The sequence below is a fragment of the Aotus nancymaae genome, unplaced genomic scaffold (assembly GCF_030222135.1).
Source record: "Aotus nancymaae isolate 86718 unplaced genomic scaffold, 86718_ANA_hifiasm-v0.15.2.pri h1tg000029l, whole genome shotgun sequence".
NCBI classification, from domain to species: Eukaryota; Metazoa; Chordata; class Mammalia; order Primates; family Aotidae; genus Aotus; species Aotus nancymaae.
In genome coordinates, this window is record NW_026988442.1 from 88,246,795 (window position 1) to 88,390,973 (window position 144,179).

Here is a 144,179-nt window from a genome sequence, read left to right on the forward strand (position 1 = left end):
CCTCACTTCCTTTAACGTCCCCTGTGTTGGTGACCTGACTGCGTATCTGCCTTTTCTCACCCCTTTGTATATTCACCCTGCCTTGTCTTGATTTCTCATCTTGATAATTCTCCCATCTTTTGTTCAAAACACTTTGAAACAGCTCTCAGAGTAACATCTTTCTTTGGCCCTAGCGAGCTTTTGAAATGTTTTCTATATTCTAAAGATCCAGAACATGTGGGCATTTTCACGATCCAGCCTGTCACCATGTGGTATTTAGCCACACGTGTGCAAAGCAGATTTCGATTGAATTATTTCTAGCTGGGCACAAGCAGGGTCCGGTTTTAATAGGCCTCACTCTTCCCTACCCCATTACACTGTTTCTTCTTCATTTCTTCTACACTCCTCCTTCTTTAAAATACAGAAGCTTAAACATAAAAGTAGTACAAAGCGGCATAATGAAACATCACAAGTCTATTACTTAGCTTCAAAATTTCTTAATATGAGACTATTATTTTTTATACCTTCATGCTTAAGCTGCAAATAGATGAACTATTTTGAGCCAAATCAAAGACATCATATAACTTCATCGGTAAATAGCTTGTATTTATAAATAGGTAAGAGACGTTCACTTTAAAAAGCACAAATCAAGTATCAATTAAACGTTCAAATCTCAAGAATTCTCATAGTCCCCTCTCTCTCTGTCTTCCTCTATCGTCTCCATCTCTGACTACTCTATCACTCTTCATTTGACTAGTTCAAATCGGAACTCAAATGACGTTGACACATTGTGCTTGGTTGATATGTCAACAAAGTCGCTTATAATTTGTCATTTCTCATTTTTTATCTAGTAATTTCTTCTTGAAAACATTGAGTTTATCACATTTGCCCTTTTCCCAGCAAAAGGCAACCCAATGTCTCCTCACTATGAAGTGGAAGGAGCAAGAGGTTTATAATACCAGCATCTTCTTATATTGAAGTCTCAGGCAGGATTTAAATTCATCTTCTGTGTAAGTATGGTATCCCAGTGTGTCAGTGAAGAGACAGATGTTACTGAGCCGGGGGACTCACCTCCTAATATTTGCAAGGATGTCCTGTATGCCAGAAGTATAGCTTCATTCCTTCACATCTCAAAGGCTCTCAAATAAAGCAAATCTGTAGGAGGATAAAGACGACAGTAAGCACAGAGGAGAATGGGTGTCAGTCACTTACATCATCAGGAAGGAATGAAAGCTTACAATACGCTTTCCCTCTGCTTTCCTCCTTTCAGATGCTCTAACTTCCTGCACCAGCATCATTATTTTACAACAAGATTTGACCTTGGTTAAAGTTTGAAATTCTCCTCTGAGGAAACACATTTCAGGATGTTATCTTTCATGAATACCTTATCATGAAGAAAGGATCCAACTATTCAGAATCTAGATTTCCACTGATTTCTTTAACCACACTTTGATAACAACCACCCGTGAGGTAGTCAGGGCCAGATCTTGTGGGACTTTATTCTGGTCTTTGGGAATGTGGGTTTTATTGTTGAGGGGGTGGTAAACTGTTGGGGAATTCTCAGTTGTGGTATCATGTGATCTGATGTATACTTTTACAGGAATGATTCTCTAAACAGATAGATGTAGGGAGACAAGAATGAAAGCAGGGAGGCTCGTGGGTGGTTGTTTTCATACTAGAGGTGAGTCAGAGAGTTTGGGAGTTTGATGTGGGTCTTGGAGGCCATAGTCTAACTTTATCACTTTTACAGTGAAAGGAAGCAAGGCCTCTTGTAGTAAAGTGTCCTGACCACTTTAAGAGCCCATAATAAAAACACTTTAGTCCTCAAATATATAAGATAGTATATATTCTTCAATAAAAACTGTAAAATCCTCCATCACTCATTTATTGACTAAAATGCCTGAAGAGATTGTCTTAGTTCTCAAATTTCAAATCTTCTGATCTATGCATGGCATATAAGTTCCTCACTGAGCAACTGATGATTAATTATAAATACCAGTCATGGTTATTGCTTGAGAGGAGATGACAGTGGAGATGGAGATGTAAACAGAACACTCTTCTTTCTCTTTGTCTTCATTTAACCATTTTTTTTTTCAAATCATTTTCTAGAAAGAAACCACCTACAAAAATGCAGAGGATTTATGCCTTATTTAAAGTCCTGTAAAACTTATTGCATATGCCATCGTATGATTGTGACATGGAAACTTTCCTCAGCTTTGCTTAGTCCATCAAAATGCTAAGCCTACTGTGAAAATATGATATTGTCATTTTATCTTAATAAATAAAATTAAAACCCAAGAAGGGAAAGACTCTGCTAATAAATAATAGTACCAAATTTAAAGACGACCTTTTGCATAAATATTAGGTTTAACTAAATGATATTACCAAGATTGAAAAGTTTTTAACCTTCAAACATCGCTTTCATATGGTTCCGTCTATTACAAGCCTCTTGCTCCTTCCATTCCGTGTGATAACTTTCAGAAAGATGGGGAAGAGTAAAGGTCCTTTTGTTCTCACATGGTACCTTTCATGTTGAGAACACGGACTTACTTATCATTGTCACTGTGTGGGCTTTTATGATCTATTATAACCTTTACTACAATGAAAATGTCTCTCCATATAAACACACACATAGACTATGAGAATGTGAATATCTTAAAGGCAGAGAAAGTCTCTTATTTTCTTTATATTACTATCAACAGGCATAGTGGCAGGCCAGAATGGATGCTCCGTATGTCTTTGTTTAGAACGATATAAATGTGGGAACTGAGGAATCATATTCTTTTAATCATTTTATAAGAAGCAGTAATGAGAAGCCATTTTGAAAACAGGCTTTTAAATCACACTTCCTGGGTTTAGATGTGATCCAATATTTTCTTCCTGTGGAAGTCGGGACAAATTACTCAAACCTGCGGTTCCTCAGCTTCCTCATATATGTAAGAGACAATACTTACCTCATAGAAAGGTAGTGATAATTCATGAACTTATTTCTTAGAACAGTGACTGGCATATAATAATTGCCATAGAGGTGTTATATGTGTTAGATGTTATTTTAAATAATTGTTTGTTAAATTGTGGTTCCTGTGTGTGTGTTCGTGTGTGTGTGTGTTCGTGTGTGTGTGTGTGTTCGTGTGTCTGTGTGTCTTGTGGAGGTAGTGACGGTGGTAGAAGGCAGTTCCAACTAGTATTGCTTTCAGAATTCTTCAGCACTAATTTGCCAGCCAATTACCTGGAAAGTACAGCATCTGGTTGAATAAAGGAGTCATAATTTTATAACTTTTGTTTTTGTGACCCTTTGCAGTTTTTTTGAACATCCACAGTGAGTCTCAGCAAATAAAGCATTTGGAAATTAACAGTTGCAAACAAATTGAAACAGTAACACTCAAAATAGATAAAAAAGAACAATTGTCACTTTCGAGATCCCACACAATAATGCCAATATCCTGTGCTGAATCTTTTCTGAGGCCTGACAGAAAGGTAAGCGTTCATTGCAGGCATCATATGATTCTTTTTCATAAGAACTTCAGGACTGAATCCTGCAGCAGAAGCAAGAACAGACTATTGGGAGACTCTGGTCCTCAACTGCACAAAGAGCCCATGTCTTCAACTCTGCCACAGATCTCTTTAATTCCAGTTTGAAGCCTGGGCACTTCACTGCCACTGAGAAGGTTTCTAGGGCCTGAAAAACCTGAGCTGTGAGTTGAGCTGGGGTGATCTGTTTCAGTCTGTGGTCTGGTGCTGATGATTTCCAAGGTGGGAATCCAGTCAGTCCTCGAAGAGCTGCAACAGACCAGAAGTGCAGGTATGAGAGCGTAGGTGGACAAAGGAAGCAAATAATCATAATCAGAGAAGCGCTGGAGCAGCTAGGAGATGTAGAAGAAGGGAGAAGGTTACGTTAGACGTGAACACAGCAAGGGTTCTAAGTCTATGCCCATCTTGTTTACGGCTGTAGCTTCAGTGCCTAACAAATACATAGTCAGCACTCATCAAAATTAAATAAATATATGAAAGAATTGTCAAAAGGAGGTGAGGCTATCCCACCACTTAAAGTATAAATTTTTCCAGATAGATAAAAGGCTACAGATACATTATCAAATAGGATGGAGAAACTAGAGGATTGAGGGAAGCATTAGATCATTCTACTCTGGAAGTAATCTTCAGCAAGATGAGAATCAACTCTTTTTGCCCATTTAATTGCCGTATTTCCTGAAGATTTAGGAATATTGTATCTGGCTCCCTGGTCCTAATATTCAAGGAATCTATGATTTGATAAACGGGGTAAATGCCTTACAGAGATATGATATAGCCAGGGTGAGTGTCTTGGGCGAAAAAGCATAATTGGTAAAGTCAAGATGATGGAAGGCAAGCTCTTTCTGAAGAAAAAACACATCCATGAACTTCAGACTTGATGGGTATCTACGAGCAAGAATGTTTTCTCCACCTGAACCCCAGGGTAAAAGACAAGACATGGAACACTCTAATGTATCCAGTCTAGTCAGAATATCTCATTTTAAATAACGTTTTTTTATATTAGATGGGCAAATGGGAAAGTAATTATGAGGTCACAGATTCCCCACATAATCCCTTCCTTGGAAAAACCAACGTTTTTTTCACATTTAGGAAGAAACTGAATAAAACTGTCTTTTGTCCAAAGTATTACACCTTGTGAACCTCAGCATTTTACTAAGAAAACAGAGTGCTGTGACCTATTTTAAACAGAAAAAGGGAAATATGACTTCAGATTCATAACTTCTCTTAGGCTTGAGAGTCTGTGAAAGGAGAGCTGGAAATGCTGAGAGGTGAAGACCCTTCAGCAGGGCACAGCTTTCCCTTCGCCTTATGGGAGATTATACGTTTCACAGACTCACCACTTTAGAATGTTCCTCAATACTTCCCTCTAGAAGTTTGCAGGGAAGATCTCTTCTTGGTTATTCATATATTTCAGAAATGACAGGCTAAATTTCTACCTACCCAGATGGAAGCAAACTGGTTTTTTGGCTTCTCTGTTTGAGTGGCAGCCAGTGTAACCCTGGGTTTCTGGTTGAAATTCCAATGCAGAGATTCCCAAGCCATCAGCTGGAAGGCATAACTTTCAGCATCTACTCTGTGACAATAAGGAAGATGGATGAAAAAAATTTTAAATATGGATATCTGTACATCCAAATACGTCCAGACCAGTTCAGAAAGATTATTTTATAAGGGCTGCAATTAGAAAAACAATTATTATAAAAACTATACTATATTTAATAAACCTCCTCTTCTGTCTCTCACAATGTGTGTGTGTGCTTATCGGATTGATGGGAACATCACTGGATAATCAGATCAAGTGAATTTGAATGGTGAGAAAAAAATCTGCTTGCTTATGAAATTAACAACTTGTCACGACAGGGAGTAACAAAGATTTTATTTTACACAAAATTATTTATTTTTAAAATGTATTTTCAAATATATAATTTTATGCAAAATTACATATTTTGCATAAATTCTGTTATGCAAAATAGAATTTATAGAGGGCAGAAGTTTGATTTAAGATAAATAAGAGAAAATGTTCTTTCATGACTGGATAATATGATTCTGGTAAAGTCAATGTCTCTGAGAGAAGCCTCAGACTTGTGTTTTTATGGGAAGAGTGAAATTCTTCTTGATTGAGGGCAACCTTTTGCAGAGAGGAAAAAGAGTAGCAAGAAGGAAGGGTGGAAACTACGTCTTGATAGTGAAAGCAATCTGTGATTCATCACAAAATACAAGTCATCCTGAGCTACAAATTTGTGGGTAGTTTAAATAGCAAGAAGCAGAAAGTGTATACGTGGGAAGAACTGGAATGGAGATCGGAAATGACCCAAGTTTCAGGAATTGGACTAAAGAGATGGCTGGAATAAAATTTTTTCAGTGGAAAGACAGAAGAAGGGGAGTGATTTTTATTGTGTACTTTACAACATGGTTAGCCAACATGATCTCACTTTAATCCACACCATAGCCTTTCACAGTAATATCATGCACGTATCACACATGGATAAATGGAGTTATGTTAGGTAAATTGTCCATGGCCACCCAGCAAGTAAACAATGGAGCCAGAACTCAAACCTAGGTTGCTGTCCAATGTCAACCATTTTTCAAGTTTGGAAAAGGGATCTGTACTTCTAAATATACACAGCTATATTCTGAAGAGAAAGTTAAATAATGCGTTGAATGGAGAAAATTTTATCGTTTCTGAACAATCTCTTTCAATCTATTTAGATTACTCGTGAAGATAAAAATGTCATGAATTTTTTTTCTCTATATGATAAAGAATAAAAGTAAATATGTTTATCAAAGTTTGCAATATTATAAATCAGGAGTTCTTGAAGAAATTAATTAGTACATGCTAGAATTCTTAGGAGTTCATATTACACACTTCGTTTTTATAAACATGTATTTGAATAACATTGGTCTTTGCATATCTATGCACACATGATGTAGAGGATATTTTCACCAAATGTAAGTGGAACGGAGATGGCAGTTTAATGACTTTTCTGCCAATCTTCGTTCTATTTTAAACCTTTAGGGAATTGTTCCTTCAAAAACAACTTCAGATATTGTCTCAAGGAAGCTTTTCTGGAAAGCCCTGATATTAAAAGCAAAAGGAGAGCCACAAACAACAGAGTCCAGGATGTCCAGAGAAAATAGTACATCTTCAGGCCTTCATGAAAGCAGACTATCACCAACATTGTCATCATTATAGTATTCGCTCAGGCATTTCTAAGGAGATAACATTGTATCTCTCAGGAAGTACCTCAAAACCCCAATTCACACAAGGAAGCCCTGTGCAAAATTTTCAGTGAAAATGCCTTGCCTAGAGTAAAGATGGAGTACTAAGAGAAGATGGAGGCAGAAGTCAGGATCCGTGAGTAAATCACTGGCCAAGAAAACTGGAGGCTCTAAAAGAAGCTGGACAAAACAGGTTTAGGTCGAGATCAGAGACAGGAAGTGTACTGGTGAAATATACCCCCATACAAGCTATAGGGTTAGATGGTTCAAAGGAAGGCCTTTTCCTGCAGGGTCATACCTAATTGTAGACTTAAAATTGAGGCTGATGGAATTACAGTAGAGGTTGACCCTAAATGATTATGTTATTCTTATTTCCTCTTATGAATTTTTTAAATGACTTTCTGCTAAAGATGTATTTCTATTTCAAAGTTTAGTATGGTTATCTGATTCTGTCTCTCTTCCTAATTCTTGTCCTTCTAAATCATTTTTGAGAGCTAATTAGGTTGAGTGCCATTTTCAACTGCTACTTTGGAAGATAAGGTACATGCTTGCATATTGTGCACTTACTGCTGTGCACATCTGTGCTCAGTATCAATCTGCAGGGATTTTGAAAATTAACATCCTTTAAAGGCAAACAGGACTACAGGCAAAGCTATGTATTGCTACTTGCCCTTTGGTTTTACAGGTACAACCTGGACTACAATTAAAAATATATAATAAGAAAATTAGAATACATTCTCTCTTTTTAAAAAATACTCCCCTCTTCCACACACACAGATAGAAAAACGTAACTGGAAAAAAAATCATACCTTAAAAAACAAATATGTGCTTTAAAAATATATTCATAGCTTTAAAAGATGCCCTATGTCAAAATAGAATGTAAATCCATTTATATTGTCAAAAAATGGGCTAATAGAATTTTCTACCAATTTTGAGATAGTTGGTGTGTGGATAAAACAGAAAAAACAAAGTCTTATTTCGAATTATGGTATCTGGATGTTTTAAGTCAACTTCTTTTCTCCCTCTCTCTCTAACAGTTTGTCACAAGCACAGTTTCCCCCCACCACTTTCAATTTTATATTCTAGATTTTAGACCTCTGAAATCTGAGAAGATCGGTGCCTAGGGGAAAAAGACTGCCTTGAAGAAACATGTGTTTGTGATTGAGTCTTATCAGCGTATAAATAACACAACTGTTTCCAGGAAGAAAAGATCAGATCACGTAGAGTCAATTGTAGCCTGGAGGGTTGAATGAATTGACAGGTTTTATTATTTGTTCAAATGAATCTTTAATACTTCTAAGATAGTAAGAAAAGGAGCAAGATCGGTAGTTAAAAACACCAGAGAATGTTGCTAGCGTGAGTTCCACAAGTGCACGTTGAATCCTCTGGTGCTGTAGTTAGGTCAACAGAGTAGACAGAGGGAATAATTGAAGAACAGAAATTTAACGCCTGAGCACCCTTGTTTGTCCTGTGCTTAACACTCTTCATTTAACTTGTCATATATATAGCAAGTACCGTATAGACAGAAATCAAGACAATGTTCTACAAGGTTGAGTAAAAAGGAAAGTGATGTAAAGAATAAGGAAGCCAAAGACGAAGCAGTCTGTGGCCTCCCGATAGATTTGTGACCAGAGAGGAGGGACTGGTGAATATTTTCTGCAAATACCCAGGTCGTAAATATCTTAGGTTGAGCAACTATTTCCATTCTGCTTTGGTAGCAGGGAAGTTGCCATAGATAATATATCGACAAATGGGTTTTGTTCTAATAATACTTTAGGGAAACTGCAATTTGAATTTTATATTATTTTCATATATTACAAAGTGTTTTTCAGTCATTAAAACATATGAAATCCATTCTGTACCCCTGGATTACACAAAGGCAGGCATTGGGCTGGATTTGTCCCATGGGCTATGAATTTGCTGATCTCTGCATTAGGGCCCTGTGCTTATACCATGACTTCAGGTATCTACATGGGTAAAGATGAGGAACACTATAACAGCCTCAAGTTCTTTTTGACCACTGTAATTTTTAAAACACACTTTTTTTGGAATGGCTATTTTTTTTTTCTTTGAAGAGATAACCTCTACATTTAGAAACATAGCCAGTAGAAGGTCTGGTAAATGAAAGATAATTTTGGATTATTTTTCCATTGAATGATTTAAAAATAAATAAAACAACTTTGATTGACATCTGGTAGATTAAAAAGGCAAGATTTATTTCTCACAAAATAAAGATACTGACACATATGTCAGACACACTTGGCATTTCTGATGTGGAAAGAAGGAAAGACATCAATAAGACCAATTAATTTACTTTCTTTAGCTTTGTGGAAAGTCACCTAACTCATCAATCTGTGTGCGGGCAAATCTGTATTGCATTGTTCTGTGCTAGGATGGTATTAAACATTGCCACTTTTTAATTTACTTTTTATTATACTGACAGGCAAACAAAGCAACATGAAGGCTAAATAAAAGTCATTTCCCCAAGGTAAGTTTACAATGGTGTTTCACTTACAGTTCAGTTGTATTGGAAGTGAAGAATTCATTTTATGATGTTCAACTAGCTTGCTTTGCGATGGATACACTTGCTTAATATTAGTTATAAATGTAATGGACATATCTATATAAGAATGAGTATAGGTCCTATAATGTTTATTTAGCCATGCTGAATAATGAGAAACATGCTTGTCATCTATCACACCCTTCAAATAAAAAGGTGAGCAATGGGTAGTTCCACCTTGGGGGTGCATTGCTTTTAACAACATTAAATTGCAAGGTCTGTGTCTCAGAAAGAGGTTAGGACTTGTCTCCACAGGTCCAGTGGTGATATCCTTAATATCATAAACAACATACTCAGACCATTAAGGCATCCTGGATATCCCAGAAACAACATTTTGGTTGTGACTATTTCCACTGATGTGTACCAGGGACATATGACAACACTTTTACACAAGTTGCATGATGAAACCAAAGCAATGAATAAACTTTGAACATTTATGACTAAATGATACCCACATTATGTTTAATTGTATTATGCATAATATACTGCATTTTGACTCACTCCAAATGCATTAGAAACTTTTTATATTAAAATATACAGCTCTGTTTCATTCATTCAACAGATGATCCTTAATTAATTCAATGAGTCTCATTCAGTGATGAATTGTTTGCCTTTCATTTTTTTTTAATTTTTGTCTTTATATTTTCTTCTCATGAGTTTTGTTACCTGATAAGCTTTCTCAGTAAAATATTTTAATTTTGTCTGTCTATACCTTCTTCTAGATCTTTTGTGGTCATAGGCATTTTAGATTTTCAATCTGTGATTTTCCTGTGATTAATTTTTGCAATAACTAAAGTCAATATTATCTTTTTAAAACAGATAATTATCTCAATGTCTCAACATCACTTATCGAATAGCCTTTTTATCCTCACTAGTTTAATATTACTACAGTTTTTACAAATTTAATAGCCATGTGCATTCATATCTATTTCTACCTCTATGTTCTACTGAACTGTCTGGATATGAAATAACTACAATAAACAGGCTATTACAATATTAATAAAGTATATTAATTGCTTTGTTACTATTCTTTCTGTTACACTAAAATAAGGATCGGGCCCTTCAGATAGACAGATTATCCTGGATTACTCAGGTGAGCCCAATATAATCACACGAATCATTGACACTGGTGAACTTTTTCTGGCTGTGAAAAAGAGATGCAAAGATGAAAAAGGGTCAGAGAGATGCTACGTGAGAAGACCTCAAAATTCTGCCTCTGGCTTTCCAGATGGAAAAGGCAAGGATCAGGCCAGGAACCAAGGAATACTGCTATCTCTAGAAGTTGAGAATGGCCCTCAGTTTACAACCAGTAAGAAAATGGGGACCTTGGCCCTCTGGCTGCAAGGAATCAAATTCCACTTGAATTAACAAGGAACACCAGGCAGGAATACAGACAGCCCTGACAACAACTTGATTTAGGCCAGTCAGGCCTGGATAGGCTTCTGACTCAGAATTCTAAAATAATTTGTGTTTCTTCATCCATCAATTTTGTTGTAATTTGTTATGGTAGAAATAGGAATCAAATATACCCGTCTACTTTTACAACAAGGTATTTTTGCCTGCAGTCTATTTGAAGTCAGTGACTAAACACAGCTGGTTATTAAGGCAGGCCCATTCTGAAGAGTTGCAGGACACGCTCAAGATTACTTTGGTTTGAAGACTCCTCATCACCTTGGCTGCTGTTTCTGGGATCGGGGCTGCAGTCTGAGGCTTGTTTTTCCAATCCTCAATACTTCCTACTGATGATAGTCTCGAGAGTCAGGCTTTATCAAGAGAGAAAAGGGACTTTAAAATTTTCAAACTCCTTTTTAAATATCAGAGATTATTTTGGCATTTTGATTACAGGTCCTTCCTTATAATTCTCTCCTTCCTAGGGAGAAAATAGAAAGCTTTAAGAGTCAGATTGCAATTTACCTGACATTCATTTACGCATGCCTTGTTGAACGTGAAAGAATGTGTACAAGCCATTTTTTTTTTGTTTTATTTGGTCGTTTTGATGTTGTGTGTGTGTGTTTGTGTCAATTCTTGTTTAATCTACTAGAACACTCATTAATTTATCCTTTTTATTTTGGAAAATAAGGGTAAGGAAGGTTACGTGATCCAGAGGTAAAATGCACAATTATGTAAAGTTGAAGTGTCATCCCCTGAATTCATATTGCACATCTATAAAGCAGAAGAACTTATCTTTCTCCAGTGTTTAGTATTCCTTAGATTACTTTTTTTCAAACTTTTGTTTCAAATGCATCCCCCTCTACTTCTGAAAGTTTTATTTGGTAAGCTTGTTGGGACTTACAGAATCTGTATTTCTAAGAAATATTTAGATGGTTTTTATCAGACTTGGAGACCCTCTTATTGAAAATAAAAAATAGACATGTTCAGGATGAAGTTTACCTTTTCTTTCTATTCACTTATTTAAAAAATATTTATGAAAAATGCTTGTATGCTGGTTAGCTTTATTTAAGAGATACATTATGGTAAATCAGACAGAAAGTAAAGCCACCCAACACCTCCTGGTCCAGACCAAAGCCTTTCCTATTTCTTTCAAACAGTGAAGGCACCAGGACAGAGTGTAGGATAATTCTCTTTTCTACCCTGGCTATATTGAATAGACTAGTTTATTCCTACTAGCCTGCCAGAGAAAAATGCATAAATTCATTCTATTTTCTCACATTTTCCAGCATGCTGCTGCACATCATGCATCATTCATTCTTTCATTTCTTTAAAATATTATTATTGGCTACTTATTCTGTGACAGATACAGGAATTATAAAGGTGAGATGAATACTTTTTCTGCTTTCTTGTATAGAGGAGACAGACACAAAAGCAATGAATGAAATCGTATGATTAATGCTTTCAAAAAGTAAGTATATTTCCAGCTCTGTGAACTATAGAGGTACAAGCAACTAACTCTTTCAGGTAAAGTCAGGGATAGCTTCGGGAGCACAGGAATCTGAGATGTATTTTCTGTTTTCTAGGCAGTGCAGAGAAATGTAGAGGGCTAGGGAAAATGCTCTGCGAAGAATACTGTACACTTCAGTCCTCTGGCTATCAATAGATTCCTTACCATACATCTTAGTGGATTTAGTGTTATTTGTCTCAGTGACCACTCAGGGAATGTGTAGAATTGACCTAAGTAATATTTGTAATCTTGAAGAGAAAGTATGTGTTGTAAGTGGACAGATTTCCTGAATTCTTTGCTCTGGGCTGAAAATTGGGCTTGGAGTAAAGTTCATGATTGGAATAGAAAATGCTTTATAAATATCACATCTGGAATATTCCAGATGAATCATTATATAAAATGAAGATTTATTGAAGACTCGCTGGTAGATATAAAAGTGTTCACGCATTTAACAAACATTTATTGCATTTTTAAATGTATTGCTTGTGGGATAAATGAGTGAAATAAATGGAAGAGAAACATATTATGAAGCAGCTTGTTAAAAATCAGTGATATTCAGTCACAGCAGCCATGACTCTTGTTCTCAACAAAACCATTTCAGATAGCCTTGAAAAAGATTTCAAACTGATTCTCTGACCTGGGCCAAGAAAAGAAAACCTCTTTCTGTTTTACGATAAATGTGATGTATTTGGTCATGCCATAAATTTTAAACAACATAGGATTGTCCAAAAATTATTCAAATAAAGAGCTTTTAATATTTTCTTCATATTTTAAAAGTCTCCTGGAAAAACAAAGAAAAACTAATAAAGACAGGATGATTAGCTAGTTAAATCCAAATGCTCAAAGGATCAGGTTAGTTTGTTTTGGGGAAATTGCATTTTCTTGCAATTTTCCTGCACTGATATTTAATTTGTACTTTTTTCTTTGTCAAGATGAAACATAAAATCCTATTTGAGAATGGCCTTCTTTAGTAGGGTAGGATTTTTATTTCTTTTTTGCAGGTTGTTATTTTTGTTATTTTTCTGATATCAGATGTTTGCTGTTTTCTTTAAAGACAGAACCAGCATATATTTCAAGTTAAACACGTATTTCAAAATGAAGTAAATTGCACATAACATTACTAAATGATGAAAATAATAATGTTTCTCAACAATGCAAATGAATTGCAATTTAATCAGCTGAGGAGTGGAAAAATACAGCATTATAGAGAATTTTCCATGTGGGAGAAGAGAGAAAACTGGAGTAGAATCACAGGATCTGTATCTTCACCTGTTAATATTAGGGAAGCCATTTCGCTTCTTGCCCCTTCGTTACTCTCACATTTTCCAACTGCTACTTTGTTTTTCAAACTGTAATTAGTGGAACCTGGGGCTTCTGTCAAGAATGCTGGGATTTCCTCAAGTTATCCCATAAGCAGAGAAGAGAGGAGGCAGAAATCCACAAAGGTGTCTCACTCCCACTTCAAAATAAGGCAACTTTGTTTTGAATCATTTTATATCTATTTAATTTCTGCATATAATTGTATTTGAAATAATAATTCTATGGTTTAGGAAGTATAAAAATCAAAGAGATAGGCATTGAAGGAGTTGGGGTAGATTATTTCAAAATTACTTGCAAATTAATACTTTCATTGATTTCCCATTGGATTCTCTCTTAAATGTTAATTATGTGAAAACACCCAGGATTTAGAAAGTCCAAGTTCAAATTCTGGTTAATAATAGAAGTATTGAATTAAATAAATGGAAATGATAAAACAAGAACCTCCAAAAATCCCTTACTCCTTGAAAAAGCAATGTGAACACTGGCAAACGTTGTTAAAAAAAAATCCACTCTTTTCAGAACTCTGCAAATTAATCTAATGCTTGAAAAAAAATCAAAGGAACATCTATTCAAGAAAAATACTGAATCTCAGAAAGAACAGGAAGTTTTATGGCATTTTACATCCCGTTTTCTCATCACCCTCTCCCTAGCTACCTGTTAGCCTTGAACATCAACATTGCCACACTCACACTGGAAGTGGGCAACCTCGCATGCACTAGAAGAGGCAGATGGGTTTGCAGTTTCTTCAAAAGGAAAATACCTGAATAATTATTGTCATTTAACAGTTTGTAACTATAAATGGCTACATTAAAAAAGAAAAATGACCTCGAATAAATAACCAAATATCTGACTTAAACTAGAAAAATAAGAGCAAAATAAACCCAAAGCAAGAAAAGGGAGAAAAACAAAGATTAGGGTGAAATAAATGAGAGGAAGGCCATAAATCCAATAGAAAAATCAAGAAACCCAAAAGTTGGTTCTTCGAAAAGATCAACAGAATTGACAAATCTTTAGCTAGAGAGCTGAAGAGAAAAAAGAAAGACTTGTTTTACTAAAATCTGGAATTCAAGAGAAGGCATTGCTACTGACATTGCAGACATAAGAAAGGACTACAAGGAAATATTATGAACCACTGTGTTAAGAAATTAGACAATCTAGATGAAATGGATAAATTTCTAGAAGGACACAAACTACTGAAACTGACTCAAGAAAAATCAGAATAGACTTTAACAAGTAAATTAATCGGATTGGTAATCCATGAACTTTCCACACACACACGCGCGCGCGCACACACACACACACACACAAATACAGGCTTAGATGCTACAGTTAATTCTACCAAATATTTAAAGAAGAACTAGCACCTATCCTTCACAAACCCTGCTAAAGAGTAGAGAAGAAGGAAGCATTTTCCAGCTGATTTTATGAGGCCACTATTACCCTGACTCTGAAACTAAAAAACATGAAAGAAAACTAGGGACCAGTACCTCTTATGAACATTGACACAAAAATCTTCAACAAAATACTAGCAAAGTGAGTCTGGCAACATATAAACTATAAAAATCAATGAAGGTATATTCATATAATAAAATAAAGACAAAGCCCATGTGATTATTTCAAGTGATACAGAAAAGGCCTCTGAAGAAATACAGTATCTTTTCATGAAAAACAACAACACTCAGTGCTATGAACTGATTGTGTCCTTCCAATAGTCATATATTGAAGCCCTAACCTCCAATCTGATTACACTTCCTGATATGATTTTTAGGAAGTAGTTAAGGTTAAATAAGGTCATAATAGTGGGTTTTTAATTTGATATAAGTAGCCTTATTAAAAGATAGGTCTCCCTCTCTCTCCCCTCCACCTCTCCCCTCATGAAGCACTGAGAAAGGGTCATGTGACACACGGCCAAAAGACAGCCACCTGCAAGCCAGAAAAAGAGCTCTCACCAAAACCTGATCGTGCTAGCACCCTGAATTCGGACTACCAGCTTTCAGTAACTTGAGAAAATGAATTTGTGTTATTCAAGCCACATAGTCTATGGTACTTTATTATAGCAGCCTTAGGTGACAAATACACCTGAGACAATTAAGAATACAAGGAAACTTCCTCAACCTGATAAAGGGATCTACAAGAAGCCCACAGCTAACGTCACAGTTAATGATGAAACACTGAATGTTTTCACTGTAAGATCAGTAACAATATAAGTATTTCTGTTATTGAAGCCTCTATCAACATTCTACTGGATGTTCTAACCTCAACAAAAAAGGGCAAAAATAAATAAATAAATAAATAAATGGTGTTCATATTGGAAAGAAGCAGCAAAATTATCTCTATTTTAAAATGACACGGTATTGTATGTTGAATATTCTAAGGGATACCACACACACACATTGTTAGAGCAAATATATTAGTTTAACAAAGATGCAGGACATAGGATCAATATAAGCAAATTAAAATGTATTTTTACCAACTATCAATTTATAACTCACAAATGAATTTAGGTAAATAATTCCATTTACAATATCACCAAAATAAAATATTTAGGAATAAATTTAACAAAAACGTGCAAAACGTCTAAAAATTATAGAAGATCTAAATAAATGAAATGACGTTTTATGTACATGGGTTGAAAGATTTGATATCGTTAAAATGACCACAGTCACGAATTGATTCAATGTAATTCTTATCACAATTCCAGCTGCATTGTGTTTTGAGATATTGACAAGCTGATTTGAAAATTTACATGAAAACATAATGGACCCAAAATAACCTAAAGATCTTGAAAAAAAAAAAGGAAAACATGGAGTATTAACACTTTTTAATTTCAAAACTTACTTCATAACTATAGTAATTAGGTCAGTATGGTACTAGAATGTGGACAGAGACATGGAAATATGAAATAGAATTGAGAGTCTAGAAATGAATTTTTATATTTTGATTATTTGTTTATTAACAAGAGTGTCAACACCTTTGATAAAGAAACAACTAGCTTTTTTTTTAAACAAATGGTGTTGGGGAAAGTGGATATGTTATTGAAAAAAACATGAAGTTACACCTATACTTCATTCCATATACTAAAATTAATTCAAAATTAAACAAATATCTAAAAGTGAGAATGAAGTAATAAAGCTCCTGGAAGAAAACATATATATAAACCTCCATGACAGTAACTAGGCGATGTCTTTTTAGAAATGACACCAGAAACACAGTCAATAAAAGAAAATAAATAGATAAATTAGAATTAATTGAAAATAAAAATTTTGTGCTCAACGGACACAATCAAAAAAATAAGAATAATTCAGAATGAGGGAAAATATTTATTACAACTGAATAAAATAGACTAATAGCCTAACATTTGGACAAAGCATTTAAATAGACATTTCTTCAAAGAAGGCATACCAAGGTCAATAAACATGAAAATATGCCCAATATCATGAGTTATTAGAGAAATACAAATAAAAATTACAATGAGATACTACATCGTACTCTCTAATAGGGCTGTAATAAATAAGATCGACAATAAAATGTGTTGGTAAGAAGTTGAAGGGGTTGGTAATTTATACATCGCTGGTAGAAATGGAAAAATGGTGCAGTCACTTTAGGAAACAGTTCTATAGATTCTCAAAAATCTCATATTGGAATTACCATCTGAATCAGCAATTTCATTTCTAGCAACTTCATGACACACCCAAGAAAACTGAAAATACCCCCACAAAAATTTATACATTAATATTTTGACATTATTCATATTAGCTAAAAGTGGAAATACTCCAAGTATACATCAATTGATAAATGTATAGATAAAATGTAGTATTTCTATACAGCATAGTATCAAATGGCCTTAAAAAGGGATGAAATACTGATACATGCAATAACATGGATGAGCCTAAAATATATTATATTGTGTGAAGCACGTCAGACATAAAAAGCCACATATCGTGTGATTCCATTTACATGAAATATCTAGAATAAGAAAACCCAGAGAGACAGAAAGTTGACTGATGTTGCCAGGGGCTCACATGGACAGAGACTGGAGAATGAATTCTAATAGATAATGTGCTTTATTGTGGAGATACGAAATATTCTTAAATGAGATATTGGTCAAGGTTATATAACTTGGTTGGACATACTAATAACCACTAAACTCACATTTAAAAAGGTGAGTTTTATAGTATATTAATTATATGTCAAAATGTCATATAAAATATTAATAGTATTAATAATAGATAATAATTGCTTTATATTTCTTAATTCATCGAATTATAAAAACCCTATAAAGTGGTACTATTGTTAGCCTGTTTTACAAATAAGAAAATAGAGAATTAGATAGTTTTATTAACTTCTCTATTGTCACTTGAATACTTATACCATGTGGGGAGTTAGGAATTAAATTTAGGCAATCTGGTTTAAAAGCTTGAGATTTTAACAACTACACTACACTGCAAATGTTCTCTTCATTTCTGCACCATAATGTGAAATTAATATAACAGTGTTGACAAGATGATCTTTATGGTCTCTTCCGGTTCTATGATACTAATAGGTGATGAAACAGTAACCAAATGTAAAAGTAGATTTGTGGCAGGAATAAAAAGAGAGCTACTTTCAGATAAAGTGAAAAAAAAAGGATGTATTGCCTTTGCCAAGAAAATGGAGTGCTATCATATGAAAGCTCTGGCACATGAATCGTGGTGTCCAGGATTCATACCAGTTTCATTCACCTCCTTGCACAGTCAGTGGGGCAAATTAACTTTAAGGCTTTGGTTTTCTCATACATAAAATACAAAGAGTAATACTTCACAACAACACTGCATCGTTATGTAAGACTAAATAAAGTAATGTAAAGAAAGACCTCAGCATTTAGTAAGTGCACTGCCGTTGTTAATACTCTACTCTAACACATTTATCAGTAAAATGTTAAGTTCCACACTTTCCTCATTATCCACCTCTGGCTGTTTGTCCTTTTTTTTTTTCCCCCATTTCTTCTTCCTCTTTTTTGAACATGTTTAGTTCGAATGACCCAGAGCTTAGCCCTGAGACTTCTTTGATCATCTAAACTTACTTCTTTGACTTTGACTTGACCGGAATGCATTTCTCTGTAAGAGACAATTCCTCTTACCTCACGCTTGTAGATTCAACAGCATCCTTCACTAATAAGCCTGACTTCACAGCTTTCACCATCCCAGTTAATGAGTTGAACTGATTTGGCCAAAACCCTGGAGTCATTCTAATTCCCAATCTCTTTCAAGCCCTACATTAGCTCCACTAGTGAATCATGTTGGATTTTGTTTCAGAGTAAATCGAGAACATGACTACCTCTTACCACTGGTACTGCCACCACTCATGTCCCAGCCATCATCCCGTCTCATTTGTCTTGTCATAAACACCTCCTAACTCATAGTCCTGATTTTTCCTTGCCCTTATTCATTCAATGTTTTACCACAATAGGCAAAGTTTTCCCATTGAAGCATATGTTACATATTTTTTTTATTAAAACACTTTGATGCCCCACAGTCTTACAAAAAATAACATCTGAAGGTTTTACAGTGACTCCGAGGCCATACAAAATCTGGCCGTATTCTCTCTGTGATTTCACCTCCTAATACTCTCCCTTTTGCTCACTTTCCTCTAGTCCTCCATTCCTTACTGACTTGCTTCCCTTCCTTGTCTCAAATTCCTACAACTTTACTAGTGTTATCCGGGATCACCTTCTGAATCAACTAATTGCAGTAGAATCCTTATTCCAGGGTTTTCTTTAGGGAGAACCAAAGTAATAATTTTTGGTAATAGAAGTGGTTGTAGAAGTAAAACTTTAAGAATCCCTTCTGTTTTAGGATTACCTGTTAGCCAAATGGCAAAAATTTCTTTGATGTTGCTGACAAAAAAAAAAAAAAAAAAAATGCTGGTAACTCCTGACATGTCATATCATCACAATTTCTAAGATTTTTACCTGTGGTGAATTAGGATGGTATATGGGTAGGGATGGTTGCACTGGCCCATAAACTAGATTTGGCATTTGAGAGGTAATAAATCAATGACGAATACAAGAAGGTGGTCTACTACAGTCAACTGCCATTACAACTCTGGAAGAAGAGAATCACAGACTCAGGTTAGCCACCATCAAATCAACTCTAGTGTAACAGTCAGACAGTTTAAAGGCACTCATGTTCTGCAACTGGATGGTAGATTGTGCTACCGATTCCAGGTTGTGATTGTGAAAGTGGAAGAACTACAAGGGTAGCTGAATGCACAGTCCCAAGAAGTCTCCTGTTTTGGAGTCAGAACCCCAGATTGGGAAGAAATAGAACATGCGGATTCTCTTGAATCCTCTGAGAAGGTCAAAGTGGCCTCCTCTTCCTTCCAATAGATTACAGGATTCCCTCGTCAAGTGGCTATTCAAGTTTTTACCTGTGGTGGGTGCTGCACAACATTATTTTCACCTCATTAAGACTTCTGTTTTCTTTTTGTTTTATGAGTAACAATCAAGGTCAAATCTCAGTATGTTTCAGTTTGCATGGCTTGTCCCTGCTGCAGGAGGAAAGAGATTATTTACTAAATTACTAAAGGAACTGGCTAATATGGATGGACAGAGAGAGGAAAGCAGCTTAAAAATATTTCTGGAGTTTGCCAAACCCCAGTGGGTGAAGAGAGAATAGGGATTGATAATGGAAACTTCATTGATATTCAGATACTCTTCTCTAACTTGGGGCTTAATGTCCTGGCAACAATAGCCAGAGCAAGCTTTGATACACTGCTGGAAGGGATCATTAAAGCTTAAAGAAGGTGGTGGCACATTGGAAATAAAGTGAAGATTACAGAGCTGCCTTGGTAGAATATTGATGAGCAGATAAAAAGGCCCAAATAACAGATCACATTAAAATTTATTTATTATGTAACAGTGGAGAATCCACCAAATAACCATGTTCTCTGGGAAGGCCCAAAGAGTCTCCCTTTACTCACAACAAAAATGTGCTAGTTAGGAGGGCAGTAGCATTGTTGAGAAGCTAAGTGTGGCCTCTGCAGGTCTAGGTGGACAGTGAGGGATACTGCTGTGGAAATAGACTCCTTTGTGTCAATGAGAATGGCAGAATCTTAGAACAGCAGAGGCTGATTGGTGGCACTAACCTGTTAGAGACCAAGTGAAATTAAGCAACATGATGTGCCAACAAGACGGAGTAGCAGTCAGGGACACTGACTCACAGGACCGTGCCATGGCTAGGGGTTCAATGAGGGAGCCGGTGGTGAAATTGCTCAGCATATACAACCAACAGATCAAGAGTAGAAGTGTCGACTACCAATATCACTTGTTACAAAGAAAATATATGACTATTACCAAGTTTCCGTATCTGATACAATTTTCAGATTCAGATTTCATAAACTGAAGGTCATAGCAAGTACATCAAGTAGAAATTTATCCACATTTTATTTAAGGAAACAACAGGTATGTACCACAATAATCGTATACTGGGGAAAGGGAAATACCCATATCCACAATGAAGATGGTGGAGAAGGGGCATGGATAGATGGAAGATTGGTGTCAAACTCAAGGGCTGAAGTGTGCATGGGTTGTTGTACCCAATCATATCCATATCTTGGCTTCCAGTTTAATGGCTGAACAACAGAAGGGTCATCATACATGGCAATAAACTTTACTAGCATCTATCAAAGTGAGTCACAAAGTAAAAGTTACGATAACTTTTCTAGTGAGGTTGAATCATCTGTCTTTGCTAACCTTGAGGAAAGAAACAAGACCAGTGTTCCGTGATGGGCCCATGTATAAAGTAACTATTGTGGCCAGAGTAGAAAATGTGCATAAGTCCAACTGCATGAGCGCCCTGTCACCAAAGAAAAGGGGATCAAAGACACAGGAACAAGAGTCTGGGTCACTCTACTGCACGAGCAACTTTAACCAGCAGAAGTAGTATCAAGGGTGTGAGAATATTGAATGAGTGGTACAGAAAGAAGAGGTGAAAATCAATTACAGTTTTGGGAATAGATGCAACATCAGGGGCTATATCGGGTGCCCCTGAAACTGCTGTTATATACATTTTTTTTTGTTATTGTTATGTATTTGTGACCGACTACCATTTGACACTTGACAGAATGAAAATGGAGGTGGTGATATATAGCAGGTGCCCTGGTGTCTTGCCATTATCTTCTGAGCACATATTTCTGTATTCTGATGCTGCTTTAACAGAAATACCGGAGACTTTTTCATAGGGCACTTTTTTTTCCAGCTTTGGGAACATGCTTAGTCTTTGCACAGGGTAAACAGAATTATGGCCAGCATTATGACACCAGTCACAACCCTCAACCAGTGAGGGACAGTGCATAAATACCAGAGTTTCCTCAAGTCATCATGAGTGGGATTGAGCATCAATGTCCACAGTAGCAACCAGCTTAATAACACATCACACTGTTATTGGCTTCCTCCTATTCCATGTCTGAAGACATCACTTTCATATGGGCATTTTCTGAAATTATTTTGCAAACCACCTACTGAAACTTGTATTTTCCTTTTAAGGTCTGTTTCTGGAAGATGTTACACTAAGACAAAGATCTGGTCTGGACTTGCATTTTAAGGGAACCACTGCACTCAACGATATAAAATTCCAGAAGCTTATAGTTGGATGAGATCCAGAATTCTTTAAATCTAGCAATTCTGAAATGTGTATCTAATTTTGTTAGTCTCTCTTCATATGCAATAGGTGAATAAGCCATAGTCTACAGTAGTTAGACAAGCCTGAACTAGAGATATAATCTCCTAACTTCTAGTTAGCTGCATTAACCTGCTCAACCTACTCTCATTTTTTAATTCGTTGAAGTCTCTGAGAACAACAATTGATTTTCTCACAATTAATCCCAACAAAACAGAAAATAAATAACTAAAGTTTCTATAATTTTAAAGAATTGTGTTATAAGGCTTTCTTCAAAGGGTTGGAACATGAACATTTGTTCATTGGTGTGTATAAATATATTCATTATAAGAGTTGATATAATCACCAGTAAGGATAATTTCAGAAACAAAAATCTTATCATTCTAATAAATTATGTTTTCTAATCTCACAGGTTTTATATTCTTCTTTCAAATAACTACCTATTTCATTCATTCACTTTTATATCCATCATTTTTATTCTAAAAATAATACATGGTCTTTTTATAGAATAGGAAGTGCACATATATGAAGCATAAAGTGTATTCTTTTCATACTCTTTCCAGTCTTCCTCTCTATTTACTTGAAATAGCCCCTGCTTTCAGTTCCTTGAATATCTTTCTAGATCTTTTTCAGTAGGTAAACATATACATATACCTTGACTCACCAGCACGAGCACACCATCAGAGAAGCACATACACATGCACGTATTTGAAAGTATAAGATTATACTACAAATTCCACCAAGTGTTGATTCCATTCTGTGGGTATTGTGAAGAATGCTACAGTGAACATGGGAGAACACACATCTCTTTGACATATTGATTTCATTTTCCTTCAATATATACCCAGAAGTGAAATGGTTGGCTCATATGGTAATTCTATTTTTAATTTTTTGAGGAACTTTCATATGATTTGCCATGATGACTATAACAATTTACATTCCCACCAATACTGCACAAGGATTCTCTTTCCTGTGTGTTTCATGGCTGAGACTGCTACCTTCTGCCCTTTTCCTTCTGCCCTTTTTCTCTCATACTAGAGATCAAGCATCTCAGGTGTGTCCATCTCTCCAGCGATCCTTTCTGTGTGGTTGCTCTCTGGTTTTTGCTCCAGCAATGCCACGTGTTGCTGCAGGTTTTGTTTTGTTTTGAGACAGAGTCCCACTCAGTTGCCCAGGCTGGAGTGCAGTGGCTCAATCTCAGCTCACTGCAACTTCTGCCTCCTGGGCTCAAGCCATTCTTCTGAGTAGCTGGGACTAAAGGCATGTGCATGCCACCATGTCAGCTTATTTTTGTATTTTTAGTAGAGACGGGGTTTCACCATGTTGGCCAGGCTGGTCTTGAACTCCTGACCTCAGGCGACTCGCCAGCCTCAACCTCCCAAAATTTGGGATTACAGGCATCAGCCCCTGCTCCCTGCCATTGCTGCAGTTTCTTAAATGGACCCTTGAGTTCTCCCAAGGCTACTATTCATGGATAACTGTCTATTTGCTGTTTCTTTGTGGGGGGTGGGGAGAATGAGGGTACTCCACCATTTTGCTTTTTATTTCCATGCCTGTCTTTTTCATGTTTAGCTTTGTAATACACCTGGAATTCATTTAGTGTAATATGAAATAGAGGAACTCTTCGCCCTTCACTCCTTGCCCTCATTATAAAAGGAGAACCTCATGCATCCTGGAGAAAGTCCGTGTTTTTCTGATCAATTTGAAATATTTTTTAAAGCAAATTTTTGTTGATTCATATTAGATGTACATATTTAAATCATAAATATTTACACACACACATTCACACACACACAATTTATTTCCTCCTTATTCCATAATAACGAATCATTTTCTGAGTGCTTGGATGGTAAAGCTCATTCCTGAATGACTATGTTTTATTTACTATAAAATTATAGAGTGCTTTGAAATGTGATAAGGCAAATTCCCCTCGCTGCTGTTTAAAAAAACTGGCTTTCTGGGGGTATTTATTTATTAATTAAATTTAACAATTACTTTTCAAGTTCTTTTAATAAATCCCTTTGATGGCAAGCATATAAATTTTGAAAGACAAATAGCATTTTAATCTATTTTTGTATTTTAAGTCATTACAAACTGTTAGTCAGTTTATGCATACTTCCCATGCCAGGTACAGCTTTAGGCACAGACTGTAGAGCTATTAACAAATCATTGACAGCTTATTATCTCCCTGGGTACTATTTTAACACTTGAAGGTCAGCACATAAAATCATCTCACCATCCAAAATTAGTTCTAGTTCTTATATCTCCGATTCCAGTTAATGGCACTTGTACATTCTCTATTATTTACGTTAAAATTCATGAAGCCATCTTTTAAAATTTTATTTTCCCTTCCCCATCATTGTGTATAATATTTTGTCAAAACTTGTTCGGTCTGCATCTATACATCTTTCCTTTTTGATTCGTCCTTCCCTTCATTTTCACACCATCGTGCCAGTTCCCAGTCAGGCTGCCTTCATTCCTCTTTGCTTCCTTATTCTGTGTGTTCGCTGCTATCAAAGCAGAATTCCTAATTCACAGCTCTGATCAGAGCCTTCAAATCCTTCCTTCAAACTTTCAAGAATACAAGCTGGACCTGGCTTTCAGAAAAGGCACCAAAAAAATTAGTGCCATATTGTGAATTGCTTCTGAAAATTAATATAATCTTTGTAAAAAAAAAAATACTTGAAGCGTGATAAAAAGGAGCAGGTCACTAGCAGATAATGAACAAAGATACAGTAATTGGTGCAGAGGGATGATAACTAGAATAGAAGCTCTATGAAAATGTGTTATTTTTTGTCTATTTTATTAATTCCATATCTACAGTCCCTAGAATAGTACCATGTACATAATATATCATTGGTAAATATTTTTTTAATGAATGTCAAAGGTAGAGACACAGACATTGACACAAATTGTTTGTTTGGAAGATTCCAACAAAGGGAATGGACTCAGGCCTTCTTCTTCGAGCAGTGGTGACTGTTGGTCAAGCTGGTAGCAGTTCCTCAATGCTCACCAGGTGCTAGTCCTTGCTAAGACTTTACATTTATTATGTTATATAATCCCTAAACAGCCATATGATATAATTACATCATTTGTTTCCTATTTTAATGATTTAAAAAACTGGGGCTTAAAGGAGCTGATCAATATGCCCAGATGCTAAAGCTAAGTATGTGATGGAGCCAGGATTTAAATATCAGAGACTTACACGGAGTTTATCGGGAGCCAGACATTTCTAAGATTTGAAATGTATTTATGTCACTAAAAAAATAGGAACATTTATCACAGGTAGAAAACATAAGTATATCAATAACTATGTACCATATTCTTAAAATGTTAAAGAATTAAAATATAAAACATAAATTTTTATTATATGATATATTCTGCCAGATTTTTGTGTGGATACATTCAAATACTACAAACAGTTTTTCCTGGGGAACAAACTGTAAAAATTATATAATTTATATAATTATGGAATTTGTATAATTTACTTATAAATTTATTTTTCAAAAAAAACCTATAGAATGTTCACAGAAGTATAGAGATAATGATTTTAGATAAATTACAACACGTATAATCCAATAGTATATTAAAATTATAATTCAGTTGTTAAAAAGCAATATTTGCAAGTTAATCTAATGTTAGGAAATTTATTTCTATAACTAAACCACCATATGGAAAGAAAAGGACGTATGCTTATATTGTAGACAACAGCAATCTTGTGAAAAAGTGCAGCAACACTTTCTGATAAAAGTTGAAAGCCAGTTTCATAAGGGTATTCTTTTGTGTAATAAAGATTATCTATCTTGAACCAACCTCATAATTGAAAGCAGAACACCCAGAGGATTTTTATCAAATTTAGGAACACGGCAAGAAGCATGATTATTTCAATACTGTTTATATTAGCCTGGAAGCTCTAGTCAAGATATAGAGGCAAATATGTATAATACAAGAAAAGACAAACATTAGTTTTGCTGTTATTTGATGTGCTTTATTATTCTGGTGTTTGGAGGGAGAGAGAGATACTTAAAGATAGAGTCCATATGTGAAACTGATTTTACATCTGATTTTTCAATTTATTTTTAATATATACACACAAATGGTCTTATTGAAGAAAAATGAGAAAGCCTTTCTGATGCAATGAGAGTACATATTATGATTGTTCTGTTGGATAGAACCCTTCCATACATCTAGGAGGCCTCATCCCCAAGGCATAGACTTCTAATTTATATATTTTGCAGAGTAAAAAGTGTTTTCTTTAATATACATTTTTTTTAGATACCAACTGTTCAAATAATCAAAGTGAGACCCAAGTTTTGACAAAGCAAAATTGTAAGCAATGAGCCTATCAATTTAAGGCACATCGTTTGAAACATGTTATACTTTTTCCATTCTAGACGTATGTAAAAACTGTACTTGATTTTACTTTCCCCATTTCCACAAATGTAAAAAGAAGATAATAAGAAGATGTGTGGTAATGCTGGGATTTAACTCCCTGGGATCACACATTCCAAGAGCAAGGAGGAATAGAAAGTTTCTCAGTAATGTAAAGACTGATATCCTATGTCTACACAGAGCAAGCCTTAATGGAATTAATATGGTGTGCTTCCTCTCAAACTGCCTGCCAGAAGATACAAATGTATTGGAAACTCTACAATTTTTTATGCCCAATATTTACTAAAAAAAAAGTAAGCAAACAAAGGAAACAGCCATACTAAACAACAGAACCAAAAGAAAAAAATAGACAGATACAGATTCACAGGTGACCCAGAAATCGGAGTTATCAGGCATGATGTTAAAATAACCATAATTAATGTGATAAGAAAATAGATGGAAAGATGGCTAAAAAAGTTGTAATTTATACAAAGTGAACAAATGACAACCTTAGGATTGTTTAAATAAGTATTGCACTAGGTGGGTACAACTGCAGATGGAGCATTATGGAATAGAGGATTCATGAGCAAAAATAGATTGACAAGAAAGAATCAAGACTGAAACACTGAGAAAAAAACGGTAAATGCACAGGGAGAGTATGAAAGGATCTTAAAGGCATATATAATTGGGTTATCAAGAAGAGAGGGGAGAGAAAGGGAGATAAGAAAAAAACAATATTTGAAAAGACGATGGTTAATAATTTTTAAAAGTTGATAAAAGATATCAGTAAGGGCTACCGGAGACAATGGGATAGATACACACAAAATAAATAAGTACAAAACTTTTATCACGTGATAAAAAAATGAGAGACAGCCGATGAGAAAGTGAAAACCTTAAAAGTATCTGGAGAAGAATAGATATATCTCCTTAAAAGCAACAACGAAATGACAGCTAATTCCTCAGAAGAAAAGATGAAAGCTGAGAGATGATAGGATAGCATTTAAACTGTTGATTTTTCTTCCACATTTGGAAGGTTTTCTTAAAGATATTCTCCAAAAGCTGGTTAGATAATTAGATAATGATTGAGTTCATTGGACTAATCCTCAAAATTTAAAAATATTCTGAGAAAATAAGCCACAGAATGGTCACTACCTGAACTTAGGCAAAGAATAGAAAGGCAAGAAATCATGAAGACTGGATCCAGAGACAGCATATAATGTGTAATAATCCCACATAGAATAAGCACATATTAACACATCTTTTTGAGGATGCATTGTTTATATATTTTGAACATGTTATATGCCCATTTCTTTCTCCCTGGTCCCTACTACTTACAACTTAAAGGTTTTAGTTTTTCTCATCTGCAGCCTTAGAACCATGAGCCTTAACTAATTTTTGGCTGTGTACCTGTTTCATCACATATGCTTTGCATAATGTCACTTCCTGTTCTTCTGTTCCATGGGATAGCTCTGTGGGACTGTGGCTCTATGCCTCCTTCTCCCTTCCATCCCAGTTGTCTATGTTTCAGTTCTCCTTGTGAGCCACATCTTTCAGTGGATCAATAAACTGTGAGATGTGAAGGAGGCACTTTAAGCCTCTTTCAGCTTGACAAGTCCCTTGTGTATTCAATTCTGAACCAAAAATAGACGCCTCCACTTCTCTTACTGGCTGCTTCGGGGTGCAACACTAAACACTGGCCTAGCAGCGACACTTAAGATCACCATGGTCTAACCACTATTTGCTTCAGAAGAGCATTCAAAAGTGGGAAAGGAATAGAAAAGAAAAAAAAGTAATAAAAAGAGAGGGATTCTATTGGAAAATGATGAGCAAGGGATGCAAACACTCATTTATGAAGTTTAATTATTGCAAGTTTTATTGACAATCTATTGTTACAGTGTACTTTTCTAATCACAAGAAGTCGGTAAACTAGATATTTAGATGTCTTATCTAACTAGTAAGTGAATGAACTGGATTCCAAACGCAAGACTGCTGGCACTGAAAACATTTTTCTCTAATACCGAAATGACTATAATACAAAGTGTCCAATTTTTTTTATCCTCTCTGGTATCATGTTAGATATTGTGGGTTTCATTGCAAACCATTGTAATAAAGTGAATATCACAATAAGCAAGTCACAGATTTTTTGGTTTCCCAGTGCATATAACGATTGTGTTTATACAATACTATAAAATGTGCAATATAGTATTGTATCTAAAAAACAATGTACATACAAACATTAATTTAAAAATACTCACCGGGCCTGCTGGCTCACACCTGTAATTCCAGCACTCTGGGAGGCTGAGGCGGGAAAATAAAGAGGTGAGGAGTTCGAGACCAGCCTGGCCAACGTGATGAAACCCTGTCTCTACTGAAAATACAAAAATTAGCCAGGGGTGGTGGTGGGCACCTGTAAGCCCAGCTAGTCAGGAGGCCGAGGCAGGAGAATTGCTTGAACCCAGGAGGCAGAGTTGCAGTGAGCCAGGATCATGCCTCTGCACTCTAGCCTGGGCAGCAGAGTAAGACTCCATCTCGAAAAAATAATACTTTATTTCTAAAAAATGCTGACACAGAGATATGAAGTGAACACCCGCTGTTGGAAAAGTGGCAATAGTAGACTTCCTTGATTCAAGCTTGTCACAACCTTCAATTTGAAAAAACAAAAAACAAACAAACAAAAAAACCCCACAATATCTGAAATGCACTGAAGCACAGTGTAATAAAATGATGTATGACTGCATATATCTGTAACCTATTTCGAATAGACAAGTACATATTAGTAACACTTTTATAGACTCTGTCTTTTAAATAATGTACTAAATAATGCTTAACATGGTTGTCAGCATGTGTGTCTTCAAATTAGTAAATTTGGTCTTATTACAGTAGATATCCAACTTTAGTTTTAATTAAGTCATCTGTGATAACATTTGTAATAGGTGATTTATTTTTCTTCCTAATTCCAGAGAATTATGTTCAATACAACATAGTTACAAAGTCTGGGACATTATGATTGTATTTTTTCTACTAGTTATGTATCTAATTATATTTTTTATACATTACTGACACCTTACCAGTGTTTTTGACCTAGCACACACACTTCTCAATCCAGTATGGTTCTTGCAATTTCTCACATAACTGAATGGAGCTCCAAGAGGGTCAATTCTATGTCTCCAAGGCCCACACAATGTCTGACATACAGAAACATCTGGCAAATAGGACTGACAAATAGAACATCTGGCAAATAGAACATCTATGATGTTTTCCTTATTTACTAAGCCCTGTGTAGTTACTCGTAGTTTTAAGTGCTGACCAAAATCTTGATCAACTTAAGTTCTGATTCTCTTAAAACAAGAAATGCAGAGGAATTTTATGGCAGATGAGATTTCAGTCTGAGGTTAGGTGCATTTCCAATGCCCTTTGTCCTTTAATCAAATGATATTAAACAATAATCAGATAGTATCCACTATAAATCCAGTCATCTGTTACCGGAGAGGGGTTCCGATCCAGACCCCAAGAGAGGGTTCTTGGATCTCGCACAGGAAAGAATTCAGGATGAGTCCACAGAATGAAGTGAAAGCAAGTTTATTAAGTAAGTAAAGGAATAAAATAATGACCACTCTATAGGCAGAGCAGCAGCTTGAACTGCTGGCCTAAGAATACTTACAGTTATTTCTTGATCATATGCTAAACAAGGAGTGGATTATTCATGAGTTTTTGGGGAAAGGGGTGGGCAATTCCCAGAGCAGAGGGTTTGTCCCCTTTTTAGACATATAGAGGGTTCCTCCCCTTTTTAGACCATATAGGGTAATTGCCTGACGTTGCCATGGCGTTTGTAAACTGTCATGGTGCTGTTGGGAGTGTCTTCTAGCATGCAAATCCATTATAATTATCATCTAATAAGCTGTGAGGATGACCAGAGGTCACTCTTGTCACCATCCTGGTTTTGATGGGTTTTGTCTGGCTTCTTTACTGCAACCTGTTTTATCAGCAAGGTCTTCATAATCTGTATCTTGTGCTGACCTCCTATCTCATCCTATCACTTAGAATGCTTAACCTCCTGGGAATGCAGCCCAGTAGGTCTGTGTTACTGAAGCCCCTATTCAAGATGGAGTTGCTCTGGTTTAAATTCCTCTGACACTTCCATTGATGTATTTTAGCCTTTTGCTTCGAGAGGGTTTTGTTTTGTTTTCCAAAAGTCTGAGAAGTTCTTGCCTACAAGTTTCAGAGAGAAATAGAAAACAAAAGTTTCCTTCACATTGAAGAAATGCTTCAAAGCACAACATTGAAAGGCCATCTCAACCCACTTTGGGTAGAAACAATTTGCTTTGTTAAGTTCTTCTACTCAGAGCTACATTAAGCCATTTGAGGCCAGTTAAATGGGTAGGTTCCTGTCCATCTTCATAGACCCTGTAAACAGTGAACAAATACTCATTAAAGCAAATCTTCTTAGAAAAACTCTGCAGGCATTTAAGTTTCGTGTTCTTCAATGTGTACTTCAATAAAAGAGAGACAGATCTAGTGCAACTTTCTTAAGAGACATAGTTTGTCTTTTTCAAGTTTTTTCTTTAGTAAAGTGAATATAATTAATTATAAGGTGAATATCAGGAGACACGTAAAGAGAATAATAACCAAGGGTCTTCTGGAACAGTCTGTCATTTGAATTTAGTGGATTCTTTGTAAGTAATAAGGACAAAATGATGAATCAACATGGAATTTGTAATTAAGTGGGAAGGCTATTAACGTTTTTGTTTTGTAAATAACTATAGGCATAAAAATATCATTGATGAAGGTGTTTAGGAAAATTTGTCTAGACTGTGATTTCAGTGAAATAACTGTAGACATGTCAACTTCTTTATAAAGTTTATGCACCATTCATATTTCTATCTAAACTCATGCTACCCGATGAACTCCAGTCATCCTTCACAGAACAGCTCTTGTGAGGTCTTCTTAGCATACTAATCACCATGGCTTTCTGTACAGACATTACATAATGTGGAAATTTACACTAGAATGCAATGAGATTTTATTTTCTGTGCACATCTGTATTAGATAGTGAGCTCCCTGAGTGCAAGTATGTGTCTGTGTCTTAGTTCATTTTGTACAGCTGTAATAGAATACTACAGACTGTAATTTATAGTAAACACTGATCTACTGGCTCACAGTTCTAGGGGCCAAAAACTCCAATAACAAGCTACCAGCATCTGGTAATGACCTTCTTGCTGCATCATAACATAGCGGAAGGTATCACATATCCAAAGGGTAAAGATAGAGTGAGAAAGAGGAAAAAAGAAAGAGAACAAGACAGCAAAGGAAGGTGAGGGGGACATGCAAGAGAAGGTGAACCCACTCCCACAATAACAATAACTAGCTGACCCCCTAAGTAGATAAGGGCAGAAATCCATTTATAAGGACAGAGTCCTCATGGCCCAGTCACCTCTTAAAGGTCCCATCTTTCAATACTGTCACAATGCTAATCAAATTTTAACATGAGTTTTGAAGGAGGCAAACATTTAATCCATAGAAGCCTGTAATAATAAGCACAGGAGCTGTCTCAGAAAAGATCCACAAAGTATATTTATTGAATTGAATAGGGCATTCAAAACGAAGAAATGAAGCCTGTTAACTTCTAATTTTTAAAATGTCCTGTGTTGATATATTTATTAGTCTGTGTGAGAAAATAACATTTAATGAGTGCCAAAAAGCAAATAAAGATGTTAGCTGAAAGCTGAAAGAAAATATTAAATATTAAGAGGTATAGTACCCTAACAGAAGTACAAATAACTCTTTTGAATAAGAAACTTTTTACACAGAATGATTCTCATGTGCTTGTTTCCATTAGCAGTAGTCTCAGGTGTTTTCTTCAAACTCATCATTTTCTTCTCTTGACTCTCTTTTCCCCAAGCTTTTAAAATATTAGCTGGCTCTTCTGATGGGCATCGGCATTGCTAGCTTTATCAAGCATGACATCTCCTCCTCGTAGCTAATATTCCGCACAGATGGTGTTTCTCAACATGAAGTACTTTGTCAAACATGACATTTACTTATAAGGTTGCTGAGGGATGGATTAGAGTCTTCCTCATAATTTCTACTGCTACAGGTCATTTTTTCATAATTCCCATTGATAGCTTATTAGCTACACCACCTTGCTACTCAGGAAGTCTAGTGTGAAGCAGTTTAGGATTTATGCTTCATAGATTCGTTTAAATAAACCACTTCTGCTTTGATTTTATCTTTTATTATTATCTAGAAATGAGTCTTTCTGGAATTTTCTACGAATCAGGCAAAAGACACAACTTTTTAAAAATGTGTTTGTGTGTGTTTACCTATTCATGTGTTTCCATATATGTAGAATTATATGCCTCAAGTATTTAGTTATCAACAGGCCTGATTGGTATACTCAGCACAGAGTGTTTAGACTTGGGAATTAAAAAGTCAGAAAAAGACAGTCACAGGAAGTCACAAAAATCTTTGTGTTTATGTCTCTCTCTCTTTCTCTCTCTCTGTGTGTGTGTGTGTGCTCGCAACTGTGTTGGTTTTAACTAAACTGAGAAAACCAAAAATATGTTTTTTAAATTGTATTTTGTCAATAATAAAGTCATTTGAAGATATTAATTTCAAAGGTTAATTTTTAAACAGCTGTTTAACGTCATGTGGAGACAGCTTCTGGCAATCTTACAGATTTTTCAGTTGGACTCTGTGGGTGTAGCATTAATCCTCAATTCTTAATTTTTTTGCACTAAATTCTGACTTCAGTACCATATGAGAGAGGTTCTTCTGAGTTCTGGTTTCAGTTTTTTAAATTTTCTTTTTGTTCCTTACAGGTAAAGACAATAGATTCTGGCCCCTGGTCTGCTAATTCCTTCTCTTCACCAGCCCCAGTCTTGCGAATTTCCTCTCACTGTCATCCAAATGAGCACTAAGCACTACCTTATACACCTTCCTGAGGCCTAGAAAAAGTGGGGTTATACATGGTTCTTGAGGCATGAAGACTCCATGGGGTCACACATGGCTAACTAACATTTTAAAAAATATTATTTGGGGGTCGGGTGCGGTGGCTCACGCCTGTAATCCCAGCACTTTGGGAAGCTGAGGCGGGTGGATCACGAGGTCAAGAGATCGAGACCATCCTGGCAACATGGTGAAACCCCGTCTCTACTAAAAATACAAAAAATTAGCTGGGCACGGTGGCGCGTGCCTGCAATCCCAGCTACTCAGGAGGCTGAGGCAGGAGAATTGCCTGAATCCAGGAGGCGGAGGTTGCGGTGAGCCGAGATCGCGCCATTGCACTCCAGCCTGGGTAACAAGAGCGAAACTCCATCTCAAAAAAAAAAAAAAAAAAAATTATTTGGGGGAGAAAAAGTAATTGTAAAAGTAGAAAGATGTAAAAGTCTTCCTGGATAACCAATGACCCTTTATACGCTGGATTTTAAGGTTCAATACATACTTTGGTTTTCCTTGTAAATCCACAGAGAAAGAGAAATAAAATTATGTCCAGTGAAATAAGATTTGGGACATCAAGAGTTCAAAATATTATGAAATAAACTGATAAAACATCTAAAAGTCTAACTTAATTTGCCGCTATGAAAACCAGAGCACATTTGCTCCTAAAAAGGAAAGTATGTAAAACAAATGGCAGAGTGTTATTAATAATTTAAACTCGAGCCACACAAAAAGAAAATGTAACAGCAAATTTAGCAATTAAATTAGTCACTTAATTGCAGTTATAAGGTTCACACTAATTATGGTTTGAGAATTTAGGCATTAACTAGAATTCACTGTAAATGGATTTCATATAATTAGTTAAAACAGGCTAATTCCAGAGCTGGATGATGACTGTTTTAATCAATTTAATTTATTAATTTTCCCCATGTTCTTAATTTTTACCTTTATTCTTCTCACAATCAAAGATCTAAAATGCATGTGTTTACCAAAAAAATATTTTCCAGCTTACTTCCTTTACTGTCTCTGGTGCTTCTTGTATATTTGTTTGGCAGCATATTGAGGTACAAATAGTCGTGCATTTCAACTCACGTTTAGTTTATTTGCCCCTCCTGCTCAAATTTTAGGGTTAACAGCAGTTTCTCATGATTGAAATGCTGCTGAAACACATTGCTACCAGGAAGGTGGTACCCTGCAGAAAAAGGCACACATATATACAAAAATCTTGGAAAACTTCCCTCTCTGCCATTATACATAGAATATGTTTCATCTGTTAGCCACAGCCTTATTCGTCTGAGTTTGCTAATAAAATTTAATTTCTGGATCTGCAAGGTTCATTTAAAGACATAGGACAAATCATGGCAAATCAGAAGGTCATGTGACCCACGGAAGCCTCTGAGCCCCCTACTCCCTTTCCCCCGCCCTTCCTTCACTTCACCACTCACAGCGTTCTTTCAAACATCATTTGCAGTTCTCAAGGATAAATATCCCTATTTTCCACCATCCCTTTCTCATTTCATGCTATGTTAAATTCCGTGACTGTTCCTTAAGTCAAATTTGAAGATGCTCCTTTGTTAGGTGGGTAATGAGCAAGGAGAGTAAACAAATCTTCCGTGCACTTCACCTCCAGAGAGTCTGAAAAGAAAAATACAGCTGTTTCAGAAAGGAATGTGAGATGAGGCCCAGGGCCACAGCTGCAGCAGTGCAGAACTGGCCAAGGTAACTGCCTGTTGTGTGGGGCTTGTAAGCAGAGTAACTTAAGGGGTCTGGACTAAAAATAACGGAGCTATTAGTCTTCTGTTATAATTGTCTTGGTTTGCAAGTTTTTAAATTAAAGGTAGCAACTTGAATTGTTTCCCTATAAGGGGCTTACTACATTTTAATGCTGGACCAAGACATATTCCTGTTACTTTTTGATATTTTATCCATCAGGTATGGTGATTATGAGCCCAAAGAAAAGAGCTGGAGCTACTTCAAGGCACTGCAAATCTAAATATCAAAGCTACAACCCTCTGGAGTGATAATCTGATGTCGCAGATAGTGTGGGATCCATCACTGGATGCAGAAAGTTGAACTTTAAACACAGCTACCTGCTAAAATTTGTTAACTTGAGGAAATTACTATTGAATATGTGTTTGGGTTAGTGAGGGTTTGTATAGATTTAGACGGGCATACTACAGAGTATTTCAGCTGGATTGGTCATAAGCTATCCATAGAGATTACCGAGTTGCATTTCACTTCACTTTTCTGCCCCTTATGGTTCCTCTGCCCGTAGCTATGTGGCCACAGAAGTCTTCTATTCACTATATTCTAATGAATACTGGGAGATGAAAATAGCAGGCAGGTGAAGAAGGGGTTGAGGGAGAAGGCCTATTGCTGATTGTTTGTGAAAACAGAAAAGCAAGGGCCAGTGAGGTTATGGCTCCATACACAATGCCTTTGGTCAGTATAATTAGTGAAATCTAAAGATCCAATGCAACAGCAATAACAATTCCGGCTTTTTTTTGTAGTTATAGCAAACATTTAAAAATTTATTGATGAAGGAAATTTTTTTATTCAAAATAACAAGATTCACATCACCTCATTTGAAATCTTGTTATAAAACTATAGTAATCAGGATAGTATGAAGTTCATGAAAAATAGACATGAAGACTGAATAAACAGAATAGAGTCAAGAAATATGTTCCTTTTTTTTGACAAAGGTGTGAAAATAATTCACACTGTTTTTGACAAAGGTGTGAAAATAATTCAATGTAAAAAGGATAGCCTTTTCAATACATGGTGGTGGAAAATTACACAATGATTGCCAAAAATCCCTTTAAACTATCATTCAGATCCTATAAAAAATTAAAATGAATCATAAATCTTCCTAAACCTAAAGGTAATCTATAAGACTGTAAAACTTCTAGGAAAAAAAGGATAAAGTATTTGTGACTTGAATTAGTCAAAGAGTTTTATGTAACTCCAAAGCATTATGCATAACACTTTTAAAAAATGACAAATTGAACTTGCCCCAAATTTAGAACTTATGCTATGTAAATGAAAGACAAGTTATAGACCAGAAGGAAATATTTTAAAGTCATAATTGACAAAGGACTTGTATCCAGAATACACAGAGTTTTTAAAAACTCAATAAAAATTCTGATTAGAAAATAAGCAAAACACTGCAACAGGTACTTTATTAAAGAAGCTCTATGCATGGCAAATGAGCACAGGAAAACATACTCAATGTTATTACAAATTCAAATTCAAACCATAATGAGATGGCCTATTAAAATCACCAAAATGACACTCACACATACACATGTATCAGACATTACACAGTACTGATGAGCATACTAAACAACTGGAAGCCTCATACATTGCTGGTGACATTGCAAAATGGTACAACCACTTAGGTCAACAATATGGAAGTTTTGTTTAAAGTTAAGCATACACTGACCACATGACCTTAAACTATGCACCCAAGATCAGTGTAAACTTACATTCACACGACATTTATATGATATTATGGAAAAGGCAAAATTATATGAACATAGAATAGGTCAGTTTTTTCCAGGATTTGGAGTGGGGGAGCATCTGACCATGAAGGGACAACAAGAGAAAATTATACAAAACTATTTTGTATCTCAGGCCAGGTGTGGTGGCTTATACCCATAATCTCAGCACACTGGGAGGCTGAGGCAGGCAGATCACCTGGGGTCAGAAGTTTGAGACCAACATGGCCAACACGGAGAAACTGTGTCTCTACTAAAAATACAAAAATTAGCCAGAAGTGGTGCTACTTGGGAGGCCAAGGCAGAAGAATCACTTGAACCAGGGAGGCAGAGGTTGCAGTGAGCAGAGATCATGCCACTGTACTCCAGCCTGGGCAACAGAGTGAGACTCCATCTCAAAAAAAGAAGAAAAAAAAGAAACTATTCTGTATCTGAAATGTGGTGGTTCATACATAATTGTGCATTTATCAAAATCCATAGAGCTATCCACCATAGAGTTAATTTTACTTGATGTATATTTAAAAATAAAGATAAATACAAAACATCTAATGGGTTGGTTTGGGAAAAGGAAATGTCTGTTTTAGTTTAGTTTAATTATGAATACCTGTACTTATGATGTCCAGATCTGCTGATGATATTGCAGACAAAGGATTACAGAGTTTATGGCATTGATGGGAGCAAAGGGAAGAGCAATAAAATAAGAAATGAGATTGTTATATATGAATCACTAGTATGACCTGTGCTTTTTTCTTCTTGAGGCTTTTAATATACTTAACTGATTTATCTTTGTGTTCATGTGTATTAGTGTTTTCATTTGATAGATGATGAAATTCAGGCTTGTCCCAGAAAAAAAGAAATTTTTTGAATATACACTGCTTCTACATACAGAATATATAACATTGACTCAGGCCTACAGGTAAGGGAGGATTAAAATGAAGAAATACATAACAAAGGATTGAACAGAATTCTATTTAACAGGTTTTTTTGTTTTCCAATGATGACTTGTAATAGTCTTGATGATATAATGGAGAAACATTGAGGAGTTGTTAATGCAAATACCTGGGGTTATAAATACCAAAACAGCTACCCCAAAGGAATGTTTTACCACCAGTATTTTGGCGCTGTGCCACAAGGCTCTGTGCTGTTCTATAATCTCAACCACAACTTGAGTGAAGGCATACTATGTATGCTTATCAATTTCACACATAATACAGAGCCAGATAAAATGTTTTATGTGTTAAATTATATATTCAAAATATCATGCCAGGCTTGACATATGGGAACAATACTTGAAGTGCCAACAGGGATCAACATAAAGATGTGCATTTTAAGTCAAAACATAATTTTATAAATAGAAAGTTTGTTGCTAACAATTTGTAGAAAGAATGAGATAAGCATATAGAATGAGCTTCAAGTGCTTGTCTGTATCATTTAAATTCACACTATTTTTTTTTAAAAGAGATGAAGAATCTTGTTTTTTTTTTATTGTACTTTAGGTTCTGGAGTACATGGGAAGAACATGCAGGATTGTTGCATAGGTACATACATGGCAATGTGGCTTGCTGCCTCCATCCCCCATCCCCCATATCTGGCGTTTCTCCCCATGTTATCCCTCCCCGACTTCCCTACCCACCATTGTCTCTCCCCAGTCCCCGCCAATGGACCTCAGTGTGTGATGCTCCCCTCCTTGTGTCCATGTGTTCTCATTGTTCAACACCCGCTTACAAGTGAGAACATGTGGTGTTTAATTTTCTGTTCTTGTGTCAGTTTGCTGAGAATGATGGTTTCCAGATTCATCCATGTCCCTACAAAGGACATGAACTCATTGTTTTTTATGGCTGCATAGTATTCCATGATGTAGATGCGCCATTTTTCCTTGTCCAGTCTATCAACGATGGGCATTTGGATTGGTTCCCGGTCTTTGCTATTGTAAACAGTGCCACAATGAACATACATGTTCATATGTCTTTAAAATAGAACGATTTATAATCCTTTGGGTATATACCCAGTAATGGGATTGCTGGGTCAAATGGAATTTCTATTTCTAGATCCTTAATGAATACCACACTGTCTTCCACAATGGTTGAACTAATTTACACTCCCATCAACAGTATATAGATGTTCATATTTCTCCACATACTCTCCAGCATCTGTTGTCTCCAGATTTTTTGATAATCACCATTCTAACTGGCATGAGATGGTGTCTCAGTGTGGTTTTGATTTGCGTTTCTCTAATGACCAGGGATGATGAGCATTTTTTCATGTTTTTTGGCCTCATATATGTCTTCTTTTGAAAAGTGTCTGTTTATATCCTTTGCCCACTTTTGAATGGGTTTGTTTTTTCTTGTAAATCTGTTTTAGTTCTTTGTAGATTCTGGATATTAGCCCTTTGTCAGATGGGTAGATTGCAAAACTTTCTCCCCATTCTGTTGGTTGCTGGTTCACTCTAATGATTGTTTCTTTTGCTGTGCAGAAGCTCTGGAGTTTAATTAGATCCTTTTAGTCTATTTTGGCTTTTTTTTTTTTCCTGGCTGAAGACAGGAAGACAGGAGAGATTTATTTAGATCTTGGCTGCTAAAGACTAGAGTACATATAGAAAAGTGTTTGTTTCATATATAAACTTGACATTATGCCATTGCAATAACCTTTGCTCAATGCAGATATTAAAACTTCATGGTTGTATTTTCAATGTGTGTAGGAATATGTTAGTGTGTTTATCCTACAGTCAGAGAATCAGATTCTGAATTCTAGTTGGAATAAAGTGAAAATACAATGATTGAGGCAGACATTCTTTAAGAAATAACTGCCTCACTACTGGTCATTTGGCATCCAGGCAATAGTTTCTCAAATCTAGAGCCACAGCTTAAGCACACTTAAACCACATCTCGGAGAGGTCTCTGCATCCCCATCACTAGCTATGAATGTTTGGATGTGGTTTTCTATTTATTTGACATTAGTTGAGCATCTGACATTTCAGTCGGTTGCAAATCCCTATTTGTTGGGATTATATCATTGCCTCTTTCAAACTTTTACACATTCACGGAAGAGAAAGAGAAATGCATACATAATTACAATGTACTAAGGTAAATTGCAAACATTATGGTCAGTTTTATTGCAAATTTTGTAATAGTTGTGAAGAACCATCAAAAAGATTTTTCGGAGATTAAGTTTAGAATTAAATCTCCAAAAGCAGGTGAATATTAACCAGATAAGATCAGAGCAGAACTGAAGGAGATAGAGACATGAAAAATCCTTCACAAAATTAATGAATCCAGGAGATGGTTTCTTGAAAAGATCAACAAAATAGATAGACTGCTAGCCAGACTAATAAAGAAGAGAGAAAAGAGAATCAAATAGATGCAATAAAAAATGATAAAGGGGATATCACCACCAATCCTACAGAAATACAAACTGCCATCAGAGAATACTATAAACATCTCTATGCAAATAAACCATAAAATCTAGAAGAAATGGATAAATTCCTGGACACTGACACCCTCCCAAGACTAAACCAGAAGTGAAATCCCTGAATAAGGGACCAATAACAAGGTCTGAAATAGAGGCAGCAATTAATAGCCTACTAACCAATAAAAGTCCAGAACCAGATAGTTTTACAGTCAAATTCTACCAGAGGTACAAAGAGGAGCTGGTACCATTCCTTCTGAAACTATTCCAAACAATAGAAAAAGAGGAAATCCTCCCTAACTCATTTTATGAGACCAACATCATCCTGATACCAAAATCTGGCAGAGACATAACTGAAAAAGAAAATTTCAGGCTAATATCCATGATGAACATTGATGCAAAAATCCTCAGTAAAATACTGGCAAACCAAATCCAACAGTACATCAAAAAGCTTATCCATTACAATCAAGTTGGCTTCATCCCTGGGATGCAAGGCTGGTTCAACATATGCAAGTCTATAAACGTTATCCATCACAGCAACAGAACCAAAGACAAAAACCACATGATTATCTCAATAGATGCAGATAAGACCTTCAACAAAATTCAGCAGCCCTTTATGCTAAAAACTCTCAATAAACTAGTTATCGATGGAACACATCTCAAAATAAGAGCTACTTTTGACAAACCCACAGCCAGTATCATACTGAATGGCCCCAAATTGGAAGCATTTCCTTTGAAAATTGGCAAAAGACAAGGATGCCCTCTCTCATATATAAGGATTGCCAGATGCATTTAGAGAACTTTACCTAAAGGGTTTGGGAGATAGGTCTATAGATAGGAAGAAAAAAAAAATGATGCTGGAAGGGTAGGCAGAAATCATAGCATAAATGATCTTGAATTTTTGCTAAGAAATTTTAGCCTGAAGGCAAGAGCAGATTCCAGGGAATCTGTGAAAACTGGAAGTGACCCAGGTTGTTCACTTTCCTCCAAGATGTGGTTGAGTCAAAATAATTGGGGCCTTTTGGCTAAATTACAGAAAGATTTAAACTTCAAGAAATATGCTGAACAATTGATTACACTTAGCAGGATGTTTATTGATGAAAGGCAGAAAAGATTGCTCTGTTTGGGAACTACTGAAAGCAATAAAACTAGGCTTCAGTATTTGAATAGGTTGATACACCATGGAATACTATACAGTCATCAAAAAGAAGAAGATCATGTTCTTTGCAGGAACATGGATGGAACTAGAGGCCATTAATCCTTAGCAAACTAACACAGGAACAGGAAATCAAATAGTGCATGTTCTCATTTATAAGTGGGAGCTAAATGATGAGAACACATGGAAACAGAGAGAAAAAATGTGCACTGGGGCTCACCAGAGTGTAGGCAGTGGTAAGGGGGAGAAGATTAGGAAAAACAATTAATGGGTACTAGGCTTAATACCAGGGTGACAAAATAATCTGTAAAATAAACCCTCATGACATAGGTTTACCTATATATTAGACCTGCACTCTTACCCCTGAACTTTAAATAAAAGTGAAAAAAAAAAAAAACGGTTGAATATATTGAAAAGTTAGAATTAAGCATAAAAATAACCCTTAGGATAATTAGGGCATAAGTGACAGAATTGTGCCAATTTCTGTGACCTTAGTAAGTCTATAGAGTAGATTTAGCTCTTAAATCAGAGGTCTTACATGCATAAAGCAAGTAAGGGAGATAGTGGTAACAATTTCATGTATAGAGATCTCATCTGGATTCACAGTTCGGTGAAGCCTGTGGGATGAGAGCTTGAAAGGGTTCCAAAGAGCTTACTAGGAGCAAGGGGCTCATTCTCCATAAATGCTTTAAAGTTGTCAGCAGTAGAAGACCTCCTAATGGGAGTGTTCTGTTTATTTTGAACCAAGTCTGGCTCTTTTTCAACAGTGAATTGCCCTGTCTACCTGCCCCACATCATTTTTTCTTCAGCGGTCTGTTTTAGGCTCTCTCTGGAGTTCCACAAGGGGAAGTCATTGTTTATTATACTTATACCTGCTTCCACAGGGCATCAGGTATTGATGGGTCCTGGTTTTGGGTTTGGCGATCGTAATGGATATAAGCATCAGTGCATATAAGAAAAAGCACCTGCAATCTGACACTTTGGGAGTCTGAGGTTTAACTTCATTTTTTTCTCCCAAATGCTTTTGTGTCATTGAATGATTCTGAAAACTTAGATTATCTTCATGAGAAAATGAAAACATAATGTTAGTCGAATTTTATTCTGAGAGGTACCCTTCTCTGTATATAATGAATTCATTTGACATGAAAGAAGGGGAGTGGTAGCAAAGTGGTCTGCATACTTCATCTGAAATCCCCCAGGCCTTCCTTCAGTAGAGGATCTGGAACTGGATGCAGGCTCATTAATATGTAGATTCATGACTCACATAATGAGGTGGCCATGTCCTTTATCAGCATTGTAATTTCCACTTCCAGCAGAAGGGATCCAAACTCAAATCTGATTTAAAATTATGCTTTGTTATAACCTTCCAGATATCTACCTACCTATCTCTTAGAACCAAGTTATTTTTGAGCAAAGTCAATCTCTTGAAATAGAATAGTATGGGTTTTCAAGAAACCCCTTGCTATAACATGTATTTTTCATTGATTCTACCAAGATTTCTACATTAGAAAACTGATGTCAGCCTTGTTCATCCACACTCACAATTTTTGGCTGTTGATACTATTTTTATAAATTTAAATAATTTAAATATATAAATTAAAAAAGAAATGTATCATCAGTACTAAATAAAACATAGGCATATAAGGACACATGAGTAAAATATATATTTTTTCTAAATAAATACAAAAAAATACAAAGCAAATCATATCAGTTTATGAGGTTTAGGACACACCCCAAAATATTTGAGAAAAGAGCAGAAGCAGACCATAGTAACTCGAAAAATTTCTCCTGTAGAAAGTCATAAAACCTAGCTGACTTTTCCCTGAAAGTAGGTCATAAGACCCTCATTATTCCAGAGGGGTCATTTCTTATATCCATAGGCCAAGTAGGATAGAAACAAAAAGATCATGCTAAGTTCTCCCTGCTTTATTACCATTAGATCTCACCTTCTTTTCTTCCAATCATAGTTCAACATGGCTGTCTACTCATCATTAAACCAAGCCATAAAAATTTACAAATTTCCCTGTTTCTTTGAGTCTTCATTTATGAATGTGTGTGCTTTTCTCTTGTTAATCTGTCTTTAGATAGAAGGACTTCAGCCATGAACCTCTACACCACTTGTGTAACACTCTAAACCATTTCACAAACACTGGGCTAAAATACAGCTAGTAGTAGTTCATCTTATTCACTGTGCTAGAGGGCAGGGCTACAAAGATCAATAGGTATAATTACTATCATTGAGGAGTTCAAAATAGTAAAGAGAGGGACACAGAAACAGATCATTGTAACTTCATGTCAGCATTTCTGGGATGAAATAAACCTAGAGTATTTTTTTTCATAGACACAAAGAAAAGCACTCAATCCTACAAGCTCGTATCGGAGAACTTGCTGGGGTGGGTGATGGCAGAGTCAAGCGTTTGATAAGGGTGTGTAGAGTAATGACTAGGTGACCAAAGGAGGATCTCTCAAGCAGAGGGATAGCGTGAACAGTCTAGACTCCATAAAAGGCATGTGGCGAGTGGGATTTAGACAAAATTAGCGTCACCATAGTGAACAGTGGAATTAGGGAGTTGATGGTAGGAGTTCCAGTGGGATGCAAGGTAGGCAACTTTTACTTTGTTTGGGGAACAATGGGGTAAGGAAATGGATTTTACAATTTCAAGCAGGAAGATTATAAAAGTGTTAGAATTTCAGTCTAGCAAGTAAATACAACTCACTGAACAAGGAACTCAACGGGGAGAGGGAAATGGAAAGTTTTTTAAGTGACAATAGGAGAAGGCCTTTAGGAAATAAGACTTAGAGATCAGAGCATCACACTGCCTAAGACCAATAGATATTAGGCTGATCTTCCCTGCTGCCCAGGCGAACTTGTTTCAAGGACAGAGTGTATGTCAGCATAGTGGTAATGTGAATTGATTGGCCTCTAGTTGTTCTGCACTTAAGGACAAATGACCTGGTGACTGGCCTTGTTGAGGTTGAGTCTATTCTTCCTGTAGCTGATTGGGGTCCAAGACTCCTATACATTTCTTAAAGACTCTAAGCAAGAACTTCTTTCAGGGTCAGGGGTATGACTTTGTACTCATATGAGTGATTGTAGGTAAGCCCCTTCCTTTTTAAAGGGTTAATAATATCTCTAAAACGGGATCAACAAGAGTCACCTTGAAAGGCTGTAGTGAGGATCAGTTGGTATAAAGTGTGATAATACCTCACACTGAGATTCATGTTAAACATACTCAGTATTTCTTAGTTTTCTATTTCATTTGCTAAACAATGGTAAGCATGTAATCAATGTTTGATAAGTATGGTGACATCAGAAAGGATCAATTGAGGCACGATTTTGTGGACTGGAAAAGTAATCAAGGAAACGAAATAGAATTTTATTCTGATTACAGTGTCTAATAACTTTGTGTTTTGGGCCTTCATTGTATTTGAAGTTATTATACACTGTTCCCTTACTGTGACAAAAGGGAATCCAGGTGAAGGGCATCATTAGTCCTCCATTAACGCTGATGCTAGCCATAATTATGCCTGCTAATGGATACCTCTCCACCATCTATTAGTCAATGTTCCTATATGAGGGCCTGGGCCAGGAAACACCAATCAAAATCCACTTTTACTTTGGAACTTTACAAAAGTTTCCTGCTAGACCACTAAGCCTGCGTTCCAGTTAGGCTTGAAGATACATCTTCAGACCAATTTGGAGAAAAAATAAAGTTTGTGAAGAGCTATGTCTATAGCAGTTCACTCTTCTTTTCGGTGACTGTTTTATACCAAAGTAACCAAAAGATTAGATGATTGCAAGGATTTAAAAATTGAACAAAAGGCAAAGCAAAATTTATTTCTTAGAAGTATTTTATGTTGGTCAAAATGGTGATGCTCATCTTCCATTTATTAAAAATTAATGTGTCAGGAATTGTGGTAGGTGGTTTACACATATGTTGCAATTAATGTTCTCAAGAAGCTGATGATGTATATGTTTTCATTCTCTTTTAAAGATGAAATAAACCAAGCCTGAGAGAAGTCAAATAAATTGGCTATGTTTATACTGCCAGTTAGAAAATAAACTACATATCTAATACCCAATCTATCCGCAGTCAACATTTTGGGAAATTGCTATATTCTTCTTTGTCAGATGTTGAAAAAGGTGTTTCCTTTGATATAAAACACACAGGGAGGCATGAAAATCAGGTAAGTGGATATGTGTGAAAGTTATTTTTAAAAAATCTAAATTACTTGGCATGAAAACCATAGGTAGTGTATTTTGACCACACCCGAAGTAGCTTATCATTCAAAGGAGATATCCAATAAGTAAATGTTTACGAATTTGCTTTTGAGTGTGAATTAAACAGAAGTTCAATTAGAAGCAAATAAGTGGGTTAAAGTAGTTTGGGGTAGGCTTTTCTCAAATTTTATTTTTTATTTTATATGTTTAAGGTATCTAATACGATGTTTTGATATACTTATCTTGATGTACATATACAAAGTAATTACTGGAGTCAAGCAAATTAACATATCTACATCTCATATAATAATCTTCCTTTCTTCCTTATTGTTTTGGTGGTAAGAGTACCTAAAAACTACTGTCGTTAAATTACCAGTATAGAATATGTTATTAAATAGAGCCCTCATGTTGTAACTAGATCTCTGGACTCAATCATCCTGTATAACTATGACTTTGTGCTCTTTGACCTACATCCTCTCATTTCCCCTGTGTTCCCCACCCTACTCCTGATAACCTGTGCCTGATTTATTTCCTTTAGCATAATTTTCTCTTGGTTTGTGCTTGGTAGTGCTGTAACAAATGGCAGAATCTCCTATTTATTTATATCTACATAAAATTCAGCAAGACATTGAATTATGTTTTTATATAGAATGCATCTAAAGTATGTTTACAAATATAAACATAATTCGATGTCTTTTTTCATTTATCCATTGACCAACACTTTACTTGTTTCCATATCTGGGTTATTATGAACTAGATGGGCTTCTGATTAATGTAATGTTCAGATTGACAAAGTTGCCATATCCTATGTGTGAATCATCCAATTCCCCGAACTTAGTAAGTAGAAAATATTTCCCACCTCACCAGCATCCCGAACAGACTGCCCTCTTACCTGATGATCACTCCTGCAAAGTGTTAAGCTTCCTTCCCACCCTCCAGAGGTGTCCGAAAAGATGATCTGCAGGAAGTCCTTCCAGATGTTCCCAGTCAGGCATCTCTTTACTTCTGTCTTCTTTGAGAACCTAAGCATTATATTAGAAGTTTTAGGAAGACATTATATTTGACCTGACTGTTTTAAACATACTTTCTGGGTTTGAAATCTGTTCAGAGTTTATAAATATCTACTCTGAAGACACTTGAGGAAAGACAATGTCTGTTTTAGTTTGGTTTAACTACAAATGCCAATAATCAATGATGTCTGCATCAGCTGACGATTCTGCAGATGAAAGTGTTATTGAGGCTTTATAGAGTCAATGGAATTTATGGGAGCAAAGGAAAAGGCAAGAAAATTCGATTAATTTGTATTGCTCACTAGTATGACCTCGACTGTTTCCTAGGCTCTTAACATACATTTCCGATTTATCTTCATATTGATAAGTAGAACTTTCATTTGATTTGATGATGAAATTGAATCTTATCTAAAGAAACAGAAACTTCTCTGAAAATAAACTTCTTCTACATACAAAATAAATAACATTGACTCAGGCCAACAGATCGAGGGCATGAAAATGAATAAGTATATAACAAAGCATTGAACACAATTCTGGTTTAGTCTAACAGTTTTCCATGATGATTCCAAACAGTCTTGGGGATATGATGAAGAAACCCCGGCCTGTTGATAAGACAAATCCAAGGGGCTATAAATACCAAAACAGCCACACCCAAATGGCATTTCACTCTCCGTTTTTTTTTTTTGTTTTTTTTTTTGAGACTGAGTTTCACTCTTGTTGACCAGGCTGGAGTACAATGGCACAATCTCGGCTCACCGCATCCTCCACCTTCCAGGTTCAAGAGATTCTTCTGCCTCAGCCTCCCCAGTAGCTGGAATTACAGGCATGTGCCACCACACCTGGCTAATTTTGTATTTTTAGTAGAGATGGGGTTTCTCCATGTTGGTCAGGCTAGTCTTGAACTCCTGACCTCAGGTGATCCACCCACCTCAGCCTCCCAAAGTGCTGGGATTGTAGGCGTGAGCCACCATGTCCTGTGGCATTTCACTTTCTAATGACAAGTATTCTGTTGACATGCCGCAGGACTCTGTGCTCTTCCATAATTGAAACCACAATTTGAGTGATGGCATACCTCATATACTTATAAAATTCACATGCAATACAGACCAAGATAAAATGTTTTATATATTGGATGGTATCTTCAAAATAGCATTCCAGGGTAGAAATATGGTTAGAAGGAAACACCCAAAATGCAACAGGTATTGATAAAAGATGTGAAGTTTACTTCAAAGGAATTGTAAAAATTTCTAGTGGCACAAAGTTACACTACAGTTAGTGCCTTTCGTTCACATGAACGCACCATTATTAAACACCTGGAATAAAATTTCCATTGAGAAATGTCTAAGCAGGCATTAATTTGTGTATGTATGCGCTAAAAATAAGAGAATCTCTCCCTGAAATGTGTCAGTCCTACAGACTTGCTGCATGTGTTTTTTTGTTTGTTTGGGGGATTTAGTTTTTGAGACAGGGTCTTGCTCTGTTGCCCAGGCTGGTGTGCAGTGGCAAGATCTTGGCTCACTGCAACCTCCGCATCCTGGGTTCATGCAATTCTCCCACCTCAGCCTCCCCAGTAGCTGGGATTACAGGCAGCTGCCATCATGCCTGGCTAATTTTTGTATTTTTGTAGAGATAAGGTTTCACCATGTTGGCCAGAATGGTCTCGAACTCCTGACCTCAGGTGATCCTCCCACCTCGACCTCCCAAAGTGCTGGGATTACAGTCATGAGCCACTGCGCCCGGCCTGCTGCATGTGTTTAATAAGATTAATTTGGAAGAAGGTTCTCTTGCTGTTGGAAATGATTAAGTAACCAGACCAAAACTGCACATGAGTGTTGGAGGATGTGCCTTGGGTGAGGAAGGATCCTACTGGCAAGAAGAGAGATATTTTATATTCCCTGAAGCTTATAAAATTTTTTATACTTTCTTTAATAACAGAAGGTGATAAAAATAAAATTAGGTCCATGAAATCCTAGAGATGACAAAAATTTGATAAGTTGCTGGGTTTGAAGTCTGTTTATAGTTTATATACACCTACTCTGAAGAGACCTGAGAAAAGTAATGTCTCCCTTTTCCCAGCTTGGGAGGAATTTTGGAAGAAAAGCATGAAATAGGAATTATTTGTGCCTTAGACATTTTTTTGATAAATAGTTCATTAATTTATATTTCCATTTCCTGTTATTATTCACCATAGGCCTAAGACTAAATGTTGATTCAACAGGGTTAGAACAGAGATATCAATCTGAAAGTCAGAGATATCTTGTGATCAGCTTCAACTATCCTGTGATTAGACTCTGTTCCTGTATGAAGCTAATGGTGCCTGCTTTCTCTCTCCAACTTGAGGATGCAATAATCATTAATGACATTCATCAAATATGACCAGCACATGGTACTACTAAATTTCCTGGCTTCTTAGTCAAGTGTGTCCATATGATTAGTCTGGCCAAGAATTCGTGAGCAGAATTGATGTGTCACTTCCTAGTGTGAACACTTAACTGGTAGCCTGAGAATACAGAATCTTCTCCAGAGCTCTCTTTCCTTCTGCCATAGTAACTGGCAATTTGGGAATGTGGCTGCTCTGTTATCCTAGTTGGAGTGAGGAGCCATGGAAAAGAGCGTCCAGGCTAACCCACATTGAGCCAGAAACTTCGTTAAAAATATGCCTTTCTGGTTATAGATCACTAGCTTCTTATTACCAAAGAATACCCTGTGATACATGGGAGCGCCTCAGGCCCCCATGAAAATAATAAGTGAGAGGGAGCATGCAAGCAAGCGCATGTAGCAACCAGAGTGAATGAATGCAACAGCCAGCTGATTACTCCTATCTTGCGGGAGCAGGCTCTGTGCAGGCCCCACAGCAGTGCTCAAGCTCCTATCCTCTCGGCATCCGGGTTCTTGTCCAGCATTCAGGGAGAATCGGGTCACAGGAACAGATAGAAGGGAAATGTATGTGGAGGATTTCACTGGGCAATGGAAGTGGCTCTCAGTGGGATGGGATGGGGAGTTGTAAAGGGGATGGTGCAGGAAGAAGGTGATCTTTCCTGGAAGCTGCACTGTCTGAAATGAGCTGCGTCTGTCTTTAGTCTCTGACACCGAGTGGCTTCTCTGCTTGCTGCTCAGCCTCTTGTATTCTCACAGCTTATCTGCTTTTGTTGCTCTGCCAGCTGAAGTCTTTTTATGGGTGTAGGAAAGGGGCATAGCAGGCCAAAAAGGCAACATTTGGGTGGGAAAATGGTGTCAGCTGTTTTCACTTAGGGCCACAGTTCCAGGCTTAAGGGTGGGGTTTAGCCTGGAGCCCAGCAGTTCTGTTTCATTTCCCCCCTCTGAAGAGGCATATCTAACTGCAGTTAGAATGTGGACAATGACCAGTCTTAGCTACTTTCTGCTGAAAGGGGGAGTTATTTTGGGGAAGAGCAGTTAAATTCTTCCCAGAGGTCTACCCAAGGGCCCCCAGCAAAAGGGGGCGGTTATCTGAGGCTCTGCCCATTTGGAGCCTTGATGGCTTCTTGACGAGAGGAAAAACAAGCTTTACAAGGTTAAGTATGCATGGATCAAACATGTATTATACCAGGAAAGAATCTAGTACCGAAGATTACAGAAAGAAGAAGTGAAATATACTAACAACATTGCATCTCAGCTGCCTCACCCCGGTGAAACAGATTGAACTTTGCATAGGATTGGTTACACTTTATGAGAGAAATAACTGTTCTTGTCAAATCTGTAGCAGTTAACGGGTGAACCTTAGGAATTCTGGGGTCTGTGGGCTTGAATGGTGGCCATTAAAACTTCTGCCTCTTTCTTGTGTCTGAAAGACCAATGTGGTCCCTTTCAGTAGGTCCTCTAAAGTACTATCTGGTCCTAGGGTCCATTTCTGAGTATAAATTGAGGGTGGTGAAGTTTGTTGCCCATTCTGAAAGACAGGGAATTCGGTGTCCCTCATTCCCTTCCTTCTTTCAGCAAAAATTTGGGGTGTGAGGTAGAAAGAAAGCAGGCATACACCCCTTTCTTTTCCATCTTTATCCCCAAGTCCCAGTGACCTTGGCAGGTGCTTCCCATGGATGCCAACGTGGCTTGCACCCATGAAACAGGGAGGGCCTAGAGAATAGGAATTATCCGCACTCACCTATGCCTCTACCTCCCCTACTGTCGATAACCTTTGAGTTTCCTGGGTCTCATTTATACCATCGAACATGGCCTCCTTCCATAAAGTGGGGGTTTAATCAGCAGGAATTAGTCCTGCTCATTTGCACTGTGCCTGTTGCCTGACTTTAGCTCCCTCAGATCTGGTTTTCCTTTCAAGGCCTTATCCAAAAGCTCGAAATCGAGTTTGGGACAAAAAAGTGTTTCGGGGGAGCATAGCTTTCATTTAGATTAAGTCCCAAACAGGCCTTGCCAATTTTACAGCTAACAGCCAGCAGGGGTCGCTCCTCTGTTGTTTCCCTATCATAAGCAGACTGGAGGTAGGAAGAGAGTCTCTGGCTTAGAAAAGAAGAAAACAACTGAAACTGCGTAAGGGGGCGGGCAGCCTGGGGGAAGAGCATCTTGCTCTGTGGAAATGGGTTTCTTTAATCCCTGTATCCCTCCCCTGGTTCAGACTGGCTAGACTTCTGTGAAGGGAAACATTTCCAACATTCCTTTTATGCAAAGGAAAAAGAGAAGTGGCAAGGACACTTTGCCACTTTGAAAAGAGACAGACCCAACAGTTCTGCATTTTGACTCACCCCTTTTTGAATCCCAGGCAAGCCCCCAGATGGGATTCTTCTCTTGACTTTGACCCCTTTTGTGGGTGGAACTAGAGCGGCTTGACTCAGCCCACCACTGGCCATTCCTTGCGAGAGGGAGCATGCGAGCAAGTGAGCGCAGGGACTGGAGTGAACGCTAGAGTTAGCCGGTGAGTCACTTCTCTCTGGTGGGAGCAGGCTCCGTGCGGGGCCTGCAGCAGCATCCAGGCCCCTGCCCTTTCAGCACGGGGTTCTTGTCCAGCATCCAGGAAGAATCAAGCCGCATGAAAGGTTTGAAGGGTAGTGTATGTGGAGGATTTTATTGATTGATGGAAGTGGCTGTCAGTGGGATGGGGAAACGGAAAAAGGTGTGGGAAGAAGGTGATCTCTCCCGGAAGCCGCACCATCTGAGCTTAGCTGTGGCTATCTGTAGTCTCTGATCCTCAGTTGATTCTCTGCTTACTGCCCAGCCACTTGTATCCCCATCACTCAGCTGCTTGTCACTCAGCTGCTTGTATCCCTGCTACTCCGCCGTTTTTGTTTCTCTGTCAGCTGAAGTCGTTTTACGGGAATAGGATAGGGGCGTGGTAGGCCAAAAAGCCAACATTTGAGTCGAAAAACGGGGTCAGCTGTTTTCACTTAGGGCCGCGGTTCCAGGCTTAAGGTTGGGATTTAGCTGAGAGCCCTTCTGTATTGATAACAAATTACCAGAACTTAACATCTTAAAACAATACCTATTTATTATCTGTTTGTGTAGGTCAGAAGTCCAGGTAAGCTCAGCTGGTCTCTGCTCGGGCTATTGCAAGGCTGAAATCCAGGTGTCAGCAAAGCTGAGCTCCTATCTGGAAGCCTGAAGGATGAATTCATTTCCAAGGTAATTCAAATGCAGACAGAATTCATATCTTTGTGATTGTAGGACTGAGGTTCCGATTTTCTTGCTAGGTGCTGGGTTCACTTCCTGCTACTAGAGGCCACCTGAATTTCTTTTCCTTTACATATCACTGTCCATCTTTACTCCAGCTATAGCACTTGGAGTCCTTCTTGTGCTTCAAAGATTCTGACTTCCTCTTATGTGCTCTTCTGTCTCTTAACAGGCTGTGTAATTAGATCAGGCTCATCTGGATAGTCTCCAAACTCTAAGGTCAACTGACTAAAGCCCTAAAAAACAACTGCAAAGTCTCTCTACAGCAGCCCCTAGATTAGTGCTTGATTGAATAGCCAGGGATTGGGGATCCTGGAGGACATTCTGCCGACCACACAGTTACACACTCTTTATGTCCAGAATTTCTTAAAATGTAGCATGTTGTGATCATGCTAACACATCTCAATTTCCAGTCTGATAATTTTCCATCTCTTTTTCTTGACTATGATCCATGAATCTAAAAAGCCCCTCAGCTGAAAGTCTTCTTTTGTTAAAATAACACTCCCATAACTCCTCTACCACCCAAAATGCACACATGTTCACACAACAAACAGCACACACTCTTTTAGTCCTAAAGTAAGTTAAAGTATTGAGTTTTACATTTCTGATGATGAAAAATTTGCCACAGAACCCATTAACCCCAAAGGTCAACAATTACAAAATAAAACAATTGGAAAATGACCTGGCACTAATTTGGGATTATAACTAATTTGTAATGAGAAGCAAAGATATTAATGCTTGCAAATGTTCTCTAGATCCATTGCCACACCCCCAGTTTGAACTTTTCGAATCCTCTAAATCATGTCAGCATCCCAAGGCTCCTTTGTTCTGAATCCCCTATCAAAGTGCCAAAGCCATTCAATGGACTTTGTAAGTGCTAACTGCTTTGTATTTTTACCTATTCCTGTTATGCCACTGAAGCTCAGCTCCTGAACAAAGCATTTCTTCTCTCCCTTGTCAGACTGCCAAGAGGCTGATTCTATTGCACAAACTCCTTCCTGCTGGTCCATGAGAAGGACCCCCTGGAGAGTCCCTTGCCCTCTAACTCCAGAACTCAATGGGGAGGAAACAGGCTATTGGCAGCTCTTATCAAATGGAGACCTAACTTAAATGTTAATATGTCTCCCCTCTGCTCTAACCAGACAGAACTTGACATCTTTCCTGCTCAAGCTGTATTCACTTTCATCTCAGGATCTTTGTTAAGGCTCATTCTCATTCTTTCCTTCTACTTATTTAAAAGGTTGTTATTCTTCATTCATTTAACAGATACAGTCCTAGTCAGAGTATTTATTAATCCTTGTGAGAATCATGGTAGTTTGTATCTTCCTAGCAATTGATCTGTTTCATCTATTGGTAAATTTATGGGCATTTGTTATCCATAGTTATTAATATTATCATTTTTAATTATCTTTTATTATTTTTATGTCCATGGGATCAGGAGTATTGACCCTCTTTCATTTCTGATGTTGATAATTAATGTCTTCTCCTTTTCTTGGTTCTCCCAAAAATAAAATTCTAAGCCCCTAGCTGACTGAATAGGAATTCTCTATTTGCCAAGAGAATTCCAAAGAAACCTGAAAACCTACGTCAGGCCATGGTGGAAAGGGAGGATCAGATATGCCTCATTATAATCTCTTCCCTTTGGAATTCAGTCACAACTGACTATCATTAACGTTGAAACAGCAATCCTAAGACTGACAAAACAAACTCTTTTTAGCAATAAGATACCAAATTCCAGCTACACTCTACTGTAGTATTATATGACAGGCACCAGACACTGAAAGAAACCAAAGTATTTTGCCCCCAAGTATATTTCTCTGACATATTTTGAAATGGCCCTGCACAACCATCTCTTATGAGAAAAATTTACATTCTATAGAGAACCTTTTCTCTTTCCAGTTCTTTTCCTGATCCAGGAGAGATTTTGCTAATAGTCTGACATGTTTTAAGGTCTGATAAGAAACATTTGCCATGTATTCTCTCTGAAGCCTGCTACCTGGAAGTTTCATCTATTTAATAAGAATGTTGGCTTCCACAATCCATTATCTTAACACCAACCATTTCTTTCTGCTAACTTCAACTCTTTAGATAATCTTAACTCTTTAAACTTATTGCCAATCAGTAAATACTTAAATCCACCTATGGCCTCTAATCCCCTTGCCATGACCTGACTTCAAGTTGTCCCACCTTTCTGGACCAAACCAACGTATACTTTATATGTATTGATTGATGTCTCCCTGTAACTTCTGACCCCTAGAATGTATAAAATCGAGCTGTAACCCAACCACCAGGGACACGTTCTCAGGACTTCCTGGGGCTGTGTTATGGATCATGTTCCTCTCATTTGGCTCAGAATAAATTTTTTCAAATATTTTACAGTTTGGCTTTTTGGTCAACATTAATGCTAAATAAAAATAAATCTGAACTTAGGTGAAAAGAGATTGTATTAAAAAGACTGTTTCGACAGGAAGAACTCTGCAAACTGAAGATCTACAAGCATCTCAAAAATCAGAGGAAAGCTTTCCTTTTTTAGACAGGCGTTCAACTAGTAGAACTAACAGGAACTTTTGAGAGGAAATTGAATGTGATAGAGCAGAGAGTGTAATCAGGGTGGTCTAAGAGCTTTTGATTTTCACTGTGGTCAGCTTACTCACAGGCTAAACTGCTAACAGGGGTGTTCTGCATTTTAGAGCTTTCTCAGATTTGGAGTTAAGACAAAAGTTGAGCGTTTTATTGAAAAAAGAGATGCCTGACCAAAGTTTAAGCCAATTCAGAGGGTAAATTCAGGGCAATTATGAGCATTTGGTCATCGCTTAGACTGGTAGAGGTTCATCAGTTTTCTTAATCTTTTGAAATAAAAAGCTTTTTGTCTAGTGGTTCTTTCTATTGTTTTTTCTATTTTCAATACCACTGATTTCTGTCTAATTTTTATTATTTGTTTTCTTCTGTTTGCTTTAGGGTTAAATTGCTCTTCTTTCTCTAGTTTCATAAGATGGAAGTTTAAATAATTAATTTTAGATCCTTCCTGTTTTCTAATGTATACATTTAATGCTATATGTTTCCGTCTGAGTATTTACTGAGACCAGCTCAGTCATGGAGACCCCAACCCAGGTGGCACTGAAGGTATTAAGAAAAAGAGACAGAAATAGAATGCAAAGTGGGATTATCCAAGGGCTAACAGCCTACCGAGCTGAGCGCTCTTCAGAGCTGAGACCCTCAGGGAGCTGACAGCATTCCTGACTAGGGGCCTCAAGCAGACTCTGACCCATGTATTTATTCTCTCTGAACAGGTGATTATTATTAACAAGCAGGTGTTCTGTGTTTTCTCATAGACCCAAAATAGGCAGGCAGCTGGTGCCTGCTTACCACTGATCAAAGACAAACTAAAGGCATGCTCCACGAGGGAGCCGTGGGGGCAGGGTCACATATCCCTAACCCGTGCTTAAAGAACTAGTTTAATTGGTGTATGATAAACACATACTGTTTACTACTTTAGAACACCCTGAGCAGTTTTCTGCTTGGGGGGCTGACTTAGTTTTCCTTGCCATCATGCTCAGCAAACAATATAGTCCACCATACACTCAGCAAGCACTGCTTTTGCTGCAGCCCACAATTTTGATAAGATGTATGTTAATTTATATTTAGACAAAAATATATTTTGAAAAAATTTTTGATGCTTCTTCTTTGAACTATGTATTGCTTATAAAGTCCATGTTTTATCTCCAAATATTGATGATATTCCAGCTATTACCTGCTGTTAGTTTCTAGTTTTCTAGCGTAATGCCATTGTAGTTGAAGAGCATACCGTTAAAAGAAAAACTTCAGCCAAATTAAAAGAGTTTCATTGAGCAATGAATGATTCGTGAACTGGGCAGACTGCTGAGCCAGATTAGGCTCAGAGACTCCAGCACAGCCAAATGGTGGGAGAAAATTTATGGACAGAAAAAGGAAAGTGAGGTACAGAAAATGGGAGTGAGGTACAAAAATGGCTAGATTGGCTACAGCTCAGCATTTGCCTTATTTGAACATGATTTGAACAGTTGGCTACATTTGATTGGCCGAAACTTGGTGATTGGCACAGTGTAGGCTAAAGCCTGCTCACATCTCCACTTGTTACAGTTCACAACTTAGGGAGAAAACTTCAGGCTCAACATAAAATACCTAAGGAGGCAACTTTAGGCTAAACTTGACTCTTAACATAACTTTAAATTATTTCTCTTCCTTCCTTTCTTTCTCTCTCTCTCTCTTTCTTTCTGTGTTTTATAGACTATAATATCATCTTTTTTATGAATGATCCATGTGAGCTTGAAAAGAATATGGGGGTTTTGCCATAGTTGAATGGAATATTCTCTAAATATTAATTAGATCAATTGGATTGATAGAGATGCTCAGGTCAACCATATCCTTACTGATTATCTGCTTGCTTCAACCATCAAATACTATTAGAGGTGTGTTAAGGTCTTCAATTATAATAGTGAATTTGTCTATTTCTCCTTGCAGTGCTGTCTGCATTTGCCTCATATATTTTGATGCTCTGTATATACATATTTACGGTTGCTATGTCTTCTTGGAAAAGTGACAATTCATTGCCTCTGATAATTTTTCTGTTCTGAAATCTTCTTCCTCTGAACATGATATAGCTATTCAAGATTTCTTTTAAAAATTGTTAGCAGTTAGCATGGTATATCTTTGCTCTCACTTTACATTTTACTTGAATACTTTTTAAGTTGGGCTTCTTGTAAACAATATGCATGTGGGTCTCACTGTTGTTTTTTAAACTTATTTTTATTATCTCTGTGGTACTAGACCTTCCTCACTGTGGTTGGCAAAATAACATCTCCCAGAAGACGTCCATGCTCTTATCTCCAGGACCTGTGAGTAAATTACATTTCATGACAAAGGGTACTTTGCAGGTATAATTAAAGTTGAGATAGAAAGATTATTCTGGATTTTCTATGTGGGCCCAATCCATATCACATGAGATCTTAACAGTGAAAAAGAAAGGCAGGAGTGTAGGTTAGAGTGATGTCATATGAGAAAAACTCAATCTAGTAGTTCTGGTTTTAAAAGTGCAAGAAGGGCCCCATAAACCAAGAAATGTGGGCCACCTCTAGAAAGGAGAAAAGGCGAAGAAGTAAATCCTACCTTCAAGAGTCTATAGAAAGAACGCAGTCAGGTAAAAGGAATGGAGAGCCAGGAAACGCCTGTGAGCACGTCCATCACTGATATCTCGGTTGAAGTACTACGTGCCTGTAAGCAGGGCATGTTTAACAGCTACATAGGATAGGGCTTAGCAAAGTTATTAGCACATTTTTTTTTTATTGCATTTTAGGTTTTGGGATACATGTGAAGAACATGCAAGATTGTTGCATAGGTACACACATGGCAGTGTGATTTGCTGCCTTCCTCCCCATCACCTACATCTGGCATTTCTCCCCATGCTATCTCCCCGCAACTCCCCACCCGCTGCTGTCCCTCCCCTATTTCCCCCCAACAGACCCCAGTGTGTGTGTAGTACCTAGACTCCCTCCCTGTGTACTACCTAGATGAGTGCTACAGATAGAAAAGAATAAGGCCAGTTGGTTGAGGAGAAAAGCTCTGTGCTGCTGTTAGATAATCGCAAGTTCTACTTCCATGGTATTTAATATAACACCTAATACCTCATTTCATTATCTGTAAAACAGGATTGAAAATATCTACTTCAGGGGATATTAGTGAGGATGAAATGCAGAAACGTACATTGTCACTGAGTAGATGTTTAGATTTTAGCTATTCTCCGTACTTGATTTTCTTAATAGAAACAGAATAAAAAAAGATAATTGAGAGCATGACTTCTGTTGCTCTATTTTAAAAATAGCAGCCTGAGACAAGGACAAAGTTTATAACTAGCATTTTTTTGAGTTATTACATACAAATATTATAGTTGCTGAGGGTCAACAGTACTGTTCATTACATGATCTAGTGCTCAATCCAATTATACATGAGTAAATATGACAATCGTCCATACATTGCTCATTTCCATGGTCTAACAGGCAACAGTTAAATTGTTTTTCCTTCATTAAGCTCATACTCATTTGCTAATTGGACATGCATTACATTGTTTCAGAATTCAATCTTGTTGACAAGAGCAGGCACTTCATATGATAATTTTCATTTTAATGTATTTTTAGACTACTGGGCATGTGACATTTTTCTAAAGTGGGTTTTATTTTCACAGCACACAGAAAAAATATGTTTATCAATTTGAGCGTTGCAGGCTTTAGAAAATAAATTAACTAGATATAATTGATATAATTGCTATTTGACTAAAATAAGAACAGATGCATAAAGAAGTTAGAGAAAAGAGTTTAAAAATCACCAGTGTATCTTCAAATTGAATAATTTCCTTAATATATTTTAACATATATGTATACATATTTTAACATACTTTAAAGAAATTTATATATTATGCATATACATATGTTTTATATGTATAAAATTCCCTTTATGTATGTGTGTATATTTTTATATATCATATATACATATTTGTATGTATATATTATATGCATGTCATATAAGATACATATAAGGCATATGTATTATGTATGCATTCATAAACACACATATGTACTCACTTTGTTTTGCATTTCTCAAATGCTGTATACTTGAAGAAAACTGGTTACATTGATCTGACACTCCAATTTGTCTTCTGGTGGGCCACGTTAGGAAGCAATTCTTCATGGGTGTATCATGTTTCTGCATAAATTGGGAACATAACCACTGGCACCCTTTTTTTAAGATTGTCTTTTCAAGGATGTTTATGATGTAAACAGTCCTAGAAGATACAAACTGTGCCTTTCTCTAGAACAAAGAACAGGTTTGTTTACTATCCAGGTCAATGAATTTAGTGTTTTCCTCCATGGCAAATTTTGTGCAGGTTGACTTGCAACTCAGTATAAAATATTTACATTTCCAAAACCGGGGGTTTCTCTCCTGTAACAATGTCTTGTGTATGTAGTCATCCCCTGCCCCTCTTCATGTTGCCTTATGGGAACTGGGGCTTGGGGAACTTGAGTAAAAATGATGGTGTTCTGGCCACTGTGCTGCTATTGCTGCAAGTGATAAACTGTCCTTTGACTCTGACTCAAGAGTCTCATGTTTTCCGCCAGCATCCATAAAACCATGGCAGGCTAACTCGTTAACTTGTAACTAGAATAAAGTCTCAGACCTCCCACAGTTCTTGACAGAATGAAATATCGACAAAATAAGTTCTCTGTGTCAGCAAAATAAATCAATTATGTGTATGCTCATTTTCAAGAAGAATTCTGAAAACATGATTTTCACACCTCTGCAGAAGTGGCTTAGTGTAATGGGACTAGTGCTGGGATTATGGGGAGGACACTGGATCTTACTGCAGCCTGTCCTCTGTCTCAGTTTGTGAGCTGAACAGAATTACTGTTGTTCAATGTGTGTCTCATGTAAACTGATTTTATGCTCACAAATACAAAAGGCAGTTGGTTTAAAATTTTGTGTTGTTTTTACAAATGAACATTTCTTTTTATCTGTCTTCTTTGGTATATACATTTTTTAACACAGGTGGTGTGGAGGATATAAGATGATGGAAAGGACCTCATATAATAATTGGTCCATGATTCTCAGTATAGTTCAGATCTTATTAGAAACTTTTCGCTGTTCATGGGTACATCTCATCTGTCATAGACTCCAAGAATTTGTTAGAGGAAGATACGACATATTTAAGGCAAATAGGAGCAAGGATCATATTGGCCTATATGTATCTTACATATACACCATGGAATATTATGCAGCCATCAAAAACGATGAGTTCATGTCCTTTGTAGGGACATGGAAGAACATGGAAACCATCATTCTCAGCAAACTGACACTAGCAGAAAATCAAACACCACATATTCTCACTCATAAGCAGGTGTTGAACAATGAGAACACATGGACACAGGGAGAGGAGCATCACACACTGGGGTCTGTTGGGGGGAAATAGGAGAGGGACAATGGGGGTTGGGGAGTTGGGGAGGGATAGCATGGGGAGAAATGCCAGATAAAGGTGAAGGGGAAGAAGGCAGCAAATCACACTGCCACGTGTGTACCTATGAAATAATCTTGCATATTCTTCACATGTACCCCAAAACCTAAAATGCAATAAAAAAAAAGAAAATATATAGTAAAAAAACAAACAAACAAAAAAGATACCTATGAGTCATGAGATATGGGATATAATACAGTTTGTTTTTAAGGTTAGACCACAAAACAAAATAATTATGAGATATCACAATTAGAGAATCAGTTTTGTATTTATTATTTTTATCTAGTCCAAAGACTTGCATTGCATTTTACACTTACAAAGGGCTTTTAAATGTTCTATGTTTTGATAGTGGTGTTGGTTACACTGGTGTATATATGTCCAGAGTTACTGAGCTGTACATTTAAATTATCTAAATTTTATTATATGTAAAATATTCCTCATAAAATAAAGGACCTTTGATAAGATAGCATATTTTGAAAGGTTTTTATATTATCTATGAAACCTCAACTTCCCAAGGAGTTTTTAGATTTTTATGGGAGTACAGACAGACAGTCTAGAGACACCATACAATATCCCTTAGAAAAGATAGTGATAAAAGATTTAATGTAGGCCAGACACAGTGGCTCATGCCTGTAATCCCAAATTTGAGAGACCAAGGCGAGTAGATCACCTGAGGCCAGGAGTTCAAGACCAGCCAGACCTACAGGGCAAAACCCTGTCTCCACTAAAAATACAAAAAATTAGCTGAGTGTGGTGGTGGGTACTTGTTATCCCAACTACTTGGGAGGCTGAGGCAGGAGAATCACTTGAACCCAGGAGCCGGAGGCTGCAGTGAGCTGAGATTGCACATTGCACTCCAGCCTTGACAACAAGGGTGAAACTGCGTCTCAAACAAAACAACAACAACAACAACAACAACAACAACAAAAAGATTTAATGAAAATATGTTTCTCAGACATTTTTTTCCTGAAAGTAAGTTTTATTTGGGAGAAAAAGGAGAGAGTGTGAAAGGACTAAGATTATGAATGTAATTGATAATAAAAGAGAGGCAGGACTTCAGGAGAAACTGAAGCCATGTGTAATTTGGCATTTTCTCCCAATGCACCCTTAATTTAATCTTTTAGTTTACATGTTTTTCCTACTGATTAAAGCACTGAAATTAGACACCAAACCTTCTTCCTTTGCTCAGTTCCTCATTAATAAAAAAAGAGTTTCCTCTTCTGTTGGTCTCTAAGTCTTTTCAAGCAGGATTAAAAAAAAATACAGTTTATTGCCTTCATGTTGCTAACTGCACAAACAAGCTTAGAGAGTTGTGATAGACACCGTGTATTTATTCAATTTTCATAATGATGTAAGATTGAGTTGCCATGAAAAATAATATCTATTAAAATATTGTCTAGACTTACTGGGTCAATAATGAAATAGTTTACTGAACATTATTAGATATAGAATTACCTGTAATTTTCATCATCATCATCCTCATCTTTATCAGCTGTACGTTTTTCCTAGCATGGTGCTTTGGCATAATATAAAAAATTTAAAAAGTGATTTCCTTTCTAGGAATCTCCCACAACCACAATGGAGATTATGGAATGTAACCTTCTGTCTGATAGTATTCTATTTATTTGTTTATTTTTATTTTATTTGAGATGGAGTCTTGCTCTGTCACCCAGGCTGGAATGCAGTGGTGCAATCTTGGCTCACTGCAACCTCTACCTCCAGGATACAAACAATCCTCCTGCCCCAGCCTCCTGAGTAGCTGGGACTACAGGCATGTGCCACCATGCCCAGCTAATTTTTGTATTTTTAGTACAGACAGGGTGTCATTGTGTTGGCCAGGATGGTCTCAAACTCCTGACATCGTGATCCATCCACTTCGGCCTCCCAAAGTGCTGGGATTACAGGCATGAGCCACTGCCCCCAGCCCAGTATTCTATTTATTAATTTGAATGTCTGCGCTTTTCTAGTTAGTTTGGGTTGATATAGGGCACATCAAATTCATGTCTATTTCCTATTTAAGGCTGACCATGCAGAAAACATGGGACCATATAATATATTTCAGGGTGATGTTATAATTCAATTTCATAAAAATACTGAATCCAGGGAGGTATTTGTTCAAAATGACCAGAGAAAATAAGAAAGGAAGTCAAGGGCAGTGCTCAAAATGTATGAAAGTTTAGTAGGGTGAGGGTTAGCTATAAGCTAAACGTGAGACCTGGGTTCTGTAGGGAAGTGTTCATCAACAGCTCTAGATGTGCATCTCAAAGTCAAGTGGGAAGAAATGCACAGAGGAAGGACAGTGGGACATTGATAAATGCCCCTTGTCATTTAGCATTGTGTAATTTGGCTCCATAAAGATATGGAGCCAGGTGTCACAGAGGAAACAGATTTTGCTGGAGACACAACATTTCTATACAATAAGCAGTTAGAGTAGTAGTTCTTGACTTTTAGTGTAGACTCTCTTCTCCCAGATGCTTATGTTAAGTACCAGTTCCCATACCCCATTTGAGAATATTTCTGATCCAGTAGTTTCAGAATGGGGCAGAATCCTTATATTTCAAATGCCAAAGTTAAGCTCCAAATATTATGATGATTATTCTAAATCATATTCCTGTATTGCATACTTTCAAAATGTAGGAGATTAACATCTAGATCTGATACTGTTTGGCTATAAGCGTTGGTGATCATGATGGTGTAATAAAAATAGTTCATTCTTGGACTCAGAATATGCAAGATAAAACCTAGCCTTTGATATTTATTGATGAAATGCTTTCAGTGTCAGCTCTGACATCTTTAAAATGGGGGAATAGTAGAGTTCAACTTATGGAATCATTTTGAGGGTTAATACCTATTACTATCATGTGAAATTTAATACATTATTTGCCTTTTTTAACCACCACTAAAGAATGTCTAGGAATTCAGTGGTCTAGATCATATTGTAAAATTCTCCCCAATGGAAGAAAAAAGATGGATTCTACCTTTAAAATGTCCGATGGTTCATTCTGGATTCTGGAGGCAACATATATCATGTTTATGTATTTTTTTCACTGAATATTTCAAAGGTCAACCTAAAAAGCTGTTGTTTTTAAATGTGACCTAGAGCAACAGAAGGTTCTCCAGGTGATCCTGGCTAAAAAATACTTAGTCCATGGAATCCAGCGGCTCTGATGGAGATGATCTGTGATGACCATTACACACTGGATAGAAGGCTCACAATTTCTCTGTGATTTTGAAGTATTTAGGAAAATGCCTCCTAAGTAAATCATTATGTGAGATATCTTGGTAACTCGATACTGACATTTAGTGGAGTTGAAGATGTTATCATTTTAGATCCACAATGACTTTATATGAAACATCTATTCACAAATTAGATGCTATCTGATTAGAGTAAACATATGCCTCCTTTCCCACATCACATTAAAGATTTTACAATATTTCACATAACATTCAAGGAAGACAATGGGTTAATGTCCTTGGAAGTCCTAGGTGTCCTTAAAGAGAGAAAAAAAAAGTAGGGGTTAAGACCCTGCTTTCTGGAGATAATCACTTGTGTTCAAATCTTCAACCTTTTAAGTTATTACCTAACTCTAAGTCAGCTTTATAAGCTAATCTAGGTCTTAGAGACTGTACTCTGAGAAACTTGTTTCACTTCTCTGTGCCTTCTTTCCCTCACCTGCAAAAGAATATGATTGTGATGCTATATTTAGGGTTGCTGTGGGGATTGACATATGAAAAGTTCTTAGAACTGTGCTGGGCCTAAAATTAGCATTTTATTATTTAAAAATATCATCATCATAAGTTATTCTTCTGGAAAATTGAAGTTGTTTATTCAATTTTAATTTTCAGGACATAGCAATAGTGCTAACTGCAAAAAAAAAAAAAATGAACAATCTCCACTGTTTTGGAGGATGCCATCATGATGGCACAATAGCTCTGGTTTGACAACTTACAGAATACGTAGCTAAATACATAGGCTTAAGAAGAAAGAAATAGAATTGAAGGTCAAGGAAATGACCCTCAATTCTGTTGATCAATTCTTATTTTTTCTCAGTCCCTATGCATCTGTGGTAGATGTTTTATTAACTCAAGGAAGGAATGCTTCTACCCCTAGACTGAATTATACCAATCAACACAAAAGCTGAATCTATCATAAAACTATTCAAGGTTTCTTATGACATACAGAGAAGCAGTTAAAAAACAGGTACATGGGGGGACCAACTTTTATAACACATATCAGAAAAGAGTACTTCCTTTGAAATCTTTTGTTCAGTGTTAGAAATAACTATTGCAGTTTTTGTGGGCGGAGCATTATTGTCTTGAAGATCAAGTTTTGTTGCACTCAAATAGCAAATGAGGACTATCTGAGGCAATGTCTAGGACTAAAAGATAGCAATGTTGTTGATATAATAACAAATTTATAAAGAGTTTATATATTTGTCAAAATTGATTCAACTCTATGATTAAAATATGTGCATTTTATAGTAGGAAAATTATGCCTCTGTGTATGTTACAATGTAATTATTATATAAATATCAATATATTGCTTTTTAAAAAAATTTTTATTTATTTATTTATTTTACTTTAGGTGCATACTATATCTGGCATTTCTCCCCATGTTATCCTTCCCCACCCTCCCCTCCCTCCCCTCCCCCTGCTGTCTCCTCCCTACCCCCCCAACTGCCCCCAGTGTGTGATGCTTCTCTCCCTGTGTCCATGTGTTCTCATTGTTCAACACCCACCTATGAGTGAGAACATGCGATGTTTGGATTTCTGTTCTTGTGTCAGTTTGCTAAGAATGATTTACCCAAGTCCCTACAAAGGACACAAACTCATCATTTTTTATGGCTGCATAGTATTCCATAGTGTATATGTGCCACATTTTCTTTGTCCGGTCTATCATTGATGGGCATTTGGGTTGGTTCCAGGTCCTTGCTATTGTACATAGGGCTGCAATGAACATACTTGTGCATGTGTCTTTATAGTAGAAGGATTTATAGTTCTTTGGGTATATACCCAGTAATGGGATTGCTAGGTCAAATGGAATTTCTATTTCTAGGTCCTTGAGAAATCACCACACTGTCTTCCACAATGGTTGAACTAATTTACACTCCCACCAACTGTGTAAGAGTGTTCCTATTTCTCCACATCCTCTCCAGCATCTGTTGTCTCCAGATTTTTTGCCATTCTAACTGGCATGAGATGGTATCTCAATGTGGTTTTGATTTGCATTTCTCTAATGACCAGTGGTGATGAGCATTTTTTCATATGTTTGTTGGCTTCATATATGTCTTCTTTTGAAAAGTGTCTGTTGTTATCCTTCATCCACTTTTGAATGGGGTTGTTTTTTCTTGTATATCTGTTTTAGTTCCTTGTAGATTCTGGATATTAGCCCTTTGTATGTGCATATGATAATATATTAAACAAATATAAACGTATATATTTTACATGCTTTTTATCATATGCACACATAAAATATATACATTTATATTTGTTTTATATATTATCATATGCAGATACAAAATTTGTATTCATATTACATATACATTCAAATTTATATACAAGTATATACATATACAAGCAAAAATTGAAAGGAGAAATAAACAAATCTACAATAATCATATTTAAACACTTTATTATACATTTCAATATAATGACCAAGTTTAATGCAATATTAGCAAATAAGATCCATTCATATATGAAAGGGATAGAACATCATGACCAAATGAGATTATTTCAGGTGTGTAAGAATGATTTGCCATTTAAAAACATTAAAATTATGATTAAGTTATCAATAAAGTTAATATTAACAAGTATTCCCAGTCAATGCCTAGGCCTAATCAGCACATAGAAAATTCAAATAATCTAAAGAAAAAATGGAATCAATTGGCATTTGGTGGGTAAAGCTCATATATCATAAAGTTGATCACTTTGAAGTGTATAATTTAGTGGCATTTAATACGTTAATTATGTTATGCAGTTCCAAAAGATTTCCATCACTCCAAAAGGAAACTGTCCCCATTAAGCAATGGCTACTCATCCTCCCTTTTCCTAGCTCCTAGCAACCACTTCTCTGTTTTCTCTATCTATGGATTTATCTATTCCAGATATATAAGACAGCTGACATAATAAATATGTGATCTTTTGTATCTGGCATCTTTCACTTGGCATAATATGTTTAAGGTTCATTCAGATTATAGTATGCATATTTTATTTCTCTTCATAGTTGAATAATATTCCATTGTATGGATTTATTGAATTGTGTTTCTTTGTTTATCTATGGTCAACTTTTGGCTACTGTGAATGGTGCTGCTATAAATGTTCATTTACAAGTACTTGTTTGTTTGAATACCTGTTTTCAGTTCTTTTGGGTTTATATGCCTAGGAGTGTAATGACTGGACCATATGGTAAAGATTTGCTTTACTTTTTAAGAAACTGCCAAACTATTTTCTAAAGTGGTTACAACACATTATGTCTCTCCCAGCCAACTATGAAGGTTCCAGTTTTTCTATAACTTCACCAACACATATATTTGCTAACTTTTTATTAAGATAATCATTCTAGTAGCTCTCAACTAATATTCCATTGTGTTTTTTATTTGCGTTTCTGTAGTGACTAGTGATGCTCAGCATCATTGCATGTGCTAACATGTGGCCAGTTACATAACCTCTGTGAAAAAATGTTGGATGAATGCTCTGAGGCTTCTGGGAGGCCAGGCTCTGGAGGCAACGTGCTACAGGTGCACTCTGTCAGAGTGTATAGCACCGCGAGATAGGCCAGGCTTGTGGCTTGGAAGACAAACCCCACACACACTCACAGGGATGAAAATAAACCCAACACAAGGGCTCTCTCCTCCTCCTCCTGGTAGTATTTATTTTCAGCACCTGTTTGATGCAGTTTTTAATCCTTTACCTATTACATTGTTTTGACTCGTTGGTCATTATTTGATTTTTGTACAAAAAAAAAAAAAAAGCTTTGTTATAGAAATCAGCATACTATTTTTTTAAATCTGGAAAGAAGATATTCTGGTTACTGGAAGTATGGTTGGACATCAGATACAAATGTGAAAATGCCTTCTTGCTGTCCTGTCAGTCTCAATACATTCACTTTATAGCTGCTAGCAGTATCAAAGTTTCCTTTTATGTTCGTGTAAACTCTAATTTCTATCAAGGTGTCATGTATTTTTAAAATTAGTATTTCATTACAAATGTTTCAGCATTTGTTAACTAATTTTTGCCAGGACCATTACTGAGCAAGCAAATAAATTCAACAGCCATTTGGGAAAAAGAAAAAAAAATTCATTTAAGAACTTTGCCAATTTACAAATTGAATTGTCTGCCTTTTAGTTAAGTTGTAAGTGCAATGCTAGTCATATAGACTGAAATAGAGAGTGTTCTCTCCTCTTCTATTTTTTGGAGGAGTTTGAGAAGGGTAAGTGATAATTCCTCTTTAAATGTTGGGTAGAATTCAGCAATGAAGCCATTTGATCCCAGGCATTGTAAGGAGGTTTTTAATGACTATTTTATTTTCTCTATTTGTTCTACATGTGTTTCTATTTATTTCTGAGTCAGTTTTGGTAGTTTGTGTGTTTCTTGAAATGTGTCAGTTTTGTCTAGTGTATTTACTTTATTGGCATACAATTGTTCATAGCATTCTCTTAATAATCCTTTCAAAATACAGTAAGTTATATAGTAATTTACAATACTCTATATATCTCCATTTTCATTTCTGATTTTATTAATGTTAATCTTCTGTTTTTTCTTAATCAGTCTAATATAAAAGTTTATAAATTTCTTTAATCTTTTCAGAAACCAACTTTTGATTTCACGTATTTTCTCTATTGTTTTCACGTCTCTATTTTGTCTGCCTTCCCTATTTTGTCTGACAATAGTTCAGTCATTCCAGGTTACATATGTAGATCAATGTCTTTCATCAAATTTGAGAAGTGTTCAGCCACTATTTCTTTAAATCTTCTTTCTGGCCCTTTCTCTCTATCTTCTCCTTCTGAAATTCCTGTTATATGTATGTAAGTATGTTTGATGTCATCCCATAAGTCTCTTAGGCTCTATTCATTTTTTTCAATCTTTTTTCTTTTGTTTTGTTAAAAATGATCAGGCAGAATTTATTCAAGGACTGCTATGGAGATGAGGATAGGAACCACTGCAATGGGATCTTGCAATGAGAGAGAAAGATTAAACTCAACTCCCAGTCCTTTTCCTTCTGTTCCTCACACAGTATGGTTTTAATTGTCCCATCTTCACGTTCACTGAATATTTCTTCTGCCTATTCAAATCTCGTATTGAAACTTCTAGTGAATTTTTAATTTCAATCAATATATTCTTTTCATCACCAGAATTTGTATTTGGTTGCTTTTTATAATTTTTATCTTTTTATGTATATTCTCTATTTATTGAGACAGCATTCTCCTGGTTTCCTTTATCTCTTTTGTTTTTAAACATTTTGAGCCTATTTAAGAGAGTTAATTTAAGGCTTTTGTCTAGTAAATCCAATGTCTGTTCTTTCTCATGTACAGTTTCTGTTAATTAATTTTGTTCTTCTTAATAGGCCGTGCATTAGTGTTTCTCTATATGTCTCATTTAAAAAAATTAGACATTATGAATACTATAATATGGCCAGTTTTATATGAGATTATTTCCCTCTTCAATGTTTAACTGAAGGAAAGCCAGTTAAAACAGAAAGTTTAAATAAGAGCCAGTTTTATTATATAATACCCAAGATATTCAGGTTTCAATTGATGATCACTTGTTATATCAAGAATCAGAAAGATATATTAATACATGAAAAAAAAACACCAATAGGTATTAATACTGAGATGACAGGTTAAAATTAATTTATAATGATTTTAAAGGGGCCATCATAAAAATGATTATATAAGCAACTATGAAAACATTAAAAAGAAGTAAAAATAGGAAGCTTTAGAAAAGAAATATAAAGTCTCAGCAGTAAAACAAGATATGAAAAAAGAACTAAATAGACATTTTAGAACTGAAAATTCCAATAACTGAAATAAAAACTCAATGATAAACTCAAAAGCAGAATGAGTGGGACAGAGAAAAGAGTCAGTAAAATTGAAGACAGAACTAAAAGAAAAAATACTTAATCGAACAACAGAGAAATAATAGATAAAAGAAGTAAACTTAAGGGCTCATGGGACTATAAAAAGAGGTCTAACATTTGTGTTTCAGAGAACTGGAATGAAAAGAGGAAGAGTGCGAGACTAAAAAATAGTTAAGGAGATACAGCTAAACACTTAAAAACTTGGTAAAAGAAAGAAACCTATAGATTCAAGAAGCTAAACAAATAAAAAAAGGATAAATTCAAATAAAGCCATGTCAAGATACATTATATTAAAATTTATGAAAACTAAAGACAGAAAAATCTTGAGAACAATAATAGAAACGCTTAATCTATTAACAAAAAGTAATTCAAATGACAGTAATTCACCAACAACCACAGAGGAAGGAAGGCTGTGACACAATATTTTTCAAGTTCTAAGAGAAAAGAACTGTCAATCCAGAATCTTACCTTCAGGGAAAATATCTTTCAGAAATAAAAGGAAAATCAGATAGAGAGAAACGGAGAAAATTTGTCTCCAGTAAACCTACTCTAAAATAATTGCTAACAAAAATTATCTAAACACAAAAGAAAGGCTAAAATAAGATATACTGGAACAGTAGGAAGGAAAAATAAGCAGAATAATCAAACATATAGGTAAATACAATGGAATTTCTTTCTCCTCCTGAGTTTCTTAGATTATGTTTGAATGTGGAAGCAAACATAATTACACTGATGTTGTTCTAATGTATGTAGATGAATTATTAAGACAATTATATCATATATATGAAGGATAAGAAAAAAGGATTTATGAGTAAGTAAAGTTTCCACACTTCAACTGAATTGTAAAAAAAAAAAAAAATGACACCTGTAGATGGTGATAAGTTATTTATATATTGTGTAATTATTGGAGCATCTATCTATATCTATCTATCTATCTATTTAGATGCACTCAAAAACACTATCAATAGTGCCTATGAAAATAAGAATGGAATTTTAAAACATGTTCAATTAACTGACAGGCAAGAAAAAGTAAGCACAAAATTGTGTAATAAAGAACAAAAACTAAAATGACACACTTAATTTCTAACATATGAATACTTACTTTAAATGTAAATGGATTAATTCACCAATTAAAGACAGACTGAATGTTTAAGAACATTACACAGATATATATTGTCTATGTGAAATTGCAACAAATATAATGATATTGACAGGTTAAAAGTAAAAGCATGCAGAAAGGCACGTCATGCAAATGTTAGTCAAAAGAAAGTAGAAGTTGCTACTTTTAATACCAGATGATGCAGAGCTCACAGCAAAAAGTATTTTCAGAGACAGATGTGGACACTATATAGTGACTAAATGGTCAATCCACCCAAAAGATATATTTCTAAATGTTGATCTATCAAAGAGCTGAACTACAAGATATGTGAAGCAAAAATGCATAGACCTGAAAGGAGAAAAAGACAAATATACAGTTATAGTTCGAGAATTCAAAAAGTCACTCTGTATGATTGATAAGTACAGCTAGACAGAAAATCAGCAAGGATATGGAAGAGCTCAACAGCACTATCAACCAACAGAATCTAATTGACATTTATAGGACACTGTACCCAGCAACAGCAGAAAACACATTCAAGTACTCATGGAACACATAACAAGATAAACCATATTATGGGTCATAAAACAAGCTGCAATATATTTAAAAGAATTTATATCATACAGTGTATTCTTTGACCGCAATGAAATTAAATTTGCAATCAATACCATTAAGATAAAAGAATCTTCAAACACATGGAAACTAAAAAGCACACATTTAATTGCTCCATAGTTCTAAAATGAAATATCAAAGAATATTTAAAAACACATTAAAGTATAAATGAAAACAAAAATGTGACATCAAAGTTTGCATGACACAGTAAAAGCAGTGCTGTGAAAGAAATTTATAGCACTAAATGCATATATCAGGGAAGAGAAAAAGTCAAATAACATGATTAAATATAGGCAATAGACATTTCACTATTAATCAGGTTAGATACCATAATCTGATTTTTAAAATGACCTGAAAAATGCTGCAATGTAAGACATGTTTAAATTTCTTAAAAAAGAAAACAAAAAACCTGAATATATTTTTTTCAAACTAAGGTGTATGAATGGCCAAAATATATGTGAAAAAATGCTTAATATCACTAACCATCAGAGAAATCAGATTATAACCCCAATGAAACACTACTTCATATCTGTTAGAACAACTGTTATCAAAGACATAAAAGATTACAAGTGTTGGCAAGAATATGAAAAAAGGGAAACCCTATACATGGTTGGTGGCAATGTAAATCAGTAGAGTCATTATGAAAATCATTATGGAGATCCCTCAGAAAAGTAAAATAGATCTACCATGCAATCCAACAATTCCACCTCTGCTTATATGCACAAAATAGTGAAAATCAGTATGCCAAAGGAATATCTGCATTCCTATATTTATTGGAGCACAATATACAATAGACAAGGTAATGAATCAACCAAAATGCCCATTAACATATAAATGGATAAAAAATATGATATATATACACAATGGAATATTCTTCAGCCTTAAAAACAGTAAATCTTGTCATTTGCAACAACATGAATGTACCTGAAGGATGTTAAGTAAAGTAGGGCAGGCACAGAAAGTCAAATCTTATGTGATTTCATTGACATGTGGAGTGTGAAACAATAGAACTCATAGAGAGTAACCAGAGGCTGGGAGTTGGGGGAATTGAAGAGATGATTGTTAAAAGATATCAAATTTCAGTTAGAAAGAAGAAAGCAGTTCAAGATATCTATTGAACATAAAAAGGAGTATAGATTATAATAATATTGTATATCAAAAATTATAAGAGTAGATTTTAAGTGTTGTCATCACAAAACAAAGTATATGAGGCAATATTTATGTTAGATACTTTATTTAGCCATCCCACAATGTATACTTATATCAAACATCATTTTGTACACCGTGAACATACAGTTCTCATTCCAACAATATTCATTGCATCTTCATCAAGAGTAGATTCCATCTCAAGAAACTTTCTCTGCTCATTTATGAAAAGCAACTCCTTATTCATTTAAGTGTTATGAGATTATAGCAATTCAGTCACATCTTCAGGCTTCACTTCTAATTTTGTTTCTTTTATTTTTTTCCTAACACATCTACATTTACTTCCCCTGCTGAAATCTTGAATCCTTGAAATCATCCATGAGGATTGGAATCAACTGCTTCCAAACTCCAGTTAGTGTTTATATTTGACCTGCTCCCATGAATCATGATTATACTCAATGGCATCTAAAATGTGGAATTCTTTCTGGAAGGTTTTCAATTTTCTTTACCCAAATTCATTGAAAGTATCATTATGGCAGCTATGACCTAACACAACTTTTTTCCAAGTAAAAAGACTTGAAAGTCAAAACTACTCCTCAATCCATAGGCTGTAGAATGGATTTTGTGTTAGCAGGAATGAAAACATTAACCTCTGTACATCTCCATCAGAGCTCTTAAATGACCAGGTGCATTGTCACTGAGCAGTAATGTTTTGAAATGGATTGTTTTTTTCTCAACAGTGTATCTCAACAGTGGGCTTAAAATAGTCGGTAAGTCATGCTGTAAACAGATGTGCTGTCGTCCAGCCTTTGGTGTTCCATTTCTTTGGTATAGGTAGAGTAGATTTAGCATGATTCTTAAGGGCCTCAGGATTTTGGGAATGGTAAATGAGCATTAGCTTCAACTTGAAGTCACCAGCTGCATTAGTCCCTAACAGGAGTGTCAGTTTGTCCTTTGAAGCTTTGAAGCCAGGCATTGACTTCTCTTCTCTAGCTATGAAAGTCCCAAATGACATAAGCTTCTTATATTAAGGCTGTTTTATTTACACAAAATTTGTTATTTAGTATAGCCACTTTCATCAATGATCTTAGAAAGCTCTTCCGGATAATGTGCTGCAGCTTCTGCATAAGCATTTGTTGTTTCAGCTTGTACTCAGTGCGTGGGAGATGTGTTAAAACTTAATGAACCAATATCCACTAGCTTCAGACTTTTCTTCTGCAGTTTCCTCTCTTCTCTAAGCCTTCACAGAATTGAAGAGTGGGGGCTTTGCTCTGGCTTAGGCTTTAGGAGTGTTGTGGCTGGTTTGATTCTCTGTCCAGACCACTAAAACTTTCTCCATATCAGCAACAGGTTATTCTGCTTTCTTATCATTTGTGTGTTCAGCGGAGCAGTACTTTTAATTCCCTTTAGTAATATTTTCCTGTGCATTTACCATGTGGATAACTGCGTGGTGAGAGAGGCCTAGCTTTCAGACTATTTCAGTATTGACATGTCTTTCCTCATAAAGCTTAAATCGTATAGCTTTTGATTTAAACCAAGAGGTATGTAACTCTTCCTATCAACTGAACTCTTAGAGACCATTGTAGGGTTACTGTTGGCCTAATTTCAATATTGTTGTGTCTCAGGGAATAAGGAGGCCCAAGGAAAAGGGAGAGAGGCAGGGGAAGACTCAGTCAGTGGAGCAGTCAGAACATATACATTTATCAAGTTTGCTGTCTTATATGGGTACAGTTGATGATACCCCAGAACAATTAGCTCAGTAAAATGAAAGATTACTGATCACAGATCACCTTAACATATATAATAACAAAGAAGAAGTTTGTAATGTTGCAAGTATTACCCAATGTGAGAACATGTTGTGAGCACTTGCACTGAAAAAACTGGTATCACCAGACTTGTTCAACTCACAGGTACTACAAATCTTCAATTCGTAAAGAAGTGCAGTATCTGTGAAACACGATAAAGTAAAGTATAATGCGACAAGATATGCCTGAATAGAAATATAGGCTGATTTTATAACTAATAGTAATACCTTAATATTTAAGAAACATCTATTGCCTACACTATGCTGGGCTATGTGCTAATGCTAACAGCACAATAAAAATAGCAAACATTTCTTCAACAACTTGTGATAAATTGTGTAACTGAGATATATAAAAAGCACCAAGTGAACCTGACCTGGGATAAATATACCTTATTGAGGGAAGAGCAAAACTTCAAAGCAGTAATAGCATTTGAATCTGATCTTGAAGAATCATAGAAATCCCTTCAGAGACAAAACTAAGGACTTTTCAGACAGAACATTGTGGGGAAATTCACCAGGATATGGAGGCACCTGGTTTTAAAGAAGTGAATAATCAAATGTACCTAAAATTCCATTGCACTGTTAGGAGTAGAGGAAATGAAGCAATAATTAACAGAAAAGACATTGTACCAACCTATGTGGCCCGTGTGAATGCATCTGGACAGTGTCAGTGTGGAACTGTTGCATTTACGTCTAGTACTACAGCAATAATAATGATTTTGCAATCTTGTAGGAAATAGAGGACAAACACCTGAATTAAGGAATTAGCCATGAAGACAGAAAGAAGAAATTAGATTTAGAAAATTCTGATAAATTAACATTTAAGAACATTTTGACCAATTCTTTGGTGTAATGAGGGAAGAAGCTATTAATTATCTCTAGCTTTTAGCAGACATATCTTGATGATATGATGGTAACAAAATGATAAATATTTAGAAACATATAGTGGTATCTGTGAAACATGCCCAAGGAAATGGCCAGTAGGCATGACTGGCTACCTACTTTGTAAGACCCAGCACAAAATGAAAAGGCAAGGTCCTATTCAAAGATTATTAAAAGTATTAGGATGGTGACAGCAGAACATGAAATTAAGCACAGGACTCTTCTATGCATGGGGCTCCATGTTTCTAAGCAGGTGGCTTGCCCTTGAAACTGGCTCTGATAGTAGGTAAAAGAAAACGTGGCAGTGAATCTCAGGAGAGAACAATGGAGTAGAGAAATAGGTTAAAAATCAGTAGTGTTATATGTGATAACTGAAGTAAGGAGAGCTTGGAGCTCATGCAACAGAATGGGCCCCAGAAAGGTTGCATTTTCAGGAAAGGAAAGGACAGGAAAGGAGATCAAAAGCAGTGGTGAGAACATTAGAGAAGAATCTGAAGAAAAATAAAGTTGAAATACGGAATCCAGGAAAGAGATAGCAGGCTGCAGTGTAAAATATCAAAGGGAAATGAACTAAAATGAAAATTTGGAAGTAAGCTGAGTAGGCAATTAGAAACGATGGTAATTTTAGTTACAAACAATTCAGTGTGCAGTGGAAGAAATATCACATGTCACAAAATCAATGAATTTAAAGAAATGAAAAAAGTATTCATGATTTTGAGTCGGCAAATGTGTCAATGTAATGTTTATTGAAAATGAGAAAGAAAGGTAGCTTAGTCCACTTATCCTGGGAGTTTTGCAAAACATCATTTTCTTTGCTTCAGAAGTAGTTATGCTTGTTTGGAAATCTCTAAATGCTGAGTACTTTTTGGAAGTGGCTGTCAAGGCCGCTTTGCATGAACACATGAAGGGATAAAAATTTTACCTTCCTAAGTGTAATCAAGTGTTTACCTAGTGACAGAATCAGCAAGACTCTGTCTTCCCCAGTGAGTGCCATCACTCCAGTTGCTGTCATCAGCTGAAGGCAGAAGGATTTCTTTATGTTTTTCTAGAATTCAGGAGCAATGCTCTTACACAGCCCTATAGCCATTTCATCTCTATTCTGAGCTTGTTAGGGTCAGGAAAAGGCCCTTTTGTGGACCAGAATTCTACTGGCTTCTTGTATATTTTTTCTTTTTCTTTTTTGGTATACATGTTTTTCCTATTTTTATTTTTAATGTTGGAAAAGTTGCAAAAAGCCTGGGACTGAGGAGATGGAAAGCATTTGATGATGAGAGCAATGTAAGTTTGCCACTTGCTATTTTATCTCATATAAAAAGAAACGTCAAATTCTGGATGTCAAAAAATACTGGGATGCTTAACTTGAAGATACAGCAGACATTTTCTTTTTAAAATTTTTTCTCTCAAATTTTTTTAAACTTTCAAGTTCAGGAGTATATGTGCAGGTTTATTACATAGGTAAACTCGTGTCATGGGGGTTAGTTCTACAGATTATTTTGTCACCCAGGTATTAAGCCTAGTACCCATTATTTTTCTTGATCCTCTCCCTCCTCCCACCTTCCACCCTCCAAAAGGCCCCAGTGTGTGTTGTTTCCCTTTATGTGTCCATGTGTGTTCTCATACGTTAGCTCCCACTTATAAGTGAGAACATGTGGTATTTGTTTTCTTTTTTGCTCTTGTTGTTGCATTAGTTTGCTAAAGATAATGGCCTCTAGATCCATCTATGTCCCTGCAAAGGCAACATTTTTTTATGTCTGCATAGTATTCCATGGTGTATATGTGTCACATTTTAAAAATCCTGTCTACCATTGATGGGCATTCAGGTTGATTCCATGTCCTTGCTATTGTGAATAGTGCTGCAATGAACATATGTGTGCATGTGTTTTTATGATAAAAAAACTTATACCCAGTAATGGGATTACTGGGTTGAATGGTACTTCTGTTTTTGGATATTTAAGGAATTACCACAATGCTTTCCACAATGGTTGAACTAATTTACACTTTCACCCCACAGTGTAAAAGCCTTCCTTTTTCTCTGCAAGCTCACTGGCACCTGTTACTTTTGGACTTTTTAATAGTAGGCATTTTGACTGGTGTGAGATGATACTTCATTGTTGTTTTGATTTGCATTTCTCTAATGACCAGTCATTTTGAGCCTTTTCTCATATGATTGTTGGCCATATATATGTCTTCCTTTGAAAAGTGTCTGTTCGTGTTCTTTGTCACTTTTTAATGGGGTTCTTTGTTTTTTTCTTTTAAGTTTGTTAAAGTTCCTTGTACCTGCTGGATATTCAAACTTTGTCAGATGTGTAGTTTGAAAACTGTTTTCTCCATTCTGTAGGTTGTCTGTTTACTCTGTTGATCGTTTCTTTTGCTGTGCAGAAGTTCTTAAGCTTAATTAGATCCCACTTGTCCATTTTTGCTTTCGCCGCAATTGCTTTTGGCATCATCATTATAAAATTTTTGCGAACTTTTAGGTCCAGAATGACATTGCCTAGGTTGTCTTCCAGGAATTTTATAGTTTTGGGTTTTACATTTAATTTTTGTATATGATGTAAGAAAGGAATCTGGTTTCAGTCTTCGACATATGGCTAACCAATTATCCCAGCACCGTTTATGGAATAGAGAATCCTTTCACCATTGCTTGTTTTTGTCAGCTTTATCAAAGATCAGATAGTTGCAGGTGTGCAACCTTATTTCTGTCTCTGCCATTTTGTTCCATTTGTCTATGTCTATTTTTCTAACAGTATTATGCTGTTTTGGTTACTGTAGCCCTGTTATATAGTTTGAAGTTGGATAGAATGATGCCTCCAGATTTTTTTTTTTTTTTCTCCTTAGGATTGCTTTGACTATTTGAGCTCTTTTTTTTTTCCGGTTCCATATGAATTTTAAACACATTTTTCCAGTTATGTGAAAAATGTCACTGGTAATTTGATAGGAATAGCATTAATTTTATAAATTGCTTTGAGCTGCATGATTAGTTTTACAATACTGATTCTTCATTTCCATAAGCATGTAATGTTTTTTAAAAATTTGTTTGTGTCATCTCTTGTTTTTCTGAGCAGTATTTTGTAGTTCACATTGTAGAGACCTTTCACCTCCATGGTTACCTGTATTGCTAGGTATTTTATTCTTTTTATGGCAATTGTGACTGAGTTTGTGTTCCAGATTTAGCTCTCTGCTTGACTGTTGGTGGTGTATAGAAATGCTATAATTTTTATATGTTGATTTTGTATCTAGAGACATTGCTGAAGTTGTTTATCAACTTAACAAGTTTTTGAGCTGAGACTCTGAGGTTTTCTAGTTTATAGGATCATGTTGTCAGCAAACAGGGATAGTTTGACTTCCTATTTGGATGCCTTTTACTTGTTTCTCTTGTCTGATTGTTCTAGCCAGAACTTCCAATACTATGTTGGATAGGAGTGGTGAGAGAGGGTATCCTTGTCTCATGCCAGTTTTCAAGGGGAATGCTTTCAGCTTTTTCCCATCAAGTATGATGATGTTGGTTGTGGGTTTATCATTGATGGTTCTTTTTTATTTTCAGGTATGTTCCTTGAATACTTAGTTTGTTGAGAGTTTTTAACATGAAGGTGTGTTTGTGGAGTTTTAGCAAAAGCCTTTACTGCATTTATAGAGATAATCATGTGATGTTTGTCTTTAGCTCTGTTCATGTGATGAATCCCATTTATTGATTTGCATATGTTGAATCAACTTTACATTTTAGTGATAAAGCCTACTCGATCATGGTGGATAAGCTTTTTGATGTGCTGCTGGGTTTGATTTACCAGTATTTTGTTGAGAATTTTTCTATTGATGTTCATCAAAAATACTGGTCTGAAGTTTTCTGGTTTTTGTTGTGTTTCTGCCAGGTTTTGATATCAGAGTGATGCTGGTCTCATAGAATGAGTTAGGGAGGAGTTGCTATTCTCTCTCTCTCTTTTTTTTTTTTTTGGTTTGGAATAGTTTCAGTAGAAATGGTACCAGCTCTTCCTTGTACATTTGGTAAAAAATTGGCTTTGAATCTTTCTGATCTTTGAATTATTTTCATTGGTAGGCTACTTATTGCAGATTCCATTTCAGAGCTCATTATCGATCTGTTCAGGGCTTCAGTTTCTTCTTGGCTCAACATTGGGAGGGTGTATGTGTCTAGGAATTTATCATTTTCTGTGTATTTTCTAGTTTATGTACATAGAAGTGTTCACAATTATCTCTGATAGTTATTTGTGTTACTGTGGGTTCAGTGGTAATATACTCTGTTGTTTCTAATTACATTTATTTGCATCACCTCTCTTTATTAGTCTAGCTAGTGGTCTATTTATTTAATTTATTTATTTTCCAAAATAACAACTCTTGGATCCTGGATTTGTTGATTTGTTGAGTGGTTTTTGTGTGTGTCTCAATCGCCTTCAGTTCAGCTCTGATTTTGGTTATTTCTTGTCTTTTGCTAGCTTTCTAGCTGGTTTGCTCTTGGTTCTCTAGTTGTTTTAGTTGTGATGTCAGGTTGTTAAATTTAAATCTTCCTAACTTTTTAATGTGAGTGTTTAGTGCTATAAATTTCAGTCTTACACTGTCTTAGTGTATCCCAGAGATTCGGGTATGTTGTATCTTTGTTCTCATTACTTTCAAAGAACTTCTTGATTTTTGCCTTAATTTCATTATTTACCCAAAAGTCATTTAGGAGCAGGTTGTTCCATTTCCATGTAATTGTATGGTTTTGAGTGAATTTCTTAGTCTAAATTTCTAATTTCATTGCACTGTGGTCCAAGTGAGTGCTTGTTATGATACCAGTTCTTTTGCATTTGTGGAGTCTTTTATGTCTGATTACGTGTTTGATTTTATAGTATGTGCCATGTGATGAGGAGGAGTCTTATATGTCCAAGGAATCTTATATGTCTGATTACATGTTTGCTTTTAGAGTATGTGCCATGTGATGATGAGTTGAATGCGTATTTTGTTGTTTTCAAGTGGAGGGATCAGTGGATGTCTATCAGATCCATTTGATCCAGTGCTGTGTTCAGGTCTTAAATATCTTTGTTAATCTTTTACCTTAATAATCTGTAATATAGTCAGTAGAGTGTTGGAGTCTCCCACTATAAATCTCTTTATAGGTCTTAAAAACTTGATTTATGAATCTGGGTGCTCCTGTGTTGGGTGCATATATATTTGAGATAATTAGGTCTTTTTGTTGAATGGAACCCTTTACCATTATGTAATGTGCTTCTTTGTTTTACATCTTTGTTGGTTGAAAGTCTGTTTTGTCTGCAATTAGAATTGCAACCCCTGCTTTTTTCTGTTTTCCATTTGCTTCAAAGATTTTCCTTTATCTCTTTATTTTGAGCCTATGGTTATCATTGCATGTGAGAGCTCAGAACGCTTGCTGGAGAGGTGGTATGGTCATTTGGAGGGAAGAAGGCACGCTGGCTTTTGAGTTGTCAGAGTTCTTGCATTGGTTCTTTCTAATCTCTGTAGGCTGATGTTTCTTCAGTCTTAGACATTGCTGACTTTTGTATGGCTCTTTTTTCTTTTGATGAACTTGAGAGTTTAATTGTGGTATAAGGTGGAATCAGTTGACTGTCCTTGTTTCTGGAAGATTTTAGGGGGCCAGCACTCAGCTCCCAACTCCTGAACTGCATGCTCTAACTCTGGGGGACTTGTATCAGATCCCAACTTTGTTCTCTGGCTCCTCAAAGTTATAAATTCACTGTGCTGGGGCAGCTGAGGTGCTCCTGGACCACTGGTCACTGAACTCAGATGGATGGTGTCATCCAAAGTGTTTTGTAGTTTGGTGACAGCTGGATCCATCCTCATTCACACATGCCAGCAGCAGTGGCAGCAGCATCATGGTGGGGTGCATGCTTGTTGGCTGCAGCAGGGTGCTAGTGGGTGCCGGGGTGCCTGCTTCCATGTGAATGTTCACCAAGTGGCAGAGGCAGCTCGGCTTGGGGGACAGGGGACCCTCCTGGCAACTGTGCATGTGGTCATACTAGTAGTGGTGTTAACATGGGGATGAGGTGCTGGCGGGCACAGGTTTGTGTGTAATTCCTATGCATCACAGGTAGGGTTGGTCACTCAGGTGGAGGAGGATCTGCTGTTCTCTGCACCTGGTTTTACTTCTCTCACTGTGTTCCTGCAAGGGAAGGGCGCCGTTAAGGGCAGTGTTGGCTATCTCTGTGGTCACCAAGTTTCTGACTGCAAGAGGGTCTGACAGGGGTGGGAAGGTGGTATTCACACTTGCTGCATCAGTGGCAGGGCAGGGTGCATGCATACATAGATGCTTTAGGGCATCTATGCAAAGAAATGCAAAACCTGCCTGTGTACACATGTGGAAGCAAAGCAATGTGGTGCGTTATCATGGGTCTGGGGAAGCTGCAGTGTGGGGAAGGAGCAAGTGGGATGGTGTATGGCCATAGGGGTCACCTTGCTGGAGCTTCCCAGTGGTCAAACATGGTCGGCTAGCACAGAAGCTATGATGCACCCGCCTCCCGCAAGGCACCTGAGGCTGCCCTGTGAGTAGATACAGGCAGTCTGAGGCCCTGGAAGAAGCCAGAAGACTGACCCTATCTGATGGGCAAGACTGCTCTGCAAAATTCAGGTCTTGCAGTTCCCCTAAGGCTCAACTCTCCTATGGGAGCGAGTTGAGCCTAGGGAGATGGGCTTCCCTGGCATCTGCAGTAGAACACATGCTCCCGCCCCAAACCCTCTGAGTTCCACGTCAGCTGACTTGGCACCACTATCACTTCTCTCAGCAGCTCTTTCTGCCAGCCCTTGTGTCTGTGATAGTCAAGGGGTCTCCTTTTGCTGGGATTCCAGAGGCCCATGGCGAGAGTAGGATACTCCTTGCCAGTTCATCTCACCCATTCTCCTGAGTCGTCAGAAGCCAGCAGTGAGTCCCTGTGCAAGGCAGCCCTGTGCTGGGTTCCCAGTGTCCTCCTGTTTAGCCCAGCTATGGTGCCTTCCCTCTGAAGATCTGTTAGGAGTGAACCAGTTGACTCAGTCCCTCAGTGGCAGCTGTTCCACTTGTTGGCTGTGTCTAGTTGTTCATCTCACCCTCTGAGCAACCCATCTTTTTATTCTAATAGAAAGATCATGATAGTATTTACATGGAAGAGGTAACTATAGGGATGCTAAGTCATCTTACACTTTTTTTCCCACAGTCCATCCACTGTGCAGTGGGGAAATAAATGTGAGAAATTAAATTATTTCACAGGTTTGAGAAACTGGAATTTAAGACCAAATTTTTATTTTTCATGTTATTTGCAGTTGTATTGTACATTTAATTTTTTAAAAAACACTTTATCACGTAATATCTCATGAGAACTTTATTGTCACAAGGAAGGCTGGATGTGTTGAGAATGAAAATCTCTGCCTCTTCATTAAGTGTTGTTCATCTATAGAATGCCCCTCATGCATTTATTTTAACAACCTCTCTAATCATATTTTACAAGAATAATCTTATTTTTTCCACTAATTCACTGTTCGGAGAAAATGGTATAATGCTGAGGCAAAAACACAAAGGGAACTTGTTAATTTTATAACTTAATAACTTAAATCTTGACTTTTGAGGTGATTACATTAAGAATAATAGTAATCTGGTCACACATACTCCACTGTACTTCTCAACATGAACTGTGTGAAAACAAAACATGACAGCTTTTTCCCCTTCGTTTGTTATATAACAGAAACTTGACGTTTTTGACTCATATGGGACCTTAATAATTTGCCAAGCAAAAAAGTCATTAGTTGATGATTAGGTGAATAAAATATTCATTGCAGCATTATTCACAAAAGCCAAGATATGGAATCAACCTGAGTATCTATTGATTTATAAATATATAAAGAGAATTCGGCATATATACACAGCATATAGTCAGTGCACTACTGTAATCTCAGCTACTCCAGGAGGCTAAAGCACGAAAATCGTTTTAACCCAGGAGGTGAAGGTGGCAGTGAGCCAAGATCCCACCACTGCACTCCAGCCTTGGCGACAGTGAGACTCTGACTCAAAAAAAAAAAACATGGAGAATTTTATGGTACATTAAGTCTATCTAATTTATTTTATTTCAAAAAATTATATGAAAAGAGAAAATCATCAATTTAGATGTAGATATTTAGGAGTTACAACACTTCCTCATGCGCTAAGTGATTCTCATTTGCATATTAGCCTAGTAGTTTGCATGAGGAAATGCATCCTAATGCCTAACACATGAATCAAAGTTCAGCTCTTGCCCTGTAATATCTGGAGAAGATAGGCTCAAACTTTGATTCCATGATATAGATATAGTCTATTAATTTTTCAATATTTTTTGTATCTTTTCCCAGGATGCTTGCTTATATCGTTAAGTATATAATTTCACTTTTCGAGAATTTTTAACAGTTCCACCATTCTGTGTGACTGACTATTCCTCTTCAACACTGTGCAGGCCAATATATGCATTCTGTGTAATCCAACGAAACAAAGTCACAGAAAGCTTCTGAGCATGGTGGACATCAGGAAAAGATTTGAGAAATTAAAGGGCTTATATCACCATAAGGAAAATCCCATCAGATTCAATTAGACACCAGTGCTCTCAGCATTTGTAGACATTTTGCCACTTTTCTTGAATAGCCATTTTCCCCTTCCTTTCCTCCACTGTTCTCTGCTGTCTACCACTCGCCTTTCCTCCACAAATCCACAAATTCATGTCATTTCTAAAGCAGGACAGTGCAGTCCTTTTGTTTCTCTCCGTGTTTTAATGTCCATTTGCCCATAGTCTACCTTATATAGTAAGTCAATCCTCTAAGAAAGGACGGTTTTCCTCTGTAACAGGAATTTTGACGGCAGCTGTAAAATAATTATATACTATTTGATATTATTATTACTAGCCCGAGACAAATAGTTTGTCTTACTTTTTAATCTCCATAGAATCAAGGAGTCAAAAAATGAAGTGCTATTGATTTAGTAAAAGTGGATCTATTCTACTTAGACCTCTAGTTAACAATTTAAAGATGTTTTGCCATATCACCTATATTAGTCAGGATTCTCCAAGGACAGAATCAATAGGATAGATGGATAGAGATGATAGATAGATAGATAGATAGATAGATAGATAGATAGATAGATAGATGATAGGAGAGTATTTATTAGGAGAATTGGATCACATGATTATGGAGGCTGAGAAGTCCCATGACAGGCTGTGTACAAGATGGAGAACCTGGGATGAAGGTAGCATGGTTCAGTTCAAATCAGAAAGCTCAGTCCAAATCAGAACTGGGGAGGTCAATGCCATACTTTTTAGTCAAGGCTGATGGCTTGAGAAATTGGAGGGCCATGGGTATAAGTCCTGGAGTCCCAAGGCTAGAGAGCCTGAAGTTCTGATGTCCAAGGGCAGGAAAAGAGGAGTATCCCAACTCCAGGAGAGAGAGAAAAGAAATCCTTTTCTCTACTTTTTTGTTCTTTCTGGGCTCTCAGCCCATTGTAGTGTGGCCACCCACAATGAGGGCATATCTTCATTATTCAGTCCACTGACTCACACCAATCTCCTCTGGAAATGCCCTCACAGACACACCCAGAAGTAATGCTCTGCCAGTTCCCTATGTGCTTCTTAATCCAGGCAACTGACCCCTAAAACTAACCATCTCACCACTCTTTGTTTTATTGCATTTTAGGTTTTGGGGTACATGTGAAGAACATGCAAGATTGTTGCATAAGTACACACATGGCAATGTGGTTTGCTGCCTTCCTCCCCATCACCTATATCTGGCATTTCTCCCCATGTTATCCCTCCCCAACTCCCCACCCCCTGCTGTCCCTCCCCTATTTCCCCCCAACAGACCCCAGTGTGTGATGATCCCCTAATCAGACACCTGGAAGTAGAGGAGTATAAAGCATCTCACAGAAAGGAACTGGTAGATTAAAAAGCGAAGGGTTAAACATCTACTGAGTGTTTACTATTAATCATATGCTAGATACTGTGCATTTATGTGTTATAAATGAGTTTCATTTATGTGTTATTTTTAAACATTATTAGCTTACTTCAAATAAAACGTCACCTTTACTTTAGAATTTTTAACTTCCTGCCAAAAGCAACAATACGAGGTTTGGTAGCTTTACTTATATATATATATAATTATATATATAATAGGGGTAAACAAATATATGAATGTATATGGGGTCTCAACATTCTCAGTATGAAGACTTTAATTAAAAAAAAATAACAATGGCAGTACATGTTACTGCTTCTTAACCTTTTTTCTTCTTCCCTGTGGTGGAGAACTCTAGATAGCAAGATTCATTCACCAGCCTTTCTTCCAGTGAGATATGGCTGACTGTCTAAGCTCTCTCTAGAGGAAAGTAAGCAGCAAAGATGTGCATCTGTCCTATAATTGAAAGGAGATCCGCCATACAAAGCACCCTCATGTACTCCTTGGTGATGATCTTCCTCCTTTGGGCTGAGATGTATGACTAGGGAAATTTGCATGTGGCAGAACCACAGTCAGTCTGGCCCTCTGAATGAGCACCCCGAGAACCCTCCACCACTGCCAACCAGAATATCACATGCCCCTTAATATTAGAGCAAGAAATAACCTATCTCATTAAACCACTGCAGTGCTGAAATATGATTTCACATTCTAGTCCACTCTAAAAAATACACCTTTTGTGTTGTATTTGCCAAATGAATGACAGGTTTGATGGTATTCTCTATTTTTATCTTTTTGCATGTGTTTCCTATTTTACTAATATAGTTTATTTGGACTAATCCTGCAAGAGGTTATTGAGCCAATCTCTGCCTATTACTTTTCAGGGTACCCATTCTTCCTTTTTTCTTTAATAGTAGTAATTTTCCTTTTCAAGACACTTAATTGATTTTTTTTCAGAACACTACTCTTGTCTCTGAGCTATAACACCTTCTAACTCTGGAGAAAGTAATTACACATATTATGAAGTCTTCTGTTTTTTACTAACATTCATTCAGTAATTTGTTTGTTTTTTGTGTGTTTCTTTTTTTTATCTTCCTTAATTGCTCTTCTTAAAATATTTAATGGTTTTTGTTTCTGTATTTCTACTTGAGAATCCCTGTTAGTCTATCTGTGCACAAATTTTCTGTGTATTTTGAGGTTACCTTCATGGACTCTGTGGAAGGAAATGCATGTGTTGCTAATGTACATACACCATTAGGGAGTGTCCTCTATTTTTAGGCATTTTGCATCATGTTGAATATTTTTACTCATTCCCTGGAACACAAAGCTGCCACTCTATCCCAAGTACCTGTACTCACTATTCCAGCTTAAGGGTAAATACCTCTAATATTTACTGCTAGCACAAATAGAGGACAAGATATCTTGTAGAGTCCATCCAAGCCTACAAAAAATAAGCTGGTCAGCCTGGCACAGTGGCTCATGCCTGTAATCCCAGCACCTTGGGAAGCTGAGGTGGGCAGATCACCTGAGGTCAGGAGTTCAAGACCAGTCTGGCCAACATGGTGCATCCCCATGTCTACTAAAAATGCAAAAAATTAGCCAGGTGTGGTAATCCACACCTGTAATCCCAGCTACTCAGGAGCCTGAAACAGGAGAATCACTTGAACCTGGGAGGCGGAGGTTACAGTGAGCTGAGATGGTGCCACTGCGCTCCAGCAGCCTGAGCAACAAGAGCAAAACTCTGTCTTAAAAGAAAAAAAAAAAAAAAAAAAAAAAAAGCTGCTCAACATCAAATGCTAAAATAATCCTCCAGAGCTCCTTCTGCCCAGCGTGTCTTCTATCTCTGATCTTCAGGGGCTTACTGACCAAAACACCTTTCATGGAAGTCTTCTCTTGGCTATCCCATTTTTCAAAATGATTAATGCTATTCCTAAAAGTTTTTCATCTGCAGAAGGGATGTAATATGTTTTCCATACACTTTATGGCATTTTATTCTTTTTACCTCATATTTTCTGCAATTACTAAAAATTTTTGTGAGAGTTTGAGATGAATATTTGTTTTTGCTCAGCTTCTCTTTTTTTCTAGTTTCCTTTTGGAACTTTTCAGTGTCAAAATCAAGCAATAACAATTCCATGCAATCCCTGCTTTTACTTGTTCAGTCAGTAACATAATTGATCACTTCACAGAAATTGGAGGAGCAAACACAAATCCACTAATGTTTGTGTAGATGGGAACAATCTTAAATGGAATTCTGTTTCCTATAAACTAGGACACTAAAAAATCATTCAGAGCAAGTTGCCAGGTTCAGGAAAATAGTGTATGTATCATTCAGCCAACTGTATCCAGATAACTGACTCCTCTGTGTACTTTTATTATAGTGGATGGATGGTATGAACCCATTTAACTATGGCATATAAAGTATGTTTGTGGATTTCAGAAGAGTTTCCTAGAAATACACTGAGAATTGTGAATATATAATATATGCTTTCAATCATAGTAATAACATATTTTTAGCTTTTATGGATCCAGTTATATGTTAAATATTTTATGTACATTATTTCATTTAATTATCAATATATTTCTATATAATAGATAATTATATTTGTTCCACAAAGGAGGGTACTGAGGTGCCAAGAGAGTAAATACCTTATCCAAGGTCACATAAGTCAGTGGCAGCATTCGAACTCAGGTCTACTTGACTTCAAAGTGCATGCTTTTAATCACCATGCTGTATGGTTGCATTGCTCTATGCTGTGAAACATGCTGTATTGTTATATTGTTTCCCAATAGTCCCTCTGCTTTTTCAATAAATCTAGTAAATAATTCTTTCATTTCAATGATATTGAATTCAATTATTGATTCTGTTTTCAACCTGAAATGGAACAATCAACCAGCACATTCTAAGAGAAAGAATCAGGTGATATATTTAAAACACAACATAGAAGCTGACAGATAATACACATTTAATTGTTGTTGGACAGTTGAAACCCTCTTATGTGCTTTATTCCAGGAGATCCAGTTCTAAACTATCGACAAAACATAAATTCATGATCAGCACTTAGCTGTGATGCACTTACAGTGAAAGAACAACTTCAAACTCCCAAAAGATAGCCTTTAGTGGTGAAATTTCCTTCTATTTTTTTAACTTGTTATTTCCAGCACATAAAGATGCAAAATATGAATTTAAATTTGTGGACTAAACATTTGTCTATTTCCTTATAATCTTGAACAGTTCATAATGCTACGATATGCCTACAGTATGATGAGCACATGTTTCTAGGTCTTTACGTGGAAAAGCTGTGTGCCTTTAATTTTTAAAGAAGTTAAATTTAATGTACAGTGCTTTAATTGTTTTAAATACCTTCAGGTACATTTTATTTCATTCATTGCTAGTGAGGGAAAGTTAGGCAGAGATAATAATCAAATGGATGTTTAATACTTTTTAATTATGTAGTCTTTGAATATCTACCACTTTGTTGTTTGGACACCTCAGCAATTATTCTGCTACCCTTCCTTTTGCCTAAATTCCATGCTGCCTGGAGAATAAGAAAAGACAAGGAAACAGGTTGTAGGTTCAGATCATAAACTGATAATCACCTGCAGCATCCCGTAATTTCCCTAAATGCAAGGAAAAGATATTTCCTAAGTCATGTAATTATGGTTTTATATGGTATCCTTCACATTTCTATTTCTGTGGGTTGCAATCCCCACTGCCTGCCATTTGCTTCTAAAATTGAAATGTAATCTAATTGGAGGCTAATGTGGGATTATCACTGTTGCCATGTTAGCTATTTATGTGTCTCTATTGCATGAAGAAATAGCTATTTTCAATGTAAGCATTGCTTTCAGGACTTAATATCAACAAAGAGATCATCTTAAGGGTAGAATGAGAAATATGTCAAATACATGATTCAGGGCCTCAAAATTTTGCTTGTGATATAAAAAGGATATATTATATGCAATACTTTATCTGATGTCAGAGAGTTTTTAGAAAAGACTGAGTGGATTCTAAATTGTAAAACATTCTCCTGATGTACTGTTCCCGGCTGTTACACACGGCACCCTTGAGAACGCTGACCTTCCTTGTGGAAACATCAAGGCATAAGTTGAGGAGCAGAGTGATTACTGTTCTTAGTAATAAACCCGTTGATTAAGGGCATATTTCGAGTTTTTTCCTTAGTAACTCATTGTGGGTTATTAACAAATCTACTTCAGCTCTTCTGAAGATTCTTTTACATTTGCCTCTTTCTAGGGTCACAAATTTTGAAACCTAAATCTAAAGGGAAAAAAATATACATAATTTTATCAGACATTAATGAGTCCCTTCATTTTACAAATCCAGGCAGCTAATTGGTTTATTTATTATTTGTTTGTTTATTTGGAGCCCTGGTCTGGTCTCTAATTTATTTTGAGTTATGAGTCTGCTTGAAACATATTTTTAAAGAAAGAAAAGCACCTTGGGAGGCCAAGGAGGGTGGATCAACTGAGGTCAGGAGTTCAAGACCAGCCTGACTCACATGGCAAAACCCTGTTTCTACTAAAAATACAAAAATTAGCCGGGCGTGGTGACAGGCACCTGTAGTCCCAGCTACTTGAGAGGCTGAGGCAGGAAAATTGCTTGAACCTGGAAGGTGAAGGTTGCAATGAGCTAAGATTGTGCCACTGCATTCCAGCCTTGACAACAGAGCGAGACTCACTTTCCAAAAAGAAAGAAAGAAAGAAGGTAACTATGCCCTTCTCAATTCAAAATACAAAACAAAGAGAAGATTATTATATAAAGCCTCATTTTTGTTAGTTTCCTAAACTAGATCCCCTCGCAAGGAAAGAATTCCTTCAAGTTCCAGATGCTCATACCAGTTCATTCATTTCATGACAGAATTTCTGATTGCAAATATCAGTGTTTCTGCAGGATGGCGGTTACGTTTATAGATTTTACTATTTTTTTTCAGGAATTTGTTACCTTCATCTCTATCCAAGCCATCACTGTGGAATGGGTAGAGAAAAGAAAATTTTCTTCTAGACATTTGGGGAAACTGAAGATCAAGGAGGTAAAATTAGTCAAAGTTCATAATTCCGTCTAGTTTAATCAGCTCTGTGAAGGCCTTAGCTGGGTCTACCTTGTTGATTTTCACATGCCCAGCTGGTAACCTAATGACCAGGACATAGATACTGTTTCTTAAATAGCTATAAAATGAACAACTGGGTGAAGAGGGCCCTAGCTGGAAATCCCATCTCAACACCTCCTCAACTCAATCCACAGCTCATCATCTGTGCCACTTAGCCAGGAAGATTCATTCCCTCAGCTTTTCTGAGTCCTTCTCTTTTAACATTTAGTACCTATAATCTTATTGCAGAGCTCTCTATAGGCCCTGAGAACAGAGAATATAAAAGAACTTACTAGATGTTAGTACTTTATAATCATGATCTTTTCTCTCTAGATTTAAATACTGACTCCAATTATAACCAATGCCATTGTATTAATATTTCTTAACATTTATGCTGTGCTTAATATTTTCAAAGCACTTCAGGGTTATTTAATGGATCACCTAACATTCTAGTGAATGATGACATTATTATTATTATCTGCAGGTTCGATAGATGAGGCTCCTGCTTAAGTGGGGAGACTTGTCTAAGGTGGTTTCCAGATTTGTAAGGGAAGGCAACTTATTCAAACCTATGACTGGAGAAGTGCACCCTGTTTCAATCCATAGAATTTTAAAAAATTTACTTATTTATTTTCTGGAAGTGAAGAGCTGCACTTAGCCCCTTTTCTTCTGCATTGTGACTGGAGCACAACACTGATACCCCGTGTCTTCTCTTACCTTTTATCATACCCTCACTTAAAAACTTTTTCTTTTGTTTCTCTACTTAATCTGGGAAAATCTCTGTACCACTTGAAGTTCTGCGAAGATCGGGGTTACACAATGACGGAAGAGGAAGACAAGCTGATGCAGGGCCGCCCCATGCCAGGAGTTCCGCTAGAACTCTGGTATTCTTTACTGCCACTCAGTGAGTTAAGAAGGTATTTGTCTCATTTGATAGATGGAGTGTCCAAGGTAGAGAAGGACAAGAAGACTTGCAAAGGTCTAGTGGACTTCAGAGCCCCTTCCCAGTGCATGGAGCCTATGCTGGGATTCTGCTGCCTGGATCCTAGAGTCAGCTCTTTTGCTACTCAGTGTTCTGTGGACCATGGATATTTCACTTCAATATCTGGAGAGTTTTACTTGGAATAATGATTTAATTTGCTCTGTAATTACTGGTTAACTTCATAAATGTACGTTAAAGTTCTGTTTGAAGCTGAATGTGTGCTATTCTATGCAGTGCTGGAGATGGCAGGTAGACGTCCCCTGTCCAAGCCGCTTAATCTTATCCTGCCAACTGGCCTGATGTAACAATTTAGAAAATTATCCACGTAATACTACACAGCCATAAAAAAAAAGATGAGTTCTTGTCCTTTGTAGGGACATGGATGAGCCTGGAAACCATCATTCTCAGCAAACTGACATAAGAACAGAAAAGCAAACACTGCATGTTCTCACTCATAGATGGGTGTTGAGAGAACACATGGACACAGGGAGGGGAGCATCACACACTGAGGTCTGTTGGGGGGAAATAGGGGAGGGACAGCAGTGGGTGGGGAGTTGGGGAGGGATAACATGGGGAGAAATGCCAGACATAGGTGATGGGGAGGAAGGTAGCAAACCACATTGCCATGTGTGTACCTATGCAACAATCCTGCATGTTCTTCACATGTACCCCAAAACCTAAAACACAATAAAATATATATATATAATGTGATGAATTAAAGAGAAAAAAATTAAAAGTAGAAAATCTAGAAAAATAAAAAATACACTCCTAAGACCCACAAGAACACTTTTTCTAACTTACATGACAATCAGAAAGAATTTCTTTAGAATTGCAATAGTATCAACATATTTTCTTTATCAAAAATTCCTGTTAATTGGACATGGGAGATCCAATGTTACTTTTCATTGGACAGATGATAGAACAGCTTAAGGAGAAAATTGAATAAAGAAAAAGGCCCATTTTGGCACATTTTTAAGAGAGCAGTTTTCCTTTTGTGTACATAATCTAGTTTTAATTCCCACTCATAGATGTTGTTATATAAATGCAGTGTATACAGCATTTAGGACCATTTTAATTTTCACTGACTATTGTGTTTTAGATGTTCTGCATACACTTGTGTCATCAAGACAAATATTTATTTATTTATTTTGATCCTATCTTTTTTACAATATCACTTGTGACAGCATCCAAGACTGGTTCTCAGGTAATGAGTTTACAGGTGCTGTAGAGGGAGAGCAATGGAGTCAGATGGTCGGAGTCTACATCCCAGGTGCCCTGGCTAATAAATGTATAGCATTGGAAAAGCTACTTAATACTCAATACCTCAATTTTCTTTTCTGTAAAATGGAAAAAATGTGCCTGCCTCACAGAGTTCCTATGAGCATTCAATAAGGGGTATATTGTTACTCCTAGGTAACAACCTGGTACAAAGCACTCAGTAAACAGGATTGTTAATAAAGAAATGATTCACAACAATAGTTACGTATAATGATAGAATAATACAATGAAATCACAAGACTCTTTGGTACAAAATATTGCACTTCAGAAAATTTTATACTGTTACTAAAATAACAGCACAATACGTGGTCTTCAAAGTTTTTAAACATTTTATATATTGACATATCATTTATTAAACTATTGTAATTTTTTGATATTGTTCTCTGTTTGTAGTTATTAGATATGCTCTTGTAATAAATTATTCCACAGAACTGCCTTTATGCATGTATTTCTGGGGAATAAACTTCCAAGTAGAACAACAGAGTCAAAAGGTATCAATAGAACAGATACTGGAAATGTATTTTCATAATGATGTAAAAGCTGACTTGGTTGATTTAATATGATTTTATCAAACATTAGCTTTTATAAAACTCAGCCTTTGAATTCATCACATGTAGCAGAAAATGTAAATTATAGGGGGAAATTAAATGGCTGTGATAATATTTAAAATACATGATACCATATGATACAGCAATTGTGCTCCTAGGTATTTATCCAAAGGAATTGAAGACTTACTTCCAAACAAAAGCCTGCACAGATATATGTATAGCAGCTTTATTCATAATGGCCCAAACTGGGAAGCAACCAAGATTTCCTCCAGAAGGCGAATGGATAAATAAACTGTATATATCCAGGCAATGGAATATTACTCAGTGCTTAAAAAATGAGCTTGTAAGCCATGAAAGATATGGATGAAACTTAAATGCATTTTACTAAGTGAAAAAAGCCTACATGGGAAGGATACATATGGTATGATTCTAACTCTGTGAAAATGCAATATAGAAATGATAAAAGGGTCTGTGGTTTCCAGAGGTCGGGGGAAGTGAGAGATGAATGGGAGAAGCACAGAGGATGTTTAGGGTTGTGAAACTATTCTGTATAATGTTGTAATGTACACAGATGTCACTAGACATTTGTCAAAACCCACAGAATGTGCAACACTGAGAGTGAATTCTAATGTAAACTACAGACTTTAGGTGATAACAATGTGTCAATACAGATTCATTTATTGTAATAAATGTACCACTCTAGTGCTGAATGTTTATAGTTGGGAAGGCTGTGTGAATATGAGAGTAGGTAGGTGATGTATGAAAAATCTCTAGATTTTCCTTTAGATTTTGCTGTGAATCTAAAACTACTCTTTAAAGACACATTTAAAAAGAATTCATGATGAAGGAATGCAAATGTTTCATAGTTTTTCTCCTATATGACCAATATGAATGGTGAAGGTTGATCCTTTAGGCCTGATGATTTAAAATAATTTGTGAATCTACGTTTGATAGGTGTACCTGAATGCAACGAAGAGAATGAATCCAAGCTGGAAAATATTCTTCAGGATATTATCCAGGAAAACTTTCCCAACCTAGCAAGGCAGGATAATATTCAACTCCAGGTAATACAGAGAACACCACAAAGATATTCCTCAAGAAGAGCAACCCCAAGGCACATAATCGTTAGATTCACCAGGGTTGAAATGAAGGAAAAAATACTAAGGGCAGCCAGAGAGAAAGGTCAGGTTACCCACAAAGGGAAGCCTATCAGACTCACAGCAGATCTCTCAGCAGAAACCCTACAAGCCAGAAGAGAGTGGGGCCAATATTCAACATCCTTAAAGAAAAGAACTTTCAACCTAGAATTTCATATCCAGCCAAACTAAGCTTCCTAAGTGAAGGAAAAGTAAAATTTTTTGCGAACAAGCAAGTACTCAGAGATTTTATCACCACCAGGCCTGCTTTACAAGAGCTTCTGAAAGAAGCACTACACATAGAAAGGAACAACCAGTATCAGCCATTCCAGAAACATACCAAAAGGTAAAGAGCATCACCATAATGAAGAATCTACATCAACTAATGGGCAAAAGAGCCAGCTAGCATTAAATGGCAGTATTAAACTCACATATATCAATATCAATTCTAAATTTAAACGGACTAAATGCCCCAATCAAAAGACGCAAACAGGCAAATTGGATAAAAAGCCAAAACCCATTGGTATGCTGCATCCAGACCCATCTCACATGCAATGATACACAAAGACTCAAAACAAAGGGATGGAGGAAGATTTACTAACCAAATGGAGAGAGAGAGAAAAAAAAAGCAGAAGTTGCAATTCTCATCTCTGATAAAATAGACTTTAAAGCAACAAAGACCAAAACAGACAAAGAAGGACGTTACATAATGGTAAAAGGATCAATGTGACAAGAAGAGCTAACGATCCTAAATATATACGTACCCAATACAGGAGCACCCAGATACATAAGGCAAGTTCTTAATGACTTACAAGGAGACTTAGACTCCCACACAATAATAGTGGGAGACTTTAACACTACATTGTCAATATTAGACAGATCAACGAGACAGAAAATTAACAAGGATATCCAGGACTTGAACTCAGATCTAGAACAAGTAAACTTAATAAACATTTATAGAACTCTCCACCCCAAATCCACAAAACATACATTTTTCTCAGTATCACATCACACCTATTCTAAAAGTGACCACATAATTGGAAGTAAATCACTCCTCGGCAATTGCATAGCATTTCACAGGTTTAAATGAAATATTGGTTGGCTGCTTGTTTGTTATTTTCCTCCCTTATTCCTTCCTGTCTCCATTGTTAAGCACATTTACTGGCATAAAAGAGGTTTTTAATACCAATTTTTAGACTGCATTTTAGCCTGGGCAATAGAGCAAGATTCCTGTTCTCTCTCCCTCTTTCTCTTCCTTTTTCTTTCTCTCTTTCATTCTTTTTTCTTTCTTTCTTTCTTTTTCTTCCTTTCTTTTTTCTTTTTCTTAAAAATAATAATAATAATTTGTGAATCTTTTTTCAAATTCACTAATGTTAAGCAAAAGAGTATGTTCATCAAATCTCAGATTTGTCATCTAGAATCACACTACAATACTGTCGTGTTTCAAAGCTATAAACATATACACATATATGTATCATATTTAAGAAATTGATACATGTGTATATTCTTTTAAAATGTATTGGTTGATCTAAATGAAGAAAGGATATTACAGATGTAATTAGAGATGGATTAACTGTAAGGTAAGTATAAAACACTACGCTAGGCATTGGAATAGAATAACTTACGGACTCCCAGGAAGCTCAAAATTTGGTTAAATAAAAAAATATAATGTGGAAGATTTGTAGTCAACAACGGGAATAGACTTCAGAGGTAATAGGGAAAGGCAAAGCATCTCACACTATCCAGAGCCATTATTTCAGAAAATTGTATGGCGATGGTATTTACATGATTAAAAGTATGCATTTTAGCAATTCTTTCCTCTGTCTAGGAACTCACCTCTTCTACAGGGCAATACAATATCATTTCCATCGTGCTTTCCAAACCACTTGCCATTCCATTACCATATTACTTAGAGTATATCAGTTGCTTTGTTCATACCTCATGTGCATCATTTGTAAATGACATTGTCAAGGCTATTATTGCAGCTGTTTGCAGAATGTTGGAAAGCTGTCAAACTCAGCAGAGTCAAGCTGTTTGCAGCAAACAGCAAATGAAACGTACTCATAAATGATTAAAGATACTTCCTAAGTGATCCTTACCAAGGAAATGGAAACATTGTCAGACCAAGTCATCACCTCTCTTCTGCACCTGGGATCAAGTCAAAGACAGTTGCTACTAATAACCAGCTAGGGGAATGCTTGCCTCGCAAAAGGAAAGGAAAGTTATATAGAAAGAGTCTTTCCATTTAAAAGCAGAGTTGTCACATTAACTGAAGTTACTCCTTTGTTTTAAAATTCATTACAAAATCTCTATTTTAGTAATTTTGGTGAAATCGTAAAGAAAACATTAGTCATCTGAAAATTAAAACAAGAAAACAAACAAACAAAATGAAGCACACATTCACACAACCAGCATGTATTCAGAAGGAACTGACTCACATGTATATATGCTTTGATCCACTTGAATACATCTTTTCTTTATAGACAAAGTAGTCAATTTCACTGAGAAAAATGTTAGTTATGTTTAGTGAGCTTTATTCTCAATATGTTCATTGACAGTAGGTCAGCATTCCGAAAAATAATAAAATCCACCTTTTTTTTTAGTTTTGCCATTTTAAGGAATCAAGAATATGAAAAAAAAAAATTAATTGCCCAAGATCATATCAAGATTAATAAAATCCACAGGGCAGCTGATCGTAAACTAACCACCCCAAAACAAGATTTTCATGTAAACTTCACTATGCACAGACAAAACAAGAAAAGAAACTTTTAGAAGGTGTGTTTGCACATAGCTCAAGGAGACAGGACCAAATCACGTGTTTTTTTTTTTTTTTTAGCTTTATTTGGGTCTAATTTACATGCAGTAACATTTATTAATTTTAAGCCACAGTTTAGTGGGTTTAGACAGATGCATATCCACAAACACACCCTAGAATATTTCCATAAGCCTGACAATTCTCTACTTCCATTTGCATAAACTCCCTCCCCACTACACTCTGATTTTTTAAAAACACTTGTCAATTTCTCTATGTATAAATTTACCTTTTCCTAGAATCTCATGTAAAGGAATGGGCTTTTGGTCTGGTTTCTCTCACTTGGCATAATACTTACGTGATTCATTTATGTTGTTGCATGTATTTATCTTTTTTTTGTTTAATATATTTTCAACATTAGTTTTTATTCTCCTTTTCCTTTACTGAGTTTCTCAAGGACTATAGAAATTAGATGATCCGAGGGGCTCACAATGGCATCATGAATAGTGTTTGTAAAAGTACAGGCCAAAAGCTGGGTGTGCTCTACACACTGATTGTCTCATGACATTTTCTTTTTATTGAGAAAGAGTCTCACTCTGTCACCCAGGCTGGAGTGCAGTGGCGCAATCTGAAATTCCTGCACTCTCCACCTCCGGGGTTCAGGAGATTCTCCTGCCTCAGCCTTCAGAGTAGCTGGAATTACAGGCATGTACCATCATGCCCTGCTAATTTTTTTTTTTTTTTTGTATTTTTAGTAGAGACAGTGTTTCATCATGTTGGCCAGGCTGGTTCTACTGACCTCAAGCGATCCACCTGCCTCAGCCTCCCAAAGTGCTGGGATTACAAGCGTGAGCCACTGTTCCCAGCCTGAAATTTTCTTAATAATTCTCCAAGAAGGAGTTTATTAATGGACACCAAAGTTCATCAGATATTAAGGTACATGATTACAGAGGTGAGTCACCATGCCTGGCCTGAAATTTTCTTAATAATCCTCCAAGAAGGAGTTTATTAATGAACACCAAAGCTCATCAGATATTAAGGTATATGTTAAACATATTCTTATTATATAAGTGTACTTTCTTGTTGAAGTATTTAAACATAACTTTATAATTATCTACAAATGTTACAGACAGAATTGAAATATCAGATGAAGACTGGGTCAGATGACATTAAGGTCTTAGAACACAGAAAATGCAGAGAAAATGTTGTGCTTAATGGAAAACTGCGGTGTCTAGAGTGCAATTTCTAGGCTGACTGTAGACAGTTGTTTTTTGTTTGTTACTATACTACAAAGGTAGACATGTATATTCTCTTCAGCAGAAGCTCAACCGACTTCCTTCCTATGGGAGGCTCTGGGTTTACCTCCGATTTACAAATTCACTTTGTTGACCTAAAGGAAAAAAAATACTGAGGCACAAACATAATTTTAAATGGTTTACCTGAGCCAAGATGAGGACAGCTGCCCAGGAGACTCAATCCAAGTAACTTCAGATGTGAGCCTTGTTCAACCTTTGTTACAAGTAGGTTTTTAAAAGTAAAAAAAAGAGGGACAAGGAGTGGGTTGAAACAAAGTTGTCTGTTGTGAGTTCTCATTTGCTTACAGAAATAGCATTGATTAGTTATTGGCTATATATTGTATGGGTTATGGGGTTCAGTGTGCAGAGTGTGTGGCGTTGTTAGGTTAATTTATAGCCCCTTGTGGTGATAGCAAGCAGTTTCAAGAGATGATTATTTAACCCAAGGAAAGAGTGGGATGTGACTGGTATCTCATTCAATGTGTCTCTGGGCCTGATAATTTAGAGGAGGTTCACATTCTTCAAATGAAAAGTTTATTTTCTTTCTCTATTTTAACAATTTCTTATTTATAAACATATTTGTTCTTTGGATTCTCCTTTGAACTGGTCATACAATCTTACCAGTTTTCTCATCTGTAAGTAAAACAAAGTAACTAATGTGGTTATTTTTATGAGAATCATGATTTTGTCTTTTTAAAAATCTCTTAACAGAGCAAACTGAATTCAGGTTTTCTGATCATAAACTCTGCACCTTTTCTGTTATACCATGAATATCTCATATTTCATGAACCTTTATGTTTACATTTTGAACTGTCTTTTATTCAATAATATAATAATCTCCCAGGATAGATAGATGTATCTTTGCTATAATACGCCATTCTTGTGAATGGTATACAAGAAATTTAAGGGAACTATATAGCTTTGTTTTTTAATGATCAGGCTTCATCAGTTTGTAGCATTGACAGGAGGCCTTTAGGCTTTAGGGAGATGGGGTTATGTCAGAGTATCTCCCATAAGACCTGATTCTAAGGCCTCTCTAAGCTCTGACTTTCCAAGCTGCCGACATTCATGGAGCATATTAGTGTTAATATTTGCTGTTTATGAAATCTAGAGAAAAATGATATACAACATTTTTTCTCTCCGTTATCCACACAGGTGATATGAAAACTGAACCTGGTCCTCATAGAAAACACCCGACTAGAATAGACCACATGTGTAAATCTTGTTTACATCTTGGAATTATACATAAAGTACATTTGTTATGAAGAACAGTGATGTCATCTGGACCAACCTCCATCTGATGTTGCAAACTCCTTTAAGAAACCTTTTGCAGATGATTGCCTCAGCTATGTTTAAATACTTCTAATGAAAGGAGTTCACCATTCTCGGAAAAGCCCAATCTATGCTCAGGTGCTTTGACTGTCATAAGTATCCCTTAAACTAAGTTACATCTTCACCTATGAATTTACAATATATACCATTTACTAAAGATTTATTTTGAGATAAGCATTGTGCTAAACCAAAACTTTGCCTTTCTTATTTGGGACATAACTACAAAGTTACATGGCTCTGAACTACTCCTATCACGTGTGTGTGTGTGTGTGTGTGTGTGTGTGTGTGTTTGTATTTACCTCTTGAAACTATTCAGTAACTCAAATTCTTCTTCCTGGAGATAACATGGGACACTTGTGATATTTCTTTAGGGATCAGTATCACTGTCTCTTTGAGTTGTGACATTAGGATGCTTACACTTTCAAAGTCTTGTAGATAAAATGATTGCTTTCATGAAATCTGGGAATCTACCTCAGTTTTTACAAAGAGAAATAATTAATCACAGGTCAGTAAGTTCTCTTTTGGAAAGTGTGCTGGGTATTGTACTTGCAAGAAACAGGAGCTACTCTAACAAGTTAAAGCAGCAGTAAATAAATAATAAATAATCTAGGGGTGTAAGATAGATTTCAGAATCTTCACAATGGCTGCAGGGTCAAGCTCTGAATCTCTATAGCCAGAACAATCCTCAGTTACTACCATGCCACTCCCTGTGTTCAAGCCACCACCTCTGATGACACTTGGCACAATAGGTCACACTGATGATGCCTGCCCTTGGTCCTGAAAGCCCTTCAACCACTGTTGCCCCAAATCCCGACACCTTTATCACTATCCTTACCAAACTTCCATGTGAGACATATGTCATCATATTACTTTCTCCAAATAAAATCAAATCCAGGTGCAGACAACTGCTGAAGACTAGTTCACATGTCTGAAACCCAAGGGAAAAGATTTGGTGAAAACCAAAGGATCATTTCTAATACTGAAGGTGAGGAGGACATTATCATGATATAGAAAATTTTCCAAACATAGTGTTCCACTAAGATGATGTGTGATGTATGTCCGCTAGAGAAAGCATAGTGTATAGAGAAGCAGATTCTCTGATTATGAGAAAAAGAATTACACTTTTGTAAAATCACAGAAATATTGATGTTTGTATTTGTACTCTGTAAAGATACCTCTTGTTTCAAAGCAGTTTGTTCTTGGCAGTGACTTGTTTCTTATATTTGGAAGCTTGGGGGTGACAGCTAGATTTACAAATCTTTTCTCCACTTTTTCATATGAAAGACCTGGCTTTAGTGTACTAAATTTAGGTGCTTTTAATTTTTCCAGGAACTACTCTCTAGTTGTTTTTTACTTTTCTTTCTCCTTTCTATGAAACTCTATACCTAATATCTCACATACAGTATGTCCTCTGGAAAAATATTGGATGCACAAAAGAAAGTATTACTATGTTTTTTTTAGCCATTAGCAATGTGCTCTTCTATAACCACACATGAGCTGACAGAAGGAGCATGTGGCCAAAGAGGAAGGAATACTTTCACGAGTATATAAAAAGGGTCAAGCTGTGGCTTTATAATAAGTTTTATGTAACATATTATTAGTCTTCCATAGTTTTGTTTTAAAATGTCCTTTGCATTTTTATTTATTTATATTTTCTAACTATATATTTTGCCAGGCTCTCACAATTAAAATATCATTTTGATTTAAATTGAAATTACATTAACAAATTAATTATTTTGAAAAGTATTCATATGCTTTTTAAGTGAAAATCCTGTATTTCTCTGCTGGCACTTTTCTATTTATATATAAACATGGTCAGTTCATTCATATCTTAAAATGCCTTTTCAGCCTCTGCTTCAACATTTTGTGTCTTTGTTCTTTGTCATCACCAAGGTTCCAGAAGGAGTCGACTGTGCTCTGTGTCCTCTCCTCACTTTTTGTGCTATGGTGAACATTCCTCTTGGTTTGATGACAGTCCCTCCCATTTAGCCCTGTTGTGTAGTCCTCTGTCCTTTCAGTTTAACATGCAACCAGGATTTTTCTTTTTAAGCTAATCATTAATTTTTGCATTAACCTATTACCTTACTTTTCTAAGGTTCAGCCATGATTGTGCCTAATAACGTGTTAAGGCATGTGCAATGGACAGACTTCACATTTTAACGCAAGGTTCGGTTTAGAAACGTAGACTGAGTTCAGGGCTCTCAGAAGAAAGCTTCAGGCCAAGTGCACTGACTACTACTTAACTGGGGAAGGACAGAGGAGTAGCAGGGAAGTTCAATCCCAATCCTACTGCCCAAGCCTCCTGCTTCCCGTTTGCTGCACCTTGTCCCTCTTCTTAGTCCCTGCTGGGAAAAGTCCCTAAGCCTGTAACCCGAAGGAAGAATGCATAAGGCCTGGTCATTTGTGAAATCCACCTCATGGACATTCAACGCCTTTGGACTTGTCTCTTCTGTTGCTCCTGGAAACAGCAGGGGGCAAATGTGTACACAACTGTTCCAAATAGGCTATTCCATCTGTCTACGATCCATGGACCCTGATGTTCCATTTCCTCTAAGGTTCCTAAGTACCCTTCCCCCACTGCCTCAGCCCATCTTCCTAAGAAGGCATGGGTTTCAGGCTTGTTAAGAGCCAGGTGAACCTGCTTGCAAACCTGCAAGTAATTTATTCATTCATCTTAACTCTTCTAAAGGCCTTTGAGTTTGAAGTACCTAATAATGAACTAGATCTAAGGCTCTTAAGGAATGTTTCTCTCCCTGAAGACTGGAACTTCTAGCCCCAGTAGTAACCACATCCTTGTCCTTGTTTCCAGGCCTGCAGCAGCCTAATGAAAAGTTTTATAAATCCACCAGCCAAATAATACCAATGTATTGCATACTAAATAAACATTTTTGAAATATTCAATTATTTATTGTTTTAGCATCCTTTTTATTCTCAAAAGTATTCATGATTAGATGATAAATTATATGGTCAGATCCTTAGCCTTGCCACGATTTGAACCCATCTTTGTTCCACTGAAGCTATTCTTGCTGAGAGATTAATGACATCTGTGTTGCCAAATCCCACATGCACTTTCTTGTCCTTATTTTCCTTGACCTCTCTGAAGCATTGAGCACTGTTGGGAATTGCTTTCTTTTTGACACATACTCTTCTTTTATGATTTCCATTATATAACATTCATTTCATTTTATTTCTGCCCTTCTGGCTGACTTCACAATAGTCCATCCTTAACCATGTTATACAATCTTTTTATATTATTGTAAAAAACATATAACACAAAATTGACCATCTTAACCATTTTAAGTATACAGTGCAGGAGTGTTAACTTTATGTCTTTCTCTTGTTATTGATTGGAGTTTCATTTCATTATGGTCAGAAAAGATACTTGGTATAAATTTAACCTTCTTAAATTTGTTAAGGATTGTTTTGTGGCCTAACGTGATTTATCCTGACTAATGTTCTGTGTGCTCTGGAAAAGAATATGTATTTTGCTGCTGTTGAGTGGAATGTGTATTATATCTCTCAAATCTCATTAGTCTATAGTGTCTTTCAAGTCCTCTCTTTCCTTATTGGTCTCTGTTCTGGTTGTTACATACATTATTAAATGTGGGGTATTGAAATCTCCTGCCATTGCGGTATTACAGTTTATTTCTCCCTTCAGATGTATTAATATTTGTTAACAATCTAGGTGCTCTAATGTTAGGTACCAAATGTTTTAATTGTTATATCTTCCTGGTGAATTGATCCTTTTCTTATTATATAATATGTTCTTCCCTGTTTCTGATTACAATTTTTGACTTAAAGTACATATATATATTTATGTTATAAATATGGACACTCCTGCTTTTGTGGGGGTTATCATTTCCATAGAATATCTTTTTTGATTATTTTACTTTCAGCCTAGATGTGTTTTAACATTTCAGACAAATTTATGTAGATAGTATATAGTTGCCTTTTGTTTTGTTTCGATTGCTTTTTATCCATTCAACCACTCTATGTATTTTATTAGATAATTTGATACTTTTACATTCAGAGAAATTACTGATAAGGAAGGGCTTGCTATTGTCATTTTGTTAATTGTTTTCCATGTGTCTTACAGTTATTTTTTTCCTCTTTTCCCCTCATGCCGTCTTCCTTTATATTTCATTGTTTCTAAAATTGATATATTTGTATTTATTTATCCTTCTTTTATGCATTTTCTATAGGTATTTTATTTGGCTACCATGTAGATTACTTAAAACATCTTATAAGTAGTAACTGTATATTTTTAACTGATAACAACTGCGATCATATACAAAAACTATTTTTTATATTTTCCCCACTACTTCATGTTATTAATTTAACAAATTATTATTATTATTATTATTTAAATACATATATATATATAATTGCACTTTAGGTTCTGGGGTACATGTGAAGAACATGCAGGATTGTTGCATAGGTATATGCATGGCAATGTGGTTTCCTGCCTCCATCCTGGTCACCTATATCTGGCATTACTCCCCCTGTTATCCCTCCCCAACTCCCTACCCCTCACTGTCCCTCCCCTATTTCCCCCCCAACAGACCCCAGTGTGTGATGCTCCCCTCCCTGTGTCCATGTGTCCTCATTGTTCAACACCTGCCTGTGAGTGAGAACATGCGGTGTTTGATTTTCTGCTCTTGTGTCAGTTTGCTGAGAATGATGGTTTCCAGGTACATCCATGTCCCTACAGAGGACATGAACTCATCATTTTTTATGGCTGCATAGTATTCTATGGTGTATATGTGCCACATTTTCCCTGTCCAGTCTATCATTGATGGGCATTTGGGTTGGTTCCAAATCTCTGCTATTGTAAACAGTGCTGCAATGAACATACTTATGCATATGTCTTTATAATAGAACAATTTATAATCCTTTGGATATATACTCAGTAATGGGATTGCTGGGTCAAATGGAATTTCTATTTCTAGGTCCTTGAGGAATCGCCACACTGTCTTCCACAATGGTTGAACTAATTTACACTCCCACCAACAATGTTAAAGTGTTCCTATTTCTCCACATCCTCTCCAGCAACTGTTGTCTCCAGATTTTTTAAATGATCACCATTCTAACTGGCGTGAGATGGTATCTCAATGTAGTTTGATTTGCAGTTCTCTAATGACCAGTGATGATGAGCATGTTTTCATATGTTCGTTGGCTTCTTATATGTCTTCTTTTGAAAAGTGTCTATTCATATCCTTCACCCACTTTTGAATGGGTTTGTTTTTTTTCTTGTAAATCTGTTTTAGTTCTTTGTAGATTCTGGATATAAGTCCTTTGTCAGATGGGTAGATTGCAAAAATATTTTCCCATTCTGTTGGTTGCTAGTTCACTCTAATGATTGTTTCTTTTGCTGTACAGAAGTTCTTAAGTTTAATTAGATCCCATTTGTCTATTTTGACTTTTGTTGCCAGTGCTTTTGGTGTTTTAGTCATGAAGTCCTTGCCTATGCCTGTGTCCTGAATGGTTTTGCCTAGGTTTTCTTCTAGAGTTTTTAATGGTGTTAGGTCTTATGTTTAAGTCTTTAATCCATCTGGAGTTAGTTTTAGTGTAAGGTGTCAGGACGGGGTCCAGTTTCTGCTTTCTGCACATGGCTAGCTGGTTTTCCCAACACCATTAATTAAACAGGGAATCCTTTCCCCATTGCTTGTTTTTGTAAGGTTTGTCAAAGATCAGATGGTTGTGGATGTGTGGCATTGCCTCTGAGGCCTCTGTTCTGTTCTATTGGTCTATATCTCTATTTTGGTAGCAGTATCATGCTGTTTTGATTACTGTAGCCTTGTAGTACTGTTTGAAGTCAGATAGTGTGATGCCTCCAGATTTGTTCTTTTTGCTAGAATTGACTTGGCTATGTAGACTCTCTTTTGGTTCCACATGAAGTTTAAGGTGTTTTTTTCTATTTCTGTGAAGAAAGTCATTGGTACCTTGATGGGTATAGTGGTGAATCTATAAATTACTTTGGGCAATGCGGCCATTTTCATGATATTGATTCTTCCTAACCAGGAACATGGAATGTTTCTCCATCTGTTTGTGTCCTCTCTGATTTTGTTGAGCAATGGTTTGTAGTTCTCTTTGAAGAGATCCTTTACATCCTTTGTTAGTTGTATTCCTAGGTATTTTATTCTCTTTGTAGCAATTGTGAATGGCAGTTCGTTCTTGATTTGTCTCTCTGTTTGTCTGCTATTGATGTATAGGAATGCTTGTGATTTCTGCACACAGATTTTATATCCTGAGACTTTGCTGAAGTTGCTTATTATCCTAGGGAGATTTTGGACTGAGACAATGGGGTATTCTAAATATACAATCATGTTGTCTGCAAATAGAGACAATTTGACTTCCTCCTTTCCTAAGTGAACACCCTTTATTTCTTTCTCTTGCCTGACTGCTCTGGCTAGAACTTCCAATACTATATTGAATAGGAATGGTGAGAGAGGGCATCCTTGTCTAGTGCCAGATTTCAGAGGGAATGCTTCCAGATTTTGCCCATTCAGTATGATATTGGCTGTGGGTTTGTAGTAAATAGCTTTTATTATTTTGAGATATGTTCCGTCGATACCTAGTTATTAAGAGTTTTTAGCATAAGGGCTGTTGAATTTTGTCAAAGGCCTTCTCTGCCCATTTACGTTTAAAGTTAATATTGTTATGTGTGAATTTGATCCTGCCATTTTGATGCTAGCTGGTTGTTTTGCCCATTATTTGATGCAGTTTCTTCATTGTGTCGATGCTCTTTACAATTTGGTATGTTTTTGGACAGGCTGGTACTGGTTGTTCCTTTCTATGTTTAGTGCTTCTTTCAGGATCTCTTGTAAAGCAGGCCTGGTGGTGATGAAATCGCAGAGCAATTGCTTGTTCATAAAGGATTTTATTTCTCCTTCACTTAGGAAGCTTAGTTTGGTTGGATATGTAATTCTAGGTTGAAAATTATTTTCTTTAAGGATGTTGAATATTGGTCCCCATTCTTCTGGCTTGTAGGGATTCTGCTGAGAGATCTGCTGTGAGTCTGATGGGCTTCCCTTCATGGGTAACCCAACCTTTCCCTCTGGCTGCCCTTAGGACTTTTTCCTTCATTTCAACCCTGGTGAACCTGACAATTATGTGCCTTGGGGTTGCTCTTCTTGAGGAATATCTTTGTGGTGTTCTCTGTATTTCCTTGACTTGAATATTGTCCTGCCTTGCTATGTTCAGAAAGTTTTCCTGGACAATATCCTGAAGAGTGTTTTCCAGCTTGGATTCATTCTCTCTGTCACATTCAGGTACACCTATCAAACGTAGATTAGGTATTTTCACATAATCTCATATTTCTTGGAGGCTTTGTTCATTTCTTTTTACTCTTTTTTCTCTAATCTTGCCTTCTCATTTTATTTCATTGAGTTGATCTTCAATCTCTGATATCCTTTCTTCTGCTTGGTCGATTCAGTTATTGAAACTTATGTATACTTTGTGAAGTACTCTTGTGTTTTTCAGCTCATTTCAGATATTTCAGATGAATATTATTTCATTTATATTCCTCTCTAAGCTATTTATTCTCATTAGCATTTCATCTAATCTTTTTCAAGGTTCTTAGTTTCTTTGCATTGTGCTAGAGCATATTCTTTTAGCTCAGAGAAGTTTGTTATTACCCACCTTCTGAAGCCTGTTTCTGTCAATTCATCAGACTCATTCTCCAACCAGCCTTGTTCCCTTGCTGGTGAGGAATTGTGATTCCTTGGAAGAGGAGAGGCATTCTGGTTTGGGGTGTTTTTATCCTTTTTGCCCTGGTTTCTTCCCATCTTCGTGGATATATCTACCTGTGGTCTTTGTAATTGGTGGCTTTCAGATAGGGTCTCTGGACATCCTTTTTGTTGATGATGATGTTATTTCTTTCTGTTTCATAGTTTTCCTTCTAACAGTCTGGCCCCTCTGCTGTAGGACTGCTGGAGGTCCACTCCAGACCCTGCTTGCCTGGGGATCACCTACAGCAGCTGCAGAACAGTAAGGGTTGCTGTCAGTTTCTTCTTCTGTTACCTTTGTCCCAGAAGGTTACCCTCCAGATGTCAGCCTGAGCTCTCCTTTATGAGGTGTCTCTGGACATACAGGGATCAGGGAGCTGCTTGAGGAGACTGTCTGTCCCTTATAGGAGCTCAAGTGCTGAGCTGTGAGCTCTGTTATTCTGTTCAGAGCTGCTGGGCAGGTACGTTTAAGTCTGCTGCAGTGGAGCTGATAACCACCTTTTTTTCCCAGGTGCTCTGTCCTGGGAAGGTGGGGCTTTATTTATAAGTTCCTGTCATGCTTCTGCCTTTTTTCAGAGATGCTCTGCCCAGCGAGGAGGCAGCCTAGTCACAGTCCACCAGCAGAGGCATTGCTGAGCTGCTGTGTGCTCTGCCCAGCTGCTGTGTGAACTTCCTTGCAGTTTTGTTTATAGGGGTATAGTTAGAACTGCCTTGGTAATGGTAGTCTGCCTCAGTAATGGCGGACTGCCTCGGGAATGTCAGATTGCCTCGGTAATGGTGGACTGCCTCAGTAATCATGGACTGCCTCGGCAGTGCTGGACTGCCCTGGTAATGGCGGACACTCTTCCCTCCACAGACCTGGACGGTCTTGGGTCCAGCTGTGCTTGCTGTGAAACTCAACCCAGAGCGTTTCAGATTGCTGGTCTTTGTGGTGGTGGGGTGAGCCAAGCCAGATCAGCTGGCTTCCTGTTTCAGCCCCTTTTTTTCAGTTGAATGGATGACTCTGTCTCTCAGGCTTTCCAGTCACCAGTTGAAAAGGTGCCTAGATTTGTATGAGTTTTTCTGTGGAGACCTGCTTCACCAACTGAAACTGGAGACTCATGGTGCTTTTTTGCCCAGGAATCTCCTGGTCTGTGGGCAGTAAATATTCATTTGGAAATGCAGTGATTACTCACCCTCTGCCTTTTTGCTGGGAACTGCAATCCAGAGCTGTTTCTATTTGGCCATCTTGAATCGGCCTCTAGTATTATGATTTTTTTTAAAGGCAGTAAATTATACTTAGTAGAAGGTTAAGCAGGCAACATGAGAGATCCAAGTGACTTCACGAATTATAGCATTTCATATTTTTATTCATTAGTATAGTTTTATTGTTTTGATTTTTCTTTCCTCTTTTTATCTTTTAAATTTTATACCTGCTTTAAAAATGACTTATATACCACCATTACAGTATTCAGTATTACAGAATTTTGTGTGTATCTTAAACTTTATCAGAGGGCTTTATGTTTTTGTATGCTTTCATGTTGTTGTCTAGTATCAGGTCATTTTAACTTGAAGAACTCTTTTTAGCATTTTTTTTTTTTTTTTTTTTTTTGGTAAGGAAGTACTAGTAATGATGCATTCCTTTGTGCTTGTTTATCTAAGAAGCTCTATTTCCTTTATATTTTAGATGAATAATTTCACTGGATACAGTATTATTGGTTGGCAATGTGTGTATATATGAGTCTATGTTTCCTTGGCACTTTGAATATATTTCTAAATCTCTTCTGGCCTGTAACATTTCTGCATGGGAGCTCCTTGGTACATGAGAAGTTACATTTTTCTTACTGCCTTCAAGATTCTCTTGCTAGCTTTTGACAGTTTGATTGTAATGTGTCATAGTTTAGGTCTCTTTAGATTCATTCTAGTTGAATGAATCTAAAACTTCTTTTTTTTTACTTTTTTAAAAATTTTTGACAGAGTCCCACTCTGCTGCCCAGGCTGGAGTGCAGTGGCACTATCTTGGCTCACTGCAATCTCCTCCTCCAAGGTTCAAGCAATTCTCGTGCCTCCCACACCTGAATTGCTGGGATTACAGGCATGCTTAGCTTCTGTAAGCTAGCTCTGCTAGCTTTAAGGAATAGCTTTTGGGAGTAAAATGCAATATATATTCTTAGGCATCTTAATGCAGCTTTTGTTGATTTTGCACTTATCTGGGGTACTATTACTTCTTAATTGTCTCTGGAATTTTCATAATGTCTTTTTGGATTATATATTGTTGTTAATTTGGTGTCTCTGTAGGAAATCTATGAGCATGGTTTTATTTATTACTGCTATGAAATTCATGGTTTATACTGTGTTATTCGTCACTATCATCATTATCCCAATACCAGTATAAAACTATTATTGTCTTAGTCCACTCAGGCTGCTGTAACAAAATATTATAAACTGGGTGACTTAAAAACAACAGAAATTTATTTGTCCAGTTTTGGAGGCTGGAGTGTCAAACATCAAAGTGCTGGCAGATTTAGTATCTGATGAGGGCCCATTTCCTAATTAATAGTTGGTGCCTTCTTTCTATGTCCTCACATAGTGAATGGGCCAAATAAGCTCCCTTGAGCCTTTTATGTAAAAGCGTTAATACCATTTATGAGGGTTCTACCCTTATTATCTAATGACCTCACAAAAATCTCACTTTTTAATATTACCTTGGGGTTAGAATTTCTACATAGGAATTTGGGGGTTACAGTCAATTAGGGGACATTGCAATTGTCATTATCTTAAACAATCATGGCCACGTTTTGAATATATGTGTCCCACACATTGTATTGGAAGTATCACACACATTTCACCAAATTCTCACAATTACAGTGTGAAGAATTGTTACAATTTTTACCTTCACTTTACAAATGAAGAATTCAGTGGAGAGACAATACTTAATTTGATTAAAGGCAAACAGATAAGAAATTAAAGATTTTTTTTTCTCTAACTTGAGAAAGAAAATACACGACTCCTCTAATACATTCTGTTTTATCAAGTGAAACATGGCAAGCACCCTTCTCTTTTTCAGGCATATCTGGTCTCTTTAAGAAACTATCACTAGAGTGCTCCAACTTTAGTTTGTGAGTAGATAGACATACCTCTTTAAAAAGGAAATCTAAAAACATCAAAGGAACTTACCTTTCTAGGCTGTGCCAATGTATCTAAAAATTTTAATACATTCCCCAATAGAGAACCTCTCCTTCTCACAGGAAATCTCACTTGGCAACTCTTTGGCTACCCTCTGGCCTTTCCTTCCTCACTCTTTTAAATTTTTTTGCAGAAGATTTTGTTTGCTCTGACTCAGGACAAGTTTATCATCTTTATATAGATGTTCTTCATTTGGGTAAGATACCTTTTGAATCTTCTTCTATGCAGGGAGCTGTTTATACCTTGGGTTATATATTTTGGTGAGAGGCAAAAATTTCTCTAACCTTGTGAAACAATTAGAGCTCTCCCAAAGCTGACCTTGAAATCATTTCTCAGAAGGAATGGTTTTACTATCCAGAATCAAAATGAGTAAACAACACATGTAAACACATACCTATGCATTCACACACACACACCAACACACACACACACACACACACACACACACACTGCAATGGATGACCCTGAAAAATGACAACAAAAAAAGAACAAAAACAAAACTCTACCTATAGTAAAATCATGCTAAAGGAGGAGAAAACAGTGAGATGCCAAGAAGCATCTTTGTTTTGGCAATGACTTCTTAAGTAAAATCGGAGTTTCCCACCTTTGGAAATTTGACTCATCACAAGATGACAATGAAATCCATATCTTGTGCTTTTAATGTACGTTGACTTTCAGGCTGGTTAAAAGGGTCTGGAAGGGACAAGAGATATGAGAGACTAGGCTATGTCAATGGCAAGGTGATCACATTGGGATGCCATCTTGTCTCCCCAGGGAAACTGCAAGCTGTCAAAAACTGCTTTTGCTTAACTATTTTTTTTTTATTGCTGTCATGACTTGAATTTCCAGATAGAAATATTTTTAAGACATTATACATTTTATTTATCAGATTTGTGTTAATGCCAATTACATCATCATCACTGTTACCATAGTTTTAGCTCTCTAGTGACTCCAGTTGCTCAAACTTAACACATAATGCCCAATTGTAAATTTTTGATGCACTTTGTATAATTTCTTTTCTAGGATACCTGAAGTGTTTTCTTTCTGTGTTCTCATGATTTTGTCTCCAAGTGCTGATTTATTTTTGCAATTAAAATGAGCCCAAAAAGGTTGCAGACTTCTCAATCGGGGGTTAGAGAAAAGGCTCAGTAACTTCACATCCACCCCACAGCAGCAGTTTCGGTATTGAGACACATCTGGTAACAGAATCTTGCCCAGGCTGAGATCCCAAGGGTTCTGAGTATTTAAAAGGTGATTAATATGCTCTACTGAGGTGTGGAACAGATGTCGAAAGCCCATAGAATCCAGGAGGTTTGTTTACATGAACTGACCATATTGTTATATATCTTCCTATTTAAGAAATAAAACATAAACCTGTTCAAACCTTGATTCTGTTTATGAAGAAATATACATTGGGTATTCCAAGATGGTCAAGTAATAAAGATGAACTATGTGAGGAAAATGTGTAGAGGATGCCTTCATGAATTATAACAGTAAGATATAAATGTGAAATTTACTGATATTTATTTTTAAGTTTACTATGTGAAATTCACATCAGATACATTATCTTTTGTTCCAATAATGAATAATTGCCAAAATTCATTTCCCCATGTAGAAGTTTCCCTTCATTCACCAAAGGGCTAATTCCTTTGATATGTAATCAGTCTACCGCCAATGGATGTATTCATATATTACTCCATACTGCAGCATGTTACCAGTATTTCCTTACTTTTCTTAATTTACAAAAATATTTCATTATTTCACTTTCTGTATGCTTTTCTGTAACTAGCAACAGGATCATTTTTTAAAAGACTGTAACATTCATGCAATTTCACCTAGTACTCTGACTCCTCAGGTCTTCAAACTCTTCAAATCTACTTTTCCACCTCTGAAACTTTGATTTCCATTCTCTTGTTTTCTGGACGTGATATATTATCTTTAAATCTCCCTTGTGATTTTATCTCAACTCCAACATATTCTCAGTCACATAGTGGCATGTGGCTGAGTGATCCAACTGCTTTTCACTGCTACCATCTTCTTGGTGTTATCATTTCTCATTTAACCTAACTTAAATTGAATAGTCTGATGCTAGTGCATCTTTTTATAGAGTCTGAACACTTTTGAATGACATATCTAACCAAAATCAAGTCCAGTAAAACACTGACTAATCTAGCCTTATGCAAACTTAACTGTTAAATGATATTACTATATATTTATGTTATATATTTAATTTGTATAATTTATATTTATATTACTATATACATTTTATATTTATTGATATTTATATTATATTTATATTACTATATATGTTTTTATATAGCTAATATGTATTATATAATATATAAAACATTACATATTATATTATCATATAGTATATTTTTATATATTTATGTATAGTAATATATAAATATGTTAAATGTATATGTAAATTTAAATTTATATGTATAAATAAATAAAATTTATCTATGAATCTGGACCTACTTTAAGTTTATGATAACAAATTTTAAGTGTGCCTCTAGCACTGCCTAATGATGTCTCAATATTTTCTTAGTTATTTCCATTTGCAGTGACCTGAGTTGAGTATTTTATATACAACTTAAATACAACTTTCTCCTTACATAGCCTCAGCTGATGCCTCACTGTAAGTTCACTGGAAAAATAGAAATCATCAGATTCATATGAGTTATTTTTCTATTACCAATTGTATCAACGTATTTAAGTGCATGCGCACACAGACTCATAGACACAAACACACCTCTCTTCCTCGTGTTACAATGGGTGTACTCTCCTTGTAGCTTTCTAAGTCCAAAACTTCCATTTGTGTACTAGACTCCATCAGCTCTTGCCACCTAAAAAAATGTCTTTCTTCAAATAGTCTTATATTTACTTGCATTACTAATGTATTCCTCTCTTTATCCAATCATTAAGGGGAAAATACGCTAAGGAACTTTGATTTCTGAAACTGTAGACTTTACATTAAAAATACGTCTCTATTTTTAAAAAAAAGTATCTCATAAAAATTGTGGGCATGATTTAGCGGGGATATTTCTATAAGTATGATTTTGTTTATAAAATATTAAGATAGATTTCCCCAGGCATCCAACATGAAGAAAGGGTATAAAATCATACTGACATGTTGACATCACCTGCACTGCTGCTCTGAAGGTATTTGCTTATCTCGTTAACTTAGACATATTGGGTTTGAATGGATTCATATAGACCAAAACATAAAAATATCTCACTTTATTATTTAGTTTAAATAAACATTTTGTCTTAAAATAGTATGTGTGTATTATTTAGAAATTTAAAAATATATTAAAGGTTAAAATGGAGAGTGGTATAGAACATATAAAGAGAATAAATCCAGAACCTTCAGAAGTCTATAGTCTAATCTATAAGATTAGAAGAAAAAAAATAAATTGCTAACTCTACTCTGTGTGGGACAATATGCCCTCTAAAGATTCATACACATAGTCAAAATTCTATCCAAAAAATTAATTTAAAATGCTCAGAGATTTGTGCTGCCCTGGAATTGCAAACCAAATGCAAATAATCTTTGCGGGTATGTATTCTCACATACCATTCCCACAAAGTTCTGCTGTTTGAAAATGAGTACATTATCCAAAATTATGAAACACAAAAGGGAAAAACTACTGCTATAAATGAGAGTCTGAAGAAGAATATATTCAAAGGAGCATATATACTGAATAATGCATAAGCTCAAATGTTTAGAAAAGTAAAATAAAAAGTTGAATATATGATCCAGGAGGAAGATCTTAGCCTAATACATAAAAGCAAATATTAAAAATTAAAATTACACTGGCTAGGTGAATCGGCAACTTAGACAAAGTCAAAGTAAAATTTTGTAAAAAGAGATACACACAAAGAAATTAAATTGAATGTAAGAAAAAGAAGCAAAGCAAAGAAAAAATATAAAGAGGAAATTCAAATACATTGTAGCAAGAAAAATAAGTTTGGTATAAGACCAATTCAGAAAAAGCCATGTTCTATAGAGAGAGAAGGAGATAAAAATTAAAAGAAAGCAATGGAAATTTAAAGAACATTCTGAATATATTACAGAAGAAGAAAAATACTAGTACTTACATTTAGAAAATATCAAAAATTATGCAGAATAAACAAAATAATTTCACATCTAAATACATCATGATCAAAAGAATGAGAAATAATACAATTTTAAATCAGCTGAAGAGAAAACACAGATTATTTACTAGGGAACAGAACTTTGATTGACAGTACTTTGATGGAAACATCAGCAAAAATAAAGTCACAAGACACAAAAACAATAATAATTTTTTTCAATATACTGAAAAAATAAATATCAAACCAAAATTGTTTAACCAACCAAATAAGCATTTAATAATTAAGTAAATTAAAGACATTTTCAATACATACACACACTCGAAGACACACACTTACACTCCAAAATAGTGTACCAGCAAAACATTCTCACCCAAAAACATTCCTATGTCACATATTTTGAAAAACTCCTCAGAAAACTGGTTTTTGTTTGTCTAATAATATTTTCTTTTCAGCTTCATTATTGATCTAATTTTCTGTGTGCACACTGTTTGTTTAAAATATCTGCTACCTTTGTAGTTATATACGGATTCCAGAGTAGTTCTTCCAGGTTGAAGCACGTAGAAATCACAGCAGGAGATTTCATTCTTCCTCTAGTGGCACATTTTATTTCACTCATGTTATTGCCAGCATTGAATCACACCACTGTACCTTTATGGAGTGAGAAGGCAACATAAAGTAGTGGCTGGATTACCATTTATCAGGTACAGTGTAATCATAATGGAAGTGGAGAACAGATTTTAGCTAATAGCTTAGCTTTCTCCACCATTCCAACTCAATATGGTCCTTCGCCATATAATCTTTTTTTGGAGGACTTCTTTGCTCAAGGGTGACTCATATCGTATTGCTCACCAGTTAATAATTTCATAATGTTGTGATCACAGGCAAATAATTTTATATCTAAAGGGACTTTAGTAAACATGTATCTATATTTTCATAGATTTGTTTATATCTTTATCCTTTTCTGGGCTCCTACTAAGGACCAGGCATTAAATACAAAGTGGTAACCAAAGAGTACTAGTACCCTAAGAGGTTTAAGCCTAAAGGGCAAGATGGGAATGAGATAAATAAGCATGTGTAATAACCTCACTAATTAAGATATTACTTCTAACTTCCATTTTATATGTATATGTATATGAATAGAATATGCCATATAAGTATATATGTGTGTACATATATGTACACTGTACATATATACATATATAATGCCACACAAGCACATAGTTTAAAATGTTATTAAAAAGCATAAGCTAAAATTCATTGTCCTGTGCTCAGCCTCATCTGGTACTTCAATTATTCAGAAGAAACCAATCCTAAATTCTTTACCATTTCATCTATTATTTTTAATACTATTTTTAATAATGTGCTTATGTTGTAGTCCACGATCCATCAATTCTAGATGTATCAATTTTATCTTTATTGTGGTAAACAAGGATTCTTTTTTTTCTTATGTGATATAATCTCTCCCACTTCCCCATCTTCATTTTTCAAGACATTTAAAAATTTTGAATAGATTACACCCATTGTTTATATTAATCACTGATGCAATTATTCTTCATTCATGAGGTAAGCAATACAATGTCATTATATTTATTGATTCAATTTTTTATGATTTAATAATTTCTTATTTTCTCTTTGTGTTATTCCTGTGGAATCTAAGTAACTTGTCCATGTTCATGATACAAGGAAATGAATTAGGCATTTGATCTAATTTTTGTATTGCAAAGATAATGTTCATCCTACTCTGCAACATGCTTAAGTTTATGGAATCATCTGTGTGGTAGGCAAATAAAACAAATGACAGTTTTAGCCCCATTCTGTTACAACCTGAAGACATGTGATAGTAGTTTAAGGGAAAAAAGTGAAGATCAATGTCCCTAGAGCAGATTTTTCCTCATAAACTCCAAGTCCAAAGTTGTATTTGTCTGTTGATAGTCTAAAAACTATGAATATATTCAATTACTCATAATTATTGTATATATAGAAAAACAACTAGCAAATAAAGAGATGCTATTTTTATTTTCATTCTAGTTATCTAAAATTGTTTAAAAAGAGATATTTAGATTAAAATTTGAGTAAAAATGTTTAGGTAAAAATTACAATGTAATTGATAAGTTAATATAAAATATTGTGTGGTGGTACCAGATCAGTGATTACAGGCTGGGAAAAGCTGCAGCTAAGGCAAAGTAAGAATCCTTTCTATTCCTTACCTATTATATGTCAGGGGGTGTAATTGGTACACACTCACATGTCTGGTTTTTAAGTCAATTCATCCAAAGAGATGCATATAGTCCCATTTACAAAGGGAAAAAAAAACTAGGTAAGAATGCTAAATAAATTCCCCAAAGTAAGGTAACTGATAAAGGGCAAAGCAGACTTGTCAAATGCTAGACCTGCCCAATTCCAATGTGCTTTTCTTCATTCTCTGCCATGCTCAGGTGTATATGGAGCAAGGAAATATCTCATACGTTTACAGGATCTTGAGGAAACGCATTTTTGCTTGATACTATGTATAAGTTACTCATTACACGGGTGTTTTGCAGGGCAGAAGAAAATACAAGGTTCTAACCATTTAGCTTAGGCTATGAAAAGAGGAAGTAACAGTAAGCTCATGTGGAACATTCAACAAGATAGACCACAGTCTGGATCATAAAACATACCTAAACAAATTTAAATGAACGCAAATTATGCAATGTTTGATCTCAGACTGCAATAAAATTAAAATTAAACTAGAAATCAATGATGAAAAGATAACTGGACAATCTAAAAAATATAGAAGGATTAAATGACACACTTCTAAATAACATGAGTGCTCCTCCAAAAATCTTAAGATACATTTTAAAACATTTTTTACTTTAATAAAAATGAAAACAACTGAATCTAGAATAAAAGTTGAAATTATAAAAGAAAATGCAGGATGCATCAAAATTAGTGCTCAGAAGGAAATTTATGGCATTGCATATATATTAGAAAAATTAAATCTAAAATCAGTAATCTAAGTTTCTGTCTTAGGAAACTAGAAAAAGGAGAGTACATTAAATCTATAATAAAAAGAAAAAAATAAGAATTACAATAGAAATCAATGAAATTAAAAACAGGAAATCAATTGATAAAATCAACTGATAAGTTTCTAGCCAGGCTAACTGAGGGGAAAAAAAAAAAGTGGGTCGGGCATTCTGGATCACCCTTGTAATCCCAGCACTTTGGGAGACTGAGGCGGGCGTATCACCTGAAGTCAGGAGTTTGAGATCACCCTGGCTAACATGGAGAAATCCTGTCTCTATTAAAAATACAAAAATCAGCAGGCCATGCTAGCAGACACCTGTAATCACAGCTACTTGGGAGGCTGAGGCAGGAGAATCTCTTGAACCTGGGAGGCAGAAGCTGCAGTGAGTGGAGCTCACACCACTGCACTTCAGCCTGGGCGACAGAGTGAGACTCCATCTCAAAACAACAACAACAACAACAACAACAAAAAAGAGAATACAAATTACTAATAATGGAAACAAAATAAGGTAGATTATTACAGATCTATGGGCATTAAAAGGATAATAAACATATACTATGAATAATGCTATGCCCACAAATTTGATAACCTAGATGAAAGGGATCATTTTTTTTTTGAAAGATGTCTTCCAAAACAAACAAAAAGATGGAAAATCTGAATAGGCACATATCTACTAAAGAAATTGAATTAATAATTATTAACCTTCCAAAACAGAAAGCACCAGGCTTAAATGGGTTCACTAGTATGTTTCATCAGATATTTAAGAAGCATTCATACCAATGCTCTACAATCTCAAAAGACAGAGGCAAGGGGAATAACTACTAATTCCATGAGGGTAGCATTACCCTAATACTAAAGCAAAAGACATTAAAAATATCTATACTATATACTATTATCTCTCCTGAATATAGATAAAAAATTGTTAGCAAAATGTTAGGAAATGGAATCCAATAATGTATGGAAAAATTTATATACCACAATCAAAGGGTATTGATTACACACATGCAATGTGTTTGAAAATCAATTGATGTAATTTATCACATCTACAAATGAAAAAAGAAAAATCACATGATCATATCAGTAGATGTAGAAAAAGCACTTGACAAAATCCAACACCCATTCATGATAAAAACTGTAAAACTAGACAGGAACCTCCTCAAGTTGATAAAGATTATCTACACAAAAACCTGCAACTAATATCATAGTATACTTAATGGTGAGAAACTTGAACGTTTCCCATTAAAATCAGGAACAAGGTAAAGATGTCTATTCTCGCCACTGCTTTTCAGCATCATACTGGAAGTACCTGTAAATAAACAAGACAAAAATAGGAAATAAAATGCATACAGATTGGAAAGGAAGAAATAAAACTATCTGTTCACAAATGACATGATCATCTTTATAAGAAATCTGAAAGAACTGACAAAAAATTTTCTTGAAACTAGTAAGCGACTGTAGCAAGGTAGCAGGACATAGGATACAAAGTTAATAGGCAGCAGTCAACTAATCCCTTTAATATACACAAGTAATAAACACATTAAATTTTAATTTTCAAACATAATACCATTTACATTAGCACCTCCTGAACATAAATAGGTAGAAATATAACAAAATATGTACAAAATCTATATGAGGAAAGTTACAAAACTCTTTTGAAAAAAAAATCGAAGAACCAAATAAATGGAGAGATATTCCACATTCACAAAAAAATAGGACTCAATATTGTAAAAATGTTAGTTATTTCCTACTTGATCTATATATTTGATGCAATACCAATCAAAATCCCAGGGAGTTATTTTTTAGATATAAACAAACTGATTATAAAGCTTATATGCACAGATTAAAACAAAACAGAATAGGCAAAAAATATTGAAGGAGGACAAAATTGAAGACTGACACTATCTGGCTTAACACTTACTATAAAATACAATAACTAAGACAGTGTGTATTGTATTGATGAAAGAATAAATCAATGAAAGACACTAGAGAGCCAAGAAATAGGCCCATGTAAACATCATCAACTAACCTCTGAAAAAATAGTAAAGGCAATACTATTTATATGACACATATACACCATTATATGTAATAGTAAAAGCAATACTATTTATATGACACATATACACCTAAAATAAAATCTAACAAAGGCAGTCTTTTCAGCAAATGGTATAGCACACCTGGACAGTCACATGCAAAAAAACAACCAAGAAAATGTAGACACAGACCTTAACATTTTTATAAAAATTAATTCAAATTAGATTATACATATAAAGTAAAATGTAAAACTATAAAACTCCTGGAAGATAATAAAAGAGAAAGCCTAGATGATCTTGAGTATGGCAATAGAGTACAATACTGAAAGCACAATCCATGAAATAATTAGTTGATAAGCTGTATGTTTACAATTTTACAATTAAATTTTAAAAATTAAAATTTAAAAATTCTGCCTCACAAAAGTCACAGGATGAAGAAACAAGCCAGACTGGGGGAACATATTTGCAAAAAATACATCTGATAATGGGCTGTTACTCAAAATATACAAAGAACTCTTACAAGTCAACCATAAGAAAACAAACAACCTGATTTATCCAAAAGCCTTAATAGACTCCTCACCAAATAAGATACATATATGACAAATACATTTATGAACATATGCTCCAGATCATCTGTCATCAGTAAAATACAAATTAAAGCAATCAGTTTTACTATACACCTATTATAATGGTCAAAATCCAGAACACCGACAAGATCAAATGACGGTGAGGATGTGGAGCAACAGGAACTCTCATCATTGCTGGTGGGAATTCAAAATGGTTTATATGCTTTGGAAGACAGGGGGGTGATTTCTTACAAAACTAACATACTTAACATATGATCCAGCAATTGTACTCCTTGTTCAAAGGAGTTGAAAACATATGTCCACATAAAAACTTACACACAGATATTTATAGCAATTTTTTGATATTTTTCAAAACTTCGAAGCAACTATGTGTCCTTCAGTAGATGAATAAATAAATAAACTGTGGTACCTCTAGGCAAAGAAATATTATTTAGTGCTGAAGAGAAATTAGGTACCACACCATTAAAAAAGACATGGAGAAATCATAAGTGCATTATACTAAGTGAAAGAAGCCAATCTAAAGTGGCTACATCCTGTAATTATTCCAATTACATGACATTCTAGAAATGGTAAAATCATGGAGATGGTAAAAAGACCAGTGATGACAAGAGTTAAGGGGTAAAAGGAGAAGTGAATAGCAGAGAACACAACTTTTAGGGCTGTGAAAATACTCTGCTACTATAATGGTGTATATGTGTCATGATACATTTGTTCCTACCCATACAATGTACAATACCAAGAGTGAATCCTAATGTAAAGTAAGCACCTTGGTGATTAGGACGTGTCAATGCAAGTTCATCAGTTGTAGCAAATGGACTACTCTCCTGGGGAATGCTGAGAAGCTGAGAGGCTGCGCATCTGTGGAGCTGGAGGTATATGGCCAACCTCTGTACCTCTATGTTTCTGTGAAACTAGAACCATTCAAAACATAAAAATTGAATTTTCTAATAATATAAAACTAAGATGTAAAGCATCAGCAAGCACTCTGTGATTCATTACCAATAATTGCTTATTATTTACATTTTAATTCTTTTAAATGGTAATATAAATGAAAACATAGAAGGTGCTATGCTCTCATTAGTTATAAAGAACCTTTCCTAAATACAAAATTACTGACAGGTTTTTTTTTTTTTTTCAAAAAAACCTTTCTGAATACAAAATTACTTGACATCAAATACTGTCAGTATTAATTTAAAAAGAACTATAGGCTGGGCATGGTGGCTTATGCTGTATCCCAGCACTTTGGGAGGTGGAGGCGGGCAGATCCCAAGGTCAGGAGTTCGAGACCAACCTGACCAACATGGTGAAACTCTGTCTCTACTAAAAAATACAAATATTAGCCTGGCGTGGTGGCGTGTGCCTGTAATCTTAGCTACTTGGGAGACTGAGGCAGTAGAATTGCCTAAACCTGGGAGGCAGAGGTTGGAGTGAGCCAAGATCATGCTCAGCCTGGGCAACAGAGTAAGACACCATCAGATAAATAAATAAATGAATGAATAAATAAATAAATAAATAATTTAAAAAAGTATTATATAGCTCACAATAGCATTGTTATATTTTATTTATTTTATATTTTCTTTTCAAAATCATGAAGCAGCAACATCATTGCACTTGTTGAGTTTTCAGAACATATTTTTTACTCTCATTACCTAAACAATTCTTTTTTTTTTTTTTTTTTGCCTTTCATGGTTGCCTTCTTAAGGCACATCAAAATCCACATAGCAAGCCATCTGCCTCTAGTGCTGATGAAGTGTTTGCAGGTATAATGGGAAAAATGCCTAATGTTTCTAACACTGTCACTTAATTTTTGTTTCTTGGGGTGTGTTTCTGAAATTGGCAGTTTTGTGCTGTCTTCCATGGAAGAAAGTCCCCTGAGGCAACAGGGGCTTGTTTGGCTTCAGGAAAAGGCTCTGCATCCCTTGCTCCCCTAATGCAACATCTGAGTGTATGCTACCTGCCAAGGAGTGGTGCACCTGTGTGCAGCATGAGGCAGTGGCATTAGCTCTTGGTGTTTCACAACGCCCCAGAGCCATCTGGAGAACCAAATGAGTGCCAGGGAATTAGCAAATCTGGACACAACCAAGTCAAGCAACTTACTTAAGAGACAGATCCAGCTTTGTCAATGCTTCCTCTTTAGCAAGTGATGGAAAAATTACAGATTTGGAGTCAAAGCTAGGTGAAAATTACTTCTTCTTAAAACCTTTGTTACCTTACCCTTAATTAATCTGTTTAATCTTACTGTCCTTACCCATAAAATGTAAGAATACATCTATAAAAAACTCACAATTTTATAATATGCATTACGCCTAACGTTTCATTTCTTTTGACTTCAAAAACTCTTGAGATACAGATCAAATGAGGCCTGGGAAAAATGGGTACTTATCTTTGTGAAAATAATTTAAGTAAATTTTTCCACTCCAAAGAATGGACCATAAAGTCCATCTCTTAAGTGAGGACTGTTTAGTGACTTCTTTCCTATGAGAATAACAAGGAAAATCAGGGAGGAAAGTTTGACTTTCCAGTGAAGAAATCTGGCAAACAGTCCCTCAAGACAGTGCGGCATCATCTTGATGATATGTATTTTTGGTATGATGTATGAAAGATGCTATTTATCTCTGTTGTCCTGCTTCTCAAAACCCATAGCCCTGGTCTAACCATGAGATAAACATCAAGCAGACCCAAACCCAGGAACAGTCTTACAAAGCAATCTTCAAAATTTTCAGGTCATCAAAAAAACAGTCAATTTTGAGTAACTGCCATCATTTAGGAGAGCCTAAGCATGGCCCGGATGAGATTCTAGAACAGAAAAAGGACATTATGTAAAGATTAAGGAAATCCCAAAAACGTACGAACTTTAGTCAATCATAATGTATCAGTAACATTGCAGGAATCTGCATATAACATATACAGGGACATTTTTTACTCTCCTTTGCCATTATTCTAAATCTAAGGCAAATATAAAATTAAAGTATTGTTAAAAAAGCCAAATGCATAGGAATTCACGGTAAGGGAAATGGCTACATAAGGTATTCCCAGTTTTTCTCTCTTACCATGGCTGCACCTTTTTGAATATTAAACCAGAAAAAAATGCATTCTTAAATATTCATCGTAAGCAATCAATTTTGTCTGAATATACTTGAGTGAAAGTTTTTTTAATTGAAAAATGAAAAACTTTTTTAAAAACGTAAATGACCAAAATATGTTTTTCGTTGAAACTAAATGTATGTATGTATAGGCAATGTCTACAGTTCTCTTTGAAAAAAAAAATCTAGGAATGTGTGTGCACATTCTCAATTGAATTTGGATTTTGCGTCATGTACAATTCAGTGAGCTTCTTAGTTGAAGGGATAATGGGAGTCATAAAATCATGACAGGTAATTTATACTTAATGAATTTGTCCTCATGAAATTTCGTATGAAAAAAAAATTAAACTGGGGTAAAGTTTGCTAAAACAAATAGTATATGAATAATGTAGGTTAAAAACAATGGCTTTGAGCCAAATGAATTCTGGCCACAGGAATTTTGGGGAAAACATGAGGAATATGTTTTGTCTAATTTGTCCAATGTGCTAATATTTACTCTATGAATTTTGTAGGAGAAAATTGACTGGAATATGAAATAAAATTTGCTTTCTTCTTCGTTAAGGCTACATTTGGACCACAGAGGAGAAGAATTGACTATCCCATCTGAATCCAATATTTATGAACTGCAATTTTAGTTTTTGTTCATTCAGATGACCAAGAGGGTCAGAGGCTTGGGACTCAGAAATGCCTAGACACAGACTCCAACTCTGATACCTGAATGACACTGGCAATTTGTACAACTTTGAAAAACCTCATTTTCTTCTCCTCACATGCAGAAAGTAATAATCATTTAATGTATCAGATGTCTGAAAACTGTAAAACAAATATTCATTTCTTTCCTATCTGTTTCCACTTTCCACACTCCCTCCTTCTTATATCTATGAAACAAAGCAAGTGGAATTCCATTCATCACTTGTCTGATCAAGTCCTGTAAACCCACAAAATAGTTAACATTTTAAAGTTATTCTGTCCAGAGTTCCCACCCACAAGAATAATATTGGCAACAATCCAAACATTTGTTTGCATTATGATGGCTATAGGGACTTTTGTCTCCTTTAATTTCAGTGGAAAATATTCCTCTGCATTCATATTTACAGGGCAGGTTGTCACATGGAGCAGAATAGTCAGAAGTCAGAGTGATGTACTTATTAATATGGTGAAGCAAGAGAGACTACTCAATATTTGCTATTGTTAATGAGGCTGGCATGCTTGGCTTGAGACTTTCTTCTACTTAATTCGATTTCAAATTTTTGACTGCAAAGAAGTGGCTATTAATCCTCAAAAAGTGTCCATTTTTTCCTCCTCTTTATGGTATCGTCTGCTAATCCCCACAATAATTGGTTTAATTAAAAGAAAAATATCCTCTTTATTTCATTATGATTTATCCAAAATATTTTATAGGCCTATCCATAATTCTTACATCACTGAATTCTGAATTACTCTTAATTTACTTCCACAAAAATATTCCCTTTTATCGTCTTTTCCTCAAGATGTCTATTATGAACACGTGGATACTAAAATTAAAAATAAAAGGCCATTTACAAGAGGATCTCTTATAGAATAATGTCCCAGTTAGAGAAAATATTTATAAAAATGTATTAATAATTATTTAAAAATATATATTTATAATACTTATTTTCATATTTACTTTTCATATGTTATATAAAGCTATAGTACTTTTTAATGACATTTTGTTAATATCATTATGATATTAACAAAATGTCATTAAAAAGTACTATGGCATCATCTGAATGAGTTCATAGAAAACACTTGGTATTGGAGGAGTTTTGGTGAAAACCTGAATGGATATCTGTGTGCTCCACTTCCAAATCACATAATCTCAGGTGACTACTTTAATCTCTCTGATTTTCCATTATAAATGACAGGCAGGACTTTGAGGTCTAAATCCTACCTTTCATGACCTTGGAAACATTATGCAACCTTTCTGAACCTCAGTTTCCTTATTTGTAAAAAGGAGTTCATCATAGTATCACTCTCATTGATACCATCATAATTATTCATTATATGTAACACACTCACAATCAAACCTTATATACTAGGTGCTATGTAACATTTCCCCTTCTTTATTATAAATATAGAGTTTTATTCTGTAACCTGCAAATTGTTTCTTATACTTAGGGCACTAGAAAGATGAATGTGAGAGTTTCTGGCTTATAGGTGCTGAAATTCCTATTAAACATTGAACTGCATGTTTTGCAAATAATGCTCAATGTCACAATAGGAACTACTAACTTCCTTAGTAGTTCCTAAGGAAGAGCACTTTTAAACTTTATTCTTTGATTCTACAACTACTTCTGGAGTACCTTCTAGTCTCCATGACATTTTCTAGGCCTTGGAACAAAAATAAACAAATACGTCATATAGAAGATGATTAGTGATGCTACTGTGTGGGAACTTGTCTTGATGCAATGGCGACCTCCATGCACACTATTAGGAAAGAGAGCTTAGTGAGCATTGAGCACCAAAGCTCACAAACAAAATCAAAATTCTTGATCACACAGCTATTGAATCAATTTAAAACACAGAGTGAGAAGCAAGGGAAAAGACATGACACTTAGCATAGCGTGAAAGTAAGTTGAGAGGTCCTCACTACCTGAATCCCATGGCATACAATGTTCACCTGTTCCAACAGTCTCTGCCACATCAGCCTTTCTGCTGCTGGTGTCACAAACAAGGACAGAATTTAGGTTCAAACAATGGGGCCCACAGATGGAAAGTATTCTGGGCCAATAACACATTTGCTCCATCGGAGAGACTCAGGGATGTATAGCTTGGCACAGCTGAAGCTTGACTGAAGAACAGCTATAGGATCAACTAATTAATTAATTAATCTGAGCAGAGAATATTCGGGGCCAGAATAGTTGTCATCAGCATGTGGCTGAATTAAAAACCTCACGAAATTTAAGTATCTGTACCTGCTGACTATATCCTGAACATTCAGTGGCTCCTATATACTTACATATAGTGGATATTTAGCTTGTAAATCTCTCTCAGTACTCTCACTCCTTTGTGTTTAATACACATGCTCTATTTCTGCATCATCTATCTCATAAGTTAACATATTACATGCATCCTGCCCGTATTGAACAAAAGTTTTGCTACTACTCATCCATCTAGAATATTCTAGTTTTTGCTTGTTTGACAAACTGTAAATTGATTGATTAACGCACAAGTACATTATAGATATGAAAAAAAAAAGAGCAGGCTAATGATAGTTTGGCCTCCAAGTCACCTATAACATTCCTACTCCCCTGGTCCAGCACATGGATCAGCCCTTCCAATGGGAGAAGTTTTCCCACATTTCTGCACCGGCACTGACACTTGTGTCTCTGTCCTCCAGCTGCTCTGGGTGCTACTCCCTCAGTCCCTGTGGGCCTCAGTCCCACTGCCTCTGATCAGTGGTTAGAGGCTGCTGACCATCTGCTTCTGCCACCCTCTGCTCCTCCTTCACTAAGACTCTTGGCATGGCTCCTCTCTCTGCTAGAGCTTGGAGGAATTTGCCTTCTTTCCTGATTAGTGATCACAGAAGCATACCTCAGTTTCCCCCTGGGTGGCAAAAAAATATCATTCCTTCACATGTTGATAGTGTTCAGTTCTGTGTCCCCACCCAAATCTCACCTTGAATTGTAATCTCCATAAACCCAATGTGTCAAGGGTGGGACCAGGTGGAGGTAATTGGATCATGGGGGCAGTTTCCCTCATGCTCTTCTCATGATAATGAGTGAGTTTCAGGAGATCTGACAGTTTTAGAAGTCAAGGGTGGGACCAGGTGGAGGTAATTGGATCATGGGGGCAGTTTCCCTCGTGCTCTTCTCATGATAATGAGTGAGTTTCAGGAGATCTGACAGTTTTAGAAGTCAAGGGTGGGACCAGGTGGAGGTAATTGGATCATGGGGGCAGTTTCCCTCATGCTCTTCTCATGATAATGAGTGAGTTTCAGGAGATCTGACAGTTTTAGAAGTCAAGGGTGGGACCAGGTGGAGGTAATTGGATCATGGGGGCAGTTTCCCTCATGCTCTTCTCATGATAATGAGTGAGTTTCAGGAGGTCTGACAGTTTTAGAAGTGTCTGGCATCCCTGCTTGCATTCACTCCATCCTGCTACCCTGTGAAGAAGGTGCCAGCTTTTCCTTTGCCTTCCACCATGATTGTAAGTTTCCTGAGGCCTCCCAGCAATGTGAAACTGTGAGTCAATTAAACTGCTTTCATTTATAAATTATCCAGTCTCAGATATTTCTTCACAGCAATGTGAGAATGAAGTAATATACATGTCCTGTCTTCATTTTAGAGACATCATAGCAGAGTTATGTAGATCCTTATCTCTCTCTCTCTAACCCATCTTTCCACCTATCTATCTCTTCATCCATCTATAAATGTATATTGCCTTATATTTTTTTCTTCCAGTATTCATCCCATGACTCCTCTTTCAGTGCTTTATGTGTTCATTTCCACATTCTGGTTTTCAGTGAGCAACTTCAAATCCATCAATCGGGTCATATCTGTCTGAATTCCCAAAGTGATATATGTAAAATCATTTCAGTAAGCTTCTTTGGCCCAATGTAAATCAAAATTTCCTTCCATCTGCCACTGAGAATGAAATACTTAGTAATGCTATAGGAACATATGTCTTTGCAGTAAGAACCCTGATCACACAAAAGACACATAAAAGTTACGTAATATACTTTTGCTGTGGTTTGAAAGATATGGGGGTAAAAAATTAAACATGCTTTTGAAAAATTAGAAACTTTTTGAATAAGTAATATTTAAAAATGAGAAAAGGTAATTTTGACAGGTAGATATTAGAGACAGGGGATTGATTACTTAGGGAGAAAAATAAATAAATAAAAGTATGATGGCTTTCAGGGTGTTTCCAAAGGAAAATCGATGAATTTTTATACATCTGAAAATTGTGGAAAGAGGGACATTTGAATACAATTGCTACACAGATGATTTTATGGCAGCCACTGACTTAATCAGTGATCTCTTATTTGCCATTTTATATTAACTTTTCACATCCCTCAAGTGTACAAGATATGTTTTTGTTACATAAAGATATTTAGAATGTCTTTATAATTAATGCTTCTGTGTTTTAATGTCACAATTTTTCAAATGTTTACTATTAAAATTAATGATTTCTTATAATCAGAGAAATAAGCTATTAATCATATACTCTCAAGAATTCACACCAAGGGAAAAATATATGATTATAATCTAAAAATCCTTGAAAACTCAAAATGTCAATCTGGTTTGCTTTTGGAATATGAAAACAGACTAGGATATAGGTCCCTATGTGTAAAACCATCAGCTTTTCTTCAGACACTCTAATCTTTTTTAGTTATGTCTTTGTTCTTGACTTAATTTGGAGTAATTCCAAACTCTGCATTCATAAAATAGCTACTTAATAAGTGAAGAAAAGCTAGACATGATCTCCATAAATGGATTATCTACTTTTCTTGAATAATCAGGATTTGTCAATCACCTCTTTGTATTTCACCCTGTGTCTCTGCCTGCATAAAGCAATCAGTCAACCAACTCATACAATTAAAAAAAAAATTAAAAATCCTCACTAGAATAAAGACAAATGTAAAACTCTATCATTGCCTTCAAAATAAAGACACCAATTTTATCTTTGAAATATTTCTAGGAAGTTTTGGTGTCAGCTAAGATGCATCATCCATTTGCAAGCCCTAAATCAAAACACAATATTGATTTTCTACAATAACAAGAATTCCAGCAGTAAGGCAAGCTCTAGGCTTGACAGGTTTACTGGTTGACTGCTGTTATCAAGGACCGAGACTTTTTCCATTCTCTGACTGGTCAGTCCTCCTCTATGTACAAACTTTGCATTCACACTTGGTCCCAAGATGGCAAAATGGTTGCAGAAGTTGCAGGCATCACACAGATACAAAAACCATTATAAAGATGAAAAGTACATTTACTTCTTTCATTTATTCCTTACATGCAAAACATTCTATTAAGATTTATCTCCTGTCCCAACGGGAACCTAAACCAATCACTGCCAGGAGAAACCAGACTGCCATCATTAGATTAGACAAATAATTTGTGAGTAGTAAAATTATTGAGGCAGGAACCACAAAACCCTCTACATCAGGCAAATTTTAATGGGCATTTTAAGCCAGACATTGGCAAGTCTTTCTTTTTTTGTAAAGGGCCAGATGGTAAATATTATAGGCTTTTCAGGCCTCATAGTTTGTGTTAGAATTACTCAAATCTTCCATTGTATCACAAAAGCAGCCACAAACAATACAGAAGTGAAAGGGTGTGTCCATGTTCCAATAATTCACAAAAACAGGGAGTAGTTGACAACCTCTAGTTGAAGTCATACTTCCCTCTTGGAAATAGTTTGCAGCTTTTCAAGTGCTGCATGCAAGGGAGATCTCAGGATCAGTCTCTGTTAAGTGAGTGATCTGCTTTCTTCCATCCTTCTGCTTCCAGTAACATTCTTCCAGTCACTGGGGAGATATTGTGTGGGAGAAAATAACAAGTATTTCTACCTCTAGATAGCTTGTACTCCAGTGGTAGGAGTCAGAAAATATGCAAAATAAATATACAGCATATTTCACAGTGATAAATCCAATGATAAAACAAAGTTGATAAGGGATGTTTAAATACGTTCCTGAGAAAAACTCTTCCTAAGAAGGTAAAATTTGAGCAAAATCTTGAAAGATGTGAGATATCAGACCATGCAAATAATAGAGGAACAGCATGGGAGGTATGGCAAGTGTAAGATCTCTAAGGTAGGAACACAGAGTTCAATGAACTGCAAAGAAGTATGGGAGAAATTGTGTCAGGAGGAGATAGTCTTAAGAAGTGGGGTGAGAGAACCTAAAGGGGCCATGCCATACACCACCTTATAGACCAAGGTAAGCACTTTGGCTTTTACTCAGTGAGATTGGAAGTCATCAGAATGATATTTCAATCTTACCTCTCTTTATTCCACTGAGAAGAAAGAGCTATGGCCCTTTGGGTATCCCAGAACTGGGAGCTCCCTGAGCCAGGGTTGCGACTCCCTCTTTGGAGTCCTGTGGTTCCAGGCATATTCAAGCTTCCAGAGGCCACCGTGTTCCCCAGTGCCAGCTGTGGAAGCTGCTTGCAGTGCTCCTGGTCCAGCCACAGCTTCACAGAGAGCTGGCACAGTGGCCAGACCCCACATTTGCTCGCACACCCTGCACTGCTCCACACCTGACTCACCTTTGGCAGATGTGGAATCCAGGTCGGTGGTGTGAGCCAAGTGCAGTATGCCAGGCCAAGTGGGCAGAACAAGCACAGTGGGCCCAAGAAAAACTCAGCAAAGGTGCCACTGGGCACAGACATTTCAAGACCAGAAAAGTCACACCTCAAGGATCCTTTAACAGTTTTATAAGAAGGAAGAAACATGCAAAAACTTATAAGACAATGTGGTAGATACTGAGATGGAAGTCAGTAGAGTATAAAGGGAGCTGTGAAATCACTGAAAGTGCCACTTACTTCAATATGGTGGTGAGAATGGGCTGAGGGGAGCTACCCATTCCAGGACCTCTTCTCTGCTGACAGCTGCAGAGACAGTGGGAGGACCTGTTTGCAGAAAGAAACTTCCCACTCCAGGGTCTCCTCTTTTCCAGGAGATGAACATTTGTTGGGACTCCCTGGCTGCAGAAAGGTGCTACCCGCTGAGGATCTCCTCTGTGTTATTCTATTGCTCAATAAAGTTCCTCTTCATGTTGCCCTCAGATTCTTTAATTAAACTAGCGATCGAATAGTGAATTGAAACTAACGAATCAGAAACAAGAAAATTGTAAGCTAAGGGATATTTCATGGAGGGGGAAGACTGAGAAAGAATAATATGTTTAGTTAAGCACAAGTGGTTTCACAGAATGCACATGCAGTGCTCACTTGCAGAAGCTGTTAGAGGGTGGAGAGGGATATATATGATGAGGAGGCCTGTACTCTGCGGGGAATGCATTGTCTTTCAAATTGAATGCCGGTCAATTAAAACTCATTGCTATGCTTTTGACAGCATCGATGATGCAGTTTTGCAACAGGCTCAATTGCATTCATTTTTTTTAAACTCAGAATACAATAGTCAAATATGTAAAGTTAAAAATTATTTAAAAATAAAATAATTTTTAACATATTTGACTATTGTATTCTGAGTAAAAAATTATATATCCCCACATTTAAACACAGTTTTGACTTCCATACACAATATAAAAGTCATAAATACATATCTGTAAAATCCCAAGATGCTTTTAAGTATCATAAGCCACTATTATAAAGACACATGAACACGTATGTTTGTTGTGGTGCTGTTTACAATAGCAAAGATCTGGAACCGACCCAAATGCCCATCGATGATAGACTGGATAAAGAAAATGTGGCACATATACACCATGGAATACTATCCAGCCATAAACAATGATGAGTTTGTGTCTTTTGTAGAGACATGGATGAATCTAGAAACCATCATTCTCAGCAAACTGACACAAGAACAGAAAACCAAACACCACATGTTTTCACTCATAGGAGGATGGTGAACAATGAGAATACTTGGGCACAGGGAAGGGAACAAAACTTACAGGGCTAGGTGGGTGTATGAAGGGGAGGGGAGTGGAAGGGAGGGACAGTGGGGGGGCGGGGTGGATAGGGAGGGATAACACCAGGAGAAATGTCTGATGTAGACTACTGTGGGTTGGGGGTTGGGTGTTGGGGGGATGGAGACAGAAAACCACCATGGCATGTATGTACCTATGCAACAATCCTGCAGGATGCAGTATGTGCACATGTACCCCAGAGCCCAAAGTACAAAAAAAAAAAAAAAAGCCACAACATGGATAAATTATAATCCTAACAGAGCTACAAACTTATACAGAAGTGTATCATGATGACCGTTTTCCATTATATCATTTGCATCTTATTAGCATTTTATGTCAAATCTAGTTTATTTACTCTCATATGAATTTAGCAGTGACATATTCGTGAAAGTCATAAATAAACATCAGATACGAAAATGCTGAGGAGACTGGGCGTGGTGGCTCATGCCTATAATCTTAGCACTTTGGGCGGCCAAGGCAGGCAGATCACAAGAGATCAGGAGTTCAAAACCAGCCTGGCCAACATGGCAAAATCCCATCTCTACTGAAAAATGCAAAAAAATAATAGCCAGGTGTGGTGGCAGCTTTCTGTAATCTCACCCACTTGGGAGACTGAGGCAGGAAAATCGCTTGAACCTGGGAGGCAGAGGTTGCAGTGAACCAAGATTGTGCCATTGCACTCCAGGTTGGGCATCAGAGCAAGACTCCATCTCAAAAAGAAAAAAAAAAAAAAAAGAAAAAATACTGAGGAAGCCTCAGATGACCAATAATGCAATAATGTAACATGCAATGAGGTTGTTTCTAAGAAAAGTTGTGTTCTGTCAGTTTTTATACTAAATATAATTTGTAGTTTCCAAATTATCAGGAAATTATTTCTTCATATTTTCCAAGCATTTTGGAAGATCTTTTCAGCCTTCATCTTTATAATTATTAAGCTAAGCTAGTATACCACGTAAATGGTCAATCCAGTGAAATAATGTACTTGAAAAAGTTTTAAATTGTTTTACATATATTTCAGTTGAGATTGCTAACTTGGTAATTTTCTTTGCTTTTAGTACTTTGGGCCTTTCAGAATGAAGTCAAATTGAAACAAGTTTCCCTTTGATAATCAGATAAATACTAAGAATAAGATTAACAATGCTATAAATAAGGTGCCTCTTAGTTAACCAATTTGAGGACACACAAGACACAACTAACAGATTTATAAATAAATATAATAAATGGTTCTTTGTATGAACATTTTTCAAGGGGTTCTAAAAACCAGAACTAATTATTTCATCTATAGAACATTTGCTGAGGCTGTATAAAATTATGAACTAAATTCAGTAAATGATGATATAGGCAATTGGATTTAAAAGAAAAACACTGTATTCAAAACTTTGCTAAGGACAGTCCTCAGTTCAACGCAGAGTAATTATGAATATCTTCAGAATAAGAGAGACGATAGCAAAGAAGAACTATCGATCCACTTCATGAACCTGGCAATACATACTAAACTACAGTATAGCAGAAGCTTTTAAAAATTAATTTGAAAACTAAACTCTACTTCTAAAATAATTTTGAATGTAGTATTTTCGCTGTTGTGCAAAATGACAATCCTGATTCGTCAAGAGAAATGAAAAGACAAGTTCCAAACTGAGGAAAGTCATTCATAATACACAGCAGAAAAAAAAAATCAGGAATGTATAAATGGCCCATGCATGTCAATAAAAAACTATAAATAACACAAGAAAAAAATAAGTAAAATACACAGATAAGAATTACATAGAAGAGGAACTACATAAAGGAATAATCATTGGAAGATATATTTAACATCACTAGTGGTTAGAGAAAATAATCAAGACTACAAAAATACTATTTTACCTCTAATTCTTTGACACAAATTGAAATATTATTTTACCTCTAATTATTTGACACAAATAACTGACAATAACTTTGTATTCAAGATGAATACAAAACAATTAACCTTACTGACTCTCACATAACTTGTTGTCTATACCAAAGTACTTACTATCAGAAAAAGATAAAGAAGATAAAAGTTTTGCTGTTTGCTCCTGAAACTCTCTCTGCCAAACAACAAACAAAACAAAATTGAAACAACAAAACAAAAGTTTACATATACATTAAATTATCCAACTCCTGTATAAATAGCATGAAATTGCAGTTTACATCCCAACACTATTCACTGCTTTCCTCAATATTTTCACCCTGCTGTGTTCATCGTGTTTCTCAGGTAATTGTATTTTATCCTTACAATAAAAAACCTGTCTTAAACTTATTCAATCTTTCATAAATATCTCAACTTTGCACCCCCAATCTAAATTGCAACTAAGCCTTCATCAAGGTAGTGCTTTATCTTCCTATGGCAAACTCAATCTTATCAGAAGTTAATATATGAGATATTTTCAGGGATCCAGCATTTTACACAAAGGATGTATATCAGCAATTTACATTGCTTCTAGAAGTGTAAATTGATGCAACACAGTTTATATTTCTTTTCTCAGAAGATGCAATAGAGGCCAAAAGGCAGTGAAGTGCTCAAAGAAAGAAAAAAACTGTCGATGGCAAATACAATATCTGACAAAGCTGTATTTTGAAAATGAAGGAGAAATAAATGAATTCCCAGTTAAGAAAAACACTAAATTTGTTGCTAACAGACGCACCTTACAACAAGTCCTAAAGGAAGTCTTTAGACTGAAAGTAAGTAAGCTCAGAGAGCAATTCAAATCTGCACACAAAAATAAAAAGCACTATGCAATTGTAAATGACAGCATAAATGCATATTTTCCTCTCTTAACTGACTTAGGAAGCAACTGTATAAAATAACATGTATGTAATATATTGTTGGGCATATAACCTATAAAAGTGTAATGAGAGGGAGGTGGTGGTAGCAAAGATGTATTGGGCAAAAGAAATTATTCCAAATGGTAACACAAATGCTCAGGGACAAGTAAAGGGAATCAGGATGGATAAGTAAGAAAGTTAACATTACAAAAGCTATAAATACATACTTACTTACCTTTTTAAAAAAAACTCAGCTTCTTTAAAAGACATAAACTTCTATAAAGTAATTTATAATAATGTATTTTTGGCTTAATAACATTCAAAGATGTAATATGCATAAAATAATAACACAAACAGAAGGATAGTAAAATGTAAATATATATGAATAATATATCTATATCAGACTAGAATTAAGTTAGATGAGTATGAGCCTAGGACCTCTATGGTAAGCTCTATACCAACCAGAAAAGAAGTCATAAGAAAGATACCTTTGAACATATTAAAGATATTAAAATGCCACATTGGAATATATTCTCTTAGTGCAAATGAAAGCCATAAAGTAGAATTAGAAGAACAAAAAATATAAGATATGAGATATAAACATTTAAAAATAAAGTCTAAGACATACATCTAACTACCACAATAAGAAAATTAAAAGTAAATAGATTAAATAAGCCAATCAAAAAAGCAGAGATTGCAAGTGTGGATTTGAAAATATAATCCAACTGTATGCTATGTTGGACTTTAAATTAAGTAGGTTAAATGGGTTAAAAAAATAGAAAAATATATATTATGCTAATAGCAACCCCAAGAAATCTGGAGGAGCTATGCTAACATCAAACAAAGTGGACTTTAAAACCAAAAATGTTACTAGAGATAAGGAGAAACATTTTATAAGAATTATAGGATTCATACAACAGGGAGATATAATAATTATAGGTATATATGTTCCTAATAACAGAACACTAAACTACATAAAGTAAAAACCGACAGAAATGAAGAGAGAAATAGAAAACAGCAATGATAGCTGAAGCAAAATTCTACTTTCAATAATGGCTAGACCGGGCAGAATATCAACAAGAACATAGAAATGAACAACAACACACATATCAATTATATATAACTGATATCTATAGATTGTTCCAATAGAAAAGAGCAGAAAGTATATTATTCTCAAGTACACATGGGATATTTTCTAGTATAGGTCATATGCTACCTCTAAAAAAAACCCCTCAATACATTTAAGATAATAGGAATATCACTTAATATTGCTCTGATAATTGAACTGAATGGGAAATCAATAACAAATAAATTTGGAACACATGATATTTGGAAATATAATAATGCTCCCAAATAACTAAATAAGAAGAAATAAAAAGGAACATTAGAGAATACTTTGAGATAAATAAAAATGAGGACACAGCATACTTTAATTATACAGAGTGAAGCAAAAGCAGTCTCAGAATGAAAATTACAGCTGTAAATGTTTGTATTAAGAAAGACGAAATATCTAAAATTGGTAACCAAACCATCCAGCTTAAGAAACTGGAAAAAGAAGATCAAACCAAACCCAAAGCTAGCAGAAATAAGAAAATAATAATGATTAGAGCAGAAAACAATGAAATAGAAAATAGAAACACAATAAAGAAAATCAATGAAATCTAAGCTGGCTATTTGAAAAGATCAATCATTTAAGAGAAAAATTACCACAATCAGAAATGAAAGAATATTCCTACTGACCCTGTAGAAATAAAAAGGATAGTAAGGAAAAGCATGAACAGGACATCCAAATGGGTTATTAAAATAAGAAAGATTCTCATGCTCCTTTTTTTTTTTTTTGAGACAGTCTCACTCTGTTGCCAGGCTGGAGTGCATTGGTGCAATCTTCAGCTCCCAGGTTTAAGCAATTCTCCTGCCTCAACCTCCCGGGTAGATGGCATTACAGACGCATGCCACCATGCCCAGCTAATTTTTGTGTTTTTAATAGAGACAGGATCTCACCATGTTGGGCAGGCTGGTCTTGATCTCTTTACCTCGTGATCTGCCGGCTTTGGCCTCCCAAAGTGTTGCAATTATAGCTGTGAGCCACCGTACCCAGACTCATGCTTTTTAATATTCAAAGAAATACAATTTTAAACCACAATAATTTATAAGCATATAGTTGCCAAAATGGAAGATAATACAAAACAAACATCAACAAAAGCTGACAAGACCAAATCATAATAATATTGGAGGACAGTCATTATTCTTGATAGCAGTGCAAAGCAGAACAACTAATTAAGAAGGCTTATTCACATTATCTACTGACGTTAAAAATATGCATATGGTATGATAGAGCAATTTACTCTAGGTATATATCAAGGAGGATGATATGTTCATGCATCTCAAAGACTTGCACTAGCACACACGTTTTTGCATTTTAACAATATTTTTAAAAAAGAGTAATACGAAAGTCCAGAGTGTAGATAATCAGTAGTATATTGATACAATGAACTAGTATACAGCCATTAATATAAACACATTACAGTTGTACATAGTAACACAGATGGATTTCAGAAACATCATGCAGAGCAGAAGGAGCCAGGCACAAATAAATTCATGTTGTGTCTTTTTTATGCTGTAATAAATAACTACAATGACAGGGAGCACAAAAATGTAGGCTTATGGATGCATGTTTAGTTGGAAAAATTATAAAGAACAATCAGAAATAAATACATGGGTGTAATCAACTGCTTCCTTCGTTCAATTTACCTAACTTGTTTGGCCCAATTATTAAAACTACCCTGGATGATTGAAACCCTCTCTAATCTCTTTTTGCAAATAGCTGTACCCCATCTATATGAATTTATTTTATGGATTAACTCTGCAAAAAATGATGATTTCAACAAAAGGAAATATACAATTGCTATCTGATTTATTGTTTTTTAAATTTTTACCTTACTTTGTTAAAGTAATATAAATTTAATACTGCATGTTCTCACTCATATGTGGAAGCTAAACAAACTTAATCTCAGAAGTACAAAGTAGAACAGTGGATACTGGAGGCTGGAAAAGGTGAGAGAAAGTGAGGGACAGGGAAAGATTCCTTAAAAGATACAAAATTACAGTTAGATGGAGGAATGAGTTCTAGTGTTCTATAACCTTGTACGATGACTACAGTTAACAATCGTATATCATATAGTTTCAAATAGCTAAAGGGAGATATTGAATATTTGCAACACAAAGACATGATAAATGTATGAGATAATATTCTAATTACCCTAATCCAATCACTATGTGTTATATATATTGAAGTATTACCATATACCCCATCATATGTACAATTATTATGAGCTAATAAAAAAATGACTGCATGTATAATATTGAATACTTCATGATACAAACAAATTTGGCAAAAAATAAGTTTAAATGCATAAACATAAACCTATATCCATATCTACACTTGGGCTTGCAAATATTTTTTAGCATATTTGAGATCATTCTATAGGTATAATTTTGTAATACTTTTTATTTTTAAAATAAAAATTTTACATAACAGTGCTATAAATAATGTTCAAACATCATTATCAAAGATGATATAATAGTTGATCCAGTACTGCCTCTAAGTTTCCTAACCTTTCCAATATTAATTTTTTCCCACATTTTCCTTCTGTATTTAGCACTAGAATGAGTATCACTTCAAATTATAACATCTTCTCTATTCATGATTATTTATTTAATGTCCAGGGCAGAACTACTGTGTCATTTCAGCTTCATGTGAACTTTTTTATATGACTTTTGACGTTTATTGCTAACATGCTTTCTCAACAGTTTTAACATGCTCACCAGTAGTGTATCCAAGACGTGCATTATTTCCTATCTCCTTGTCAGCATAGAAGTTTCACAAGTTTAAATTATTTGAGAGATAGGAAAAGGCATCTCATGGTTGTTTGAATTTTCACTTATTTGAATTACTGGAGAGGTTAAATACTATACCATATGTTGCAAATTTATATTTCCACATCTAAAACTGCCCCTTTATGACCTTTGTCCATTTATCTAATTGAACTCTTACTGTATTTTTCTTGGTGGTTTCATACAATTTTTATATGGTAAATATTTTTATTTATAACAAAATATTTGTTATATCTATTTTTGAATAGGCTGTATTTATCCCATGCTGTATTTATTTATTAATTTATCAGCCAAATAAATTTGAAATAATTATTCTCCTTGTTAACATTTTATTTTTTCTAAGATCTTCTTTATTCAAAGATTTGATGTTTGTCTATATTTCAATCTATGTTTTGTTTCTTAGGGTCTTAGTGTGATGCCATGACACAATTTATTATGAATCTTTGTGGTTTGACTCCTCCCTTTTTTCCCCTATAGAAACCTTAGAAAAAGCAATTATGATGTGTTCCGGACTATCTCTATATCTTTTTTAAGCCAAAAGAGATCCCCATAAAGAACGTTGAGTAAAATTCGTCATCTCACTCCATAATACATTCATTGACTCATTCAGCAAAGTTTCATCAAACACTTACCAAATGCTGAGGATTTTTATATGCAACAAATACAGATGAAAAAAAGACAGAAGCCCTTGATTTCATGGAGAGTCCCTTCTAGTGAGAATATAAATAAATGAATAATATATATATAGCATCCCTGGTGATCACAAATACTATGGTACGAAGTAGAGAATGACAAGGCATTAGTGAGGGTGTGGGCTTTACTACTGTATTCAGGTAAAGGGAAGACTCCCTGAGGGACGTTTGATTAGATACATGGTGCCCGTAAGGAAGTAAGCCACTACACAAGAACACTTCAGGCAGAGGGAACTGTGAGTGTGTAACCCCAAACAGGAAAAAGTTACTCGTATGAGAAGTAGGGCAAGAATACCACTGTGGCTGTGCAGGTAAGAGTGAGAATACGAGGAGACTGAAACCGTCTTTGTAAAGTTATGACCAAGACACTGAAAGAGATCTAACCTGACTGACTCCATCTTGCTTTTAAACTCCAAGCTGTCCTTGTTCATCCCTGGGAGAAGACTGGGCTAACTTTGGGAGAAACTTAGTTTATAGTTAAAAACGAAGATGATAACAGCCCTTTCCCAAAACAAACCTCCTTCTAGACCACTAACAGCCCCAAGATTAGAAATTATGGTTTAGGAGTCATGCAGCTGGAGACTACAAGATTCTGACCCTACATAAACTGTTCCTAAAATCAGTGCTTGAGATGTCTTGCAGACCCTGGACTTCATGGATCAGCTGGCACCACCCAGATCTATAAACTGGCTCATCTGATCTTGTGAGTTGGTTCCTGGGTGGAACTGACTCGGAGCAAGAAGACAGTGAGGCCCTATGATTGCATCTCCAACCCAACCAATCAGCACTCCCCAGTTCACTGCTCCTCCCCGCCCACCAAATTGTCCTTAAAAACTCTGATCCCCAAAGCTTGGGAAGACTGATTTGAGTAATAATGAAATTTCCATCTCCTGTGCAGCCAACTGTGCATGAATTCCTCTTTTTCTATTGCAATTCCTCTGTCTTCCTAAATCGGCTTTTGCCTAGACAGCAGCAAAGTGAGTCCACAGGGTGGCTGGTTACACGGCAGGTTGCGGATGCTCTGTTTCATCAAGGCAATAAAATTGGGCAATTTCCAGGAGTCTTCCTGAAGAATCCCCCGACACAGGTGGAGTCTCCCGGCCACCTTGGCCTTGAAGAACTTCTGTTTCTGAAGGGCCTGTGCCCTTTTTATTCAGTGGGATCTGTTTCTTCTATTGCATTGCTCATTTTCACCCCTCCTTCTGAAGTTACACAACTGAGTCATGAAAGAGGCACACAAGTAGCAAAGCAGGTAGGCGCGTGCACGTGCGTACACACATACACACACAGGCATTTTGAAAAAATATGATGCCTGGCTACTTGGCTTATATTTTTATGCATTGAAGTAGTCATCATGAAAAAAATAAAATTTCTTGTGCTTTCTTGCACTTTTTTTTTTTTTTACAATTTCCCATTGCTTTTATTTTGAATACACATAAAAAGTATTTCAAACTTTTCAGTTCTTTGATTTTGTAAGAACCTTAATTAAAACTGGTTCCGATGTGATTAGAATACATTTGTTTCCCTCATTCTCCTCCTTTCAGGGACAAATGCATCATAATCTTCTTAACAATCACAACCACTTCTTCTTATCTCCTAAGAAAAGGAGAATTCCACTGATTAGTTCTGCTTGACCTTTATTCCCAAGGCCTCAGATGCATAAAATGTTACCGTGTCTTCTGAGGAAGGGTCTCCTCCCTGCATATTGATGGAAAATTCTGTCTGGTTAACTATTAAGCTAAAGGGCTGTTTAAATACCCTTTAGTCAACTACCTGTCAGGTGCTTTTTTATACATAATATGCTGTTCATTCTCACCAGCTCTCTGAAGTCAGTATTTTTCTCTTCATTTTACGTAAGAGAAACATAGGGCTCATAGACATTAAATAGCCCAAATTAATAGGTGGAAATATGGAGACTTAAATCTAATTAGCTTAAAAGCAATGTTCACCACATCAAGATGTATTGCAAATATAGAAGCATTGCCACACTTATTTAAAATTATATAAAATTAGAAAAATAATAGAATCAATAATTCATGGTTAATACCCAATAATGGATGGCTGTCAGACAGTCCAGACCATTCTGAAACAGCAGAATATAAATATGATAAACTCACCAAGAACAATGGGTGTCTTTAATCCTCACTGCTGTGTCCTAGGCACAGCTCCGGAGGCTTAGAGTATATCTGTTAGACAGAAGTATTCTCCCTCTTGGGGCCTATATTGTAGTGAAAAATGAACACACAGAAGGGAAAGTGAAGACATACCCTGAGGCTGGTGTTGCAGGCTCTTCCAGAGGATGCTCTTGTGTTGAAACCTCCCCTCACGTAAGACCAGTCCATTGAGAACTCTGTTTTGCAGCATTTCTGTGCATCTCATTGCTCTTTCTTTGTACAATGGTGTAGATTTTACTCATATTTCCTGCCTTCCTTTCTCCTCACAAAGCTTGATATCATTGCTATGCCCACAGCTCAGCCACTTCAGAAAAGCCTCCAATTTGCCTTTATCCTTTTCTACTTCAGTGGCTCTGTTGCTGCTATTAACAGTGATGGCCACCATTACCTGGTTTGGTTTTGTGCTAAGTGATTTTCTACTGTTTATTCAATTCTATTTTATCAATTACTTTGTTAAGTTGATATTATAATTTTTATTTAAGAGGTGAAGAAACAGAAAGAGAGGCAAGAACACACAGAGAGTAAAAGGTAGGCTTGGCGCTTTTATTGTGATCTGTCAGATCCATCAGTACATTCTTTATCCTAGATGGTATAAAGAAATATTACCATTTTGGGGCCAGGCAGGTTGGCTGATGCCTGTAATCTCAGCACTTTGGGAGGCCAAGGCGGGCAGATCACGAGATCAAGAGATCGAGACCATCCTGGCCAACATGGTGAAACCCTGTCTCCACTACAAATACAAAAATAGCTGGGCATGATGGTGTGTGCCTGTAGTCCCAGCTACTCAGGAAGCTAAAGCAGGAGAATTGCTTGAACCTGGGAGGTGGAGGTTGCAATGAGCCGAGATCATGCCACTGTATTCCAGTCTTCAGCCTGGCAACAGAGTGAGACTCCATCTCAAAAAAAAAAAAAAAAAAAGAAAGAAAGAAAGAAAGAAAGAAAGAAAGATTATTATTTCTAGGGAAAATATCTTATCTCAGTCAAAGAGGGCATGGTTTTTAAGAAGATATTCTTAAACATGCATTTTTACTGGTATACTCTATTAACAGAAAAATAAGTGCAAGGCTGGATGAACTTCTACAAAATGAATACCACCACCATCACCACCATAACCAACATTCAAATCAAGAAAAATAATATTGTCAGTACGCAAGAGCCCCATCATGCTTTACTCCATGACTAAGCGCCGTCCTGAGAAAGAGGAATGTTAAGTAAAGTAATTTTGGCAATTGAGGCAAGCTAGTATTGTGAGGGGCTTGGATCAATAAGGCTTTCCATAGATTGCACAATGTAGGCAGAACCTGGTGCTCGTAACTCCATAGGGCAGTCCTCGGCAAAGCAGGTGGCATGGGATCCATTGCATAATTCACAGAGCATAGAAATATCACAGGCAACTTTTATGTATGATAATTGGAGAATTTACGAACTGCATAATGACCAAGTCAAATGAAACCTGGCTGTGGGGCCACAGTTGAATTTTTCAATGCTGTGATGTGTTTCCTGTCCTCAGTCAGCATGTCATAAACCCCAAGCTGCCACCCATGGCTAGCATCCCATGAAATGTAGACAATTTGGCCTCACAGAGTAGCATATTGTACCCTGAGAAGTATTTACTGTGTGTAGAATCAGAATCAGTGCTGGGATAGGTACATGTTTCCGAATAAAGGACAACATTACTAGTAGGAAAGAGGCTAGAAACTCCACAGAGGAATTTTTAGGAAAGCACAAAGTATTCTCAACAGGGAATATCTTAAAATAAAAGTATTAGTTGGATACATGTTTCTTACTTTTCTTTTTATTTGTCAAGCTGCACTCCGTTTATAACTGCTTGTGCTTTGAGTCAATTAAGTTTGACAAGATTGATGTCTCTGAGGTGCAGAGAGGCTGAGTTGTGACTATATACTGCAGCTGGGGCATAAAATATAAAGATTGCTAATAAAAAAAAAACAGGAGTTAGAGAAAAATGTCATTCCATGTCAATGCTTTCTGATTAGGTTGGGAAACAGCAATGATCTTGTTTACATGACTTTGTATCTGTGTTCATAGTGATAGCATGAAAAAGAGACTGATGGAGAGAAGAAGAGAGAGGGAGAAAGAGATACATTATACACAGAGAGATGGTACAGGAACACATTAATAAGTCTTTAGAGTATGCATATTATACTCTAGGCCATATGCCATATCCTGGGATTAAAATGGTCCTTTCAAACTAATGGTGGGGAACACAGAAGAACAAATATACTTTCTATACTATATATAATCTGTTACGGGAGGTGATGGTACATGGTGCAAGCAGGAAAGGTACCTAAAATGGTCTGTCAGATGAAGAAGAGGAAGGACACCATTCTAGACAGATGCACCAGCCTAAGCAAGGGCTCCACGCTAAAAGTAAATAAAAATAAATAAAATCCAAATGTGCTTGTGCACACACACACACATACAATGCATTCGAGAAACTCCACATAAAGCAGTGAATGTATTAGAAGTTCAGCCTCACAAAAGTCTTAAAGACTACTTGCCAGGTCAAGGGATTTGGGTTTACTTCAGGGGCTCATAAGGCCACCATGGTGAGATTTGAGGACTTTTGCTCTAATAAATTATCTCTGGCAAGAGTGTAGAGACAGAGATTAAAGGGTGACTACATCTTAGGCACTGAGTAAATCAGTGGCTTGGAACAGTTTTGCAGTAAAGGGGCCTATTACAGAATTTTAAAATCAAGATTGATATGTTTATCAGTTTAATTATGTCACCAAGTGTTTTCTAAACATATTGACCAAATAAATATTTGTGTATATTTCTGTGTGTTTTTTCCAGGTACATATATTAGCACAATTCTTCAGAAAGACTTCAGGGATTCTGATATATTAGAGAACTGGAGGTCAAGCTTAAAGGACACCATGGAGTTGAACTTATTGCAGAGGGAAATTAACGCTACCACTGGAAACATAGGTA